This window comes from Propithecus coquereli, unplaced genomic scaffold (assembly GCF_000956105.1).
Source record: "Propithecus coquereli isolate 6110/MARCELLA unplaced genomic scaffold, Pcoq_1.0 Scaffold83, whole genome shotgun sequence".
NCBI lineage: Eukaryota > Metazoa > Chordata > Mammalia > Primates > Indriidae > Propithecus > Propithecus coquereli.
Window position 1 is genome coordinate 6,006,461 of NW_012154507.1, and position 144,149 is coordinate 6,150,609.

Here is a 144,149-nt window from a genome sequence, read left to right on the forward strand (position 1 = left end):
GTAAGATATCTATATTTTGCAAGTAAGATACTTAAACAATAAATTTTTAAAAAGTTCAAGAGTGTCTTACTTCCAACAAAATTTGATCAAAGTTGCAGCTGTAATCAAACACTGAGGTGCATGCTAGTTGTATAATTAATGAAATACTAGCCAAAAAATAAGAAAAAATGAACCTATCAAGGCAAAGAAAATAATAAAGAAATACATATAATTGCAAATAATGCATTTCTTTTAAAAAGGGGAAAAGAAGCTCTAACCATTTGTTTCCTGAAAGTGACCCTTTAATGCAAAAAACTAAGTTGTTTGCTCCTGTCCTAGTCTGTATTTCAGGGCCCTAAGTTGTTAACCACTTGAGACTGTCCTTGGTCATCAGCCTGGGCCATCCCCAGGGGTGGAGAAGTTGGAGGAAGGTTCAGATACAGAACGCTGAAGGGACCCACCAGACTTGGACAGGGGATAAAACAAATTTTGGAAAACAAGTGTAACTTATTATAAATATTCAATCTCTTTTTTTATTTTAAAAAACCATTTGTCTTTTTTTCTCTGAATTTAAAGGAGTCAAATTGGCCTATCCTGAATGAAGTGTCCAACAAGAAGTGAATTGTAGACAATCCCATTTCTGAAGACCAAGCCCTCTATGCACTGCAAGAAGAGGAAACTAACTTTTATTATCCAATGACCTGAGCTCCAATCTAATGGTTGATCAGGGGTTTGATAGACCATTAATCACTCTGTTAAATTATTCAACAAAGTTTTTAAGTGTCAACTGCATGCCAAACAGTCTTCTAGGCACTTTGGACGTATCTGATGGCTAATAAACAAGTCTTGACCTCAGGGAGCTTACCATGTGGCAGGAGAAGACAAACAGCACAATCATAAATAAGTAAATTATTTACCATTTTAGAAGGTGATAAATCCTATGGGAAAATCATATCAAGGAAAGGGGGTAAGGAGTAGGGATGGGCATGGTTGGGAGAGTGGGATATGGTAAGGGTTGTGGTTTTAGATGGGACGGTCAGGTTAGGCCTGTGGTTTTAGAAGGGACAGTCAAGTTAGGCCTTACTGAGAAGGTGAAGTATAAAGAAAGGCTTGAAGGAGGTACGGGAGTTAGCCACGTAAGTATCTGGGGGAAGAGGGTTCTATGTAAGATAAGAATGGTTTTGCATTTTTTTTTTTTTTTGAGACAGAGTCTCACTTTGTTGACCAGAGTAGAGTGCCGTGGAGTCAGCCTAGATCACAGCAACCTCAAACTCCTGGGCTCAAGCGATCCTCCTGCCTCAGCCTCCTGAGTAGCTGGGACTACAGGCATGCACCACCATGCCTGCCGAAAATTTTATATATATGTTTTTAGTTGTTCAGCTAATTTCGTTCTATTTTTTTAGTAGAGACGGGGTCTTGCTCTTGCTCAGGCTGATCTCGAACTCCTGAGCTTAAACAATCCGCCCGCCTCGGCCTCCCAGAGTGCTAGGATTACAGGCGTGAGCCACCACGCCCAGCCGGTTTTTGCATTTTTAAATGGTTGAAAAATCAAAAGATGAATAATATTTTGTGACACATGAAAACTATATGAAATTCAAATTTCAGTGTCCATAAGTAAAGTTGTATAGGAACACATCCATGCCCATTTTCTTACTGGCTGCTTTGGTGCTACAACAGTGCCATAGAATAGATGCAACGGAGACCATATGGCTCACAACACCTAAAACATTTTCAAGAGTATATATGGTTTCAGAAATGTAGAGGTGGCAATTTCAACATTATTACCAGGGCAACACATTATCAAGAAAGACAACCATCAGAGGTACGAGTCACTCTTTGAAGGTTATTTTCACAGCTTGTAACATTTTATAAAGTCTTAGCAATTTCACTAGAAGCCTTTGTTCAAATTATTCTTCCAAAGACAGTGAACAGAACAAGTTGATAACCCTTAGGAATATCCCAAAAAGTCTCTATAGTGCACATAAAAACAAGTTTTATATTCTAATGAATGTTATCAATTGAATACCCCATGAAATCAGATTTTTTTTGAACAAGTTATATAGTACAGAAAGGTCTCTCTATCTGGGGGAGTCTCCTGAAGAGAAAACATCTTTTTCTGAGACTCTTTTTTGTTAAATATGAAGACTTGCTTTTTTTTTTTTTTTTATTAAGGTCAGGCTCTGGAATTTCATGATTTGGTATTAAAAGCAAAAAGCAGGGCAGTGGAGCTCAATGATATCGGTAGAAATGGAATAGGAATGATTAGGAACCTACATAGTCATACAAGGAACAGAAAGCATTCATATTCCACATCTGATACTGCAGGGGGAGAGCTTGTCTAACAGTGAAAACGACACAGAGGAAAACAGAGCCAAGAGGTAGAGAGAGGCCATTCCCAAAAACATCTGCTGAGGGGCTAGATGCAACTTTTCAGATATGCAAGTCAATAAATTCCTTTTTGTGCTTGAGCTAGATTGGTTTGGGGTTTTGTCACTTACAACTGAAGTAGTCCTAATGTGAGGACAAAGTCCAGAGAGATTTAAAGGAGACAATTCACAGAATTGGTGGGACTCGACATAGGTTGAGAATGAGACGGATGGCTTAAAGGAGACCTCTGGAATGTTGAGCGTCGGAGAGGTGATGAAGAGTGAATCCCTACAAATGCATACAAACGGGAGTGCTGGTAGGAGGGAAGCAGTCTGGGAAGCTGAAGAATCAAGTTCTGGCCCTGTTAAGTTTGAGGCGATGGTAGATGTGCCCATAGTCACTCCTGAGATGCCAGGAATGAACATGAGTGGCTGGACACGACTAGAGATGTCCATCGAAGAATCATCAGCATAAAGTTGTAGTTGAAAGCACTACAATGAGCTCCCCGAGGAAAGAGGGAAAGAAAAGAGGGCTGAAGACTGCATCTTAGGAGCACCCGGTATTCGTATTCAAGTGGGAGTAGGAGGAAGAGTCTTGGAGTATGGGAAAAGTGTTTGGAAGGATAAAGAGAACAAGGAATATATAGTGTCCTAAAAAAAGTCCTAAAAGAGGAGAGGGCGTGGAGAGGCAGGGTTGGGGGTGCAGCAACAGAGATCAACATTTGGACGATAGAATTCTGTGGATGCTTCCCCTAAATATTATGGAAAAGCCACCTCTGAGCGCTGGAAAGCAGTTAATGAATAAGGCAGAGATTATGATATCATATCCTATTGACTGACATATCATCGAACTTGTATTGTCTGCTTTACAGATCTCCTGTGCATATTCCTGTTCTCTCTCCCCTTTCCCTAGCACCTCAGTGAACCCTCAGACAGATTTGCCAACTCTGAGATGCCCACAAAGGCTCAGTCATTTCCCTTTGTTTCGAATTCCTGAGAACTGGTCTTTCTCCAAGATGCTAGGAGTTAGGCAGGGGCTGCTACTGTAGGGATACTTGTAGCGCTGGGTAGTCTGGTCATCAAAAAACTTTTGACCATCTTGTAAAAGGCATTGGCCTGACAGGAGAGCTCCAAATGGCAGGCTTTACTTTGCGGTCAGACCTCCCAGGGTTCTAAAACCACGGCGTTGAGTTCAGCCTGAAAGCTATAGAGAAGGTGGAGTCTGGGGAGCTCCTTTAGATTTGCCCTGATCCCACCATGGCTCTCAGACCTGTGGACATTTTAAGTAAAATTCTATTTTGATGGAAAACACAAGATACTCCATCTTTCCCTTCAAAGTCTCCTGTAACTATTCTGTGCTTATGACATGTGAAGCTCGAGGTAGGTCACGATGGGTCAACTAAGGGGGACATCAGATCTGGGTAAACAGTGAGGGTGGAGAACATCGGCTCATCTGTTCAGCAGGTATTTATTGAGCACCTCTTTTGTGCCATGCTAGACAGTGGAGATACAACAATGAAGAAGACAGACTGATCCTCCCCTTCATGGAGTTTACAGCCCAACAGGGAGACGGGAAACAACAAGGCAAAGGAGATAGAGACCCACAGAAAGAGATCTACGTATGATAGGGTGTTCAGAGGAGGTCTCATATATTTTATAATCTTAGCTGGTTATAAGATAAGAGCTGTTACTGGATTTCCAAAGGAGGGAAAGGGACAGAGCATGAGCAAAAGCATGAGCTAAAGGCCCTTTGTCAGGGCACTGGGGAAGCCCAGGCCAGGGAGGGCAGTGAGCCAGTAGGGTGCCGGTGCTGGTGGTGAGTGAGGAGGGCGTGACAGAGTGGAGGGACAGTCCGGCAGGGGCCTGGAGGCCAGGGCAAGAAGTAGGGACTTTATTCCATGTGCAACAGAAAGCCGTTGAAGGTTTGAAATGGGTGACAAGCTTGAGACTTGGGCTGCAAGATCCTCTGGCTGATGTAGCTGGCAGAGAGTAAGAAGCTGGGAGACCAGTTTAGGAGGCTGTCACAGTGGTCAGGTAAAGCGGCAATGGTAAGTGTCAAAAGCTGTGTGCATAGTCTAGTAGCATAAAGTATGGGGGATTATCTGTTGAAAATTACACTCTACTCCCTTTTCAGCCATCATCTGGGCAATTGAGAACCAGCCATATGAACTACTCACCTTCATACCTCCCATTGACTACTGAACATTGCTAGAAGAGCAGGACAGCCAGTTAGATAATTTTCCAATTATAGAAAAATAAATTCTGAGGCTGAGAGAATGAGCACATTGGAAAGAAAGGAAGAGATATAGCTACTATCAATCAAGACATATTCCCCAGCTATACCATTGTGACTCTTAATTCAAATATATTTTCCTATTTTCCAAAGAGATGCTGGCCTCAAGTCCTGTCCTAGGCTCAGAAAAATCAAGGCAGTTTTCCGCTACATCTTTTCTTTTAAAAAGCTCCCTGGAAAATATTGTAAATGGGCTACTATATTGGGGTTTAATAATCAAGAGGAAAAATTTTGCTGTTTATACTCATTTCTACTTGAACACATTGTTTTCCTTTGTTTTGCATGTTTGCTGGGTCATTCCTACTTTAGCTTTGGCAGGTAAGAGCAGCATCCCCCTGGGAGTTGAGCGCTCAGTTTCTGATATTCAGTGCTGGGCACAAGTATTAGCAAACGCCAAGGAAAAGCAATCTCTCCTGTCCTTTCCTTTCCAGCTGTAATCATGCAGTTTCCCTGACGGTATTGGTGGAACCTGAGACCTGACCTCATTGGTCCCATTAATGACTATGTAGGAATAAATAATTTAGATTGTTAATGAGGGTTTGAGTTATTTTCCCCAAAAGCCCAGCTTTCTGGCAGCCTTAGACTTTAGAGCGCAGTGGAGTGTGTGTTTCTAAAGCTGCTGCCATTTTTACACTCTTTCCTCACAGTTGGGAAATATTAATACTTGGAATTTGGTTTTCAAAAAGTATGGATCTTTTGGTCATGGGCTGTCTTTGATAGCACCCTGGGAAATAAAGTCTGTCCCAGCCTATTCATTCCAAGGCTTGCTGGAGAAAGTGATACAATAGTCCACGACGTGAACCTTATTTATGCTTCGCATCTCCTTTCCACACATGGTGAAAGATAAATCACCATCAACTTATGATGAGTCAGTTATGATCTCTTCTTTCAGGGGTTGCACCTAAATTTGGGGGAACTTCTGAAATGCCATGGAGTGGGTGGCAGCTTGCGGATCAGTTTGGTGTCCTCATTGGCCCAACCTGGCACCCCCATCTCTATCCAGTCTTTGGTTGTTGGGGTCACTGCTGTGCCTGCCTCGTGCCCCCTGCCAGGTCCGCAGGTCCTCTCAGCCATACGGGAACATCCCACTGCTCCCATACCATTTGGTGTCAGGAACTCCACTCCTGTGCCCTCTGTGGCCCGGGGAGCATTCACTCTCTGCCACGGTGTGGGCTGTGAAACTGAGCCACTCAGCCCCATCCGCCTACCTCACAGACTGCAAACGGGGGCCCAGCTCTCCACACTGCAGCATTGGAGACCACATTCCCAACACATGGAGTTTTGGGGGACACATTCAAACCATAGCACCCTGCTTTGGGGATCCCATAGACCAGCGGTTCTCAAAGACTGGTCTCTGGACCAGCGGCCTCAGCCACACCTGGGAACTCGTTGGAGCTGCACGTCCTCCACCTCCACCGCAGACTCGCTGACTCTGAACCTCTGAGCATGGGGCCAGCAATCTGTGTTTCCACAAGCCCTACTGGTGACCCTGAGAGATTGAGAACAGCTGTCCCGGGGAACGTTGTGGGCTTCCCGTGAGCCGACGTCTTCTCCACAGGCATTCCCAACTCTGCCCTGCTTCCCTTCAGGACCATTCATTTGTGCTTGCTCAGCCACTGAGACCTGAGTGACAGCCGAGGCACAGCCCTGCTTCCCCTGCAGCTTGCACACTGGATCCCCAGAGAGGCAGCTTTCATTTGGAAGCATTCCTTTCCCACTTCTATTGTTTCCCAACCTTTCAGGCACTGAGTTGATTAAATCAGAGTAAGAAATAGGCCAAATTCTCTGTTCCACAAAAACTAATTACTTTCTCTGTCCTCCTCTGTTCTAGCCTGTGAGGTGAGAGGGGCTCTTTTCCCTCTTTTTCCAAGCTCATGCCTCTATATTGTCCTATCACCCTCTTCACTGGGCAGGTGGCCCCACGATTTTGGTACAGGTACATGTCCTAAGATAAGAATATCTGTCCCTGGAGGGAGAAGCGTAGGAACTCCTAAGGTGGCCAGCTCAACTATTGACACTGCATTCCTTCAGAGGGTGTCTTTATCTTTACTCTCGATTTATACTCTCTCCTTTGGTGATTTCAGCTGTTTCATATCTTTTCCATGGCTTCATCTTTCTACCTGTCAGTGAAGCCTAAACCTGCTTGTGCAATCCTCGCCTCTCAGACAAGCTCCAATTTTGCATTTCTTGGAATAGCCCCATCCTCTGTGCCTCAGAGCCTGCGTGTCCAACACTGAACATATCACCTTCCACAATAAACCTGCTCGTTCTCTCGCATTTCCCATCACAGCTAATTGAACCAAAGTCTAATGTACCATCCGGGCTAGAAATCCTTCTCTCTTCCTCCTCCCCACATTCAATGGGCCACCAAGGCACAGTGGTTTTACCTCTTCATCATGAATCTTTCCTTCTCTTCATCCTCAAAGCCACTCTCTTTGTGAAGGTCCTCAGCCTCTGTTACTGACACCACAACTTCCCGGCTGTTAGTCTATTTGCACCCACTCAGCACTCACCACTCGCTGGAGTGGAATTCTAAAGAACAAATCAAATCATGGCATTTGTCTGCTAAAACTTTTTCAGGGCTCTATGCCACCTCCAGAGTAAAGCCCAACACCTTCTCCAACAAGGCCTGTGATCACTTGGCCTCAAACTTCCTTTCCTTCCCTTGTTCCCAAAGCACACTGGACTCCAGCCACGTGGAACCACTTGCTGTTCCCAGAACATGCTGGGAGCGTGCCTGATCCAGTTTCCTAGGACTGAAAGGTCTCTATGCCTTCCTCCTTTCCCAGCCTGGTGCATTCCTATCACCCTTTAAATCTCAGTTTCGACAGCAACTCTGTACGGGTTTCCCCGATTTTCCCCACATCCAGCCAAGCCTGGATGTTGTCCTCTGTGCACCTTCTGGAGCTTTTTAACGAGGGGCTCTGTAGAGCTCCACCCAAGTAGGGGCGGGACCCCAAGGGGCTGTCTCTCATTCACCTTGGCACCCTCCAGCCTTATGCAGATGATCATGGCAAACCAACACTGTAGTGGCCTACAAGGATCAAATTTTCCTGGCAGGCTACCTTATAGCTGCAGAGCCCCCACATCCCACACACTCAAAGAGTTATAAACACAGTTCCATTCACTCCTAACAAAGCTGGAAACCCAGAGCAGGCCCACTATTTTGTCCCAAGTCACCAGGGCGCTGACTCTGCCCACACTCCATCCCCATTGGGCCTCCCAGACCAGACTACACTCACCATCTTAGGAGGCTCAGAACCAAAGCTATCTACTATTCCTTCACCTTCAGTAGCATAACTTTACTAGTTCAGAGACTCTTGTCCTGGAAGAGCAAGGTTGCAAATCTTCATGTTTCATTGTAAGAATTTCTGGAAAGTCTCATCAAGTCATCCACAGGCAGTTTACATTCCTAGACTCACATTACCTTGCCGTGTCCACCAACCCTAAACTATTAGATCACAATCTTTACCCGATCCTAATCAGGCCTCCCTCCCCCACATGAAAAGATCTGCCTTAAAACAGACATCAGAGTCTTAATAAATCACACTTTCTTCTTCTATTGAGGCCCTTTCAGACTTCCTTATGGTGGGAGCAATAAACTCAGCTTTGCCCTATTAACAGGTTGTCTAGGCAGCCAGCATGTAACAAGGCTTTACTTACCTCGGCCTCTCTTGCTTACTTAGGGGATTGCTGGTTTGCATTCAAAGGTTTGCATTCGAAGACAGTTTTGTTCCCTCACCAAGTTCTACAGTGAAGTTCTATATCCTCAGGTGTCAATGCCCATGTACTGTGAAAACCTCGACCAGGCATGGAGATAATACCCAAAGTGCTTTTGTCTATAAATCAAAATTTACCTTTGAGCCAGGTGTGGCGGTGTTTGCCTGTAGTCCCAGCTACTGGGGAGGCTGAGGCCAGAGAATCTCTTGAACCCAGGAGTTTGAGACCAGCCAGGGCGATATGCCAAGATCCCGTCTTAAAAAATTAATAATAATAATAAAGTAAAAATCTACCTTTGTATTCTTCCTAGCATCAAAACCCATCTACAAGGGAAATGTGACGCTGTGGCGCTTTCTGAGAACTGACCAGCAGAGGGTGCTCTTAAGAAAGAAGAACCGTTTGCAAGCGTTTCTGTCAGGGACCGGCAAATTCCCACATAGGAGGCACCTCTTCATTTTAATTATTGTAGTTAATGGTAAATGCAAGCGGATTCCACAGGACATAAACCAGCCATGGAGTGATAGAGGTGCCAACTGCGGGAAACGCAGCGGAGAACCTTCCCACAGTGGTATTCAGGCTAGGATTTCAAGCCTCTAGTGGGGTTTGGCCTTCTTACCAAGACTCCTGAAATAACAGAATTTCCCTCAAGTAATTCTGAACATTTTGGACATGCCATGTTGAAATCCTTCTGAACTACTCACTCTGGGGTTCCTGAGAAATTATTCTCAAACAGAAAGTGACTCTAAGCCAGGAGTTGGCAAACTTTTTCTGTAGGGGGCCAGATAATAGATATTTTCACTTTTACATGCTATACAGTTTCTGTTACGGCTTCTCAAACCTACCCTTAGAGCTTCAAAGCCAGCATAGAAAATATGAAACGAATGGGTGAGGCTGTATTCTAATGAAAATTTATGAACGCTGAAATTTGAACTTCATATAATTTTCACGTCACAAAATGGCATCCTTTTAATTTTTTTCACTCATCAAAAATGGTAAATGATAGGATGGCCTTGTTAATATAGTAACTAACAGGAAAAAATAAATTATCTAATTCTCGTTAAATATCGGCATGTATCTTAATTTTTGTTTTTAAGATTAATCATCTGAGGTTTTTTGTTAATTGATCACCTGTTGAGAGTGTTTTTATAGGATTTAAAAAAGAGTTGAATAGACAGAAAAGAATTGTAAATTTTCCTCATCAGGCCAGTTTGGCCAGAATATAGATAAGAACATCTCTAGGCAAAAGAAAAAGAAGAGAAAATCTAGACACAATGACTCTGCAGTCCTTTTTATTATTAACTGACAGTAATCACTTTTTTTTTATCTCTACAAAAACTGTGTGTACCTTTCGTTCAGGGCTTGGCACTTTTTTTTTCGTGGCCTCTCTCTTTTCTTTCTTTTCCCTCTTTCTCACTCTTTCTCTTTCTTTTCTCTGTTTTCTTTCTTTTCCTTCTCTTTCTTTCTCTCTTTTCTCTCCCTATCTCTTTCTCTCTAAGAAAGCAAAATAAACTTTTTACTTCTTTATATCCTAATCTTGGTGTGAGAAATCTTTCTCTATCCAGGCCGTGAGTTCCACGCCCTTACAGTAAAAACCATTATTATTAACAGCTTGTAGGCTAAATAAAAGCCACCCAGATTTGGCCCCTGGGCTGTGGTTTGCCAACTCCTGCTCTAAGCCAACCCTCAGCCCAACCTTTAAACTCCATCTGTAATGTCCGTATCTCTCTGAGAGAAGATCTTTGTAAATTCTTCTCCCTGGGACCATGTAGAAGTAGTCATCCTCCAAGAAAGATGAAGGATCCAAAACATCTGTTTTGAGGTCCTACTATGTCTATTACTGAGCAGAGAGCTGTTAAAAATTCTGGACTGAGTTGAGGGGTTAATGATAATTAACCCCTCACATGATTCTCAAGATCAATCCAACTAACTGTCCTTTCTGGTATGAATATTAATTGAAAAATGCATTTCTTGCCAAGGAGGCCCTCTACTGGATTGGCATTGAATTAGGGGAGAGAGTGAAGATGGAGCTGGATACACGGGAGTTTGAACTCAAACAGAACCTACCAGTTGAGATTTTGGACGTGTGACTTAGCTTCTCCAGCTTCTGTTTCCACTTCTGTAATATGAGGGGATATTATTACCTGATGGAGCTTTAAGGAGATGTCAAGAACCTGAAACACAGTAGGCACTAAATTGATGGGAGCTTGTATTCCTCAATAGGTGGAGATGAACCCTAAGAAATGCCTATGTCTATCTACGAGAGAACCAGGGCACTCGCCAACGTTATTAATGTGTTATGTGATAGGAATGGATTGCAAGATCCTTGTTCTAGTTCTACTTGAGGGTTGGAAATTCAATCAATCAATCAATCAATCTGATTCCACTTGATGGCTGAAAAAAATTTTTTAAAGATCTTTGAGAGCAGAGTACACACCAAGTTGTTCTTTTACTGACTCACTGAGCTCAGCTAAGTGCCTGGTACCTGGAGAATCAATTGTAAGAAAAAACCTGTACTTCGGTGGAAAAGTATGCATTGTTCAGAGTATAGTCTTCTGCATTATCTAATTCTGATTCTGTGGGAGCTTTGTGTCTTTCTTTGCTTTGAGCTATTTTATAATGCTTTAAGTTGTAGATAACTGATAGCAATGCAAAATAATTCTTGCTTTGGACATGCGACTAAATTCTATCTAGTGGAGGCTCTACTGACTTGTCTCCCCCTTTGTGAACGAAGCTAGTTTTGCATCCCTTTGCAAATTCATTTCAGTATTCCTTATCTACAAATGTCTCTGCTTTTTAACTTTCGCTTTGACCAGTTGTAACATCTGCCTGGTTTCTTTATTAATAATGAATTAAACAAAATCTTTGACATTTGTTCATTTAACACCTATATGGTAGTCATGATTTTATACTTTCTCGGTGGAAAATTATCTTTTAATATGCCATGTAATTGTGAAATTGAATTCAGGGATGTTTTTCTATAAAATATTTGAATAGTATTCTAGGGAATAACCTAAGACATTTCCAATTTGCCATTTTTTTTTTTTTTTTTGAGACAGAGTCTCACTCAGTTGCCCCAAGTAGAGTGCAGTGGTTTCATCCTAGCTCACAGCAACCTCAAACTCCTGGGCTCAAGCAATCCTTCTACCTCAGCCTCCTGAGTACCTGGTACTACAGGCACGAGCCACAACACCCAGCTAATTTTTCTCTTTGTAGTAGAGACAGGGTCTTGCTCTTGCTCAGGCTGGTCTCAAACTCCTGAGGTCAAGCGATCCTCCCACCTCGGCCTCCCAGGGTGCTAGGATTACAGGTGTGAGCCACCATACCCAGCCCCAGCTTGCCATTTTGAATATCTCCTCCTTCCATTTATGTTCTACTTATGACTCTGCCACTAAATAGCTACATGATTTTGAATTTTCCCATCTGCAAAATAGAGAGTTGAATTAGAAGACATTATATAAGGCAGCAGTTCTCAAACTTTATGAGCCCTTTGCACTTTTAAAAATTACTGAGGACCTCCTCAAATTATTAGGGCTTTGGTTTATATGGGTTATATTGAAGAAGCTCAGGAAATTTCACCCCAAAATATGACTCTTTGGTATTTCGAATTAGGCCTTTAGAGATTAACAGGCCCTTGAAAAAGAATGACAGACTTCCCCTCCTCTCCCTGTTAACTCAGTATATTGCAGGAAAAAATGATCAACAATGCAACTAGACCTGGTCCAAATCATTTAAATATAATAACTGTCCCTCAGGTTAATTTAATTTGCAAAGAGAATCATTTACAGGTCAATCTGTCTCCCCCATCTATTTGTCCTTCCTAGTACCATTTGTCTCCCCTAAACAGAATGACCTGTGCTTCTCATTTCCCCTCCCTTCCAAAAAGTCAGGTATAAAAATATCTGAACTTCATTGGGATATGGAGTAATCACTGTGATTCTCCAGATGCTTATGGTAAATAAATATTTCTCTTATCTGCCTTAATTGTGAGTTGATCTTTCAGCAGACTTTTGGGGGAAAGGGCAAGTTTCCCCTCACTCCTATAATATCTATTATTATTTGCCATATTAGAAGTTAAAACTGAGAAAATTTTTAAAAATATGCATTTATTAATTCATTGAAAATAACAAGCCCATTACATTAACATAAATAACCTATTTTTAATTTAAAAAAAAAATCCTATGTTTTCCAAAACAAAAAGAATTTATACTGGGTTGAGGGCATTGTTTTACATTTTTGCAAATCTTTTTAATGTCTGCCTTAATAGAAGACAGCTCTTATGTACGTTTACATTCAATCTTTTGTGACATCAATATGTACCCTCTAAAATCTCCAAGATACAGTCATGAGAGAAGGAGAGTGGAAAAGGCAAATAACATCATAGTATTACTATGAAAATAATTTCGACCCTGTGGATCCCCTGCAAGGGTCTCAAAGACGCTCAAGAGTTCTTGGAACATGCTTTGAGAACTGCTGTTATAAAGTAAACCAAGATGACCCACAGCTGGGAGTAGTAATTTTTTGGTGATGGGATGTGCCAGTACATTGTGCCAGTCCCCTTCTCAGAATGACAGTTTGCTTTCACAAGCATTCTGGAACAGCTTTCCCTTGTGTGTGCGCATATGCAAATGCACGAGTGTGCGGCAGCATCTGTGGATCTGTGCTGGGATTCTGTCACACATTTGAGTTGGATACTGCATATTCCTGGAGTAAGGACAGGACATGGGGTGGGGGTGGGGACAGGAAGGAGCATCACACTTTTTTCCTAAAGAAGCTCTGGGTGAGTCCTTAAAACTGCATTTGCAAGGGCCTTTGTCCTGAGATTCTTTCTTGATCCTTTTCTCAAATCATGTCTTGGACAGTGAAGCCACAGGAAACCTCAGCCGCCACTCAGATGACCCTGCCTCTGACACTTGGAGGGGCACTGGGCTCCGAGACGACAGAGAAGCAGTTGTTAGAATAGTCGGTGGAAAAGGAAGATATTTTTCTTTCTTTAAGTCCTGAAGAAAAATAAACACTCAGAACCTTCCCTGTTATAATCATTCTTCTTGGTTTTCCTTGCACAGATTCCTCAATTCCAGGAAATATTTTCTGTGCAAGGCGAACCTGGAAGCTACTGCTGACACTTTCTAGGCACCAAATGGCCACAGTGAAGAAAAGGTAAGTATCGAAAAGAAAGAGCTCACTGATTTCTTCATTCCAGGGAAGTAATTCAGAGATTTCAAGTTGACAAACAATCTGCTTATTCTACAAATAAGAGCAGATTCAGAACTTTCATTCTAACTCCCTCTTACCTACTTGCATTCAATTTACATTACGAGATAGCATTAGGAGTTAAATCTTTGGAATAGAGGCAGATCTAGGTTTGTATCCTTGATCTGCCACTTTACAGCAGTGAGAATTTGGGGAAACATCAACCTTTTCAAATCTCAAATTCCTTATCTATAAAATGGGGGTGAGTTAATTCGAGTTCCTCCCAAAGCAGTGCCTGAGTCAAGGACTTGGATGCAGGTAGATGATTAGGGGTGGTGGTGAGGCGATCCCAGAAAGCAGAAATGCAGGAAGAGAGAGAATGAGGCAGATTCAGGGAGGGATAAACAACATGGCATGTTCTTGAGCTGGTTACTGTTGTGGGCGATTGAGGCTCAATCCTGTTAGGGACCCTCAGAGAAACCATATAAAATGCACCCAGAATTATCCCTCTGAAGTGGGGGAGCCTGAGACGCCTCTCCAGGCTCTCATCCTCAGTGGCTGAGGAGTGCCCCAGGGGGCACTAATTTCCTCTGGGAAGAATGAGCTTGCAAAGAAATCTCACTGCAGCTGTGGCTGAAATCAGAATGGGGTCATGGATGCGTCACGAGGCACAAAAGCTGTCTGCTACAGGAGATTAAATAACATCCATGTCATAGAGTTATTGTGAGAATTAAACGAAATGCTGTCTATACGAGGTTTACCATTGTGCCTGGCACATAGTTAAGTGCTTAATAAGTGTTCACTTTATGGCTGTGGGTGCTGTTGTCATCGTCATGATTATTATCAGTGTATGTGAGTGAGTGAGAGACAGGGGTAAATATATGCCTTAGAGGATTCCACTTTGGTAACTGTTTCCTTGTTTACTTCCCCCATAAACCCACAAGCTGGGGAAGGCAGGCACCATGCCGTCTACCCTAGCACAAAGGCCTCAAGCACAGTAAAATACTGAACGGTTTCAAGGTGCTAACAAGGGCAACAGGAGTCGAGAGAGGAAAGAGATGCTTATTCCCTGAAGTCATTCATCGACAACATGGAATTCAAACTTGGCCTTGAAAAATGAGCAAGATTTAGTTGCTCAAGGAGTTGAGTGATGACATCCCAGAGTAGGTAACGTCATAAGCCAAGGTGTGGAGGTGGGATATAGTCACAGGGCAGTGAAGGGGACGGGGCGAGCTAGAACAGAGGGTTTGGAAGACGAGAAGCTGTTTCTTGCCTTTATTCTTCTATCCCTCATCCTCTAGTAAAAGGACTTCAGATTCCCCAGAGCCACTGTTCTGCCCATGGGGCCACAGTAACTCTACCTCTATTCCCAGGTCCAGGGGTGGTGGGCACGGGGACCAGATCCAGCAATAAGAGCCTTGGGAAGTGTTGCAGGGATACAGCCAGGGACTTAGCTTTCCTCCGCGATTGCTGGACTGGTGAGATGCAAGCCGGGAACTGCTGACACTCCTGCCGCTGCAGGGCAAGAGTCTGAGCACTGAACCAGCGCAGAGGAAAGCAAGGCCATGGCATGAGGGTGACACCTGATGACAGCATCTGAGCACTGCATCCAGCCAGGCTTGAAGCCAGGCTTGAGCCCATCTGTGGGCTCGTTGGTTATTGGCCACTTACAGCCAGAGAAGTCCTGATGGATGAATATGCAGGGGTGAGGGATGGCCAGGGGCGGGAGGTGGTGAGAGTCAGAGTGACCATGACAGCGGGTGTGGCGGGAACTCAGACATGAGGCACCGAGGATCCGCACCAGGGAGCTAGGAAGCAGGTGAGTCGGGAGGCAAGGAGGTGAGAAGGAGCTGACTAGTGTTTTCCTCTCTTCAGAAGGTTGCTGTCAAGTAGTGTCTAATGATTCTTTCTCAGTTCTTCGTTCGTGATGCCCAATACCTGCTCTCTTTCGATTTCGACCACTTTGTCAGACAAATGAATCAGATACTCTTGTCCCACTTTATGGCATGGAGAGGTTAGAGGGCTTCTCCAAGAGAACACAGGAACTCTGGGGCCCAGTTCTGGGTCTCTAGCTCAAGCCAAATGGGCTCTTGCTTGCGCACAGTACGACCCGAGGTCACCAGGTACCGTCTGTCACCTCGGGTTGGAGATGCAACACCCCCTTCCTGGCTTTTCTTATTATTGACATGGAGAAACAGTAGTAGTTCTCAGCCAGGAAAGGCCTGGGAGCCCACAGCCCCCTTCATTAAAATAAACTCTGCCTGTGTCTCCTGGTTCTAAATAGAAAAAAATGTAGATTTGGGGCAGAACCGAAGGGAAAGGGATTTCCCTTGGCAAATTATTTGCAATTTGTGGATTGGAGCTGATCCAGCTCCAATTCCCTCTGTCATTGTCAGCACCGTCTACAATGTGACCAGCTTATTAACGAATGAGAGCTGGAGGCCGTCCTCCCACAGGGCCACGACTGACAGGAGCAGAGTCAAACCCACCCGCGCCTTCCTCACAGAGTCCCCTGTCTAGGAGCTGGCTAGATTCTCACCCACGGGTTACATGGCACACCCAGGCAGCCACTGCCTGCGGCCATGGGCATACGAGCAGGCATACTTACGGTTTGTCTGTGCCTTTCCTTTGGCAGTATGCAAAGCAAGCTGTCATAAGTACTTAAAGTAGTGGTCCTCGGATGATAGCATGCAACAGAATGCATGTCCTGAGTAGTGACCACCAGAGATTCTGAGTTAGTGGGGGGCCCAAGAACTGCCTTTAAAAGAGGCGCTCCAAGTCATTCCAAAGCTGGTGGTCCATGGCCCACAGTCTGAGAAACAGTAGTGTCGATGGAGCACTGGTACCAAGCGGCACCTTCATCTGTGGTTGAAAGATGCTGCTGTTGGTGGCACAAGCCCTGGGATATCCTGTGCTTGGTTTTTGTTTTTTTTTTTTTACTACAATTAGCATAATTTGAGGGACATTTTGTTTTTTTCTTTCTTTTTTTTTTTGAGACAGGGTCTCACTCTGTTGCCCGGGCTAGAGTGCCATGGCGTCAGCCTAGCTCACAGCAACCTCAAACTCCTGGGCTCAAGTGATCCTACTGCCTTAGCCTCTCAAGTAGCTGGGACTACAGGCATGCGCCACCATGCCCGGCTAATATTTTATATATATATATGTATATATATATATATACACACATATATATATATATATATAGTTGTCCAGCTAATTTCTTTCTATTTTTTTTAGTAGAGACGGGGTCTGCTCTTGCTCAAGCTGGTCTTGAACTCCTGAGCTCAAACAAGCTGCCCACCTTGGCCTCCCAGAGTGCTAGGATTATAGGCGTGAGCCACTGCGCCCGGCCTTGAGGGACATTTTGGAAGTCTTTTTTGACTAAAATCTTCAAGGAGCAGCTAAACTGGAGTTCTAAGGATTTATCTTCTCCTATACTCCTTTTAAATCGTGAATAGCTTATGGAGAACAGGACTTTCTGTGTTCATTTTTTTTCATAAAGGAAAAATCCCCCTGTGGCATACCCATCGCAAGTTAAAGTGTAAATACAGCTCATCTTTCTGCATGGCCCAACCTGCTGGAGCCCTTGATCCTACCGCCCCCCCACCAGTCCCCATCTTTCTCTGTCCCCAAGGGCTGTATCTGAGATGCAAGACCCATGGAGAAAGGCTTTTAAAGACCCTTAGGACATCTCTATTAACAAAATCCTAAAGAAAATCAATGGCTTCCCATTTCCCCATCCATTTGTATCATGAGATCCTTCTCAGATTAACCAGGGAATCAATGGTGAGGTGGTCCACCGCCTTCACAATGAATTTGCATATGAAATGAATCTGAAAATTCCATTTATTAAAACAAACACATTGTCCATGGGGGATGAAAACGTGCACATCACATTCAGGTTTTCTTGCTTTAACATTTCTGTTTTTTCCTCTCTTCGAAATACACACACCATAGATCTTGTATAGGGAAAAGGTGAGCAATTCTTGGGCTGTGAAACATTAATATATAAGTTAACAATTCATCATTGCCAGGAGCAGCTAGAAACAAATATTTAAAAAGAAAGAAAAAGTATAAAAATCCCTTAAGATAGCATGCTTTATTTTCCCAAAATTCCTTATGTATGAGTGTATGGAGAAATAGTTTTTATGTGAGTATGAGTGTATGGAGAAATAGTTTTTATGGTTTAATTTTTCCTTGGTAGGCAATCTCTTTCAAATATTATTAGCAAATTCAGATTCAGATCAAAGTACTAATTTGCATTCTCTGATTTAAATTAAATAGTGCTTGGTTTCAAATTGAAAAAAAAATAATTTTTAAACTGGAGTTAATATTGAGGATGATGTAAGATTTTTTTTCCTTATAGAGTTTGCATTCTAAATATGAAGTTTATTGTTACTGCTTATTAACTAGTTCCATGGCAGGTTTTTGTTACTAACCAATATGTTCTCTATAGAGACCAGGACCTTCTTAAATAATTAAGATGTATTTTATTAGTTACCCTTTAAGATAAAATTGTGCTGGTGAAAATGATTGTTGAATTTCTAAAAGAATTAAGCTCTTTAGTGGCATAAGTAATCAAAAGACTTTTTCCCCTGAATAAGTACAATTACCAAGAAGCCAAAACTTATATAAAGATTTTGGTATTCTAATTCCATACTGTAAGACATGGAATTATAAAAAGTCCAGAACATTTTCCTTGGATTTAATTTTAGATGGGCTATGTGTTTTCTGCCTCCTCTCTCCTTTTATAAACGTGGTGACATGCAGTTTGGGATTTCCTTAACTTTTAATTACCAGATCTATATCATGGTGCTTTCTAAAAATTTTACTTCCATCTAAATTGCTCCAAAGATCTAGATTTACATGAAAATATAGTCCTTCTGAGAAAAAGAAATGCTGTGGATTATGAACATCATCTGGGCCTTCTAATGATGCCTGAATCACCACCTAAGAGCGCTTTATTCACACTTGTTTTCATGTGACGACATATTCATATTTTGGCTCATTTTAAAAATGTGATATGGTTTTAGCTGATTGCACAGTATTACTAAGCTAGTTGTAAAATACTATAGTTTAATAAGTTCTTTGCCAGGTTTTTCCCGCTAAATATTTATCAGTATTTCACTGACTATAACAAAATTCCAAAATTTGAACAGAAGAACAGAAGCATCTGGTTACAGAAGTATATTCATACATTTCACAAATGTTTCAGTATCCTCTTCTCTCCCATCCCAGGCGTGAGCTTTAATTGGAAGTACTTATTCTCTCCCCAGCATGCCCATAAAGGAGGTGAGGAAAACATTGACCACGTCTGTTTCAAAATCTGTCCTTGGCATATTAAGTCTTTTTATCTTTTTTTCCCCTCTCTTTTCGTACTTCTGTTTTTGTTTTTTAAATAGGAGAAAGAATGGAAAGGACTGAGAGGAGAATAAAATTAATCGGGAAATGGTCTTTTGGGATTTGAAAGCAAACACAATGTAAGAGAGGCCCTCTTTGGGGATGACACAGAAAAAGTGATAAAAGCTTTCGGGGCCTGACATTACTGATGGAGGCTCCAGCTGCATGAAAAATCACTCTCAATATCATGTCTTGGCAAGAGAGAGCTCTATCTGCAGGGAGTTGTAAATAAAGACTGAGAGACTCTAACAAACAAGATGGAGAACAAAAACAAAGAAAAGATTCTATTAACATTTTTGATGAGTGAAAATCCAAGACCATTTCAGTGGAGAAAAAGAGCCAGAACCCCTTCCGGTGGAGCCAGCTGTGGACTCCACATCTGCTGCCCAGAGAGCGGCTAGTGGGGGTCCTCCTGGGTGGGCGAACAGCCAGGGTTCTAAGACTGGGTCACCTTCTCTGGAGCTATGGATTTATTTCTCCTGATACTTGAATAAAGGAGGGCCATGGATTTCTTGAGAGTACAGAAAGTGTTCTTTCAATCTAGAATTTCAATGATTCAGGGAAAGAGGGAACTTGCTTATACTCTATGACAAAAGCACTTCCCAACTCATGGTGAATCCTTTACTCTCCTGATGGGTGGTAGCTGTGCTGCCCTGGATCCGGGATCAACCAAAAAAATGCTGTGGATTCTGGAAAATATACTGAAGAGGCGTTTATGCCACTCTTACCTAGGAGGTATTTTAGGCGTGGCTAAGGCTCTGAAGTAACCTCAATTTTCAAAATACTGAGTTTTTCCCTCCCCAGCATCTTTTCCCTCTCATTTCTTTTTCCAACTTTTTAGCAAAACAATAAAACTTCTGAATGGATGTAACATAGGGACATTTTCATGCAGTATTACTCAAAAATTGTCACAAATATATGAAAGCACCAGTCACAACACATGATTTACTTGTACTTGCAGAATCAAAGCTATCATGTACAAATGTTAGGAATAGTGATAAGAGAACAGAGACAACCGGCATTTTTTGTCGTTGTTATTACCATGAGGATACACCACGGGGAACATCTCCCTAAACATTTTGGGGGCTCTTCCTGGGAGTTCAATCTTACAGACAAGTCCAGCCTTATCTCCACACTACTGTAAGGGGGAAGGGTAGAGGAAGGGTGGGGAGAAGGAAAAAAGAAGAAAGGCACAAAGACTAAACATCAATGCCATTAAACCAAACCGTGGTTACACTGGACAACTCAGCTTATCAAAGGGTATTCTAAAGACAATATTCATTCCAAGAAGGTCATACACATCTTAGCTCAGTACAGCTGTCGGTTTTCATTTTTATTTTTTAAATATAAAGCAGAAACATAAGGTTTTGGGGGAGAGATAGCGGAAAAGAAGTGACACCAATTTTATTTTTGTATATTCCCCTCCTCCAGGCAGTGCTGCAGATTCAGATCTCTTAGCTCAGGATGTGGATCGGCTTGCATTCTCGTAAGGGGACCAGTTCTTTAAACATGCATAGCCTGGAGTTTCCAGGATGGTTCTCCTCGCTCTCTTCAAATACCGTGGACCAGAAAGGTGCCCACTTTGCTAAAAACTCTACATCAATGTCCCAGGAGCCTGGAGGCTCTTCAGGCTCCTCTTGAAGACTTAAAGGATGGCGCAGAAAAACTTCTTCTCCCTAAACGGGTTTTCTGACGCCGGGACAGGAGTCAGAAGGGGATCTTCCTTGGCATGCGCTTCACAGTAGGCCATCAAGTCTGCAGCTGCCTTGGACACCTGGAAAGAAAGACAGAAAGAACCGAAACTGTAGACAGGGCATTGACTAAGAGTTTGGTTCGGTCAGTCAAGGCTCAGCTTTGGAGTCCAATAGCCTGGTGTCATATCCTTGCCCCAGGACTTGTGTGAAAGTGAAGCAAGATACTCAGCCTCCATAAGCCTCTCTTTCCTCATCCGCAAAGAAGGAAGTTGATGGCACTGACCTCGCAGGATTGTGGCTGGCAGGTCCGGGACTAGGGTAAGGTGAGTGAGGTACTTTAGCAAGCTAGACTGAAGGAGGCTCTCACTGCCAGGGTCATGCAAATGTCCACCTCGCACCTGTTCAGCCTGAGAGTGGTATTTCCTTTAATTTTGTGCCCCAGATACCTCACTGGCCTCACCCCGGTCCCAGTCCTGGTTGCAAGGGTTATATGCCACACCCCATGCAAATCATTTCGTACCTGGCACACGGTGAGCTTTCTACACAGGCCGGCCTGTTGTCATTCTGTAGGCACGCCTCTCTGCTTCAGGAACCGTGCCAGAGATGCCTAAAGCCATGCTGATTTCTCTAACTAAACACAGCAGGAGGCATATATATGCGCACACGCACAACTTAATATTAATATATTGCATATTTTACAAGTATAAATTATATAAATGATAATAAATATAACTATATTTGTTATATAATTACAATATTATATATATGACTTCAGCCAAGCCTTGTACCCTTTCAGGATCTTTCACTGGGAGGCTGTCACTGACTTTGGTGACTCTGTCATTCCTCAGAACATCTTGTAGCTCCCTGTTAGGAGTTGCCTATGGTACCTTCCTTTGACCACCTCAACAGTGGCAAATTTTTACTACTTGAGTAGGTGGATTTAATTTTGGGAAATAAATTAAAAATTATCTATTACTACATCTAGACACTAGGTAGAGGATCAGCCTGGGGAATACCATTTGGAGTAAAAAATTGCAAAGTCAAGAGTCAGGTTTTACGTGCCATCATACACTTGTTCTGAAGATCACATCCAAAGATTTTTCCACATGATAGCAACATCATTGTGCCACTTTGAAAGCCTCTCAAAGCAACTATGGGAAGGATAATCCTCTGTAAGAGCTGGGTAGATTATATTATTGCTAAAGGTATTCACTGTCCCTCCCTACAGGTAGGGCGTACATACGCACACCATGACATCAGACTTGGTGCCCTGTGAGCGTCAAGGGCATCTCTCTCATGCTAGAGGCTAGAAGTTTGAAATGCAAGGATCAGCAGGAGTCATGGTATGTGTATACCATGGAGTAGTACTCAGCCATAAAAAAATGGGGAACTAATACCCTTTGTAACAACCTGGATGGAAGTGGAGACCATTCTTCTAAGCAAAGTATCACAAGAATGGAAAAACAAATGCCACAGGTACTCACTATTAAACTGGAACTAAGCGATCAACACTCATGTGCACATGTGGTAGTAAAACTCAGTGGAGAACAAGCAGGTGGGAGGGGTGAGAGGGGATGGGTAAATTCATACCTAATGGGTACAATGCATGTTATCTTGATGATGGGCACACTGGTAACTTTGACTCAAGTAGCACAAAAGCAATTCATGTAACCAAAACATTTGTACTCCTGTAATACTCTGAAATAAAAAAAACAAAGCAAAACAAAACAAAAAACACCAAAGTCTCAGCAAGGCTGGTCCCTACTGGAGCTTATGAGGGAGAATCTGCTCCATGCTCCTCTCCCAGCGTCTGGCAGTTTCTGGCGATCCTTGATGTCCTTTGGCTTGTAGATTTATCACTCCAATCTCTGCCTCTGTTTTCACAGGGCATTCTCTGCTGCATGTGTATGGCTTTACATGGCATTCTCTTCTCTGTGTCCAAATTTCCCATCTCACCAGTCATTGCATTAGGCCTACCCAATCTAGTATGACCTCCTTTTAACTTGACTACATCTGCAAATACTCTATTTCCAAATAAGGTCACATTCTAAGATTCCAGGTGGGCATGACTTTCAGGGGATGCTATTTAACCAAGTATAGCATATTTCTGTAAAAATCATTCTCACTTTTTAACAGACATTACAGTGCTTATAAAAAATATTTTTATTGTGCTCCTATTTTGTCCCAGACAAATTTTCTCTTTTGATCTTCACAATAATCCTGAGGTAGGAATCATTATCCTCTTTTTATAGATGAAAAATCGAGGCTTAGCAGATTACACGAATTGTTCAAGGTCACATTGCAAACCATGTGTAGGAAAAGAACATGAACCCTGATGTTTTGCCATTAAGCCACAGCCCTCTACATGTACACTACTCAAATGCAGGACAAGTTCCAAAGGTTAAAACTGAGATTCTTTGCGAAAGGCTACTATGACAAAATGAAACAGCCTCTTCATGTCTTAGCTCCCCTAAATAAAAACAAAGGAAAGGCTTTCAGACTGAATCATGGTCACTTTTTTTGTGTGTGCTTTTTACTTGTTTGAGCAACAGTCATTATTATACCAAACAGGAGCTTAGCTGGTAAGCAGCAGAAACTGCAAATCAGTAATACCTAAAACTCGCTTGTTAACAAGAGATCCAGCACCATCCGTCCCTACTCATCTGCAACACCCACACACAAATATGTAGCACGAATATTCAAAATCTTTTTTATGATTCAGAAAGAGCTATACTGGGCAAAACTAATAACTTAAGAGTTGCTCATATCTTATATTTGAACATCTGATTCACAATGGTTTTCCTCTCAAAATACATTGTGTGTTTTATCTTGTTTTCTCAACTAGATTGCAATCTCCTGTAGGTGATGGTCCAACACAGTGCAGAACCCTAGTAGTAATTAGAATAATTGCTAATATTAAATCTCAGCCCTTGCTATGTGTCAGAACTGTGCTAACCACTTTACACACAGTATCTTATTTAATGCTCACAATAACATTATAGGTCACAAGCTGTTATTTTCCTCATCTTAAATATGTGAAGTAGGGACTTCATTAAGTAAGTGTTGGCCCCAGGTCTCACAGCTCGTGAGCAGGTCTCAGGTTTCTGACTTCGAAATTATGAATGCTCCTCCTGTCCAGCCCCTGGCTGTCATCCTTGTCTCCTACCTTACGATGAGTTGCAGTGACAGTCTGTCCAGGCAGATACCTTGACAGCTCCAAGAAGCAGCAGTTGTCAGTAAGGATAAAAACTAGACCCCCAAACTTAAATGGAATGTAGGGATATAGCTCCAGTTTCATGACATCCTGAAATTGAGACACATCTTAAAATTGATGTTGCAAAATGCTTGCAAGCCATCAGGCAACGAAATAAGCACAGGCAGGTTGTCACTGACCATGCATGTGGCAAACTGGATATTAGTCATAAAATCACTCCTTCAGTTGCGCTGCCTGCATTCATGAAGCCACGCAAAGTTGACTTAACTTTAATTTGTTCCTTTAAAGGACTTCAAAGATTATACTGGATGGAAGCTTGAAATGGGAAGTGTACATAGAAAAAAACAATCAAACTGTTTTCTCCTGCTCTATACTGATACCGCTCTCAATACTTCCCTTCTGACACCAGATGTGTGGGTTTTCCCACAGTAAGCAATTCTCTGACACCACTTCGGTATCCTACAATTTAACTCAATTCTGACACTATCTCTGAGGATTCAGCATCAGATCCCAGAGGTTAAGGGCTCAGTCTCACAAAACTGGTCCCCATTTCAGATGCTAATCACAAGTGGTAGGCCTCCAGGCTACCCACAACTTCTGTCCGACTTGGCTACAAGTCAGAGGTTCTCACAACTCTGATGATTTGCTAGTGTCTCACAGAACCCAGGAAAACAGTTTACTTAGTATTGCCAACTTAGTACAAAGGATATTTTAAAGTATATAAACAAATAATCAGATGAAGAGAGATATAGGGCAAGGTTTGAAAGGGTCCTGGACACAGGAGCTTCTGTCTCTGTGGAGTTGGGGTGCACCACCCTCCAAGAATGCGTGTGTGTTCATAAACCCAGAAGCTCTCCAAACTCTGTTCTTTTGGGATTTTTATGGGGGATTCATCACGTAGGCATGATAGATCATTAACTCCACTTCCAGCCCTTCTTCTCTCAGTGGAGGAATAGGGGATGGGGGTGGGACTGAAGGTTCTAAGCATCTAATCATGGCTTGGTCTTTCTGGTGACCAATCCCTATCCTGGAGCCCACCAAGAGTCACCTCATTAGAACAAAAGATGCTCCTGTTATCCAGGAAATTATATAGGTCTTAGGAGCTCTGTCTCAGAAACCAGGGTCAAAGACCAAATATTAGAACACAAGATTCTCCTAGCACCTCTATTTACAAAGGCTGTAAGAGCTCTGTGTCAGGAACCAAAGGCAGAGACCAATATACATATTTCTTTTTACTTCACAGCAAGTTACCTTGAACATCAAAGATTGCCTGTCACAGGCCTGGCCATGGAAGTGAAGGCAAAAGAAACGGTCAAACCTCTAGGAATAGGTCATAGAATTTTTAAACCAGGAGAGGTTGGTCTGACATCTATCTAAAAAGATCTGTTACTCAGATCAAAGCTGCTGGCTATTTTAAAGAAAGGCTTTATTTTTCTTTGAATCATTAATGTGTAATTCAAGTAAGGAAAATAAAAACATCTGTGTTAAGCAGCAGTAAATGCAGAAGCAACTTCAGAATTCTTTGCTATGTCTTGCAATCATACTGAAAATATGAGAGGTGCTAAGGAAAGTAAGATCACCATGTAGGGGATGAAAAGCAGCAAGTTAACAAGATGCCTGTGTCAATCATGATGCCTGCATCACCATAATGCCCGACCTAACATGGTGCCCTACCTAACACAGTGCCCTATGTAACCATGGTACCTTAGTCAACCATGATGGCCTATATATATTATCATGATGGTCTGCATCACCATGATGGTCTGTATTATCATGATGGCCTATGTAATCATGATGCCTGCATCACCACGGTGATCTGTGTTATCATGATGGCCTTTATCACCAAGATGCCAGCATCACTGTGATGGTCTGTGTTATCGTGATGGCCTATGTAATCATGATGCCAGCATCACCATGATGGGCTGTGTTATCATGATGGCCTATGTAATCATGATGCCAGCATCACCATGATGGGCTGTGTTATCATGACGGCCTATGTAATCATGATGCCAGCATCACCATGATGGGCTGTGTTATCATGATGGCCTATGTAATATGGTCTGTGTTATCATGATGGTCTATATCACCATGATGTCTGCATCAGTGCCAGTGGCCAAAGGTGAATCTAAAGGATCTTTGCACTGTGATTGTCAAGAGTGCCCAGGATCAAACTTTGATTGTGACACTAAAGAAAGTATAACTGTATGAATAAATATTTATTATTTTTGTTTTTGAAATAATGAGTGACTATTTTAAGTAGTCTTCCTCTCCCTGCTCCTCCAAGTTGATATTAAACTGATGATACTTATTAATAGCATCTTTAAAAAAAAAGAAATAATTTTCCAAACAATAGTCATCAAGAAAAGTATACTATATTTATTTTATTTAATAAAAGAAGACAGACACTGAATATTGTCATCCAAAATAGTTACATTTTTAAGGGAGACTTCATCTGGCCTAAAAACTTGGCTATTCAGGAAAATTCATTTCCCAGGGATTTTGAATTACCAAGGATTTATAGTACTACTTCTATAGCTGCTAAGTGGGATGCATAGGCTGAGTATGCACTTGGTGCTTAACAAACATCTATTGGATTTTAAAAAATTGTATAACTCTCATAAAAATGAAGTTTTATGCTCCATTATTAATATATGCCTGAATTCAATTTTAAATTTTTTTGCTTTGTTTTCAGCATATTAAATGAGTTAGGACTAGCCATCTTTGAACAAAGCCCTTCCCTCTATAAATCCTTCAATATACCTTACTGATTTTTATCATCCCTAAAAGTATTCTCAAATTGGCCTATAAGGAAGACTGTATCCCATTCTATCTAATAAAATTAAACATAAGCATTTTAGAGAAAGGATGTTAAAATGTTGGAAAAATACCTTAAAAGTCTCAAACCTAGGATATATGTCCTCTAGTACCAAGCATGGCATCTGACTGGCCCATTTCTCAGTCCAGAGCCCCATGAAGTTCAATTCTAATCTATTATGAGTCAATAATCAGAAAGATGATTTAATCATTAGAAATGCTCATATTTGGTTCACTAATTTATACATATTTATCAGTCATGAAAATCAGTCTATTTTATGTTGATACCAAAAGGAAGGTATACTATAAATACTAGCTATTTATGATCATATGATATGAAACAATTTACTTCTCTTTAAAATGACCAGTTTTCAAATTACATTTGAATTCTCTCCCATTACCACAGTTTTATTTGGTCAATTATATTCATGCTTAGAATCTCCAAATCTATAATGTGATTGGGAATGAATGTCACGAAAAATACAGTTCCTAATGTCTTACTATATGACACTCTTAATATGCAAACTTAAAGCTATCTACTAAAAAAAACTGCTTACTGAATGCCTATGTGGCCCAGCACGATGAAGGATGTAAAGAAGTAGACAGCTTGGTTTTGGACTTTAAGGACTATGTAGTTGGAAAATTTCTTTGATGAAGGTGAAATTGATCAGTAAATTGATTAGTAAACATGGTTAGAATAGAAAAAGAGATTCACAAACAAGTGGGGATTTGGGCTGACCCCTAATGTAAGAATAACATTTGGAAAGGCAAAGAATAAGGGGAAGGGTGTTCTCAGTGAGGGACCCAGAATCACCAGAGAGGTGGAAATTTGCATAGCACATTCCTGGAAAAGTAAGGAGAACCAGTTAGAAATGTCTATTGGGAATATTTCGGAGAAATAAGAAATAAACTTGAAATTTTTATGTGGAGTCAATTTATGGAGTACCTAATTAGTTAAGAAGCAATGATTTCACCCAGGCTCCTGGCCTTGGCTTTCTTTTGCTCTTATAGCTACATTATTTTGCATAATACTAACAGTATCCCTCATCAAAGAGCATCTTTCCAGCTTACGGTGATTCCCATACATGGGGGTAGGTTAATTCCTGGAAGCCGTGTTTATATAACGTGGTTCAATCCTAATGTCAGTTGAGTGAAGGTGGAGATGGCTTATTCTTACTAGAACAGAGATGCTACTCTCGTACTATGGAATGGAGATTGAAAGGGATTGAATCAATCTACCTCTGGAATGTGAGGTGTGATCCTTGGAGCATGGGCAGCCATCTTGTGTCTGCCACACGGACCTTGCAGCTAGAAATCACTCTTCCCAGGAAAAAGAAGAGGGGACATCCAGAGAGAAGCAGAGACATGTGATGGGGTACCTGCAGTTCCCAGTGGCTTTCCAGTTCCCACTTCCACTGCTTACCCAGTTTTACCTCTGGTCCTGGATTCTGACACACATCTTTTATTATCAATCCTTTCTTTCTGCTTAAGCTAGCTTGGGTTGGGTTCCTCTTATTAGAAACCCAAAGAGTCCTAATACAGTGATGAATCAAGAGATTTACTGAAGCCCTGCTGTTGTTTACTTTTGTGTATGTTCCCTCCACTTGTGCTGTAAGGACAAGCTTTCTTTTATTTTGTCTTTGCTCAACGGTAGTGTGAGTAGATTGCTATTCCATTTGTCTAAGTGTCACAGAACACAACCCCTCTCTATCCCTTCCCCATCCCCTACCCATTTTCCTTTTATTTCTCTTTACTCTCTGTCCTTGAACGAAATGCTAACAAAGAAATACAGAAAGCCTGGGAGTATAATTTACATATGCCTGAGGCTTATGAACAGATAATGGGTTCATTAGCGCAAATCTCCCAGGATCTGTGATGTAAAGAGATAGGACACAAGAAGGTTTAAAAACCAATATGTTGGCCGGGGGCGGTGGGTCACACCTGTAATCCTAGCTCTCTGGGAGGCCAAGGCGGGCGCATTGTTTGAGCTCAGGAGTTCGAAATCAGCCTGAGCAAGAGCGAGACCCTGTCTCTACTAAAAATACAAAGAAATTAATCCGACAACTAAAAATGCATAGAAAAAATTAGCCGGGCATGGTGGCGCATGCCTGTAGTCCCAGCTACTCGGGAGGCTGAGGCAGAAGGATCGCTTGAGCCCAGGAGTTTGAGGTTGCTGTGAGCTAGGATGACGCCACGGCACTCTAGCCCGGGCAACACAGTGAGACTCTGTCTCAAAAAAAACAAAACAAAACAAAAAAAAAAACCAATATGTTCAGATCGGGCAGGGCTACTCTATGCAGCTGGAGTTATTCCGGCGCCCACATGAGGGATAAGGCCACTCCCCTACTTTAGGGACCCTCAGCAGCTCCAGTGCAACTGTGTCCCCATGCCTCCTTAAGAGTCCTACTCTTTGTCGTCTGAGCCACAGTAGGTTCTGTCAGATGTACATAAAGCCATTGCTATCCTTTATAGCCTGAAGAGGTCACTACTCTAACTAGAAAATCACAAACCTGGAGTCTTCAGAGAGAAGCCCCTTCCTGCTGACAGGATTGTGCACAGAAAGTAGGTGAAGACGCCTGAATGCTCAGAAGCCTTGAAGGGCCTCCTGCAGGCAGATAACCAAGCCCTAAACCAGCTAGCTGACGACTGTGTCAGCACAGTCGACAATTTATCCAACAGCTAAACTAAAAATAACCTGTCACTTCACCACAGCAGGCCTGCCTGGCGCTGAGGTGCCAAACAAATGCTGAAATACAGGATGCTGCTGTATTTCCAACAATTTCAGGTCTCATGATGTCAAGAGGGATTCAGAGATTTGAATGTGACGATCGTCCAGGAAGGCAGCCACTGGTGCTCAGTTTGTTGGGCTAATGTCTTGTCTTTTTTAGTAGTGATGTATTTGTGTCTGTTCAAAGGGCAATCAAGGTGTGACGTTGGCTTCTTTCTGACGACATTTGGTAATTGTGCTTCTTGGATAACTTATTTGCATCTGTAATAGGTCTTGTTCTTATTTTTTATAATCCCTACTAGGTTGGAGATCTTTAAGGGCAAGAATCATGTCTTCATCTATCTCTATATCTCTAGAACCTCACAAGTCTTGGCAATTTAGAAAGCTCTCAATAAAATATTTATTAGATAAATAAATGAATGAATAACTGAACAAACAGCAAAAATACAACCTTATGATGAGGGTCTAGAAAAACTTCTGAAAGAACCCAGTGACGGGTCTGACTCTTCAAGGAGTCAATGCAGTTAAGCGTCAGTAAAGGAGAAAGGTGGAGAGTCAAAGGAGATTGAATGTTCTAGGCATTCGAAATTTCCATCAAGGGAATTGAAAGCAGTTCAGTATGGCACCCGGGAGAGTGGATGGGGGTGAAGCTGAAAAGATGGGAAGGGGCCAGAGGAACCTTGCATACCCTGCTAAAGAGTTTGAATTTTATATTACGGGTCATGGGGAACCATGAAACGATTCTCAGTGGCAGAGGAACATAATGAGATTTTCTTTTAGAAAGTTTTCTTTGGCAGCAGTGTGGAGGGTCACTGATGGCAGAGGCGGAGGTGGGACTGCAGGAGCAGGTAGGAAGCCCTTGCAGTCAGTCGTTCAGGTGACGGATGATGAAGTCTGACCTATTGCTGGGAAGGTCTATTTCTGTTCTTTCTTCCACCATCAGTCTTCATCACACATCAGCACATCATATTCTCCTTTAGGAACAGTGCCTGGGGACACCAAATAGTAATAGAAAATGCCAGCCACGATAGGGCTTCACCAACTTTTATCTCAGTTGGGCCACCGCAACAGGTAAAGTGGTATTTTTCAGAGGCCCACAGGCTGAACCTCCTCTCCCCCAAAAAGAACTGGATGATCCTTTCTTATAACCACAATCCTTGGGCCACCTCACTGCTCTCAGCAGTTACTGTGCCCACCTGTCACTTTGTACTTTTTCACTCCCTCAGCAAGGGAATAAAAAAGTAAAAAACAAGAGGGAAGAAAAGAGGAGAAGAGAAAGGTGGCAAAGGAGCCTTTATTTATCTCACTCACGAATAAAGAAGAATTAAAGAAGAGCAGGAGCTGATTAAATCTTGTGGCCTATTACCAGGAGTCAAATTTTACAAAGGAAGTTTAGGATAGATGGGAAAACGTCCATGGATAATTGCTCAACTTATTTAGGGAGGAAGATGAGCTCTCCCTTCACCCTCTAGCATGCATCCAATGGGTCTACTTTTGATTTGAAATCTACCAACAAAGGGTTTGGATTTTAAGTCTTGGTTCAATATGAATGAGTTCCAACTTACAGCAAAGCTGTCAGGTTAGGTCTGGGAGGGTAAGAGAAAGAAAGAAAGAAGTAGACTGTGAACTTTCATTAAACCTCTATGTTGTTTGATTTCTTAGGGAGACAAGGTGTGATTTTTGTGTTTTGTAGAAAAAAAATCCAATAAAGTATAAAGAAGGAAAAAACTAATAACCTGCAGTGATGATTAGAAGGGTTAGACATGAAAGACAGACCTTTGACCTTAGAACCTGAACCAGGACAGAAAGAGTTAAAACCCAAATGAGAAGAGGGTTTCCACAAGGTCAAGGAGGTGAACTGGTAGACTGATATGTTTTATATGTTCTCCAATTTCTTTGGCTGGAATTTAGCCATGAGCCTGTTTTTATTTTTTTGTTTTGTTTTAAAATCTACATAGAGAACCAGTTTTAATTTATTCTACCATTTCATGCTGTAGAAATCTGGAGAAGGCAAAGACACATTAGAAAAGCGAACTTCTGCCTAATCATTAAGCTACTCTCCTGTCATTATTGGTTTCATCCCTATCTATGGAAGAGTAGTCAGATGACAGATGGCTGCAAATCACGCTCCTTATAGTCAGGCTAGATGAGGTGTGGGGTCAGGCTGTCCTCACCTTTATCCTGTCAATGTTGGCTTCCATCTTCAGCTGCTCTACCAGCTTCCTGGCTTGTGCTATGCTGGCAGTGTTGTTGCTGGCCATCGGAGTGCCGGATGGATTTTTCAGACACACTAGAAAAGAAAACAAAGAGGAAGAATGTATCAGAGAATCCATGAGCTGCCAAAGGTGCAGGTTCATCGGAACCTGGGAAATATCAGAACAGTGGTCATAGCCAGGCCCAGCTCCTCCAGCCCTCTCCATCCCTGGTCAGCACTATGTCTGATTAGCGGGCAGACAAGAAGATTTGATTTTCCAACCCTCCTTCCCTCTCTATCCCAAGGAGAAAGTTTACCAAATCAGGTAGAATAAGACATGCTGCCACACTAAGACAGCAAGCTGTTAAAATGATCTGAATTTTTAAAATGAGTTCAAAATGGTAAGGGTGACACTGTGCATTATTGCTGATGCTGTTCACCTGCTACAACCATCAGATACCATGTTAAGTGCCCTCAGAGGATGAGTGAGGCCAGGCAGGAGGATGAATGGTAAATTATAAACTCCTTCAGGACCAAAGGCTCTGTTTACAGTATTCTCCTGATGGGCTCAAACCCCACCCTTCTGGTTAACTGTGACCACCGTAGCCTTTTATACTGCAGAGACACTGCGATAGGAGGCGTGGCTTTTCAGGGTCACTTAATCCAGCATGGTTGGAAATAGCCGTTCCTCTCCACTCTCTTTGAAATATGGCTTGAGTCACAACTATCTCCTTTGCTCACAATTCATTAGGAACACATCTATCATGTCAAGGGGGTGGGGACTGCCATGTATAAATTGGTAAATACATCAATTAGCTCACCAATCTTATTCTAAATTCAGTACAACAGACTTATTACTTTTATAAATATGGCAATGGAACATAAATGTTTCCAGAGTGGAGTTCTGTCCCCATGTAGATTGTGAGGTGGTTTCTTTGTCTGGCTCTGCCCGACCCCCTCCCCATCTGTGCTCCCCATCTTCTTCAGGTCCTATCCCAATTTCATTTCTCTTATAACCCTTTCTTGATCCACTATCTCACTTTATTCTTGTTGTTCATCTTGAAAAGTATCCTCTTTTATTTTTAATGTCCATTTCTCCCACATTCTGAATGGGTCTTGCTCTGTGTCAAGGTGCCATATGCTGTTTCAGGACCATCTGTGTAAATAGGCCCCTTGAGGTCATTGACATCCAATAGCGAAGCAATATTTGAGAGATTCAATTTGACCAGAATGCAAATCCAGGAAATGAGAAGCATTAAACACTGCCTCAGTCAACACTGTGGACTCTTGTTCTGAAGACATCATATCAAAAACTGTTACTACTGCTAGCTTTGGGAAATCTTTTTATCTAGGGATGAAGTAAGATCAGGTTGCCTATCTTAAAAAGACAGAAAACCTGGTGGAGGAAGAATAACCCATAACAAATTCTGTACATAAATTTTTTACCTACTCATTAAAATCAAGAAATAATTTTTGTTTTTCTTGTAACAGAAGTCTATAAATTATCTCCTCTGGTACTTATGTATTGATATCTAATTCTTTAAGACATAAGAAGAAACTATGTAAAACTCTTTGGAAATATACAAGTCCCTTCATAGAGAGTATTACTTTATAAAGAATACTGCAAAATAAGCCACCCAAGAGCATTTATGGAATAAATTGGAGGATAATTGTTTCCTCAATTTTTCAAAAAAGAGCTTGGAGACAATAAAATGGGAGGGAAGACTGAAGGAATTTTTGAAGTCACAAAGATCTGTGACCTCTACTTTCATATGCTTGAAGATCAAAGGAGGGAGAACTGCATGTAAAAACAAAAAAATAAAATAAAATAAAAGGAGGCTTTAACAACTATGATTTCATCATCATGGTTAGGGACCTAATCGTCTTAGTCCCACAAGGAAATAATATGCCCCACAATTAAACAAATATCTAACAGCCTAGGAAGACTTCACAGGGTCAAGATGGAGCATTGACTTCCACAGTAGGGTGGCCTAACTCTTTCATTCATCCAAGGTTGGAAGCAGCCATGATCTACAAGCCCCTGGACACTGCTCTGTGAAGCTAATGTTTCTGCTATACTGGGATTCATTCATCACACTGGGAATGCAGATTCTCCCAGAATTACCAAATGTTCATTGGGGCTGCAGGAGCTCTGGGAGTCTGGCCAGCTACTCTTCTACCCTTGAATTTACACCAGATCACACAGTGACCTGCAGCAGAGACCACAACCTGCCTCCCAATACCTCTTCCTTTCTTCTTCATTAGTAATGACAGTATTTTTCTTTTTTAAACAGAGACCACAAGAGCCCTGAATTTTAGCTAGGTATATTTTGCTGAAGGATACATTCCCCAGCCTCCCTTATAGCTAGGAATAGTTACATGACTAAGTTTTGGCCACACACACAATGGAATATTATACACACACATATATATATACACACAAACACACACATTATTATATACATATATAAACGCACCCCACAATATCACACACATATATACACACACATACATAAATATACACATTTTCTTTATCTGTTCATCTGTTGATGAATACTTCAGTTGCCTCCGTGTTTTAGCTACTATGAAAAATGCTGCTATGAACATGGGTATCCAAATATCTCTTCAAGACTCTGCTTTCAATGCTTTTGAGAATATACCCAGAAGTGGAATTGCTGGATTATATGGTAATTTTTTCTTGAGGAACTGCCATAACTGTTTTCCACTGTGGCTCTACCATTTTACGTTCCCACCAACAGTGCACAAGGGTTCCAATTTTTCTACATCCTCACCAACACTTGTTATTTTCTGTTTTTTTGATAGTAGCCATCCTAATGAGTATGAAGTAGTATCTTGTTGTGTTTATTTGCATTTTCCTAATGATTAACAATGCTGAGCATTTTTCATGTGCTTTTTGGCCATTCATGTATCTTCTTTGCAGAAATGTCTATTCAAGTCCACTGATCATTTCTGAATGGGTTTTTTGTTATTGCTAAGTTTTAAGAGTCTCTATATATTTAGGATATTAATCCCTTACCAGATATATGGTTTACAAATATTTTCTACCAGTTCTGAAGGCTAGAAGTCCAAGATCAAGGTGCCAGCTTGTGGGCTGCCTTTTTGTTCTGTTGAACTGTCCTTTGAAGCATGAAAGTTTTAATTTTTTGGAAGTTCAATTTGTCTATTTTGGCTTTTGTTGCTTGTGTTTCTGGTGTAACATACAAGAAATCATTGCTATATCCAATGTCATGAAGATTTTGCCTATGTTTTCTTCTAAGAATTTTATAGTTTTAGCTCTTTTGTTTAGGTATTTGATCCATTTTGAATTAATTTTTTTCTTCTGCCTGTGGCTATCCAGTTTTCTCAGCACCTTGTTGAAAAGATTGTCCTTTTCCTCCATTGAATTATGGACTGAATGTTTGTGACCTTCCCCAGATTCGTATGCTGAAGCTCAGTCCCCAACGTAATGGTACTTGGAAGTGGGGACTTTGGGAGGTAATTAGGTCATGAGGATGGAGTCCTCAAAAATGAGATCAGTGCCCTTACAAGAAGAGACAGAGGAGAGATGATTTCCCCCTCTCTCTCTCAGCCATATGAGTAGACAGGGAAAAGATAACTACCTGCAAACAAGGAAGAGGACCCTCACTGGAACCTGACTATGCTGGCACCTTGATCTTAGACTTCTAGCCTTCACAGCTGTGAGAAATAAATGTCTGTCCTTTAAGATACCCAGTCAAAAGTATTTTTGTAATAGCAGCCTGAACTCAGGGAGATAAATGGCCTTGGCATCTTTGTCAAAAAATCATGTGGCCATATAAGTAAGAGTTTATTTTTGGGCTCTCTGTTCTATTCCATTGGTCTATATAAGGTTTGTCTGTCTTTATGTCAGTGCCACATTGTTTTGATTACCATAGCTTTGTAGTAAATTTGAAATCAGGAAGTGTTAAGCATTCCAACTTATTTTTTTTTAAGATTGTTTTGGCTATTTAGGGTCCCTTGAGATTCCATATGAATTTTAGAATGGATTTTTCTATTTCTGCAAAAAACATTGCTGGGGTTTTGATAGGGATTGCATTGAATTTGTAGATTGATTTGTATAGCATTGACTTTTAACAGTATTAAGTCTTCTAATCCATGAACATGAGATGTCTTTTTCCATCTATTTATATATTCTTTAATTTCTTTCAGCATTGTATTTTAGTTTTCGTTGTATAAGACTTTTACCTCCTTAGTTAATTCCTAATTATTTTATTCTTTTTGATGCTATCGTAAATGGAATTGTTTTCTTAATTTCCTTTTCAGATTGTTCATCATTAGTGTATAAAATGCTACATCACTGATTCTTAATGCAGAAGAGGAAACCTTTTGCCTTCCACTCGCACCTAAATTGAAAGTAATTGCACACAATGAGAAGTGTTGTTGAGGAAACGTATAGGGTCAATAAAAAGGGTCAACAGAGTACCATGAGATACTTAGACAGTTTCAACATGGAAGCACAGACACACATCAGATATTCTTTGCTAATGTTTCTTTTTCATTTTTCATGGAACCCAAATTGTGCAGAAATTATTTTTTTAAGAGGAAGGGAAATGGTTAACCACTGAAATAGCCATAAAAGAAATCTGCTGAGAAAATCATGTGGACAAAGCTTAAAAACACACATACCTCTTAGAGACAAATGACCAAAAAGGCACCCTTTTAGTTTAAAAAAAAAAAAAAAAAAAGAATGTGGTTCATTTCTACACACTGCTCCTCCCTCACCCAATCAGCCCAGCCTTTGGTGATGAACTATGACTTGGCATATACTGAAGTTTACCTTTGAAGGGACCCAGCCTCACCCTGGAGCCACCAGAGGGCCACTCCAGAGATACGCCCAGTGGCGGATTCTGCTTATTCTAGGAGTTGGTGGGACAGAGAGAAACAGAGTCAGAGTCTGGTTCTCTTGGGGAAATTGAATTTCTGAAGCCACTTCTGGGATCTCAGAACAGTTCTGGGAGTTGGTGGGGGTGATAACCAAAGGTTGGATCGTGCTAAAGCAACATTCTTTTGTCTAGCATGCCGTTCTGAGCCCAGCAATTGGCAGCACCTGCCAGGTACTAGATTATCTGGTAACCATGGTATAGCATGGAATGTGTATGGGTACACTTCTTTACAACATTTGAATCAGAGATTTATAATACCAAAGGCTTATTCTTTCCAAATTCTACAGCCAAAATCTGTTTTTAAAATCTAATAATCTACCCTTTGGCAATTGTAAGTAGGACTCAATCTTTTCTCCATGCCCCACCGCTACCGTTGGCAGCTGTACCCAACCAGAGAAGCACTGCCTTTTAGGAGGTATTTGGAAATGTGTAGGGGTGGTGTGGGGTATGACAATAACTGGGGGTGCCTCCGGCATTCAGGGAGCAGAGGCGGAGACTCTAATGCCCTGAAGCATGCCAGGCAACAATGAATGGCACTGCTTAAAAGGCCCATAGTACCCTTAATGATAAATATGGAAGGACATCCAAAAAATATCCAAAATATTCATAAACCCATACATGAAAAATTTGCTCAAAGAAAGTACTCCACGCGGAAATGTTCGCCTAACTAGGCTTTTATATTCTTATGTCTTACAATTCCTATTACTGTCCCAGTTATGAATATATGTTAAGTGTTCATAATTCTCACTAGCATTATTATGCTTTATGGATATCTGGTCCCTGCTCATTTAAAATAGAGCAGAGTCTCTTTTGTGCAGTGTTCTAGTAGAATAAGATTATGCTGGGTTATATTTGCCAGTGAGCAAAAAGGATACAAATAACAAAAATTCCTAGAACAATTATAGGAATTGTGTGTAAGAGATTGGTAGAACTCTGCAAGAATGCCCTAATTATCCCACCTGAATTCCAAACTGAAGAATAATACAGAAGGAATTATTTTCTTTTCAACTAATGAGAATAGTTGTTCCCCATCCCACCCCGTTTCCCCACCCCCAGGAACATGAGAAACAGGCCTGTTATGGAATAATAACCATTAGATGAGATTTCTTTTTCTAAAAGTACATTTAGCATTTTAATTTAGTTCAGGAGGAACTTTTCTGTTAAGAAACCATACATTTTCTTGTCATTTAGGCTTGGTAATAAACACACAACCCCTTATTTCTGTGGCACAAAGATAAATAAATGTTTTCAGGATGGGAATCTTTGCTTTGAGCGTGTAGGTTAATTGTGGAGGATTCCATTCTTTTCATACTTTAATGGTGTTTTCTCAGGGTGGTATCCAGACAGACTTCCCCAGGGCCTTTAACTCTAATTACAGCTGTGTATTTCTCAGGACTATGTTTTGATATTTGCAGTAGGTGTTGAGGGGTTTTTGTTTGTTTTGTATATTTACAGGTTAGGATAACACTGGCAATAAAATAAACGATGTCTAGTCTAGAATACAAATTGAAGGTTTATAATCTCCCAGTCACTCTATATTATTCTTATTCGTTAGTTAGCTGCATCACCGGTGATTGGTAGTTAGTTGCTTTTGAATTAGAGGACTAATTTAAAAACATTCCAGTTTAGAATTTTTCAGAGCTCCTGCAGCTAGTCATCTGGATAAATGTCTTTATTAAATGCTCAGACCACAACCCAAGTTTAGCTTGGTCATTTTTGCCACTCACTCTTTTTGATCCCTATTCTAATTGATTGTGTAGCAGGTATGTACACCATCGTAAAATTGATATTATATATACCAATATATATTAGATTATATACATACTAAATGACATATATTTATACACATCATCAATTAATATTTTATATATATACTAATTAGGTTGATATATATACTAATATTAGCCTAGCTCACAGCAACCTCAAACTCCTGGGTTCAAGTGATCCTTCTGCCTCAACCTCTCAAGTACCTGGGACTACAGGTGGGCACCACCACACCTGGCTATTTTTTTTTTTTTTTTCCAGTAGAGATGGGGTCCCGCTCTTGCTCAGGGCTCAGGCTGGTCTCAAACTCCTGACCTCAAGTGATCAGCCTCCCGGAGTGCTAGGATTACAGGAGTGAGCCATCACGCCCAACCTCTAATATTAGATTATATATACTAAGAGTACAATTAATATCCATTCCTGTGAAGGACTTTCACAAACAGAGCACTAGTGAACTTATGCACAGTGGCTGCAACGTGAATCAAATTATAATCGTAAAACACCAGCCTGCCAGGTTTCAGGGTAGTTTTTTTTGTCAGGCATCTTTTTCTATTACCCGTTGGCCACTTTGACCTGAAAATACCAAAATAGCACATTCCAATCTCTGCTAAGCAGCAAACGCTAATTTCTTTTAGTTCCCCGGCCACTGAGGACATTTTATATCAATAAGGGATTTACTGTGATGCTGCTTCTCCCTCAACACTTTCAAGCCCCAGAGTATGGAGGTTGGAATCCACTTCGTGTGCTTGCTCTTTCCCAACCTGTCAACAATTGGGCATGTCACACAGATATTTTGGGTGTCACCATGTGCTGGTTTCCTCACTTGTCTTTGCTCATTTTCGAGCAGCGGCGAGGAGGTTTAGATGGAGAATTAAACAAGAGATGAGATCTATTGTGTAGGGGTGTGTAGGGTAGCTGTCCACGCCCATAGGCATGGAAGAGCTTAGGGACGGAGGGTATGGAATAATCTGGACTCCATGAGACACTGCTTTGTATCTGAAGAGGGGATGTAAGGCCAGGAAGGGGAGGCATGGGAAGGTATCCATCCCTGGGAGGCCTTGGTGAGTTTGGGGGCGGAGGGGTGGCCAGAAGGCAGACAGCTGGACAACACATGCTGGCCGAGGGAAGGAATGACTTTGTAAGCCAAACAAAACTGGAGGCGTCCAAGTGCCTCCCTCCTCTTTCTATCCCTCTTCCCCATCTTTTAGTGCTTCTCGTTTCTGGGAATTCGATTGATAGGCCAAAATTTCTGTTCCTTCACCAGAAGACCAGGAACTCAGAGTGACACAAATATTAGCTCATAGACCAACAGCTTGCCCTGTGCCAGGAACTGGGCCAGTGCTTTAAAGCATCATCCTGTTTCATCCTCACAACCCAAGGGGAGCGAGTGCTACATCCCTCCTTGAAGGAAACTGAGGCTTAGATTAAGTCAGCACAATAGCGAGAAGGGTGTTTCTGAAGTAATCACCCTGGGGAAAGGTTTTCTTTCAGCCCTTCTCAATTCACATTTTCAAAGGCACCAGACTGATCCTAATCGGAGGTCTGTGGTATACCTGTGGCCATTTTCACAAACATAATACCAATTTTATGGTCTGTGTAGCTACAGGGAGAGCTAATGCGAATGAGGACCAGTGTGGAAGCCCTGACCACCAAGCCTGCTGGGAGCCGACAGGGAAGAAAAGGAACCCAGGGATCCACATACCGACACTTAAACCCACTATAACTATTTCCATGTAGTTTTGCTGCGAACGTGCCACTCACCAAATGAGAAAAAGGCAAAATCAAGTGTGACTTCCTCCAAATCAGCATGGGAGCCGTCTATGCAGTGTAGGTGGAGAGTAAGACACAACACGGCTTCCCTGCCTCGCTTGAGTGCTAGAAACATTATTTGAAATGACAGCCCTCTGCTTTCCAGTAAACTGCTGTTTTCGAAAGTATTAACCCCTACACAATGTAGCTTTCCTCTGGAAAGAGGGTCACTGGGTAGCTGCTTTTAATGACCTTGAAAGAAAACAGTCCTTGAAAAATGTTGACTTCAAAGTCATAGATTTCACAAATTTTGTAAAATGAAACAGGAATGAATAGGCCACACTGCAACTTTAAAATGACCTGTAAGCTTTTGTTTTTATCTGAGCCTTGGATAAGGAAATGGCTTGTATCTATAAATAGGAGCTGGCATTCTTAGATGCTAGGTGGGCTTTGTTCACTCCAAGGAAAAAAGATTAGTACTTTGTATGGTATATGTTAGATTTTTTTTTTTTTTTTAAATATGGAAGCCCCGACCACAAACCAGTAGGGTTCCAACAAAAGGGAAATAATGAGCTAGTTTCCATAGAAATGGCTCTGTTAACCTACTGATATCTAATACTCTGCAACAGCAGGCAAGGGGGATCTGACAGGCAGCAGCCTTCTGCCTCCTTGTAGGAAATTATCTATTGGTTAATTAATTTCTTTATGAAAAACTACTGCTTCAATCCTAAATCCTCAGTGGATCTCGAACCTCAGGCAACCCCTTTAGTTCACAGAGACTTCCCGGGTTGAGCTTCCTTGCCACTGCTCAGATGGTCTCTTAGGCTTACAAAATGATAACACAAGGTGAACAAAGAGATGCTGAGCTCCCCAACCAAGCTCCCCAAATAAGAACTGGATCTCTTCCACTCAGGTTTGTTTTCTATCACTGTGTGTCTAGGGATATTTCCAGTGGTGCAACTGACAGATGGTATAAGAGTGGAAAAGCATGTGCCAACAGACAGAAAAGCTGCTCTGACACTCTCAGCTGTTTTACAGTGACAAAAGCATTTAATCTAGTTGGGCCTCTGTTGCTCAGCCATAAAGTGGGGATAACAACTCCAGGATTGCACACGTGCACCTAATATTTGTGACAGCACATTGTAAATTAAGAAGGGCTATATAAGGAACAGGAATGAACAGAAAAAATTATCAACACCATTTATTGAGCAACTACTAAGCACTGTGACCTAAAACATTACATAATCTCCACTCCTCACAACAAAGAACATGGACCAAGAATCATGGAATAAGAAGGGCAAAGGGAAAAAAATCTATGGATACCACCAATTGTTATTCTATTAGGCAAGAAATGAAATAGTTAAGCAACAATTTAACAAATAATCCTAAGGGAGAAAAATCCTTTTGGGGTGGGGGAGGATTAGTAAATCCTTCATCCAATTTTGAAATTTCTAACTTTCATGTACAGCCTATTAAAGAGATGGCAACTATTTCAAAATCAATTGTGATTTAAAATGAGTTGACAAGGATTTACTGAGTGCCGAAAGTGTGTGACCCAGAAGCACAGGAACACTGTTTACTAAGTTTCTAAGGAAACCAGCCATTGCACAGATTTGAGAGTGCTGTGGGTTACCTCAATAGTCCTAGGGAGGCACTTTCCTTTCTTTCACTGTTATCTTCTACAGGAAAAAGCTCACGTCCACATATAGTGTTTGTAAAGGTTTCCTGTGGCCACAAAATAAACTTGCAAGCCTAGCACCTGAGGCTTCCATAACTGGCTGCCGCCTCCTCCTCAGGCCTGTATCCCATATGTGAAGGCCCTACAGAGCACCTGTGCACACGCAGTAAGCGTGTCTGCCGAAACCAACATCACCAGCCCGAATCTTCCACCAATCCAGCCTGTCCTCTGTTCTCCTAACACAGCTCAGGCCCATGGCGGCCATGATTTTGTCATGTTTCTCTTGCCCTCACTCTTCTTGTATCTTAAAGCCCAGCTCAAGCCTCTCTCCCTCTGAGGAACCCTTCTCAGCGACCAGGGCAACTCCTCAGCTCCTCGAGCATGCACCAGCCCAGCAGCCTGTGCCGATATCCAAGCCGTTTTCTCTGGCTTTAAAAAAAAAAAAAAATTGCATGCTGACTGGTCTTATTAATTGTCATTATTTTGTCCAGCCATTCATGCAATAAATATTTATTAAACCTGCCACTTTATCTCCGAAATAGCTTTAAGTCTGTCTGTCTTCACTGGCGAAACAGGCCAAGTGAGGTTCCACCCAAGGGCCTTTCACGTGCTGTTTCCTCTGCCTGCGATGTCGCAAGGCTGTCCCTGTGTGGCGCTGCCCGTGCCTGCTGCTTTCTCCCTCACGCCTAGGTTCAAATGACAAGTCCCTTGCTGATCACGCTGTCTAAAGTGCCCCGTTCAGCCCGTTATTCCCTAGCACGTCACTGTTTATTTTCTTCTTATAATCTGAAATTACTGAATTAATTTAGTTATCATCAATCTCTTTCTTCTGCTACATGTAAACCAAGAGCAGCGACTTTGTCTGCAGTCTTCACAGTAGGTGCTCAATAGATACCCGTTAAATGAATGAAAGTCCTCCATAGCACCCCGGCACCTAGATGCTCGGTAAATGGAACTGCTTCTGAGATGGGCAGCAGGCGCACGGCCTCACCGCCACACGGAGGGTCCCCGGTCCAGACTGCTTACGATCGCTTTCTCTTGATAACAAAAGGGCTGATGCGGCATGTTCCTCACAGGGGCACTTTCCAGACTCCGGCTATGTCCCATCTATCTAATCTTTGAGGATCCTCACATTCTCGGGGCAAAATACAAGCTTGAGACTGGTGCACCATCTTCCCTCTCCCCATTTCCTGGCTACTATCAAGAAAGGACAGATCCTCAAGTCACCAGATGCAATCTGGGTTGTTTCTGACAACATATAAACCTTGGTTACTTTTCCCAATTGCAAAGTTACACAGATACTCTGTCTGAAAGCGTAAACATCAGTCTGATGCTGAGAGCTCCTCTATGGTGTTGCCTTTGCATCCCCGCCTCAATCACGCCATGACCACTGGTCTCAGATATGCTAGTATCCAAGTGTGAGACTGCAGCCCCTGAAAATGCTGCATAGAACTTCCTGTCTCCTTTTATAAGCTCAGTGTCAGGGATGGCAAGCAGCACATTTTTTTCCCAATTTACTTTTTAAACTTTTTTTTTTTTTTTGAGACAGGGTTTCACTCTGTAGCCCTGGCTAGCCAATTCACTTTTTAATAAGCTTTTTTCTTATAAAAGAAATACACGGCCATTTTTAGAAGACCAAAAAACACAGAGGTTCAGAACACAAAAATCTCCTACAATCCACCATCTACAGACAATTGAGTTAACGTTTGCAGTAATTTTTCAAGTGGCTTTCCCCAACTTGGAGTGCTTGCTTTTTTGTGTGTAATAGCATGCTGGGAAGATAATATTAACTAATATACATAATCATTTGCTGGGCCCTGTGTAAATGCTGACCTTCTTGAATGATTTCTCATTATTTATAGAGCAAGATTTACCACCCCCCACTGCTTCTAGAGAATGCAGTTATTTTAATTTTTCCCCATTACTCAAGTGTTGAATTTTATATTACATCCTTTAAGGTTATCACACATCTCTGATATATTTGGTACAGAGCCACTTTGCATCCTTTTAATCAATACTGTTTTTAAAATGACTTCTCTAGGTACATAAAATAAATTGCCATGCCAATATCCCTTTTATTATAAGGAGTGAGTAGAGAAAAAATGTAAGAAATTAAAGATCAAGGGACAAGTAACTTTTACTCTGTCACTAAGCAAGGGCACAGACACCGTTGCCCACACTGATTCAGAAATAGCCTGGGCTGTCTGGGAGGAGAACCACAAAAAGGACCCTTCTGTACAGAACAACTGTTTATTTGCCATCTCCAAAGGGTGAAAGGAGCTTGTTTGAAACCGTTGACTTGGGGACCAGGAGTTCATCTTGCAGATACTATTTTTTAAGTCAGTTTTATCAAGGTATAATTTACGTACATTAGAATTCACCCTTTTTTTTGTGTGCCAATGGGAGGGGTTGACAATTGTGTATATATAGTTATGAAACCACCACAATTGCAGAGACTATTTTAAGGAGCTATTTAACCACCTTTGCTGTTCACTTTCCTTTTCTAGCCTGTCCTCATAGAAGGAACACTTCTGAGACCAGTCCCCAGGTACCAAGAGCAGTTCTGAGAAAGCAAAAGTTATGAACTTGACTGACCTCACTTAATATACCATGGAGTTCGTGGAGTTCTTAAATCTCAGAGTTTAGCACAACCCAGAAGTATCTTGCAGAACCGACTATCCGAAACAGAAATCTCTTTTATAACCACTGATACGATATACTTGAATCACTTGTAACACAAGTTTAGAGAATTCCTCCTCTGGAGTCCAGAGTGGCACTGTTTAATTTAACAAGTTTCATCCAGCTTTGGTGGCTCATGAAAGGAGGGCCTCTCCGGGACAGCGTTTGAGGATTTTTCTAGGAAGGAGTAAGTTAGGAAATGGCTCCTCTGCAAATTTATGCCACTGACCCTTAAAGAGAGGTTAAATATGAGACATTTAAAACCTACTGAACCATAACCCTTACTTCACAGATAGAAGGAATGTAAGGGACAGAGTGATTAAACGAATTGCCTTAGAAAACATAGCTATAACTGAGTGTCAGAACCAAGGACTTAATCCCAGGTTTAAGATACCTGTTTAGATGCACTTTTTACTGTTTCCTGAATGTTTCTAACTACCCCCCAAATTGGGAACATTATTAAGGTTTAGTTTCTCTCTAACTTGTCTTATCTTCCCTCAAAGTGTATGGTCACTACTGGAGAAACCCTGCTAGGAGAACAGATGGGCGGAGTCAGTGAAATAAAAATCACATCCTACTCTCCCTGTTGACCTCTCGCCTCCCTAAGGTGGTCACTATGAAATAGTGACACATTCTGATATATTTAGCTTAAAGGAACTGGGCTCAATTTTTCCACTTTAGTTATTTTTGTGCACTGTTTTACGAAGACTAAAAAGCCAGCAAATTTGACTGCACAGGCTCCATGATTAATGTATGGGTAGTATTTGATAAGCAGGTCTCTGCACGTTAATAAGATAGGGTTAATGTTGTGCAAAGGGAGAAACAGATAATTGTGTGGATCTCCCGGGAATTTTTTAGAGGACGTCTCTTTTTTATAAATGTGGTGTCTTGCGATGAAAATGGGAAGCGAAAAACAGAGGCGCATGAAAGTACGCAGAGCCATGAGGACGCCTAATGAGCCGGCCGTCCTGGCTCCCCACGGCACTGAGCTGATGTTCGGGAAGGGAGCCTGAGAATCAGCGTGGGGTGATGCAGAGAGTACTGAATTCTGGGGCAGGAGGTTTCTGGGTTTGAGTCTCATCTTTGCTGAGTGACCATGGGAGACTCATGTCACCCCTCTGGGCCTCAGTTTCTCTACCTGTAAAACGAGAGCATTGAGGTAGATGGCTGCTCGATTCCTCTCCAGTTCCTTTCGCCAGTTGTTCCAGAGACCTAATGTAGTTTTATTCCTGCCACTGCGTCAGTGAGTCCCACAGCTCTGGGACTCTCTCAGCACGTTAAGTTTCAGCCCATACTCCCAAATTAAATGTTCGAGAAGAGCGGACAGACACACAGAAAAGCCCTAAGACCAAGAGGACCCAGTTGGTTAGAAAGGGGGTTTTAAGCTTTCCATTCTCGGGACGCCATTTCCCGGCGTCTAGGTCACTGCCACTGTCCCTGAACGACGCTGTGACTCGCCCGCACTCTGGGCTCTGGAGTGCTGCCTTCACCGTTCCTCAGAGCCCTCGGGCCCTCATGCGCCGCCCTTCCGGGCGTAGATTCCGGGGTCTGCCATGGGTCACTGCCTCTTTACTCACAGCAATCCCGCCTCTTTTCGCCTCCATCGCACGGACTGATGAAACCCCCAATCCCGGTTGGATCCCGCTGTCCACCTGCTCCGGGGCAACTGGAGTGTGGAATAAACACACGGCCACGCGGCTGGTCCGTTGAAAATTCACCAACATTAACTGCAAGTGGATCCTTTAGCGCTACTCAGCTTTCCTTCCTCAGTTTCTCGGTCACCTTCTAACGATTTTTCACACTTTCTCTTCTCTCCTTAAACCTCTAGTATCTCCTCTCTCCCCACCCTCATTCTCAGCTGGTGACCTTGCCTCTTATTTCACCATGAAAACAGCAGCAGCAAGCCGCGAACGTCCATCCTCCCTCGTGACCGACTCCACAGCGTGTGCACTTCTGTCCTCACAAGCTCAGCTCTGCCGCCGTCCGAGGGCAGCCCCTTCCCTTCCCGCCGCACCAGCTCCCGCCCTGTCTTGCCAACTACAGGACTCACCCTTGTTCTTTTGTTCCTGTTCTCTCCGGCATCACCAGTTCTTCTCCCCTCCCCATCAGAACAATCTCAGCAGGCATATAAACAGGATAAAACATTTTCCGTCTTAAGAAATAAGCAACAAAAACAAAAATAAAACCTGTTCCTTGATTCTACGTCCCCTCTCCAGCCAGAATCCCAGTTTTCTGCTTTCCTTTACAGACAACTCGAAAGAGTTGACTATCCTTGCTGTATCCACTTCCCCTCCAATTCTTTCTCATATCCACTCTAAATAGCTTCCTCCCCACAAAAACATGCCCAGCTCCCACCTCCCCCCAAGTATCCCACTGGGACTACATCTGTCCCAGTCACCAGCAGGTCAGACTTCCGGTTTGCCCCTTCCTGATCTTATCTGACCTCTGTCTTAGTTTACTGCAGCTGCTGTAACAAATCACAGCAAAGTTGATAGCTTCAAACAATAGATATTTATTCTCTAACAGTTCTGTAAAAGCTTTAAGTCTGAAGTCAGTTTCACTGAGCCAAAATCACGGTGCCAGCAGGGCCATGCTCCCTTCAGATCCTCTAGGGAAGAATCTGTTTCTGGCCTCTGGTGGCTGCCGGCATTCTGTGACTTGGGCCATGTCACCCAGTCTCTGATTCTGTGGTCACACTACCTCCTCCACTTCTTGTGTCACCTCCCTCTGTGTCTCTCTTATAAAGATATTTATGATTGGATGTGGGGCCCACCAGGACAGTCTAAGATAATCACTCCATGTCAAGAGCTTCCATATAATCACATCTACAAAGACCCTTTTTCCTTATAGGTAACATTTATGGATTCCAGGGATTCAAATGTGGTGTCTTTGGGAACCATTATTCAGTCTACTGCAGCCTCCCAACAGCATTTAACACAACAGATCGCTCCCTTTTCCATAAACATTTACTTCACTTGACTTCAGTAATACTGCTCTTTCTTGATTCTTTTATCAAACACAATTTTACTTTTTGTTTCTATGAGTTTGACTACTCTAGGTACCTCATGTAAGTGGAATCATACAGTATTTGTCTTTTTGTGACATGTTTATTTCACTTAGCATAATGTCCTCAAGGTTTATCTACATTGTAGCGACAGGATTTCCTTCTTTTTTAGGGCTAAGTAATAATCTATTGCATGCATACACCACATTTTCTTCCATTCATCCACCAGCTGACACTTGGGTTGCTTCCACCCAAGCGGAATAATGCTGTAATGAACATGGGGGTACAAATATCTCCTTGAGAGCCCATTTTCAATTCTTTTGGATATATACCTAGAGATTGCTGGATCATATGGTAGTATATTTTTAATTTTTTTGAGGAAACACAATACTGCTTTCCATAGCAATTGCACCATTTTACATTCCCACCAACAGTGCACGAGGGTTCCAATTTCTCTATATCCTTGCCGACACTTGTTATTTTCTGTCTTTCTGGATTCTTGTCTTACTTTCCTGTCAGTTCCTTCTCCATCTCCCTTCTTGGTTTTATTCATCTCCCAAACCCTCGGGTCTCAGCGTGTTTGCACGTTTCTAGTCTATGTTTACACCCATTCCCCCTCAGTGATCTCACTCACTCCCCTGGCTGTAAAGACCATCTCTTGCTTACATCTCCCGGTTTCATATCTCATTTATCAGTCTTGCCTCTGACCACTAAACCCATATATCCAACTACCTGCCCACCCTCTCTGCACATGTCCCACCTGACATGTCCCAAACCAAACTTGATTTCCACCTCTGAACCTGCTCTTCTTGCAGTATTTCTCATAGCAGTCAACAGCAGCTCCGCTCTTCCGGTTGTTCAGATTAAAAACTTTGAGGGTGTTTTGCTGCTGCTGCTGCTGCTGCTGCTGCTGCTGCTGCTGCTGCTGCTGCTGCTTTCTTTCACATCTCACTTCCAATCTGCCAGCAAGACCCTAGACTCTTCCTTCAAAATACATCCAGAATCCAACCTCTTCTCTTCACTTCCACTGCTCCCAGACTGGCCTAGCCACCTTCATTTCTTGTTTGAACATTTCAATAGCATCCTGTCTTCCCTGATTTTGCCCTTGCCTCTTTCAGTCCATTCTTCATATAGCCAACCAGTGTTCCTTTGGAAAAGATATGTCAGAATGATGTCAGTCTTCTGCTCCTAACTCTTCGAGGGTTTCCCACCACACTCAGAAAAAAAGCACAAGTCCTTTAACTGGTCTTCAAGCTCCGAATGATAAGGCCCATGGGCATCTCTCTGACTTCATCTCCCACTAGTCTCTTCTGGTTACTCCAGTACAGCTATTGTGGCTCCTCGCTGTTTCTTGAACTTGAACATGTAAGTATACTCCTGCCCCAGGGCCTTTGCACCTCCTCATCCCCCTGTTTGAAACGCTTTTCTTATAGTTTATTCCCTCATTTTATCCAGGTGTCTGATTTAACCTAGAGGCCTTCCCTGACCTTCCTGTCTAAACAAGCAACCTCCTTCTTGTACTTCTCATCCCCCTTACCTTGCTTTATGGTGTTTCTTGGCACTTATTACCACCTGACATATATTTTATCCTTATTTTTTTTTATTTTTATTGCCTAGACTGCCCATTAAAATATAAGCTCCATGAGAACAGAGAACTAGTCTGTTTTGATTATTGTCAAACCGCCAGTGCCTAGAACAGTGCCTGCCTCATGGTAGAATGAATAACTGTTTTCATTTCAATAACTATTTGTATTATGAACGCGTGAATAAAGCACATATAATGCCTTATCAAAAGAATCATTTCCCAGAAGGGGGTTTGCTTCTATTAATCATTTGCAGATGGGCCCTGAGAGGTTTGGTACATTGAATCTTTAAAAAAGAGCTATAGAAAGTTAGCTTTAAAATAGGTTTCATGTTGGACTCTCTAAACATTGCTCTTACCTACAGGCTAGGGGATTTGATGCTAACCTCTAAGGGATACTTCTGGGGCTTATTTATTCCATTTAATTTTTAGGCCATCGATATAGAATGGTAAGTATCATAGTGAAAGGTTACCTTCCATGACTTATATTGTATTTTCCCGTTTGGGGGAAACACCTCTGAGGCAAACCAGAAACAGATTTGGCAGATGAATAAACAATAGAGAGATCAGGTGACTTGACCAAGGTCAAAGATGGTGGCCAGAAGCCGATTCTCACGTCTTTGAGAACTAGGACTTAGTTCTTTGAGTTCTCTGAGAACTAGAAAGCCCCAGGGAACAGAATCCTTGTTCGTGCTAGGTCTTTCCTGTGGAAATGACTAGTTTCCTCCATAAAGTAGGGCCCAGGATGGAGCTCGCATCCGGAATCACTTTGCTTCTGATGGTATGGATTAGTCAGGCTCATGGCTTCTGTGTCCCCCATCGTCAAGGAATGTGGCAGGATGGGGCTAGACAAGGCTTTTGTGGTCCTGGAATAAGGCGAAGCTGACTCCGCTAGGAGGAATGAGCGTGTTCCAACCATATTTGTACAGTGCATTGGCCAAATATGCTGAAGGAAGCACACACAAAAGAATCCGAAAACCAACTCACGCCCGGTCAGAGCATCGCTGGCTCAGCTGAGAGTTATTCAGCGTCACACAGGCTGAGCTAAGATGAATGGTCACTTTACAGAGGGAGTGGTGATTGGTGGTCTGTATAGAAACATGCTCTAGAATTTCTAGAGATAGATGCTTTCATTACTGGTGAATTTAAAATTAGGATCATACATTTTCTTCTGGCTGACAAGAACAGATAATATCATCCTAGCAAATCGTTTTCCAGACGTATTCAATCCCCTATAAAAATTTTCATTTATCCGTCACACCAGCATCAGAGCAACCTGCGTCAATGACTATTGTCAGCTCGTCTCCCAGCGCCGGCCTAACCTCCTCCTATGTTTTCCACCCTACCAAGCACAGAGGGATCGAGGATGTTCCTGTGGCAAACAGATTCAGTCTCATCCTAAAGAATACTATCTTTTCATGAAAATCAAACCAAAACGGAGTAGGAAGGGGACGTAGCCATCACTTTGAGTTTTAACACTTGTCTCTTCATTAACCCTACCCATCTCCAATCAACTATTGGCTCTAGGTACATAAGGCTCATATTTATGACTAATGCCTGGTATTTTTTTTTTTTACCTTTCACCTTGCTGGGAGGGGCGAATTCTGCTGGAGCTGCTTAGAGCATCCTGTGCTTTACAGACACTCATTTTCAGAAACCCTGTGTGTCCTGAAAGGCTGCTTAGTGACTCTTGAGTCTCAGCATCCTCGCGTTCTTTTCACTTCTTCAGGAAATGTTTGATGAGTCACGCAGATATGAACCGCATCCGCCACGGGGGGTAGATAGGAATGGGATGCACGGAAGCGGTCAGTGGCCCCATTACAGCAGCTATTTAAAATAGCTGGAAGAGAAACAACAGACAGGCCTGTATCTGAGCCAGGTTATTTGCTGAGCCTGTTACTGAGGTGACTCCTGATTAAGCAAATGAGCCCAATTCATTTTACAGAAGTCTAATTAAGCCTTTAACATTACGGAGTCATTTGAAATTCCTAGGATTTGGTCCTACAAATGCTGATGTCAGTAATCCCCCTTGCTTATGAAATACTTTTTATTTCTGAGTTCCATATATACATAAATGACAGAACAGAATGTTTAATAAGAGTCTTTTGAAATTCCTCAAGTTATGGTTTGGGGAGAACAAAGAAAGCCTGTCATTTATAACAGACTAGGATTTAGTTCCCATTAGTTACTGTGATGGTACCAAGGCAGGAAAAAGGCAAACACCCAACAGGGACTTAAGAGAAGACTTGGTATTTCCAATAGGTGTTTTGGTGTCAGGACAAAAACCTCAGGATTCTAATAATGCAAAGGGATTGGCTCTTTTCTTCTCATTGTTTGCAAAGAACACCAAAACACTTCATTTTTAAAACTTCCAGTCTTCCTTTATGTAACAGATCACTCTTCCTAAACATCTAGGTGGCTTTATGTAATCTAAACTGGGAAATTGAACAGAAATCTTGCCAGCCCTCTGGGGCTACTTCCTTTCAGATTTCAGCGTCATCGAAAGATTTCAGGCTTGCCTACGTAGTGTGCCAGGCAGTGCTTGGATCCAGGGATAGAACAGAGAACTGGGCATGGCCTTTGTTTTCAAGGAGCTTATACTCTAGCGGTAAAGACGGACCCATAAATAGGCAATTTCAATATGGTATGATTTGTACTATGCTAGGAGAAAGCCCAGGGTAGAGTGGAAGCACGTAGGTGGGACACCCTAACCCTTTTTTTCCCCCCACAGAGGAAGAAAAGTTTAGTTTGTAATACTATTGTGAAATATAGCGCTCTGGTAAATTAAATAAGAATTTCTCTCTAGCTAATAAATACAAAGCTCAGTGCACCCCTCAGCCCACAGGTATGTGACTTGTTCAAGCCATACAGTTAAAGGCAAACACGATGCTTCAAGTGAGAGTGAGAAAGGCGGAGGAGGTTATTTTACATATGTGACCAGAGCTGACAAGAGAAACAGAAAACAAAGGTTTTCCCCAGCTTTGGACATAAATTGATATTTGATCCTTGGCTACCTGATGGAGGCAAACTAGAATCACGATTTGAATTAATGACATAAAGAATCAGACCTGCCTGACTTTGGAGGTCTAATGCTGTTTATCGTCACTCACCCATGGGTAGCTGGGTCTTAGTTGGACTGGAGACCCGGACTTATAAAAGAAAATCTGAATCTGAAGAATTTTAATACTATGAAGTTGGAGAATGGGATCAGAATAAAGAAGTATGGTAACTTTCATTCAAAATGACATCAGCTCCAGACAGGCAATAAAAATTTGATCCCAGACAAAATTATTTATCATGTTGCTGGACTGACTATCCATTTAAATGGAATTATCTGACCAAATGGAACTGCTAATGGTCAAGGAGACAAAAAGTGAGAGGGCAAGTACATCCCAGGAAGGAGAGAAGACTCTTAACTTTTACTAATTAACAGCCCAAGAAAACGTCCCAGCTGAAGTGTGTTTGGCAACTTGCCTCAAGCCAGACCACGGCATCTACCTCCCAGGGCCTGATCCAGGAAGACCTTAAGCCAAAGGTGCTCACACTACTGCCCACATTATTGATTGGGTCATAAGTGAAAAGTTATTTTATATGAATGATACTGAAAATAAAGAAATGCAAACATCTGGTACCTGAATCCAAGTATTTTCTCAAAAAGATTATTGTCTTTGGTAATTTTAATACCACACTATTATAAATGTTAATCTATCTTTTTAGTAAGACTTTTTTTTAAATAACAGTTGATAAAGGGTAACCAAACTAGTCATTTAAAAAATTAGAAATCTCAGATGGGGAACAGTATGGGAACCACCATTCTCATGTGTGAACGGTCATTTTGGGTCCTTCACCGCCTGCTGAGCACCAGATGAACAGCCTGCATTTCTGCCCATCACAGCCCACCCCTAAACACATTAGCTCAAAGTTCATTCTAGTGTCAGAGTAAACCCTCTGCTTTTTTTCTTACACATGAGTCTACCTTCGCCTGTAATTTCTATGACTTATTTAGAAGGAAAGAAATGGAATATTTTCAAAAGCTAAGATCTAAGATCCACTATTTGGCTTTGCTCTTCATGACTTTTTTCTGAATAAACTGAAGTGTGTCTTGGTGAAGCCTGGTGTTATTAGCAAATGTGTCAAAATGATGATTTCAGCAGACTCTGGAAGACAGCAAAACAACATCAGATTGAGAACTCACTAAATAACACTTCTTTTACAAAAATGTACACTTTCCCTTCTCAATGTCCTCAGACCTCTGTTCTTCTCAAACCTTTGCTCAACAGAAGCACAATAGATCACTTCCTTGGAGTGTTTTTCTCTATGGACCTACTTGTCCTCACCTCTCCAAGTATATTTAAGACTTTGATGTCAAGTCTTGCACAAGAGGATTTGAGCAGCAGGCCCCAAAGAAGGGAGTGTTCTCCGATCTTCAGAGGAGTGACTGTGACCACTTCCTGTCTTCTGCACATTCAACTACCTTTACCTGCAACGGCTATGCCATCACTCGGGGGCAGGTACAATAAGGGCACACAGAATCTGTCGCTCTATAGTCACAACACCTGGTTTTAATTGCATCCTTTGTCATATACTAACCAAATTACTTAAACATGCAGTCTCAGTTTTGTCAACTGCAAAATAGAATTTTTAAAAATTTTTAATTGATGTGTAATAATTGTACATATTTATGGGGCACACAGTGATTATTTTGATACATAGATATAATATGTAAAATGATAAAAGCAGGGTAATTAGCATATATCTATCACCTCAAACATTTATCATTAATTTGCATGGGGAACATTCAAAATCCTCTCTTGAAAATTCTCTGAAAATATAGAATAAATAATTGTTAACTACAGTCACCCTACACTGCTAGAACACTAGAAAGTATTCCTCCTATCTAGCTACAATTTTGAATCCGTTATAAAATGGGAGTATTAAAGTATATATTTCTTAGGGTTGCTGTGCAGATAAAATGATTCATGTACATGCTTAGAATAGTGCCCCATACATAGTACAACTTAACAGCTGCTGTCTATTTTTAGGATGATGAACACAAGAGAAGAGATGACAGGCAGCATTGTCAGAAGTGGACAAGGGCATTACATATTTTTAACACTAAGGCCAGTGTTTACCTTCAATTATTCACACTTTTGGTAGACCCTTGCTTTAAGAAATATTATACTCAGAACTTCATAGCCTGTGTCTTGGGGGCTGCCTAACAATTTATGATTAATCTCATCTATGGACTTTTCCCTTTATAGCAACTTAGGTTGTCAGGGGCTGTTTCTACTTCAAGGTTCCCCTGCTGAATTGCATAACAGAAATTTGTCCTCAGATTTACTCTCTCCCTTCCTCTTCCTTCTCTCATCTGACCTGTAGTACTTTCAAACGCTGAAGTCCCTCTCTGAGGTAACACGTGTTGGCCCCAATCTTCCTACATGTCTTACATTTCAAAATTACCTCTCCCCACACCATTCTTCTCTATTAACTAATTTCAACTAAAATGATTAAGCATAATGATGTATTACTAATCTTCACTAAAATGACTGACAGTGTTGATGACTGATATTTAAATAGTACTTTATAATTTAATAAAGGTCTTCCATTTACATTATGTCATTTTGACTTCATAGCCATTCTGTGATGGCTAGAGGCCTAGAGGCTGGTGTCATCATTCCTAGTTTCAGATTGGGAAGCTGGGGCTGGAATGAATTAACTGGCTTGCTCTAGTCCACAAGAGTTAGGTGACCTAGGTTAGGAACCTAAGGCTTCTGATTTGGTCTATGAAGTCAATCGCAATAGAAAGCTGTTGCTTAAAGTAATTCATATTAAGATGTGAATGACCAACATGCATTTAAAAAGAGAGACCTGAGCCTGGCAGGGGCTCGTGCCTGCAATTGCAGAGACTGGGGAGGCTGAGGCAGGAGGATCGCTTGAGTCCAGGAGTTCGAGACCAGACTGAGCTGGTCTCACTTTTTTTTAAAGGGAGATCCCAACTTTAAAAAAATTTTTAAAAATTAGCCAGGCATAGTGGCACGTGCCTGCAGTCCTAGCTGCTCAGGAGGCTGAGCCAGGAATTTGAGGTTGCAATGAGCTATGATTGGGCCACTGCACTCCAGCCTGGGGGACAAAGCAAGACCCTGTCTCTAAAGAAAAAAAAGAAAAAAAGAGACCTGAAAAGGATAATGATTTTATTAGGACAGAATGAAGGTAGGGGTAGGGAGTGAGGATTTGGTTATCTTTGGGCAGAGAATCTTTCCAGTTTTTTTGCCCATTCCTGCTGGCCTGTGCCATCCCCGAAGCTGAGGTGTCTCAGAATCTCTGCTGAGGCTGAGAAGAGTTGTCCCCTACCCCTGGGGACTCTGGGAGCTTTTCCTGTCACAAGCAAGGGTTGTATTCCGTTTTCAATCTTAAATTCATATACATTTTGTATTCTATTTCATGTTTATTTTAGTATAAAATGTTTTTAAATAAAGTGAAACTTTTAGCATATTAATCTTGGCTCATGGTTGCAATTTTCCAATTTAAGAAGATACTAAAGTGGTATGAAACCCATTTAAAGTCTGTCAAACAAATGTCTTTTAACTCTAAATCAAATATGTACATAAAATATATATATTTACCAATACAGACTAGAAAAATGTAACTGTGTGTACATACACATTTTGATGTATGGGGAAAGTGAAACCATTTAATTTGAATTTCAAAAAAAATGTAAATCTCTACACCAACCCTCTCTTTACCTCCATAGTTCAGATTCAAATTTCAAACTTCCTGGAAGCTTGATTGTCCCTACGTAATTCTACCTTAAGACCCAGGACCAAGAGGGAGTGGAATGCTCTTTGAAACGCTCCCTCTCACTCCAGGCACCGCCTTGAAGGTTTCCACAGGAAGTGTGTCACCTTGGCTTACCACGGCAGCCCTTCAATAGCCTACGACAGAAAGAAACCTTAGCTTCCAACCATTTCCTACTTAATGCCTATCGTTTTCCCTGCTTGGTTGTTATTTTTAAGTAAGGGTGCTTTGTGAAAAATAAAAGTATCCTGTACATAGGAAACCATAAGAAAGTTATTTGCCAGAAAGAGCTGCTCTGCTAACAAAATGCACGTTGGCACGTTTAAAGCCAAGAGCCCCTGGGGCTGCTCTGCGTAACTCTTGCAGAAAGCGTCTACATGGCAGCACGCACGGCGCCACCCTCGCCCTGCAGCCTTGGAAATTAGCAGTTGCAATCTTTGACCGGACTCTGCTGAGACTTCCCACCCCCCGCTGCTCAGGAAGCACATTCCAGCAAACAGAATGAAAGGGTCCTTTATAAGCCAGAGTCCGTTATTTCTTAAACAGACTCCCACATAAAGACTTTCTTGTTTCTTACTCTTTAGGAAAAACCGAGCTCCTTCTGAAAAGTCTTCAGGGAGGGAGGAGAAACTGAAGACAGGGAGAAGGTTCAAGGGAGGATGTTACAAGGCTAGGGACAAGGGAGGGGCAGGGGACATTGTCAGAGAGGTTGAAATCTACTTTTCTAAGGCAGAGGCGACGGTGTTAGGTGGCTGACAGGAGAGGAGAGGAGTCCGCTGCTCACAACCACTTGGGGTCTTTTCCTCCAAGAGGGGATTCATCTGTGGCGAGCACCATTTAGGAGAGACCCTAGTGTGCTGGTCTCCAGAAAAATGTCAGGGAATTACGTTTTCTCTAAGCAGATAATTTCTTGTCTTTTTCTTCCTTTCATTGAAGAAGCTACATTCTCTGTTTTACAAGATTCACAAGAAATTTTCTTCCCATCAGACTATCCTCGTTTGTCACAGAAAAACCAGTTCCTCTCTCTAACCACAGAAGCATAATTTCCTAAATTATTTCGGACATCCCCAAATCTTAGTAGTATGTAGGAAAAGTCTAGAGTTTTGGCTGTCACAAGATGACATACGCATGTATACAGAAAAAAAAGATGTATATTAAAGTCTCATTCTTTATTAAACATTTAATAACAGTTTATGATAAGGTAAATAAGTCCAAGCGGTACCATTTATGATGAAAATGCTAAAGGAAATAGTACAAAGGGAGAGAATGATAGAGTTTTAGAGATTTGGGTGCATTAAGAAATAAAGAGAAAATGATGCTGGTTATTCCAAATCTGTATGAGATTCATTAAAACAGAATCTCTACGATAGATACAAGTCAGCTACAGTTAATGATTGTAAATTTTTTAATGAATCTTTTTACAATTTGGAAAGTTCTTTCCAAGTATAATTTATGAGGTCTCATTATGTTGCTTGAGAAGAACAAAAGCTCATTGCCTCATTGCCTTAAGAGAAGCCCCCTCTCAGCATCCCCAGCAATGGCATTGATTTCTACCGCTTTGTTGTCCTGGCTGCAGGTGTGAAAGCATTATGAAGCAAGCACTAGCTTAATGCCCTGTACACACCCGATACCCAGGGGCAGGAAGAAGAGAGTCCTTGCAGGTCTGAAATAAAGCATTCTATGGTTTCGCCCTTTTTCCAGCAATAAAAAGTTGCACCTTTAAATAAAACATGCCTGAAACCAAGGGAGGTTTGGTAGGAAGTGTGGAAATGTGGATTCCTGGTTCCCACACGCTATTCTGTTGCATGTCCACTCTAGTGTCTTGACTATTCTGCCTCTATTATAGTCCAGTCCTTAAATAAGGTGACCCCCTTTCAGGGGACAGTAACGGCAGTAACACTTCTTATGCACTTACCATGGGGTGGGCACTATTCCAAGTACTTATATTAATTCTTTGAATTCTCACATCACTATGTGGTAGGTATTAATATTATCCCCCATCTTATAGTTTCGGACGTGGATAAACAGAGAGGTTAAGAAAATTACCAAAGTCACACAGCTAGTAGGTGATAGAGCAGGGATTTGAACCCTTAAAATCTGGTTTCGGGGTCTATTTTTTCATTCTACTGTATAGCTTTTTAGGGCATTGAATCTAAAAGGACCTCAGAAATTAGCTCATCTTAACAATCTCATTTTACAGGAGAAAGAATGAGATCCAATGAAGTTAGGTGACTGATGCAGAGGAATACAGCTACTTCTTGGCGAAGTCCAGAGCAGAACTAAGATCACTTTAATCCTAATGAAATTGGTAAATACCACACCCCTCACCCTCCCAAAGAGTCCACATCCTCCTAAGCAGCCCAGCTCCCATGTTCCCATGGCCCCAACGACTGCAATTTGTCAGGCCTAGCCAAAGTCATGATGACTTGGTTAAAAAAGATCAATACCTATACTGGCAATAACCAGGTAAAATTCATGGTGGGGGCACCTTCCACTGCCAACATGCGATGCAAGGGAAGGAAGGAATAAGGACTGTTTGGGGGACATTAAACTAAGAGCTCAACATCTCGGGTGCTCACCTGGAACTTTCCGTTGATAAATTCTGTCCGAAGCAAGTTTTTCCCACCTATCTCATAGTTTCACGGCATTCAGTTCCTACCCTTTGGAGTACTTCTCTATCACAATTTATAATTCCAGCCAGACTTCTGCACCCATGGGTTCTACACCCATGGATTCGACCAACCACAGATCGAAAACATTTGGAAAAAAAGAATGGATGATTGTGTCTGTACTGAACATGGGCAGACTTGTCATTATTGCCTAAACAACTATTCACGCAACATTTACATTAAGTATTCTAAGTCATCTAGAGAGGATTTAAAGTCAACAGGAGGATGTGCACGAGTTATATGCAAATACTACTCACCATCTTATATAAGGGACTTGAGCATCCATGGATTTTGGTATGCCTGAGGAGTCCTGGAACCAGTTCCCCATGGATACTGCAGGATGACTACATATATCTAATTATGTATGTACGTAGTTCCTGTCTCCCCAGTTAGACTGCAACCTCCATGAGGACAAGGGCCATGTCTGTTTTATTTGCCTGTAAATACCTAGAACCTGCACATAAATGGGGGTTCAATTAAAATTTGTTAAATGAACTTACACCAAAGTCTCAGCATTACAGTGTTAAAAGATGATCTTCGGCTGTTCCATATTTTGCCTAACAAACATGTATTGTTTGGTGCCCGTTACGCAGCCACTGGACCATAGCCATTCCTAGGGCAGAACATGTTCAAACAAACAAGTTTCAATCAGCAAAGCTCAGCTGGCTTACAAATCTACCTTTCACCCAGGGGCCAGGAACCCGCTAGCTGGGACTGGCTACGTTGTTAAACCTCAATCATCAAACTAAGTAGAAGGAAAAAGACCAGTCTAAAACACCCAAATTAGGGGTTGTAAGCAGGGATAAATGTATTGCTTTTAAGTTCTGAGGGTAACTCAGAGTATATGAACAGAGTATGCTGCAAAACACTTCTTTTGGGGACCTGCTTGAAAGGCTGGATAAAATAATTTTTGTTTGGCATGTTCACTGATTTATATGTAAAGAGCTATTCCTAAACATCTTAAATATGTTCAAAACCAAATTATTCTTTTAACATTTTAGACATTATTCTTATAATCTTGTTCTCACTTTATTGCATTAACACATGCATTATTATCCACGAAGTTTCTATTCTGTAGCTGGTCTCCAAGTAAAAACTGTCTTATTTTTGTGCTATATATGTTAGCGTATTTATTTATTTACTTATTTTCAGAAGCATAAATTATTGGAAAGAGCCTGCAAACACAAGGTAAGCACTCTCTCATAGGGACCACACCAGAGAAAAACAACTGCTCTTGTTTTTTGTTTTTTTTTAAGAAAATAGCTTTGTCTAAGTTGGGATGGATAATTTTGAAATTTGGGTTCAACCTTATGCCTCATTGGCAAAACTGCAAAATCTGCTTTTTCTTTTAAAGGAAGGACATAAAAGTTGACTTTATATTTTTGAAAAATGCTCTCATATGGGACTTATATCTACATAAGGACAACTAAGATGCAAAATTGGCAAAGAGTAGCCCGTTGCAGTGCAGAGATGGTGCAGCTCTTTACCACATGCATGACAGCATCTTGGCGACATGGCCAAGGCTCGTTGGGTACCACCTCAGCAGGTGTCTTTGACACTGTCCAATAAAAATGCTCTGGGGATTGCGTCGAGCCCCGTTTTACCGCATCTGATTTATTATCGCAACTTTTGTCTTCTTCCCTTTTGGGGGAGTGGGGCTGGTTTGTTAGTTTTTTAATACAGTGTAACTGATGATTAATAAGGAAATGATCCAAAATTCAGATTTCCTTTTGTGATTGAAATAATCATGACTAAATAGCTCAATAGTATGGTTTTAAGTTAAAAAAAAATCCTGACTTTTACTTGCAGGGAACAAAAAATCTCCCTTGATTAATCCTAAATACCTTTAATCAGAGGAAATTTAGTATGTGCAAGATTTATACTATTTGCTGGATATTAATTGATTTTAAAAAAGGCATGGTTCTAATAAACTCTGCACTGGGCAAAGGTTCCAACTCATTCCCTAGAGGATGCTGCGTCTCGCAGGCAGATTACAGAGGCGACTGTGTTATGAAGGCAAACCGGTCACGTCACTGCTGACAAAAGGGAGGCAGTTTTCTTGTGCTTTCCTCCTGGGGCTCGGCAAGTGCAGCTGTGGACAAAATGTTTCTTGCCCACCCTTCCTCCCGGCAGTGGCTCAGTGTCACTGGGAAGTGTGCTGACTGCTGAGTACTTTGACTCTAGAGAATGTGGGGACTGTTTTCACTAGGATGGAAGAAATTTCAGAAATGAGATATTTTGAAGGGGTGAGGATCAGCTGAGGACGTGCTCACATGCCTAAGGGCTACCAAAGGTTTAGAGATAGTCCATTAGGTCCAGTTTTTTTCTAGCTGCCACCTCGTCCCCTCTAGTGACAGCCTTGCTTTCAGCATGCTGTGCCCACCAGTGCCCAAGCCAGCCCTAAACACACCTGGCAGTGGATATGAAATCAGATCTCCATCAATGGGTGAGGTCTGAAATGGATTTTGCTTCCTTAAGCCTTACAGCCAGGGACCTGGGGAACACCTGGGCACCCAGATAATGTTCCCTGCATTCCACCCCTTTGGCTGGGCCTTCTGCCAGGCCTTAAGCCCCAGCAGTGAGACCTTCCTCCTGAATCTTCATAAACAATATAAGCTGGGAGACAGCTTCAAAGCCGACAGATAGCCCTGGAACCTTGATGCTATCTACGACCTGATGTACCCTGTCCATCACACGGCACCCCTAGGATGCTGACACCGGCCTGGGGGTGGTGCAAGGCAGCTGCAGGAGCTCGCCTCCCTGGGCCTGCCTCTCCTCCTCCTGGCCTCCTCCCCTCTCGCTGGCCACTGTTGAAGCTGCACCAGCTTCAAATTCACTCTCCAAGGAGAGTGTGTTTAATTGCATTAATTTCCATTTGTTTTTTTCCAGAATTATTTGGTGGAGAAATTTTAGCATGTTAAGATGTTGTAACACTGGCATCCTAGAGACTGAAATATGAAATAACTCAGCACAAAATAGGTCTTTGTGGGAAGCCGATGTGCAAATTTTCCCACCATATTCTGCCAACGACGCACTATTTTCAACTACTCCATTTATCTCCAGGGGGCAAATAATGGATGTGTTCCAGCACCCACTCAATTTCTGTGTTTTCGTCTAGCTAAAATAATAATGGATGTAAAATATGGCTTTCTAACTAAAATTAGCCCTTGGTTAGACACTATCAGCTACCACTGAACACAAAGAAATTTTACATAGAAATAAAATGATTATATAGGTAGAGTGATGCATGATTTCATTCATTGAATCAATTGTTCTTTATTCATTTGGTGCCTACTCTGTGTTGTATGTTGTACAGGAAGGGATAAAGAAATAAACAGGAAAAGGCTCTTGTTCTGAAGGAGTTTATCTTTGAGGTTGACTTTTATATTCTTTTATAATCCTGCTTTGTATTTCTAATGTCTCCCTCTCCTAAAATGACAGTAATTACAGGTTTACCTTATAACAAGTATTATCGCCTGTCACCTACTGCCACAGTTTCGGGAGAACCCAGAAACCTGGATGTGGTGGTATTCTGCAGTGTGTTTCTGCCTGAGAAGAGTACATCAGCTATTTGCTAAGCTCTACATGCAGGACCCTTAATTCACATATGTGGGCAAAAATCCCTTCATGCTAAGTATGTGTTCCTTTCAAAGCACTAAGTTAGTGCAATGCCACTTTTTCCCAAATAGCATTTTGTTACAAAACATTTTAGAAAAGTACCAATTTTCTGTATTGGAGGAGAAATATTTTAAGGTCATAAAACTCGTAGAAGACTTTTTTTTTTTTTTTTTTGAGACAGAGTCTCACTCTGTTGCCCTGGCTAGAGTGCCATGGCATCAGCGTAGCTCACAGCAACCTCAAACTCCTGGGCTCGAGCGATCCTTCTGTCTCAGCCCCCTGATTAGCTGGGACTACAGGCATGCGCCACCATGCCTGGCTAATTTTTTCTATATATTTTTAGTTGTCCAGATAATTTCTTTCTATTTTTAGTAGAGACGGGGTCTCGCTCTTGCTCAGGCTGGTCTCGAACTCCTGAGCTCAGAACATCCGCCCACCTTGGCCTCCCAGAGTGCTAGGATTACAGGCATGAGCCACCACGCCCGGCCAGAAGACTTTTTTTTTAAAAAATAAAAAGTCACTTTAACCATAGACGAGAACAGATGGCTTCTAATGTATCATATTTACCCATTTCCCTCCCTCATTTTCCATTTATCCCTAGTTCAATTTGTTTTCCTGTTGCCTCTTTTAAATCCCTCCTGTATCCTGCAAGCAGCTAGGTGTCTTTTGTGAATTCATTTATGCTCTTTGTTAACAGTTTACAAGGAACAAAACATGTTTTAAGTCATTCATAATTATCACACTCAAATGCATCCTTTTCCCTCATCATGGAGCAGAGTGCAATACGATAAAATAGACATTTCTCAACCAAAAGTTGCCATCCTTAGCTGTGAACTAGTTAACTACGTTTACAAGGCATTGGCTCTTTTTTTCAAGGATGATGCCCTATTCCAAGAAAAGAACAAACAAGGTGAAAAGGCATGTAGGGAACAGATAATTGAACTGATTAACACATGTGAGTTTTAAACATGGCTAATATTTCTTAATAGCTGAGGTGAAAGCATAAACACTTTTGGTTACGTAATTGTCTTATAAGGTAAAGGCAAAGCAAACTTCTAAGTAGACAGAAACGCCCCTGAAGTTAAGCTCAAGCAAGCAGTCATGGAAGGGCAGGATGGCAATGCCCATGACAAAAAGGCACGATACCAGGACATGTATCGTCTTTGCCCTTTTAATCAAGGGAGACTCCAATGGTGTCATCTTCAGGTTTCTTCCAAAGCTATGAATACGTGAGTGACTCCAGTGAACATTAAAGACTAGTTCAAACCCGTATTACATTAAAAAAAAAAAAAAAAACTTTTAACTCTTCAACCGAAATCTGATAAAGCTAATTAGCCCATGGGGATAAGTTCAACAAGTTTCATCAGCAGAGCTCTCTCTTTGTTACCAGATCGCAAAGGAGCTCCCTTAGATTGCTTTAATTAGGTATTTCACTTACAAATGAATTAATTAAGTAGAGATAAGCACCTGCAGCACATTACTCATGTGGTCTATTTAAAGTTTTAAATAGATAAAAACTGCTGCTACCTCATTACTATCAGCTAATGTTGCATGGGACTTAACACCCAAGATGATTTACCAAACCTCTTGCCAAAACAGTATTTATTCTAATTGCTCCCCCACCCTGGGCATCCTTAGCATAGAAGATCCTTCCAGAAGATTCAAGGAGAAAGGATTAAAGTAGGAGCTACAGTTATTGTGGCCAGTGTTTCTTCATCAATATTTCTTTCAGACATAATGAAGCAGCCCAAGATGGCAGTCGTCTTCCATTTTCCCTTGGTCTGACTCAGCCATTTTGTGTTGCCTAATGGCCCCACTGAATGGCACAGCTACGTCTGGCAGCCTCTTGCTGGAATAAAAGTGGTGGCAGACCTGTTCAAGAGCCAAAATGGAACCACTACTTTCTCAAAAAACAGAAGATGATTGCAACTTCAGTACCTTCTGCAAAAGTATATAAAAATAGCAAGCAAGCAAACAAACAAGCAAAACCTTGAACTTTATACTGGATACAGCGACTCCCAGTTTTAAGCACACATGTAGAAATTCCTATCCCAACACAGCTCAGAAAGGCCTAAGTATGGCAAATTGGGTAGAAATTTTGTGTGCTCTTTATAAAACTTAATCATGCAAATATAAAAAAAAATCATTTGGTTATTTGTGGACATAATATGGGCCAAGGGATGAAAATACATAAGTCAAGAAACTGCATGAATTATTGGGTTGATCTTTACTGAGGAAGCCACTGGGGAGATTCCCATCTGAAAATAACCTTGGGAAAGAGAAATGTCTAAGCAATTAAATCAAACAGTGGTAAATGCACATAATACTCTCAACCAGACTAACTGCATCTAGTTAAGTTACCAGTGCAGGATGGAACTACTCCACAGCTCCAAAGAAAGAAAAGCTGGAACTATTGATCAAAGCTCTGTTAAAAACTGATAAATGTGGAAAACTCCTCAAAATTAGGTAAAATATTAAGATGGCCAAAATTTATTAAGTAAAAACTATGAATAAAGCCATTAAAGGTTTATTCATTGACCTCTGTCAAGGTATGGGCATATTCCCTGGAAACTTCTAATTTTAATTTTTGGATAAAAAGGTATATATTCCATCTGATATACAGAAAACAAGTTACCTAGAGATACTACGTACATCACATTTGTTTTTCATATAACACTTTTCCCTGATTATAAAATAATACATATCACTTGAAAAATATCTGAAAAATTCAGAGAAATATTAGGAAAAATATAAAAATCATTTGTAATCCCACTACTGAGAGATAAAACTTTAGTAATGGTCTTCCCATTATTTTTCAAATACATGAAAAAGATATTTGTATGAATGGAACATATATGCATATATTATATATAGGCAACATTTTAATATATTGTGACATATTCATAAATTAATATATACGTGCAACATTTTTGTTGTTATTGTTGGGTTAGTTTTAAGGGAAAATATGGAGTACTTTGATCCTAATATTGGACTTATAAATGTAATTTAAAGGAAGTAACCTGCACTCCCACAGTAACTTCTGGTTCTACAGCAAACTAACAGCTCTGGTGCTTATTTCTTTCTCTGGAACACACCTTTTCTACCTGTTGCTCCTTCCTACAACCCGTCTAGGTCTTTGCTGTTCCCTGATCCCACAGATGATGACCTGCGAGAAAGGACCATTAATCCTGTACTGCCCTCCCATTCTATAGATCCCACAGCACCTGTTATTTCAATTCTTCCCCATAAACTTTATTTTTAATGCTTATATTAATATTTTCCCCAATTTATTCTTTTTTAAAAATATAAACATATGGAAAAATCAAAACAATAAAACAATGAACACCCACATACCAAACACTTAGATTTAACAATTGTCACTTCTGCTTTCTCCGTCCCTCTCTCTCCCACTGTTTGAAACTAGGTGGCAGATGTCATGAGACTTCATCCCTGAACGTGTCAGCAGTAGCATCCCTTTGTTGGCAGAAACATAAGATTATAGATTCAAGTAACTCCCAGCAGAGTTAATGAGCTTCAGCACTTTTACTTAAATATTTGTATTAGCTTTTCCTGGGCAATCTCCCACCTCCAGGAAACAACACACACACACGCCAGGTAGCTGAAGTACAGGTTACAGCATAATATCTGCTGTACGGTTTTTGTAAAGGAGCGCTCACACAATGCTGTTCCCCTGTGTGGTGGCTTTGGCCTCATATAGAATCACTGACATCTTAGAAGAAAGAATCTAGGCTGGTAACCCTGTAGGGAATAACTCTCTAGAATGTCAGATTTGGTCAGTCATGCAGTTCTGTCTGGGGACTTTCACTCCTGGGCACTTCTGATTTGTCTGAAGAAGCCCAGCAGCAATGAAAGTAGACAGGACTCGACCCACAAGAGGGGTTTTGTCCTGGAGATGGTGTCAGGTATCCCTGGGAAGACCGGTGGTCAGCCTTCAACCAGGACAGCCGTGGCAGCAGCAGGAAGTGACAGTCTCTCCCTGGCCTAGCTGGAATCAGTGAGGGTGTAACATTGTCAGGACACAGCATTTAGGCTGAGCCAATGGGACTGAGGGATTTTGGGGGTTGAGGCTCAAGGAGGAGTAGGGGTGGAGGTGGGAGTAGCTCACAGTTCCAGGTAAGGTATAATGGAAACTTTGTGCTCTCTTTTTTTCTGGCCATTCCTACCGTATTTCCCCCATTCTTTCTTCTCCATCTCCCAGTGAAAACTAACATTCGCATATGGTTGAGAGGCAGTCAGCAAAGAGGTTAAGAGCTTGGACTCTGAGCCCCACTGCCCGAGTACGAGTCTCAGTTCTGCCGTGTATCTGCTATGTGATCTTGGGCAGGTTACTGAACCCCTGTGCCTCCATTTCCTCATCTTGGCAGTGGGGCTGATGATAACAGCACATACTTCCTGGGACCTTGTGAACAGTAGATAAATGGACACCTGTAAAGCACTTAGAACAGTGCCTGACACTGTTAGCTATGTTTTTTCATTTACTAAGCAATCACTTTATACAAAGCGCTTTTCATGCTTCAGCTCCTTTAATCCTAACAAAAGCCCCATAAGAAAAGGCTATCTTTATTCTTATTTTACAGATGAGGAAAATGAAGCTCAGATTAAGTTCACTAAATTTCCAAGATTTCCCAGGTAGTCAGTGGAAGGGCCAGGATTTGAACCGAGGTAGTGGGTCTCCAAGGGCCACATCCTGGGCCATTCAGCTCTGCGGCTTCCTGAGTCAGGACACAAGAACACCAGGTTAGGGCTCAGGGACTATCTCATTCCCACAGGTCTTGATAATCATTCCCTTCCCTGCCCCACAACAGAATGTGTTCACATTTCCCCACTCCAAACACAAACATACATACACATGCACGGTTTTTATAAAGCTGATCCCATTAAAGCATGACACCAAGCCATGCGATGTACACTTTGTGTTTTACTGCGCATGCTGAAGCTGACCAGCTTGGTGGGCAGTACTGATGGGCCCCTGACCATGTTTCCTTCTCACCCCCTAACTGCACTGCTAGACAAATCCTGAGCTAGAAGCGCGGCTCTCAACTGGACACCTCTTTGTTAAATAGTGGCTCAAAACTGACTTGAGCAGCAGTGATGCATTTTAAAAAAAGTTCAAAAACTAAAGACAAAAGGGAGGGAAAGTAGGTTGTTCTGGAAGCTCTGCCAACTAATTCCATGTAGACAGGTGACCCATATTATGTCAATTAAGTGCTGTTTCAGAGGCATGCTGCTGTGGGCTTTTTACAACATTGAATATTTTAGGCTAATGTGCAGATGGATTAAGGTTTGCTGAATGCACAGGGGCCTTTCCTCTGTAATTCAGTTGATAGAATCAAGCATGGACTTCTGTTGGAATCCTCCCAGGTGGCTGAAAGGCAAAGTGGGGCACAGACTTTTAAGTCCAGGAGGGTAGAAAGGTGGGCCCTAGCAGGGCTGCGCAGCCCCTGGAGTGTGCACCGTGTGCCGTAACAGGTCCCAGCACGACAGCGTTCTGCCCACGAAGCCCAGGTAGACAACAAAGGGTAAGAGATTCGTGGCTAATAGAGCCCTCGGGGCCTTCTTACCCAGCTGAGATCTCTCCCTTCCAGCCCAGTGGTCATCACTTTCCCTCTCCCCTCCATATCTGCCCTTTTGAATATTTCAATATCCTGAATTCTTTTTTACAAACTGTTCCTTCTAGCAAAATGTGTAGGTCCTACATGATCTGGCTCTTAGCTTCTTCTCCAGCCTCATTTCTTGCCATGACTCCCTCTGGCCACCATTAGCCTTTTTCAGTTTCTCAAACAGCCCAACTCCTTCCTACCTCAGGGCCTTTGCACGTGTGCTATGTGTTCATTTGTTTTCTGCCTGTCATGATTCTCCTGGCATCTCTCTTACTGACCTCAAACTCATCCTTTAGATCTCTATTTTCTTGGCTCCCTAAAATACTGCTCATTCTTAGACATAATTAGCTTATAAATAAATATTTGTGATTAATTATTGTCCATCTTCCCCACTAGATAGGAAGCTCCATGTTGTGCCTGTTTGGGCTTCTGGCCCACAGTGGGTACTCAGTATTTATTCATGGTTGAATGAATCCATGAATGAATGAATAAATTCTATTCTTACAGAATCCTGGTCTCTTCGACTAATGTGAAATATTAACCCTGCTTATATACTAATGGCTAATATCAATGCATTACTTTTTTTGGACAATTTGTATGCTGCTTAAAGGATCTTGAGTCTGATGTATCAGCCACAGCAACAGTGGGATTTTCAGAAAGGAATGGTGGCAGGCTGTGGGGAAAAATCGGGGTAGCTGGCTTTGGGCAACACGCGTATCTTCACCTCTACCTGCCTTCACCAACGCTCAGATGCCCGGATACATTGGAGTTTATCTCATTAAGAGATGAGCCGGGCAAACATCCCCGGAGTTCATACTGAGGTGCAGGAGGCAAATTTGGGCCCTGAAGCTACATGCAGCACTCCGGAGTGGGTGGCACGGCCTAGGAATCGACCACTCACAGGTTCTCTTCACAATCCTGGACGGTTGCTATAATCTTACAGCAGGACTTTTCCTTTCTTTTGTCTTAAATTCCTCTGCCAAGTACAACACCATGCCTTCCTCCAAATCACAGCTAGGTATATCAAAGTGAAATGAGGCTGACTTTACTAGACAAATGTTATGGCACTTTGTCACCACTGGAAAGAGAGTAATTAGATACAATATTTTTAGCAGATAATTGAGCAATATCTGGTAAATTTTTATTTTTGATTTTTAATTTTTTTTAGAGACAGGGTCTTGCTCTGTTGCCCAAGTTGGAGTGCAGTGTGGCCTGATCATAGCTCACTGTAACCTCTAACTCCTGGGCTCAAGCAATCCTCCTACTTCAGCCTTCTGAGTAGCTTGGACTATAGGTGCATGCCACCACACCTGGTTAATTTAAAAAATTTTTTTGTAAGAGACAGGGTCTTGCTATGTTGCCCAGGATTGGGCAACATAGTCTGGTCTTGAACTCCTGGCCTCAAGTGATCCTCTCACCTCAGCCTCCCAAAATGCTGGGATTACAGGTATGAGCCACCAGGCCTGGCTAGGATCTGATAAATTTTTAATGCATATACCCTTTCACTTAAGAATTCACCTTCTGAAAATTTACCCTGAAGAATTCTCACATAGCACACAAAGATATATGTACAAACACAATTCTTATTTTATTAACAATCTGTAAGAAAAAAGTCAACTGTCCAATAGTAGGGACTGGTTAGATAATTCTGGTAAAGTTATTCTATTTGCTATAGTTGTTTCATGGAATATAATGCAGCTAGTAAAAAGAATGAATTTTATATACTGACATCAAAAGATATCCACAGTATACTGTTAAGTGAATAAAATCAAGATTCAGAATAATGTATAGTTTTTTAATAAATATATTTTGTAGTGATATATATTTTAATAACTATTTAAAAGGAATTTATATGAAACTTTCAATTTCTATTTATACCCTAGTACTTACTATTTACAGACTTTATAAGCATATTTTACTTAAATAAAACATTCAAATGTATATTTTCAAAGCAAAGGTATAAACATTGTTAGCAAAACATGATAGATCATTATTATTAACTTGATCACGAATTTGTCCTTAGGCATAGCACCAGACTTACAAAGCATGCAGCTATCCATGGTTTCTAGAAAAGCTAGAAATTTGGACCTGTGGTAGCCAGCCTCCAAGACAACCTGCAATAATTCCTGCCTCCTCGTATTTACATCCTGTGTGACCAACAGAATGTGGCAGGAATGATGGTATGTCGCTTCTAGAAATAGGTTATAAAAGACTGTGGCTTCCATCTTGGGTTCTCTCTCTTGGATCACTTGCTCTGGGGAAAGTCATGTCATGAGCAGTCTGTGGAGAGGCCCCTGTGGTGAGGAACTGAGGCCTCCTGCCAACAGCCCCATGAATGAGCTGGGAACTGGATGCTCCAGACCCAGTTACGCCGGCAGCCCCAGCCAGCACCTTCACTGCAGCTTCATGAGCCAGAGCCTCCCGGCTATACCACTCCTGGATTTCCGAGCAACAGATACGTGAGAGGATAAATGTTTGTTGTCTTAACACACCAAGTTTGGGTTATTTTGTTATGTAGCCATAGATAAGTAATACAGGACCCAATCAACTCTCTAATTTTTAGCACCTGTTTCCCAGCCTGCACATACCATCTTTATACTCTGAGTCTCACACTGCTTCCCTTTTTGTACAACCTCAAACTGATAAAGACCAATGACTAAAGTTAGTGGAGAGTATTTTGTTCTGTCTTCGGGAGGAAATCATTGATGATGGGGCAGGGGGAGGAATCCAAGGGAAGTCACCCAGATCACAGGAGCCAGGAACTGATTTGGTCATCGAACCTTCCAACTGAAATCTTGTGCTTTTTAAAAGACTTCTGCCTTTTCTATCTGACCCAATCAAACTGTTACATTATTGAGTCAGGCAGTGGTTCAAATTCAGTGCCCTAGGAGAACACCCTAACAAAGAGAAGAGGACAGAACACAGGAAGTTGTCCGTTGTTTCCCTGCTACGTGGGATCTCTGATGAAAGCAGAAATGGACTCCTTTCAAATGTAAGTTTAATCTTGCTGAACACCAAGTGCAGGGAGGGAAATAAACTCTCATTGTTGTAGAAATTTTTTTCTGCTATTATCGTTAATATATTTCTACTTGAGACCCTTATTTACAATGGTTTTGAATCTGGCCATAAGCATCTGTTCAATTAGTTCTAGGATGGCTTTTATTTTCTGTTTAAAATGGTTTGTACATGTATTATGTATTTTTCTATAACTAAAAAAAGTGTGTGAATGAATCAGCACCTCGAAAATAAATGCGAGGTCAGGGGAGCACGGCCGGCATGTCTGGAGGGAGCCAATCTCTTCCCGGGCACCATCGATTTGCTGCCAGCTTGGTCCAAAGAGACTTGGCAGTGGCCACCAGCCTGAATAAAATCCAGGAGCTGTCATACTTGTGCCTCCAGCATGGCTTAGTAATAAAGTCATGTAGTCCCTGCAAAGGATTCTCCAACAGGCCACGTGCAAAATATACTCTACACACATATGTTCTTCTAGTTCCACAAATACAGGGAGATGGCAGTGTGATGGATCAAATGCAAACTCATTTAAAAACACTTTTCAATTAATAGCTTTCTCTGATCAACACATAAATGCACATATGAGAATAACATCTATTGGATGTTGGGCAGGGCAGAGGGGGGCGGGGGGGGGGGAGGAGGGGACGGGTATTTGCATACACAAAGAGTGCAATGCGCACCACCCGAAGGATGGACATATTTGAAACTCAGACTTGGGGGGGAGGGGGGGGCAAGGGCAACATACATAACCCAAACATCTGTACTCCCATAATATGCTGAAATAAAAAAAAAAAGAGAATAAAATAGATGGTTATTAGGTAAGAAAAAAAAATAGCTTTCTCAACTAATGGATACTGAAAGTACATCTCCTATCATACAATACATGGAGGTTTGTAAAGTTTTATTTTAAAAAAAGACTTTTCCAATTTGAAATGTTAGGAATCATTATTCTAGAGATGCTACTGCGAGATAAAAAATTTCTCATTCTCCACTGAGATGTAATCCAGTTTACCCACTGCTTGAAGGTGAACATTCAGTGCATTGATTATACCAAATCACGCTTCCTACATAAATTTACATTTACAGAATACACACTTTAAACAAAAAGAAGAAAAGACTCATTATACATCATTAAGTATGGTACATAAAATGTACCACAATGTCTTCATTCCTAGTAGGCAAAAGAATTTAGTATGAAATAGTAAAATAAAGAAAGGAAAAGGAGGAGGAGAAAGAACAGAGCAGGGCCCTTGAGTGTCAGGTGGTAGGAAAGGTGGGGAATAGAAAGTCTTGTCTCATGTAGAAAGCCCAGGTCTAGCAACCTCCGTGAAATAAATGGACAGTGATAGTCCCCTGAGTTTACTGACTTAGAAGGGTAAAGGAAAATTCAGTTTGTTTCAGGTCTCTGTTGTATTGTGTGGCACCCTGCCAAAGAATACCCCCTCTGTCACCACGGGTGACCTACTTCTTTGCATATTCAGCTTCCGTTCTTTTTGAGCTTGTCTACCATTCAAACTAAAAAAGTAAAGGTGACTAAAATGGGCCCAACTTCCCTAAATCTATTTTTATTTTTTCACTTTTAATCTAAAGATATGTTCAGAAAAGTTCAGCCTAATCATGTAGTAGAAGTATTCAGGATGAAAACTTTATTGCAATTTTAACTCAGATAACTATCATTTTTATTTTCAAGCTACCTATATACTATAGTTTTCATTTATGTGGTATATAGTCAGAAAGTACAAAACCCTCCAACGATTAAAAACCACAGCTGTCTCACAATAAAAATGTAAAAGAGTTAAAACTGTTCTGCAAGCAGAAGTCTTTCAAATGAAATATTGTGGAATCCCATGTGTCTGAGAAGCAAGACCAGAATTTTCTAAAGATTGGGGCCACAGCAAAAGGTAAATGATTATTTAAACCAACTCCTTCCAGTCCCTGGGTGATGGGGTGATTCAGGAGCTTGGATGCAGCCAGCCAGGCCAGAAGCTGCAGAGAGCACAACCTCCCCTGGCCCCTGCAACCCGCCATGCTCACGTAACAAGAAATTGACAATGAAAAATATTATAATAAAATGGGAAAAGAAAAATGTTTTGAAATGCAGCTGTATTAGCCATCAAGGTCTGTCAAAAACCATCATATCCAAACCATCGTGCTCTGTGTGCCGCCAGCTAGCTGGACCATCAGGAAGACACGGAAACTGCTTGAAGCTGCCTTCTATGTCAACGGGCATAAAGTGCCTTCTCGAAAATAATTTTTTAAAGAAATGAAGCTGACCAAAAACTTGCCAGGACGCAAATATGACACTGAAAATTATCTTTGACTCTCACAATAGATGTGGGTGCAGATTCTTTTAGAGCCTTGATTTCATGCATGTTTTTAGAACATGAACAAGTCAAAAGACTTGAAGTTTGGTACTTCTTTAAAATTGATTTTTATCACTGTATACAGTTTCTCTCTCTTTCTCTTCCCACTCTCCCCCTCAACATAGAGTGAAAGAGGGATGTACACAAAGCAGTTACAGCAGCCTGGGAAGCCCAGGCACCACCGATACAAATCATGCTCCAGTTGCCTTAGTTGGGAGTGGGTGGGCCAGGCCAGTTAATCATCCCAACATCTCCCTATGGTGCTCTAAGTAACCACAAGTGAATTTTTCCCTGTAAAGAACTCTAACATAAACTGTGCAAGATGGTAAGGCACTTTTATCATTCTTTTCTCCTCCTTTCCCTCTCTTCTTTCTATGTTTTGAGGCAAATGCTAAAATTCACTGTTCCCAGGCTCCCTTGCAGCTAAAGTGCAGGTACATCACTCAGGCTCCTGCCCAGACTCTGAGCTGGAAGCTAGTAATATGGAGTATCAGGGATGGTGGATGTGGGTGTGATGGCAGCTACTGTGGGCTTTCAAAGACAACTGTGGCAGCATTCCAGTGGCAGCTTTCAAGCATCCAGTGTCAGGTGTTGGCTGTGTGAGCTGCGGTGTTTGTGTCCAGTAGAGGCAGGGATGGCACCTTCTCTGGAACTGCTCATGGTATGATTTGAGTGTTATTTCTAAGTAACCATTCTCCACATTTGATGATTTTCTAGGTCTCTTAAAGATTCTGTGAGCGTTGCATATCCTTTTGATAAATTCCTTCTATGGTAAATTTTGCCAAAGTTGGTTACTATGCTTGTAACTAAGAATACCCAGTTCTCTGAGGTTTGAGTCTTCACTATCCCCAGCATAGGCTATCTGATTAGGATTTTGGTCATGGCCACCCTGTCACTATCTGGGTTCCTTCCAAACCATAGAATCGTAGTAGCTGTCACTTTCTGATCTTGAAGAAACACAAGGAAAAATATTGGATACATCTGCCATCTAAGGATTTATGTTCAGATCTATGCTATTGAAATAACGATATTCTTATTGATCTTAGAGGGAAAAAAGGGAATGAGAGAGCTGAAAACTCTACAAAAGACTGAAAGTCAGAGAGGTCTGGAGCTGCGTGTGTTGATCGCCATAAAGAGACTTTAAAAAAAATACAATAACCTAAAAACAGTTATCTTTTCTGCCTTGCCCAAGATTTTGAATATCACCAATAATATTTGACCATATCTGAGCACATAAGACCACATCCTCATTTAAATCACAGTCAATTCTCATTATTCTCAGTAGCTATGTTCTATGAAGTTACCAGAGACACTGAAGCATTGCGCCTAGGGGAAATACGGGGTTAGGCTCCCAGAAGCCTCTGCCACATTTCTGTCAACCAATCGACATATAACCTTGTTTTATGTATTTTTCTGTTTAAAGATACCTCATTTAATATCTATTGCTGGTTCATTAACATTATTGTGGCCAACAGCACTATAACTCATGCCTGAACGAAGCTTATATAATATGTATATTTTCTCCGTAAGGCACAGCCACCTTGTCACTCTCTGGGCTCTTCCCAAACCACAGAATTGGTAGTAGTTGTCACTTTCTGAAATTGCGAGGGGCACAAGGAAAAATACTGGGTGTGTCTACTAAAGTTCTTGCTGTCTTCTAAGGATTTATTGTGCAAGTCTACATTGCTCAAGTAACAATAGCCTTTTTGCGCTTAGGAAAACTAGACAGCACTTCAGCACTATGATTGGGGGCCACTGTAAACAGTAAATTCACCACTAACAACAACAACAAAAAGCACAAAATGCAAAAAACATGGCACTAAATAGACTGTGAAAAGAACACTTGTTTATAGTATGAGAACCAAAACAAGAAGGCAGTGTCCCCAACCACTGTTGGGGATGTGGATGTTGGGCAACTCATTTTACACCACTCTGGATATGTCTGTGATTGACAGCAAAAGTGCATGAGTATTAATTTTGTGGTTACAAACAAATTTTAGCAAGTAGGCAAATTCAAAAACATGAATCTTCAAATAATGAGGACTGACTGTATTAACCACTAGGTGACCAGGAACATGGTCACTTTTATTCAATCATGAATATTGAGCTTCCAAAATATCATTAAGGCCAAGTCACTCCAGTTGGAAAAAAACTTAGAAAGGTGAAAGTTTCTTTCTGCTCTGCCCGCTAGACCCATCGCTACTCTCTTCCAGAAATCATGGAAACAAAACAGAATTGCTCTTTGGGAGTAAAACTACTAAGCCTGTTAAGAAAAAATTTCCAAAGCTCACAGAGGAAGCAGAAACATTACTATGTGCTCTTCCAATATCATACTAGAGCTCAGGTTCATCTCACACTGTAGCAGAAAAACATTTTTAAAAAATATAATAAAAAGGCCCAGGCTCTGTAAAGTTAAAAGTTCACTTATAGAGGATTAATAAATTACAAATTATTTTTGTCTGGTAGAGTTGAAAGTTATTTGAATGAAAAAATAACTCCAAAAGTTATAGCTTTATTGCCCTACAGGACATTAGTTTTGTATCTAACATACAGTTTTGTATCTAACTCGGCAATCTTATTTCAGTATTTTTTTCTTTCATTGATTTTATACACTCAGTCTCTTGTGTTCTTTAAATCAGGTTTTTCACTGTTTCCTTTATTGAGTTAGTTAAATCTTTGACATGTGTTTGTTACGTATCTGTATGAGATTCATGTTCTTAACTGTTTCAAAGCTGACTCTGACAATCACAACCCAATGGGTTGCAGGGGAGATTTGCAAAGACATTGTCGAAGAAGCAGAGTAACTTTCAGACAAGGCTGACTAGGTTGACAGCAGTAACTTGACTGAATTAATTTCATCGTATGTCAGTGAGGAAGGGGAAATTGATGGATCAGCAGTGGAAGTTTCAAAAGCAAATGTCCATCCATCCAAGTACTGACCAGGAGATGGTGGGGTCCACTTGGCAAGTATATGCTGGGGACTACATCTTCAGGAGATACCCAGCCTAATGTCACCAAACATACAAACCACGTAACTTGCTCTTTTTTTTTTTTCCCCATTTCCATGCTCACTAAGTAACCTCTGGGATATAATTTAGTTTCCCTGTCAGGGAAGTGATTCACTGGCCAGGCCAGCATGAATAACCCATCAGTTGGTAGTTTCAGTTTTCATGGTAAATGAATAAATTGGCATTGGCATGTGGTTTTACATTCCTGTTCTTTGTGGGACTGACAGCGTGTGTCTGCGTTGTACTTAAACCAATTCTGGTTCTTCTACTAGATCAAGTTTCCGGGCCTGCAGGCTGTGGCCTGCTCCAGGTCACGTGCCTCCACCAAGGGAAATACCAGCTGGTCGAGACCCCAGTGACAGTGCTTTGCGAACTATCCATGGCCTGTGTGCACATTTTTTGTTCATTTACTTTAAATTTCTAATCCCTTGTGGACCAATACTATTGTAAAATCCAATAAAAATATATAACTAGAAAAATAAAATAAAAATTCACAGAAAATGCAAACCTAATTTTTTAATTAGATTCCAAAGAACCCAAATTACTCTGTAAAACATAAGTTTTTTGAAAGTATAAAAGTTTCTAAATGTTTACTCTCAATTTATGTACTTATCTCAGGTCCAGGAACTACACTTCATCTAGGAACTTGTTAGAAATGCAAGTTTTGGGGCCCCATCCCAGACCTACCAAAGCAGAAACTCTGGGGTTTGGGGTCCAGCAATCTGGGTTTTAATAAGACCTCTGGGTGATTCTGATGCCTGCTCAATTTTGAGAATCACTTACCTAGAATGAGTATAAATCAAGAGTCACAATCTTAAATGCCAAAGGGCCCAGGCAGGCACAGAAACACAAATTTAACAAGATTACGATTACAGGGAATGGTAGATTCCCCGAGAAATTGTAACCCGGATGTCCCAATAGAAGCATTCAAATACATACATACACAAACACACACCCCTTTGGTCAAACAAAACTTCTGGCCAGTATGGAACCTGATCTAGTACTTTTTCTAAATGTGGAACTCTAGTAATCCCAGCCTTGATAAAACATTGAGTCACTTTTTCATGTAAATTGTTTAAGTTTGGAGTATTATATATTTATATGAAGGTTTATTCTTAAGCTCTTTATTCCATCACAATAATCTGTTTAAATTTCTATTTTTACATCACACCATTTTGAATTATGAGATATTATAAGACATTTTCAATATCTAGTAGAATATCTAATTCTCCTTGATTATTTCTTTTTCTTTGTTTGAAAGTTAATTCTTACCAATTAGTTTTAAAATAATTTTGTTACATTCCAAAAAGTATCCCACCCATATTTCAGTTGAAATTGCTGACTTGGTTAACTATTAATTAATGTGGTAATAGGTTAGGGGAAAAAAAAAAACAGGCTTTGAGGTCCCCACCCAATCCCTGCTGCTTGATGACTCTGTGACTTCAGGCAAGATATCAAGGCTTAGACTGGGAAATGCCAACAGCAATGCCTCCCTCTCAGGCCTGCTGTGAGACATTAATAAAATAATATCCCCAAGTCCCCTGACAGATTACAGGTGCTCCCAAAGGCCACTGCCCTTTTCCTTCTTCCTATTCTCAAACATTGTCTACTCCTTTTCATCTCTGTCCAACAGTTATCTTAATTCCAGGGAAGAAAGGAATGAAGACTGTAACAATCTTGAAAATAATACATTTCTCCTTTGTACTGTTAGGTATGACCAAATTATTTTAAATATACTTTCTATATTACTACTATAATAAACAGTTGTACTATGTTCATAGAATTTGACATATAATAGCATAATTTCTGATTTGTCAGTTCTTATTGAGAGTTTCCATGTGTTCAGTAGAGGATACACTTTTATAAATTCTTATGAGTCTGAGAGAATAACATTTATTTTCCATAGGCAACAAAAGCAAAAAACAATTAAATTCGACTGTATCAAAATTTAAAACTTCTGTGCATTGAGGGATACAATCAACAGAATCAAAAAGCAATCCAGAGAATGGGAGAAAATATTTATAAATCCTATATCTGACAGGATCCAGGGCATATAAAAAACTGTTACAACTCAACAACAAAAACCCAAACAACCCTATTCAAAAAAATGGGAAAACGATGTGAATCAGCATTTCTTCAAAGAAGATATATAAATGATCAATAAGCACATAAAAAGATCTCAAGATCACTAGTCATTAGGGAAATGCAAATAGAAATGGCAATGAGATACCACTTCATATCCATTAGAATGGCTACTATTTAAAAAAAAAAGAAGAAGATAACAGGTAATTGGTGAGAATATGGAAAAACTGGAACCCCGGTGCATTGTTGTTGAGAATGTAAAATGGTATAGCTGCTATGGAAAACAGCATGACGGTTCCTAAAAAAATTAAAAATAGAACCATATGATCCAGCAATTCCAGTTGTGAGTATGTACCCAAAAGGATTGAAATCAGGGTCTTGAAGACATATTTGTACAACCATGTTCACAGTAGCATTATTCATAACAGCTAAAAGGTAGAAGCAACCCAAGCGTCCATGATGGGCGAATGGATACACAAACAAACAAAAAAACGGTATATACTTACAATGCAATATTATTCAGCCTTAAAAAGCATGGCCATTCTGATACATGCTATAACATGGGTGAACATTGGAGACGTTATGCTAAGTGAAATAAGTCAGTCATAAAAAAAAAGAGAAATGCTGTGTGATTCCACTTACAGGTATGTAGAGTAGTCAAATTCACAGAGACAGAAGCTAGAATGATGGTACCAGAGGCTGAGGGGAGGAGAGCATGGGGAGCTATTGTGTAATCAGCACAGAGTTCCGATTTTGCCAGATAAAAGAGTTCTGTAGAAGGATGGTGGTGATGGTTGCACAACAGTGTGAATGTACTTAATGCCACCGAACTGCACACTTAAAAGCGGTTAAGATGGTAAACTTTATGTTATGGGTATTTTGCCACCATTAAACGAAACTAAAAAGTGTATTTTCCTCTCTTTACCCTCAATTCTGAGCATAAATCATAATTCTGCTATGGTCAGAACCATTCTTACTTCAGTTCCAACGAAGGCCTGGGTGAGGGATGGCCAGAGCCCCAGGCAGGGGCTGGTTCAGAGTCATGGCCTCAGTGGGAGAGAGGCTGGAACCCGGCAGAGGCAGGGCCAGTCAAGAGCTGATGCGCAGAAATGGGCTGGGAGAGGGGAAAGAACTGAGTTCCCCAAACAAGCCCCAGAGCAAACTCTATTTGTCAGAAAGGGGTCGGGCCAGAAAAGCAAGCTGTAGAGACAGGGGTAGAATTCAAAGGGAAAGTCTCATACACTTGGACACACACACAAGTCCTTAAAGGTCACTTCCAGAGTAGAGATGGGTTTCCAGAAAGCTCAGCAAGGCACCATCAGATATGGAGATTTTATCACAGCTGACCTTCCTCCTTTTTCCCCATTTCTCTTCACTGCTGCTGGAGGACAAATATATTAAAACCTTAAGGTCTTTATTAATAGAGATGTAGATCACCCTAACCTATTTGATTTCCACCAAGCTTCATGGCATCACAGCCGGAACAATGAAGGGAGTGTTGACAATGTGGACATGCTGTAGGTGACTGTCAAAGAAGACGGGGACGGCGCCTTGGCCCCAGGAGCAGTTGGCTGGGAAGCTCTTCCCTGCAGGTGGTACAGGCATCCCTCATCTCAGAGGGTGCAAAGTTACAGAGTTTCAGGCTCTGCAATGAAGTGCACATTTGTATTCAGTGCACACTCAACCATTTTTAGTTATTTTTAATTCAGACAAAGAACTTTCTCTGGTCCTTTGTGGCTGTTTTGTTTGTTCCACTGGGCTTTTGCTGGAACTGTTATTTTAACAATTTTCTCTTTCTTTCTTTAATGAGTGATCTTTTTTAGCTTTGTTTTGTATTACTTGTATCTTTCACTTTTACTAAATGCGGACCAGGAAGCAAGTGAAGAGCTCTGAGAACAATCTTTTCCTGTGGTATTCCTTCCTATAGCTACCCAAATGCATGTCAGAGCGAGCAAAAATCTAAATGCAGGGGCTGCTTCTACCCTTAAAATTGCTCTTGTAAGTCATACAAAAGAACCACTAAGAAAGAAAGAAATTCTCTGTCCTTTCCTGTGTAATTTAAATATTTCACAATCGTTTTTAAGCAATAATATTAGCCTCAAAGGCAGCTTGGGGAAATAGTTGGAATAATGCCACTCCAAAATTTTCAGAGTATGAGATCTGTAAACTAGAAGCCATGGTCTCTAACATAGGTAACCGCAGGATACAAACATTTCACTTGAGAAGCCCAGGCCATAGAGGGAAAATAAAATAAATGGAAAACAATACCCAGAAAGCAAGAACCCTCCAGAGAACAGTCAGGGAAGGTTAAATCCATGGCCAGAGGGTCTCTCTGCTGATAGAGGACCTTTCATACTTTCCGGCCTCCCAACCACCTCATTTTAAGTCAGGACTCAAAAAGAATGTTAGTATTATGCTGATATTTCCTGTTGCCTTGCTTTAGAACATTATTCCTTCAACACACTGTGGAACATGCAGCTGGTACAACCCTCCGGGACCCTGGTTCCAACAAGGCAGGGCCAGTGAAATTCTCTGTCTACTTGGCCATGTTCACCTCCACCTAGCCTTCCACTAAAGAGTTCCCTGCCCTCCCAGAACCAGGTGAGAAGGAACCCTAAACTATTTGGTAATCTACTCAGAAATAAAGGCAACATTACAAATAGGTTTATGTCCCCGGGAAGCGAATTTGATCACTAACTCATCCACCTAATAACTTTTTCATCAAATTTCTCAATCCCTCTCTCCTTTTTTGAAGTTGCCACTGGAGTGCTGGTTCAACTAGAAACTTGGTTCCATCTGTAGAGCCTGCCCAAGTGACACCTCTTAATTCTAACATTTTTTTTTTTTATAATATATCACAAGTTTATTCCCAGGACCCTCCTCTGACCCTAGAGTTGTACACCATGGCAACCCTGCCTCCTGCATCTGTTTCCATTCTCATTAGCTACAGGGGCCATCGCTTTTACAGCTGCTGACATGATGAAGTCTCTTTCCTCCCCTATATGATTAAGCCAAGGAAACTCATACATTTCCTGACTGTAAGTGAATGGTTTGATCCTACTGCATCTCAGTCCAGATGAATCCGGATTGTCCAACTGTAGTTAGCGTTAGTAAAGCAGGAGTTATGCAACATATATTCCTAAATTTCAAAAGGCCGGAGTTCATCTCTGGCCCTGAGGGCTCTTGGAATATACCTCATAAATCAACTTTAACTCCTGGATTGTGGCAAAAAGGATGCCACCTGAAGAGAGTGGCATCTATTGAATTGGAACATTATTTGCTTGTTCCTTCTGTTTTTGGCACATTTCCCCTATACTTATTTGTGATGGCCTTCATCATTATATAAGTCATATATTCATCTTTTTTTGCTTTATGTTATGTTCAACGATAGCATATTATTCTGTTTCTTTATGATTTGTTTAGTTAATGTGTTATAATCCCGCCTTGTATTTTAATATATGACCTTTTGTTTTAAGTGCATCTGTTTTATGTGGCATATTTAACTTTATTATGATGGTTACATTTTGCCCATCTATCATTCTTCGTTTTCTCTTATTTTTGCTATTCCTTATTTCACTTTCTAAATGCCATAGGTATTAATTAAGCACCATATATATGCTTCCTTCTTTCTTCTGAAATGTTTGGAAAAAAGTATCAAATAAAATTATTTTTACTTACATCAAATCTGTACACACACATACACACACACAAACCATGAAAATCGAATTCATTTTTCTGTTGACTTCTAGTTATAGTCATGATAAAACTCAAAATTCTTGGGCTTCTTTCTGTGGGTAAAAAACACCATTTGAGCTATCGGTTTTAGTCCTTCCTAATCTCATCTCATTCTCAGTCTTGGGTCTGTTATTCTGAAACTTCTATTTTACTTGGGCGTCAGAAAAACACATATTCAAATTCTGACTCTACTACTTAACAAAACAAATTACTTAACCTCTTTGAGACTATTTTCCCATCTGAAACTAGGGGATCATGTTACCAGGGTTTTTACAGACTAAATGAAATAATGTATTATAAGGAACTTGATAATAGTAGACACTCCCTAAATATTGATCCCTTTCCTCTCTTCCCTGTAAGTTTTAGATCACAATTTTACTTTGCAATGGGACTATGATCAAATGCATTGATCCTTCCTAGTGTTTTTAGTATTCCACCTTGAGAGTAGGACTTGATAAGGTGGCCACAGTGTGAAGAAATTCCTATTTTTGACCCAAAGTGTAAGGTCGGTGACTATTTAGGGTTGGTGGGATATGTGAAAATCTTTCTTTAGCTTTCCCAATGAATGACATCTTGCCTGGATAATTTTTTCCACAAAGAGAGCTGCAGATGTTGTTTCATTTCCTTGGGGAGTTCACGATCTCAATTTTGGCTGCATCTGAAATCAGTGTTTGGAATGTTATCTGGCCTTTCTTTCCAGATGTTTTAAGATTTCTTCCTCACTGAAATTTGAAAAAGTTATAGGGAAATGTCTTGGCATCTTTCTCTGGATGTTAGTTTCCAGATTAATTTCCCAATATATGGGACAAGTCTTTGATTAATTCTGGAAATACTTTCTACCTTAAATTGTTGATTCTTTAAAATTTACTTACTATATTGGTTCAAGTACTTACCCCCATCATTGTTAAGTTAAAACACAGTGCTCCTTTCTAAAAATAGATCATTTTGGTCCAGCCTTATTTACATGTGTTTATTTACGCCATTTAATTTTCGATTTGATTCTGTAGTTAATAAATAGGCTTTCATGATTAACTATTTAGTAGTACTCCATATAAACTCTTTTCCTTACTACTTCTGGAAATGCTAATTGTGATATTTCCAATTACACTACATGGCTTTTGTTTCCTGGCTTTACATCTTCTTTCTTCTCATTTAAAGTATAGCTGAATATTTTTTTGAATTATTTCTTCTCATTTAAAGTATAGCTGAATATTTTTTTGAATTATTTCTTCTCATTTAAAGTATAGCTGAATATTTTTTTGAATTATTTCTTCTCATTTAAAGTATAGCTGAATATTTTTTGGGGACTTTTTAGTTGTCTCAAAAGTTGTATCAGATAATTTTTAAGTTTATTGATTTTTCTATTCTTTTACAGTTTTGCTCTTTGTAATTACAACTTTTAAAAATTAGTTGGGTTATTTTAAAAATTTCTTCTTTGACTTGTTTTTTTGGATGTTGCAGTTGTTGTCGAAGATTTTTGTTTGAGACATTTTCATTGGTATTTTAATGGGTTTAATGTGAAGAAGGCTATCTACACTGCTACTTAGGCCATTAGTTTCCCAGAGGCAAAAATATTTCTACTTGTAAATTTTAGTCTTAAGTAAAAAGTACAGAAGTAATGTATTAGATTTTTTTATAACTGATTAAAAATTCCTCCAATAAGTGTTAATAAGATTCCTCTATCTACCAATAGCTTATATCTTGAGGTTTTATCTTCAAATAGGCCTCTGTCCAACAGATAAAACTATCCTTCAAAGAAAATAGAAATTTAAATACAATAATTATTTTCCCCTATGAGGATTTAACTTTAAACAAAATCATGGCTGATCTAGAACATACCTAATCACACAGAGCTCAGAGTGCTGCCTGCATCCATAATAATGCTCACCCATGGTAGGAGAGTTGCAACGAGGTCAAGTGGCACAAAGCTCTTCTTTAATATCCTTCCGTCCAGCTTATCCCAGCTGTCTCTGGGGATCTGAACTAGGGAATCCTCCGTATTTTATTCTCAGAACAAGTATTAGCATTAAGAGAAGAAAAGCTATTTATTTCTACATTTATCATACAACCAGCCATTTTACCAAACTTCCAACTTCCTTATATACTGAGAAATACATTTTAAAAGAAAGCTATAGTACCTATTTGAAACTACTGTAAAATATTATTAAAGAATATAAAATAATACTTGCACTGAAAGTCATGTTTCCAGATGGAAAAAACTGCATATAAAAAAAGTTGATTCTTTCTAGCAATATATGATTTTAATGCAGTTGTAATTAGAATCTCCAATGGTTGTTTTTCTCTTTTTGGACTGTAATAAAATGAGTTTAAAGTTTATGTAAAAAATAAATGTCAAACAATATCAGAAATATTGAAGATGAAGAATAGTGAAATGGGACTCAGTTGCTTTTTAGATATTAAAACCTAAAACAAAACTATTATCATCAAGATGACATCACATTGACATAAGAATAGAAAACAAATCCAGGAAATATAATGCAAAGTACAGAAATTGATCCAAGTGTATGTGGAAACAATATATGACTAAGGTGGCATTTTAATTCAGTAGATAAAAGAAGGTGTTTAAAGTAAATAGTGTCATTAGACTTGGCTATTTGGAGGAACATACAGTTATATTCACACCTCACACCATATAAAAAATATTTTCCAGATGGATTTAATATATGCATGTGAAAAAATGTATTTTAAAAAATATTAGAAGAGTAAGGAAGATATTTATATTACTTGGATAGAGGAAATGGTCCTAACCAAGACAAGAAGCCAAGAAGCCATAAAGTAAAAGACATATGTCACTAAACACTGAAAAAAAAAAAAAGTATGGCAAAATCTACTATAAACAAAAGCAAAGAGGGCCAGGCGCAGTGGCTCATGCCTGTAATCCTAGCACTCTGGGAGGCTGAGGCGGATGGATCGTTTGAGCTCAGGAGTTCGAGACCAGCCTGAGCAAGAGCGAAACCCTGTCTCTACCAAAAAAAAAGAAAGAAATTAATTGGACAGCTAAAAATATATAGAAAAAATTATCCAGGAATGGTGGCACATGCCTGTAGTCCCAGCTACTTGGGAGGCTGAAGCAGTAGGATTGCTTGAGCCCAGAAGTTTGAGGTTGCCGTGAGCTAGGCTGACGTCATGGCACTGTAGCCCGGGCAACAGAGTGAGACTCTGTCTCCAAAAAAAAAAAAAAAAAAAAAAATCAGAGAAAAATTATAGACTGGAAAATAAATATTATAACTGTGTCATGTAAAGCAGACAAATTATCACTAATAAACTAAGCTTCTCTATAAAATGAAGGAGGAGTCAACCTTATAGAGACATGGGCAAAAGATACAAAATCACAATTCACAGAAGATAAAATGCAAAAGATTAATGAAAATATGCTCAACTTTGTCAGAATTCAAGGGAATGCAAATTAAAATAGAAGACTGTTCTTCATCCGATAAAGTGGTAATTCTCAGTGATGACTAGACTATAACAAACAAGTAGTCCTCTCCTACTTGCTAATGGGAGTCTGAATTGCTACAACCTTTTCGGAAAGAAATCTAGCAATGTAGTTTAAAATTTAAGAAACATGTGCCCTTTGAATCAACAATATCCCTGCTGGGATTAAACCAGAGTGAAACACTGGACAGTTTGGTTAAAAGAAACAACCACAACCAAGGGAGACCCAGTTAATGTCGCTCCACATAGGACAATGGAGTGGACACCCTGCAATCATTAACGTGAATGAGTTAGATCCACACCTACGGGCTAGGTGAACGCCTGTGACATTTGTCATCTAAAACATAGTTACACATTAACTCGTATTTGAAAAATCCCCAAACAACTACATGATATGAATGTACGTGATTGAACTATATGAAATTGCTGATATTCAACTGCTACTGACCTAATAAAATGACAATCTCATAAGTTGGAACTTAACATACTTTTATTACATATTTATGAGCATGAAGAAAAATATGCAATGATGCACTCCAAAGCACTAACATTGGTTACCTGGGGAAGGGGAGAAATGAATGTCTTTATATAACTTTTTACTTGTAAAAACAAGAATGCGTTACTTATATAAATTAAAAATACCTAAGAAAGAAAATATTTAAAGAAAAAAGACTTTTAGGCTTGATATTGCTTGAAAACATGTATCTAGGGGCAGAGCCTACCTCAATGGCCCATTTAACTTTATCGAACCTAATAAACAAAAACCAATTTATTTCCTTGTCTCTTTCACCAAGATAGTTAACAATGAAAACCCAATTTTTTGTTATTTAAAAAAAGAATTTCAGAATATATTTGCAAGAAAACCAGTAAAAATTAAAATTCAGAGAGCTGAATGACAGTTCAGTTCAACACTTAACTTGTCAACACTTTACTGTTGACAAGTGGAGCAACAGGAACTCTTTACACTGCTAATGAAGACTAAATTGGTGCAACCACTAATGGTCAACCTAGTAAAGCTGGACATTTGCATGTTTCATTCCCTAGCAACTGAACTCCAGGGCGAATGTCCTAGAAAAACTCCTGGATGTGGACTAGGGGACATACACAGAATGCACAGAGTAGCATTGTGCATCAGAGCAAAAAGCTGGAAACAACCCAAATGCCCAAAATGGGTAGAATGAATAAAGTGGGTGTATTTCATACAGTAGAAGAATGACAATGATACACTAATTAATGCTGGATACCAGTGAAGATGAGTGAACTACAGCTATGTATAACCACCCAGATGAATCTCAAAACATAATGTTGGGTAAAAATCTAAGCCAGAGAAAAAACATGATTCTATTTATTTAAAGTTCAAAAACTGGCAAAACTGAACAATGTAAGTAAAAGCAGGGGAATGATAAGTAAAAAGTCCAAATAATGGCTTTTTGGGAAGGAGGAAAAAAGAAGATGGAATTAGAGAAAGGGATACCAGGAATTTTGAAAAGTGATACTTAAAAGATGGAGAATGTATGTGCATTTATTAATAGTCTTTTAATATATATGTGTGTACATGCATGTACTCTTTTGACGTGCGATATGTTACACACAAACACACACAAAGAATTTAGGTGTATGTTGGTTCATGCCTATGAATTTATGGGAGACCAGAATATACCACCCCCAAATATGAAGGACTATTGAGCTGAAGGCTATTAAGAAGAGGCAGATGCAGGAAAGCTCTCTGTCCTCCCTCCATTAGCCTAAAAGCAGGACATGGATTTACAAAGACAAAAGGTATCCTACCCCCCACCCTCCTCCACCTCTACCAGGTAGCAGAAAAGTTAACCACTGATCACAACTTTAAACCCTTAATGGCCTGGCGATGGTATCAGAGGAATCTATATTAGCACGCTTTACTAACTAGCCTTTATCTGCCATTTATTTGCTTTCCCCCAAGGTGCTGCCTCTAGAGACTCAAAGTCCTTTTTCACTGACTTCTCACTTCTCTAAAGATTTACTGTTCTTTGTTGAGGTGCTTATAAGCTAGAATTCAAAAGCCATCTCTTTGAGAACTACTTGCTCCCTGGGTGTCCCCCATGTATATATGAAATATGCATGTTAATAAACTTCTGTTTTGTCTTGTTAATTTGTCTTTTGTTACAGAGGTCCGTTCTGACTCAGAACCTATGAATGTTGAAGAAAAATTATTTTTCTTCCCCTACAAAGCTCATCCTCTTATATATACCATCTTCCAGGTATACTTTATGTTGTAGATGCTTAATACGTAAGTGAACGAATGTATTTCTAGAGTAATACTCAAAGGAACATCCCTGGGAGCCATATTCTTCCAGCGCCAGGGTAAAATGGAAAGTTAGGCAATTTTTTGTAGTATGCCAGAAGCCAGAGAGAATATAACAGAAAATCCAAGCTAAACACACACTCTGACATAAAAGTTTTCAAGTCACCTTGGGAAAACTTGCCATGTTACAGCAAAAAACAAAGGTAACATTTCTGAGTAGAGTTATATTGGTTTTACTTTTACCATGGGTTAATGATAGCTTTCATTCACCTTAAGATTTAAAATAAATGACACCAAAACTCAAACCTTGGCTAATAAGATTTTTGAGAGCAGGGAAAAAAAATGCCTTTTCTCAACTACAAATCATGTGAACCCAGGAAACACAGATTTACTGGGAGAAGACCAGGTGGAGTTCTATTTTCAGATATTACATTGTTGGTCCTGAACCACAGCAGTAGAGCAGCTGAAAGCATTCTAAATAAGGCAGTGTTTCACCAGGTGAAGGAAGACAATTAGAAAGGGAGGAAGTCTGTCCTTATTCCCATCCTCCACAGCTGCCTGCAACCAAGGATTATTTTCCTCTCCAAGGATTATTTTGAGTATTTCAACTTCTATTTTACTCACTCTGTTCTATCTACTGCTGTTAGGAGTTTGTCAGATAATCTGATTTAGCTAAGATGCTTTACTGACAGGATATCCTGTATCTAGTTAACCAAGTAAGGCTAGAGGAAAGTGTGATTAGATAATCTGAATGCATGCTATTTTTAAGAGGAAAGGAAAATACAAAAAAGTCAAAGTAGCTACAGGGACTTTATCATCTCAAAACAATATAATATTGAACTACTTCATATCTGCAAATACAACTTACAATTTATTTGCAGATATCATATTTTTACTTCTTAATGCTGGAAAATTCCACTTTGTGCTCAAGACCTGGAAATACAGGTCCAGCACAATCAATGAGGTAAAGAGCTTTAAATTTTCCCTGTAGCAAAAAAAAAAAAAAAGGGGAAATTAAAGAAATTGCTACTCTTGAATGTTTTTTCCCCAAGCAGTTTTTCAGATTGATTTTACAAAATAACAACTTCATTGAGATATAATGAAATATCATAAAGTTCACTCTTTTAAGGTATAAAATTCAGTGATTTTTAGTATATTCAGTTATGCATCTATCCCTACTATCAAATTTCAGAATATTTTCATCACCCCAGAAAGAAAATCTTTATCCATTAGCAATCACCTTCCCTTTCCCCTTGCTCCCTCCCGCCAGCCCCTGAAACCACTAATCTACTTTCTGTCTTTATGGATTTGCTTGTTCTAGACATTTCAGTAAATGGAACCATGTAATATGTGGCCTGCTGTATCTGGTTTCTTTCACTCAGTGTGTTTTCAGAGTTCATCCATGTTGTAGCATGTATCAGTACTTTGTTCCTTTTTATGGCTGAAAAATCCATCATGTGAATATACAACAATTTTGTTTATCCATTCATCTGGTGATGGACATTTGGGTGGTTTCCTGCAGATTGCTTATTTATGTTAAGAAACAAAAGCAAGCCTAGGAAATAGAAGGAACCAGACTCCAGCTCTGAACTCAAGCATAGCTAAATCCTAGATTAATAAACACAATTACTGTTATATCTCCATTTATACCCAATTCTTGTAAACTGTCCTACTCCTGGAGGTCGTTAATGGATATGTCAGCTGTGGTAACACAGAATTATAAGAATTTTTTCTTATACTATTAATAAGGAAAGAAGAAGGGAAAAGGAATTAAGATATAATTGAGTAATGTCCACTAATAGGTGAGCAAACAAACATATTGTGGCACTCGAATACAATACTACTCCACAACAAAAAGAATTAATGGTTGACAGATACAACATGGATGTACCTCAATGCAATTATGCTGGGATGGGGATGAAGGGAAAGATTACCTTGAGGAATGAGGAAACATCTGGATGGATATGTTCATTATATTGATTGCGGTGATGGTTTCATGGTGTATTCAGTCAAAATTCATCAAATCATACACTTTAAATTTGTGTCATTTATTGTATGTCAATTATACCTCAATAAAGCTGTCAAGAAATCATGTTTTTAAAAGTGAATATATCCAAACTCATCAAATCACATATAATAAATGTGTGCAGTTTTTTGTGTGTCAATCAGACTTCAATATAGCTGTTTTTTAGAAGTGTATATATCCTAAAAAAAGTATTTTCATGACTACTGTTTGGAAAACACTGCCTTCATTTTACATATATGGTTTCAATTAATTTTGTAGCAAGTCAAATCATTATCATTTTATACATGAGAAAACTTGAGGTTGAAAAAGTTCAGTAATATGCCAAGGCGGTTACAGTCAGTATTCTGCTGAGATCTGTTAGTCTTAACCCCAAAGTCCATGCTTTTTTCTCTGCACCATGCTGCCTGTCACTGTTCCTGTTACAGACCCAACCCTTCCCAGAGTTTGCCAAGTCAGAGAATTTTCTTGTCCACAGGAGAGACTTACACTTTAGGGGAGCATTCCACATTTATTTTCTTTTGCTTATCATTTTGTGCTTCCACAAATTACTTCTCCAATTATGGGCATTTGTCTGATTCAGTTGATATATTCATTTTTGGTGGATCTGAGTGGTTAATCTAGATTAGATCAAGGCAAGTAATCCCGGTTCCTGGTCAAAGGAATGAAAATAATTCATCTGATATTAAAAGCAAGCTGGACAAAATCAAAAGTTGCCCACTCAACCCACTAGCCAGGCATTGCACTTCTTTGGGATAACAGTCATTCCTTTGATCATGGGAGGCCCAAGAACGTAGGCTATCTAAAGTTGCTCTGTGTCCAGCTACTCTTTGCAGCAAACTTCAGCTACACATCAAGGTTGCCATCCCATCTCTAAAAAGGGCAAGCATGAGGATGGGTTCCTCCCTCTATGGACCTCCTCCAGATCATCTTTCACCGCATAAACAACTGGACTCTGTCCAAATGCTACCATTGTATTTGGGTCCATTTAAACATGGGCTATGACCTTGACTAAGTAAAATTAATGAAAATGTGAAAGTTGGTTAAATAATTTTTTTTGTAAGATAGCTATATTTTGGAGGGTGGGGGAAATGCTACATTTCTTTCACGTAAGACTTTTATAATGAAGGTTAACAGTGCTGGATATTTCCCATTTCCCCCTCCAAATCCATTCTCCATCCTGTTCTACATGGCTGTATGCCCCATGAGATTAAACTATATGGACTCAGTAGCAGGCTTCCTGTCTGTTTGCCTTCCAGTTGGGTTTAACCAACGGGGAGCATGAGCAAGAAATTAGAAGGCAAGGGAGATCCACTCAGGGTATTTGTTTCCTGGGCTGTACATCTACAGGGCTGTCATAATCTAGCTATAACCTTTCCTGGAGGCCACAGCACCACTCAGGAGGTCCCCTCCTCACTGCCCTCCCCTTGGGCCTACCTCAGGCCCAAGGATGGTAAAGGAGCCCTGGAGAACTGTACTCTCTTTGGCAATTTCCCTATACTCTGCCCATATCTGTGGAAGCATTCTCTTTGTTATGCTCTCCTGAAATTAACCAGTTTGAGGATGCCAATTGTTTCCAATAGAGCTGACATTTTCTGAGGGCTAAGAGTATAGCTTAATCAGAATACGAACTTATTCCACATCCTCGTTTATATGAAACACTGACATTCATGGAGTTGACGCCGAGCCCGGGCAAAGATAAACAATGGCTAGGTGAGGTATTGGGAGAAGTGGTCAAACAGCACAATTCAACCTCAAGCCAATATGCACTAGCACTTGTGTAAGGAGAAGGCAATTCACAAGCACTTATGAGAACACTAAAGGTGGTAGATACATTTCACAGACTTTAAAATGTGAGAAATGCAAATCATTTCCAGGTTGATATATCATGCTTCTTCATGCTTATAAATCATATTTCCATGGTGCCTTCAACCATTTTGCATATGGTATTCTACCTATATTGAAGCTTTAAGCCACTTTTGGGGTTTCTAATTATCAAATATAAAGAAAGATGTTTGCTACAATAAAAACTGCATAAATGGCAAATCAAAGATTTCAGAGAGATGCCATCTGTTTTCCCTCATTGAGAGGTATTATCATATATAGTGAAAAATGCTATAAAAGTAAAGTCATGCTTCTTGTGTCATGAATAAATTATAATCTCAAGTAGATTTTGATTATTTAAAGCTAATATCAAGGATATAAGTCCATAAAGGAAAAGATGGATTTTGATCCTATCTAAGCCCCAAACAACTAACCTCCTACCCCTAGAATAACCTCAACTGTTTCATTCCCAAATGAAGTATAACTAGAACAGTTACTTTAAAGGTTTATTTTCTTCAGTGATTTTTCTTTGATGAAGCCAAAATGTTATTTAGCATGAATCTGTAAAGCTCTTTTAAGTGAAAACACTAAAATGTTAAAATGTTAATATGATGCTTTATTTTTTTGTTTGGTTTGTGTTATCGTATATGCATATATTTGTTATAGAATAGGGCAGAATTTAGAAAAGAGAAACCCATTGAATTATCCTGCGCTATTGATAGTAAGGTAAGATCTATCCTTGTATTCATCCTGGGTATCTTATCAAAACTTTAGAGTATCTGAAAGGAGATCTCAAAAGGAAATCTGGGGAACTCTGGCAGACTTCGTTTAGTTCTGCATAACATCAGAAGGCTCTTAGCTCTCACTTCTTATTTTCCAGATGAGTGGTAATTTCATTCTTTCAACTTTTTCTAACTCAATGTGACATATGAATAATACCATCTTACATTTGTGCCATATTCTATAATTTGTAATACAAAGTGCTTTCCGATTCATTATCTCAGCTGATGCTTACAGCAGTTCAGATATAGTCAGGGCAAATATTATACCCCACTTTACAGATGTGAAAACTAAGGCCTGGAGTATCAGTCAAGATTCTTTTATTAATAGTAGCAACTTGATAGTAGCTTAGGCAAAAAATGGAAATGTATTGGCTCATATCGACCGGATTTGTGGACTCCAACTGTTACTAGGCACTCTCTTCCTTTGTCTCCCTCCCCCTCCCTCCCCCTCTCTCTCTCTTTCTTCTCTTCTGTCCATTGGACTTCATTCTCTCAGCAGACTGAAATGTGGCCTCACATGATTCTTACTGCCTTGAAACCAGAAAGGAATGGGAACTCTCCTTCCTCAATTTGAGTTGGAAAATTCCAGATGAAGAACGTACTGGCTCCTGCTGGTTGCATGCCCACCCTCTGAACCAACACCTGTGGTCTGGGGATGAAATACTATGGCTTCCTCAGCTTGGGTCAAGTTCCCAGTCCTGCAGCCAATATTAACCAACCAACCAAACAAAATGAGAACAGAATAGCCATTGAGGAAACTGTGAGGAGTTTGAACATACAGCCTTCAATAACTTGCCCAAAGGGCACAATCAGAATAACTACAGGATCTCCCCACTGCACCCATCCTCTTCACTTCACAGCCATTTACTGCGAGAGACACAGAGGTGTGCCTGTGCTTGTCCCTTCTTCACAGTTACCGATGTGGTCTGGCTCAAGACCAAAACTTGGAAAAGTCTCGATTTTAGTCCTGATCCTGTCACTGGTCAGCTGTACGACCTTGGGCAAGTTACTTAACCTCTGGGAGCCACAGCTTCCTCTTTTGTAAACAATTCCTGTGTCACAGGGTCATCAGAAAGATAAAAAGAGATAACAGTACTCCAGATGACTTTGAAAATCATCACGGAACTGCATTAAGGTTTATTACTCAAGTTCCCTATATAAATGTTACGAGGCTAAAATTACACATTAACATTCTTCAGTTGTAGTTCTCGCTACCACCAGCCCTCTCTATTAGCATCACTTTGGTTCTGACATTTTCCACTCTTTCAGTTTTAAAAGGCACATTTCAAAAAGAAGCATCAAATAGTGTCTCAAAATTCAAAACTTAGCTCAGAGACGCTTATGAACAGATGGTTCAATGGCACTTACCACACTCACCTTTTCAATACACATTAACTGGGAGATGGAAAATTTCTGCAAGATACACAAGAAACTATCAACAGTGGTTACCTCCAGAGAGTGAAGCTAGAATTTGGTGGGAAAGAAACTTTTATTTTTCATTTATGCCTGTCTCTACTCCTTGAATTTTAAGTCTTTCACATATATTCCTTTCATAATAAAAAAACTAGTTTAAAAATTACAAGTATATTTATCATAGAAAATGAATATAGCATATACCTAGTATAGTATCTGGCACATAAAAAGCTTTCAATAAATTCTTGCTTATTGATCAAACTAGATATTTCTAGTTATCACCTAATCAGCAAAGTAAAATCAACTTCACTGAAATAGAACCTAGTTTTCATCTCTGTGCAACTACCACCTCTATCTGGTTCGAGGACATTTCTGTCACTCTGAATGTATATATCCCATGAATTGCATTACAAGGAATGTGCATTACCACCTGCTGAGGATATGGTTTTAAACTCTCACAAATTCACATTCCAAAAATGAAATCTACCTTCTTAATTTCCAATCATAAAACACAGCACATGTGGCTAACTCTCAATGCTATTACTGCTCTTACAGGCACACTTCCTTATTAAAATCAGAGGATGCTGGGCTTCTAGGAACCATACCATTTTACAGCTGAGGATTTGCATGATATTTTCTAAGAAATTAAAGGTTACATGGCAGCATATGCCAAAGCTAAAAGAAGAGATTTAAATAGTATTTTTTAAAAATGATGCAATAGCTATGAAGTTTGGATGCTATGCACTGGTTAAGTGCTATACTGGTTGCCTAGTTACATCTCTGTAGAAAGGTTAAAATGGTTGCCTCTAAATCTAGAAGAAATTCAAAGCTCTAAGTTTCATAATTAAACAAAGGATTGCTTGCGAACCCTCACGCAGTCATCCTTTGAAACAAATCCCTATCAGGTAATGGCCTTTCGGGATGTCTTAGAGAGATATTTTAATAATAAAATTTCTATATATGATATTTGTTACCTTGCTCACATTTCATTAAAGTTATCACATCTGGGCTCTTTCTATTTTATCATTACCAATTGCAGTCTGTTACTGTAGGCTATTAAAAAACTTTCTAACCTAGCTGATATGATTTCTATCCCCTAATAGGTAGAAGAAAGTCCAGTGTTTTAAATTTTTTAACTTAAAAAACACACTTTGATTGTGATCAACTTTGTAAAGTATAGGCCAGTCTACAAGCTAGTAACAGAAACTACACATCTTAAGAATGAACAACTAATGTCTTAACCCTCAGAGATGTTCCTCTTTCACCCTTTTTAGATTTTCCTCATTAGTTTTGTCATGCGGACAATTTTAATCCAAATATCTTCCCGCAGTAATGGAACAGAATAGAATAACAATTTGGTCTAGAAATTTAACATGGATGTATTAAAAGGGATGTAGACTTCTTCCAGAAATTGAAGGTAGGGAGAAGCAGCCTTTTATTCTTTTTCTCTTGAAGTTCAATCATCATTTTGTTTTTTAATTGAGGTAAAATCCACATATAAAATTAACCATTAAGCATTTTAAAGTGTACAATTCAATGGCATTTAGTACATTCACAATGTCATGCAACTATCACCTCTATCTGGTTCCAAGACGTTTCTATCACCCCAAAAGGAAAACTTAGAAAAGTAGTTATTTTGATCTCTTATTTACATTTACTCTCTAATTTCTCTTTGGAAAAGAATAAAAGAATCTGAGTTTAAATTATAGCATAAGGATTTGATCTGTTTTCATTTCTTCTGGAACTTGTTGATTCACAAAAACCAGTAGAGATTTAAAGCTGAAATGAAGTTAGTCTTAGCAAAACGCAACCAGGATTAAAAGTCCTAGAAGGAAGGAACCCAAAAAGAGATTGAGGAGAAAATCAAAATAATTCACAATTCTGTCTGGGACCTATCCTCATCAGAAAGCTAGATCCTACCTCAATGACTGATGGTGCTAAATGATTTTTTGGGGAAAAAAAATAGACTTGAAAGAAAATTCTCTGGATTTACCAACTAGAAAAGTTTGGAAGATAGGAAACGATTATTAAAAAAAAAAAAAAAAAGAAGCCTGCCAGCTCCTTAAAGTCAAATGCTTATTCTGGGGAAGCTAATTTATTGTTCTTTCAAGTACAATTATAGCTCCCTTTGCTTAGTCCCAATGATTTAGAGAATTAAAATCTCTTTTAAAAAGCCACAGAAATGTAAGGATGAGGCCCTAGGACCTTCAGTATTCCCAGTTCCTGAGTCTGGCTTTGCTGTGGATGACATGGGACAGGGTACTATGGTAGCAGGAAGGAAAGGGTGAACAAGACTCTTTACCCAGATGCAGCAGCTTGACATTGGGGTAAGTAGCTCATGCTCTACTGCTGGAAAGTCAAGAAGCACCAAGTTCTTAGAGCCGAATAGGTCTCCAAGACATTGTGCACTCCAATCCCCTTCCCTTGGCCATTCAAGATAGTCTTCCTAATACTTATGTCTTCCTGAACAGTGTATGCTATCTCTTAGGGGGGAAAAGTTCAATTTTGTTATACAAAAGGCAAGATTAGAGCTAAGAGAGCTCTGTGCTGCATTGGCAAACTTGGGTTTTATAACTTCCATGCATGCTGACATGCTGAAAAGGATTCAGCCAGGTCCCGTGGTCATCTCAGTAACAAAGTTATTAAAGCTTCCAGCATCAGAGACAACATGCAGGCGCCTGCTGGTGACAGTGGAGAACTGAAAGGGCAGGCTGAATCTTGAGATTTTGTAGATATAGCTGGTTTTTCTCAGTTCTGAATCTTAGGGTTTTTGTTGTTGTTGTTGTTGTTGTTGTTTTTTTTTTTGGCTTTTTAAAGCTGGTTTGGACAAACATGTATATATGGATACAGATGCATTTACCACCATTTCCAACACAAACCTCGGGGGTTATCTATATTGTTTAGCTCGATCAAAATTTATATTTTAATGATTCATCAGCATGATAGTTGCTTTCCACTGGCGCCATTTTGTTAGACATCTGGGGTGATCAACTATCCTGATTTGCCAGGGATTCTCCCAGTTTTAGTACTGGAAGTCCTGTGTCCCAGGAAACCCCTCAACCTTGGGCAAATCAGGATAGTTTGTTGCCCTGCTAGCCCTAGGTTTGGACTGCAGATCTGCAATGCTGTAGTGTCTAGAAGTGGATTGAAACGGGACTTGCTACAAAAATAGCTGAAAAATTTAAAATCTCTACCAAAAATTTCCAGCCACATTCCACTCCAAAGAAGGTTTTCAAAGTGGTTTCTTACTTTGTGGGGATGATCTACCTAATGTATGGAGGAAATTAAACCATACCTGGAAATTGGCTATAATAAATACCACTACAGTGAAGTTCTGAAATATTATGTTATTTTTCCTCCAATTTCCACATTTTAAAGCCTAATAAATAACACATAACATGACAGGCAGACATAACAGCGTAAAATAAAAACTGACATTTCTTTGGTCCTATTCAAAGACCTTGGAACCTGTGCACTGTGGGCAAACACTCCAGAGTTGGAAAAATGCCAAAAGCAGCACACCTATAGTCCCAGAAAGTCTGGCCAAAACAGGGCCATTGGACTTCAACCTGTCTACTTGATCCAATGCCAAGTACTCCATGAAAACCAAAAGCCTTTGGTACCTGGACCTACAAAATGAGAACTGCAGAGTCAAGACAAAAATTAGCTTCATCCACTTCAGAATCCTAAACCTTCTTAATCTGATATAATGTTAGCTAGCCCTATCTCTGCCACCTGAAGCATTTCTACCTTTCTAAAGAATTAATCTCTTTTACTTTATAGTAGGCAAATAATAGCCTTCAAATATATCCATGTCCTAATCCTTGGAACCTGTAAATATTAATATATAACTTTACCTGAATAAAGGGACTTGGAAGATGTGATTAAATTAAGGACCTTGTGATGGGGAGATTAGCTTGGTTTATCCAGGTGTGCCCAGTCTTATCCCATGGAGCCCTTAAAAATCAGAGAACTTTTCCTGGCTGAGTTCAGAGTTAGAAGAAGTGTCTGTGGTAGAAAGACACACAAATGCAATGTTGCTGGCTTTGAAGATGGAGGAATGGGATCTCTGGAAGCTATAAAAGGCAAAGAAATGAATTCCCCACTAGAGCCTCCAGAAAAGAATGCACCCCGTTGATACTTTGCTTTTAGCCCAGTGAGATCGCTACAGAACTATAATATAATAAATTTGCACTGCTTTAAGCCACTAAGTTTGTAATAATTTGTTACAGCAGCAATAGAAAACTAATACATCTTTCACCACTGCTGCTTTTAATTCGCATGATGCTTTAGTAGTATTTTGCTTTAAACCTCAATATTTGACCATTACCTAATTTAATTTGCTTCTCTGTGTAGACCTAAAAAAAATAAATTTAGTACTAGACCAAATGTATTCAAAATCCCTCTGACAGTACAAACAATACCTCCTTTTACTTGTCTACTTTGTTTAGTTTCTTGCTTTAGTTTGTTATTACAGAGACGACTTACATAAGGAGCCACCAAGCATGACCGAAACCCGTAACTTTGTATGAGGGAAAAATGCTTTTAGATGAAAGTGGAAAATGCCAAATAACCTTTTTAAGGTTGTGTGCTAAGACACAGTAGTTCTCAATGTCTCCCTAGGGCGTCTGAATGTCATAGCAACTGGAAGATGCCACAAGCCTTTTGTGAGCCAAGAACAGGATACCAAAGAGCACAGTGAAGAACTGTCCCAGCAACCCCCATTGAGAAACTCTGCTTTGACTGGCTTGAAAACTTTCAGCACATTTAAGAGCATGAAAGAAATCAACACAAACATTAGACAAAGAACATCAGATACTTGCAAAACAGTTTTCATTATTAGTAATATTTGGTAGAACGGAGGGATGCCTTTCCCTACTTCTCTGACTGATGGCACCTCATGTCACAGCTCAAATGCCCCTTTGCCCATCAAGCTTCTCACCAAACTCTCCAAGTTAGTCCTCTCCTCCAGCACCCACAACACCTGCTCACGCCTCACCAACACCAACCACGGTACCTCTTTCTTTATAAGGTTTTCTCCCCATGAGACTGAGCAACTCTAGGGCAAGGCCTGTGTGTTTTTCATCTCATATTCCCACCATCTGGCATTCATTCTTTTGTTTATTGATTCAACAGTTTTATTGAATATATAACAAGTGCCAGACACCTTGCTAGAGGCTACAAATGGTTAGTAAGTCAGACACTATTCCCGCTCTCACAGAGCTTCCATTCTTAAAAGGCAGGCAGACCGCTGGAGGAGAATTTATGATGAAAACAAGAAAGTACATCAGAGGGTTGGTTGCTTTGTTTGTTCTGTGTTTCTATATTCCCAGTAGATAAAAAAGTGAAGAAATGTCAAAAGCGGGTTTCAAAAACTGTGGCAGATTCTAAATGTTTACATTTAACAATTAAACTTGGATGATAAGGGTCATTTTTTCATTCTTTCAGTGTATTTCTAACAGATCACCCCATTTGGAGATATCAAAAATCCAAATTTGAAGCCCTCATACATGTGAGTTGAGGAAAATTGATCCTCTTACCCTGAGCAAGGTTTGATACCTAGTAAAAGCTAAATAAATACCTGCCGAATGAATAAATGGTTGAATGACCAGCCTCAGTAAACTAAGTCAGGTTATGAGTAGGTTTTTTAATTAACATTTTACTGTAGCCACTAAACAGTTACATAAATAATTAAAAACCCAACAATCAAATTCAACAAACTGCCATATAATTCAATGGGGAAAGAGAGGTGGGTGGGGGTATAAATGAAACCGGCTATCAGTTGATAATTGTTGAAATTGGGTGATGCGGATGTGGGGGTTCATTATATTATTCTCTCTACTTTGGTATATGCTTGAAGTTTTTCATAATAAGGTTAAATTTTAAAATGGGTGGGGGGAATCAAGTCATTGACTAAAAGAAACTTGTGTATCTTGGTTGGGATGGGCAAACACATTATCACCTGTGTCAGGATTATGGTGACCTTTCAACTCTATAACCAGATTCAATGGCCTTAGCTAGTTCCAAAAGCTAAGTAAGCTTCTTCAAGAAGAAACCCCAATAGCAGTAGATTGACCTTTTGTTGTTGTTATTGTTGTTACTGGAAAAGCCCATACGATGTTTACAACCAATCTGTTAAGAACAGGGTTTACCCTTCTCTGATCTAGTCTGCTCTGAGGTTTTGTCTGCACAGAGTACATCCTCAATGTCTGCAACCCACTAATCATGTTTGGTGCCACAGGGATACATTTTGTTAAGGCAGCAACCTCAAAGGCTCTCCAACTCAGATTTTTAGAAGAAAAATGGAAAACTTTTGGGTGAAAATTCGATCTTAACTATCACTTAAGTAAACCATTTTTTTTCTTTAAATCCTGAGGTCATGTCAATATTGGTAAAGATGCAATGACTGCTTCTTTCCAGTAAAACATCACATGTTTAACTGCTTTCATCTGTAGGACCACTTAACATTTTTTTCCCCTTGAAGCTCTGGTTAGAGTCAAGGGGATTTCAGAAGAAAATATTTCAGAATTCTTACCTCCTTAGTTCCCAAAGCCTGAGGCTCACTGGCAGATCTGGCTGTTGAGAAAGCAGAGAAGAAAATGAATTTTTCGAAAGGAGATATAACGTGATACATAAGAGCTGGGTGAGTAGAATGAAGGTTTCTGAAACTAGGGTTGGTGGTAAAGGCAGAGTAGTTGTAAGATCAGGGGGTCTCACAGGTTTACATTTTGGAACCTGGAAACATTTTGTTAACAAAATCAAGAAATGTTAAGAAATGGATTTGTGAAATAGGAGTCCTTTTCTTTGAGAAATTCCTCACCCTTCAATAAAACATGAAAACACAAAGCCCACTTAGGAACAGAGGGAAAGCAGAGTTCTTGGTGGCAGAGGCTGTGAACGAGTGGGATGAATAAGAGCAAGCTTTTCTCCTGATCTAAGCTGTTCTGCTCCTAGCAGGACCAAAGCGGCAGAGACCAACACACTCTTGCTCCAAGTGTTAGGGACAGAGTTGGAGTACATACAGTTTGTGTGTATCTGGCCCTTGAAGAGTATGGAAAGGGCAAGTTAGTGGTTATAAGAGTTATCTTTAGCATCCAAAGCTTCTACAGGCTGTTTAGAAGTAGAAAGACAGCCAGACAAGGTGGCTCACACCTGTAATCCCAGCACTTTGGGAGGCTGAGGTGGGAGGATCGCTTGAGGCCAGGAGTTCGAGACCAGCCTGGGCAATATAGCAAGATCCTGTCTATACAAAAAAAATTAAAAAAGTAGCCAGGCATGGTGGCACACACCTATAATTCCAGCTACTAGGGAGGATCACTTGAGCCCAGGAGTGGTGATTGCAGATTGCAATCACCCTCACCCAGATTGCAGTGATCTATGATCATGCCACTGCACTCCAACCTGGGTGACAGAGTGAGACTCTGTCTCTAAAACTAAAAAATAAAAAAGAAGTAGAAAGACACCAATACCCTCAGCCACTAATGCCCTATGTGGATGTTGAACAGAGTTGGCCTAATTTCGTTTGATGCCTAGTGTGGTTCATATCTAAGAAAGTTCTTATGTAGACGAGGGAGCTTCTTTATTCCTGAAAAGCTACAGAGCACCCAGCTCAAAGGGAATTACGAAAGCCTCAAGAAACACTTCACCATTCCTATTTTGTTGTGTTTCAAAACAAAGACATATCTCACATCTAGAGTATAATGATTAAGGATGGAACTCAAATTCACACTGGGTCCTAGGACCAAGTGAATGCGGTACCCCTGGAATCTTGAATTGCTTGAGACTGGCATGGGTGCTATGATCTCAACCCAACCAATTATGTTCCCAGACGACTGTTAGTGGTAATATGTTTTTAAATGGGCTAAAGTTATTAGAAAACAATTATCTCATGATTAATGACAGCAAAAAGAAAAAAAAAAAAGCCAAGGGCAAAAAACAACCTATTTTTAGAGAATGAACAATGAACCCTAGGGATAACAATGACTAGATAGGACTTGCAAAATAAGCCTGTTCAAGGGTGTTCTGAGTCCAGCCCTCTCATACATTATTGGTGCTAGCGTATGTAAATTGGTACAACCTCTCTAGAAAGTAGTTTGGCACTATTTATCAAGAGACTCAAATATGTTCTCAATCATTGTTTTAATGATGCCACTCTTTGACTTTAACCATGAAAAATCCAAAATGTAGACAAAGAATCACAATCAAGGTGGTAGAAATAGTGTAAATACCAATAATACAACCTATTAAGTAAAACAGAAACTCTACCTGATAGAACTTTAAAACAACGAATACAAAAGATTTAACAGATTAGAAAAATGCACATGATATAACATGAAAAGAGAAGAAAAAATGTTATATAGTGTGACCTCGACTAATTTTCTAATATATATTTATATATATGCATTTTTCTAATATATATTTTCAATATCTTAATATATTTTTCTAATGTATCATGCATATATGTTAACATATGACATATATTATGTACACACAATATTTTCTAGTATACATCATCCATAATATCTTTTTGGTATGTATTTTTCTAGAAAAAGACTGAAAGAAAACACATCAAAATGTAAATGGTATATCACCTCTGTTTTATAGGATAATGGAAGTGGCAGAAATTGCTAGATATGCCCCAAATATCTGTTCTCCTTTTCTTTTATGCTTTTAACAGAATGCTAAGCTAAGCACATACACGTCAAGAACAGCTACTTTTCCCAGCCTCCTTCGCTGCTAAGTGTGTGGCCATGTGACAAACTCCAATGGGAAGACATCAAAAGTGATTTGTGTAATTTTTGGATCATGCCCTCCCCTTCCAATTGTCTTCTTTCCTGCTGGTTATAGTGGGGCCCTTATGGCAAGCCACCTTAGACAATGAAAGCAAGAGACACATGACAGAAATGATGGAACGACATGAGAGAAGGAGCCTGGGTCCCTCCGTGATCTTGTGGAGCAGGGCTACCTTACCAGTCCTGGGCTACCCACCTCTGGATTGTTATGTTAAAGAAAGGTAACTTCTACCTTCTGTCAGCCACTATGAAATCAGGTCTCTGTTACGTGTAGTTTAACCAAGAATTGAATTAAGGGACAGGGCTATTCTTATTTTTTATTTATAATTTTCAGTATTTTCTAGATTTTCAATAATCAGCATAAATTACTTTGATGATCAGGAAAAAAATTTAGGTTAAGCTTTGTTTACTAATGCTAGATAAATTAAACACAGAATGAAGTTTAGGCAACATGTGCCTTTTTTCCACATATAAGAGGAAAAATGAATTCCATAGTTTAAAAGCAGTTATTATATCACATGCCAGGGCACATATCATGCACAAGAAACTCTCCGAGTTTGTATAACACTTTAATCACACCTCATGGTACTTTATTTCAAGCCTTTTGAAAAATAGTTTTAATAAGGAAAAGTTGTTTCAATTCTAAATAAAACCTGCTTTAAAATCTGGTTGAGCTATACAAAACTTTAGTCAACATATTATAATTATCCATTTAAGAGGATACACAGGCTTCTGAAAGTGAATTTAGAAACAGGCCTAAAAAAAGCTTTATAAGTGCACTCCTACCTGTACTTTAAGGGTGCTGTTTGTTCTTCATATAGAATCATAATGGATCACTCCTACATTCCACTGGCCCAAGAACTACCAAGTATATGCTCTGATTTTATTTTCCCTTGGAGTGGGAACAGATTTGGCAGAGCTCACAAAAGCTCCCTGGTCTCCTTTGTGTCCCATGGGTCTGCATTATAAGATGACTATCCAAGATAAAGGAGTCATACCTAGTCCACAAAATAGAGAGAAAGTACCTGGTCTACTTGGAAATCAGATCCAAAACAATGGCTTCATTAAAACTGGTCTCTAACCATATTAGAATACACTGAGGATAATTTAAATCTGCAATAATGTTATGCCAGCAGCATTTGGCGCCTTTTAGATAAAGCCTTGTGCACAGGCACACATGACAATTCATGAGGTTGAACTCAAGAGACTTATATGCAATCATATATCAGATAAAGAAAGTATTTTCCCCCTTCCTCCCAAGAGCATGCCAAATGGTCCTTTTCTCCCCTGTGAACCATAATAGCCAACAATAATATGGCTAATTTATATTCTGTAACCAAGGCAGGATGCCAGAGTTTCTTCACTTCCCTCTCAAAATGACTGTGCCAGTGTATTCTCAAGAAACCCTTTAACTCTCTCCTGCAATAGGCAAATTGAAACTGACAGTCAAAGCTCTGAATTCTCAGTTTCTCTCTCCCCCTCTTCCCTTTGCAGGAACATAAGCAAGCCAACTCGACAGGCCTAATTACCATGGTAACAACATGCACTGTGATTATGAGTGTGTTTGTTTTTTAAAATGACTCACAGATTGTTCCCCTAGAAGCCCCAGACACACAGGTTTCTGGCTGGCTTATAAAATCCATCCAAAGTTTTCTTGCAAATTTCTTGCGCCTATTAGCATAACTGGTACAATGGAGAGAGAGAGCCATCACATCGAATATGCCCTTCTCCTTAAGGGTGAAAAAAAAAACCACTTTGTTCCTTAAACACTCCAAGATTAATCAATTTAAACCTCAGGTTTATAATGAAATTAATTTGAGTTTGTACACTGGAGATAATTAATCTGTTCCTAATTTAAATAATTAAGGTATTTCATAATGTAGTTTTAAAGACCCAAATGAAATAATCAGGTGAAATAAAATCTGTAGTGAAAAATATCAAATAAAGTAGCCTAAATCTGTGGGTACATGTTCACATATAAAGTATTACAAAAGAATAAATGTAAGTCTTCATACCAAGATGTTTCTAAACCAACATCCAAAATAAAGACATTTATTTTAAAAATGCAAACATGAAAGAGTTCAGATATTTGGAAGAACTGTGGACTACTTTCATTTATTTAGTCAATAACTATTATTTAAGACCTTCTGTTTACTGAGCACCATTATTTATAACTGGCACATCACAATAGGGCTTGGGGAAGACCATTTTCTCACTGGAGATAAATGCCATGGGCATGGCCCCGTTTATCATGTTCTCTCGGAAAGCTCCTTTGCTTCACAAGGTACCATTCTGGGTAAAGCTCTCAGCGAGAGGGAACATTACTCAGTGATTATATCAGGCCTGAAATTCAGAGTCCTGACTGTGGTATCACAGTTGACTCCCTCGACAGCACCCCCACCCCAAAAAAAGAACACATATGTTGGTAATTTTAGAATGTTGATTTCCTCTCTGTTAGGTAGACAAAAACCTTATTTTAAAAGAAATTTCAATGGAAATTATTTATATAAATCTATTTCACCTAAATCACTTGAGGCTAACATACATTATATACACACAAAAAATAGTCATTTAAAATTACTATCTCCAAATTGCTACACATTTTTTTGTATTGTTACCAATACAATATATTTTCTCTAGAGTTTGAAGGGAAAACCAGAGTATTTCAGTCAGTATAGGCTGGGTTATAACTTAAAAAATCTCTGGCTTAAGACAGCAAAGTTTATTTCTCACTCTAACTCCATGTCCATTGCAGGCTGGGAGAGAAACTTTCTTTGTGTTGTCTTGTTTGTAGGACCCAGGCTTAAAAGTGTAGAGACCATTTCTGTCCTTCAAACACTGCCGATTGCCAAGGAATGTGCGACATCCTGGTGATAGCTTCTTCCTGGAAGTGATGCACATTACTTCTGCTCACGTTTCACTGGCCAAGGCGCATGGCCACACCTAACCAACGCAGCCTGGGAAGTGTAAGCCTATCTTGAGTTGGAAAGGAAAACTGGAAATATTTATGGCTAAGCACATGGATTCCTGAACAAATAGCGCAAACCTGAGACTAACACTGAACTAAGTCAAAATATAGACATCTGACTATCCCAGGGAAATAGGCTTCCTTAGGCGATTCTTCAAGGTCTGAGCACCTGTGATTCATGTTGGGCCACAATAATCACTTCTGCAGAATTTGGTAAGAATCCTTTGGATAGAAAAAAAGATACCCTACTGCAGACTTGTAACAGTAACAATTATATTGATAATAATTATACTTCTTGAATAATTACTATAATTCAGGCACCATGATAAACATTTTACATGTGTTATATAATTTTCTAACAATTTTGTGAAGTAGGTATCATCATTATTTCTCATTGTATAGATGAAGAAACTGAGGCATAAAAAGTTTAAGCAACTTGCCCAAGTGATTCTGACTCCAAATGAATGTCTTTTAACTACTATGCTCTCCTGTGCGTTAAGTCTTAGAATATTATTTTTCTACACTGTAATATTTTAGGATTATTTTAAGACATAGAATAAGAAACTAGTTGGACCTTTATTTGCCTAAGAATTTTCATCTTTTCTTACTTAAATTTTTCTTATTTTAATTTAAAAAGTGGTAAAGCTATTCAATATCAACCTTTTTCCCCAAAGGAAAAAAAATTATAAAACTGTTACTGTACTGGTTTAATGCCCATACACAACGATATTACCTAAACACAACCATAATTCATGAGGTTTAAAAAAATGGCAAAGGATCAATTCAGTTCTCCAAAAAAAAAAAAAAAGCCTCTAAGATGATAAATTTTTTTCCTGTTTAAATTTTTTCAAAATTTTTCTTACATGGTTCTGCACAAATCAGATAAATACTCTTTAAACAGAGCTCTGTTGGCACAGCCTAGAAATTAACTTACTTTCCTGTTTAAAAATGCAAATCTAAGAGTAGGAGGCACTCAGTCATTTATTACAGAAAAAGTACTCCTACCATTAATGCTTAGTCTGTTATGATGAAAATGCACAGAAATACGCCTTCGAGACAAGCAGTCAAAACACTGCAATGATGGCAATTCCACTGAAAGTTCCCTTTTTCACTATCACTGCCTTACATATGTAGCCTCTGAAATACAGTACCAAAGCAGAAAGTCGGAGCCACAAAGAAAATGCAACCATCATGGAACTGTATACTTCGTCTCCAGAGCTGGAAAGTAGAAACCTATTTTCTAAATAACTCATAACCAGAAACTGCACAGATTATTCATTCTTCTCTCACAGGTGCTATAATCAACAAAATACATGTCTCTCTAGAAAACCAAGGTTTTCATTTAAGTTCGACAGACATCATGCGCAGAACCCTTGGCATCTCTAGCTCATTACTTGGCCCAGGGTAGATGTTTATATAGACCAAATTGATTTAAACGACCAGTCAGGAAAACTCAATTTAATTATATATATTTTTTATAATGCAGAAATGCAGGGCTGGTTATCTAAATTAAATGCCATTCTTACTGCTTTATAAGAATTGGTATATTTCTTTCTGGAATATTTTGTTTAAAAGGTTATTCTTTGTCTCACTTCAGCCCTTCCATTTTCCTCCAGAATTCTTCCTCTGACCCTACCTAGATCATCACCACCAACAAGAACCATTTTTTTATTTTTGCATTTGTGCTTGTTTTTCTCAAAGAGAAATTCTTGGAAACTCTGTTCAATTCAAAGCTATGTGATTTGGGTAAGACATCTTACCTTTATAGCCTTTATATCCTCACTCATAAAATAGAAATAATCATGGTGTTGGGCTCTATTGACTGCTTACCCACTAACCACTAACCCCTTCTTCCAGGCTAATAGAAGCAGACCCTTTTTTCTAGAGTCTGGTGACCACGTTCTTCACAGAGGCTGGACTGCTCCATGGCCTCAGGAGGAAACTCTCAAATTAGCCCACCACAGTGGTTCTGTCTACCTAGTCACTAATACATAAGGCATGTGAGTCAGGAGGGGAAATCTACTGGAGACAGTTTTTCTGTAACTTTAAAAAGAGCCACATGAGAAGACATTAGCCCCTCTACTATGACTCTACATCCTGAGGTCTGCCTGCAATTCCAAAATGGTAGCAGCCATCTCCGCACAGTGAGGGGAGCTGGCCTGAGAGTGTCAATCAACCTGCTGAGGCTGTCAGAGTGGAAGGAAAAAAAGAATTCAGGTTGCTAAGGACATTATCCAGCTACTAAACTAAATAACTAACTCTGGAGCTACCCTCCTTTGAGGGGCTCTTGAGATGAATTTCCTATTTTTTAAGCCATTTTGGTAGGGCATTCTGTTACCAGCAGCCAAAAGTATCCTGATAGAAAAATACTGTCCTCGTCTCATAGGGTTATTTTTAAAACTAGCTGAAAACAATAATGTATATAAAGCATCCAGGACAAACTGAATGATCAACAAATGATAGTTCTCAACTTGATTCTTGAAACATGTTGATCTTCATTCATTCAAATGAGTTAGTGCTTTACTCTGCCTGATTTTAATGATTGCTCTGTGAGGTTTTCCCTCGTTCCCCAAAATAGAGTTAAGGGCAGAAGTCATTGCCTTCTCTTCTTGATTCATCTGAAAGACAATATCAAGTATGTAAGGTTATTTTAAACAATAAGAATGGTATTTAATTCAGACAATAAGCATTGTAGTGTTGACTGCAGCGTAGAAAAAAATATAATTAAATGGAGTAATTTTCATGATGGTGTAAATCAATTTAATCTAAACAAAATCCAACACAGACCAATGGGTCAATAGAGCAGCCAAGTGTTCTGAATTTGGAGTTCACCTAGTTTAATTGAAAAGCTGCTTTCTGTTGAGAAAAGACATATTTTGTACATTATAGTACATGTATGTGAAGGCAGCCACATTTTCCCTAAAATTTCAACTCATCCTTATTTCAGAAAGCCACCCACCTGTACCTTCTGCTTGAAACCTTCTCTGTCCTCCAAAGATCTTCACATGGCTGACTCCTCACCATTATTTAGGGGTCAACTCAAACGTCACCTCTTCAGAAAGGCGTCTGGGGATTACCCAACAAAAGTGAACTTCCCATTACCACCATCCTCATGTGCATAGTCTCTATCATTCAACCTGCTTCTATTTTAATCCATCACAGCCCTCAGCACTACCTGATAGTCCCTTTTACTATAATTTGTTTCCGTCAGTGGGTTCCAACCCTAGCTGATTCTGATTTAATTAGTCTGGGGTGAGACTGGGACATAGACATTTTTTCAAAGTATCGCTCAGTGATTTCTAATGCGCGGCTAGATCTAAAAACCACTGGTTTATGTGTTTCTTGGGACTCTCCCAACACTAGAAAGTAAGTTCCAAGAAAACAAAAGAACTGGCTTATTTTGTTCATTCTAGTCTCCCTGGCATCTTGATGAGCACGTGGCACACTGCAGACATTCGGTTAAGACTTGTGGACAGACTAACTGCGCGTAATTTGTGTTTTCCCCAGTACTCTGTGAGCTCCTGGAGGACAAGTACTATGTCTAGCCCACTCTGCATCAAAAAAATGAGTCACTCAAGAAAGTTCATTAAATAAATGAATGATAAACAAATTGCATCATGTGGTATAAAGAAAACAAAGATGAAACCAGATGTGACCACTGTCCTTAAAGAGCTTGCAACGTGGCCAAAAGAAAAAACTATGCAGATTGCTATTATAGACACTAGAATGAGCTAAATGCTGTGATGAAAGAAGAAAAGATTTTAGGGGAGGCAAAGACTGTTTCTTATGGGGGAGGGGAGGGAAGAAACCAAGGAAGGCTTCATAAAAGAGGTAGCATTTGAACTGAGCCTTATAGGACAGATGGAATTTGGCTATTCAGAGAATCAAGACTTCAGGGATGAAGTGTGGAAGCAGAAGCAGGAAAGTTATTCCAGGGAGAGAGAAGAACACAAACAACAAATCAGCCCAGCTGGAGGTTAGGAGGGCCTGAACTAAGACACTGGCTATCAATGTGGAAAAGAATAGACAGTGTTGTGGTGTTTTTCCATTCACAATGCAAAGGGCTATGCAACTTACTGCAACTACAGTTGTGCGGTGAGCAAAATAGTGTAATTGAGTTTCCGTAATCAAGGGATTGAGAAAATGGGGTGTCTTTAATAGTCATGAAATCAGTCAAGGAGCTGGTTTTGAGGCATGGGGAAGGTGATGGTGAGCATGGATTTGGATATGTGAGTTTAAATTTGAGCGGGTTGGATGTTCCGGTGAATTTGCAGGCAGTTTGCTGTGCAAGCTAAGAGAGGTACCTCACGTATGAGATATCAGGGTGCTGAATCAGTTTTGGAACTGACCCACACAGCAACTATGATTGAAATCACAGGAAAGGATTTAATTAAGGGAGAGGGAGAAATTAAGTGCACAAAGAATCAAATTTTAAGAACACTAATATTTAGGGAGTAGGAATTGTAGTTAGTAGAGAAGTTGGAGCTCTCACACAGGCTGGAGGAGAACAAGGTTAGTAGAGCCTACAAAAGTCAAGGAGAAGCTTTGTTGGGAGCAGGTTTGTTTTATTTATTTTTTAATTACATTATGCATGTATGGAAACACTAAGCAAGTTTACCAGCAAAGAGAAAGGACCAATAAGAAGAAACTAAATATGTAGGAAAGAGACAGAACTATTGTCAGAACATGATCTCTTAGAAAATAAAAGGGAATGGGATATATAGTCCAAGTAGAGGGTTTATTTTTGGCTTGAAGGAAAGGTTATGCTAATTTGACCTAGAAAGGAAGAAGAGAATGAATGATGCTATGGTCTGAATGTTTGTGTTCCTCAAAATTCGTATGTTGGAACCTGATCCCCAATGCAATGATATTGGGATGTGGGGCCTTTGGGAGGTGATTAGGTCACAAGGATGGAGCCCTCATGAATGGGATTAGTGCCCTTATAAAAGAGGCTTGAGGGAGCTAGCTGGCCCCTTCTGCCATGTAAGGACCCACAGGAGGCTCCATCTATGAGGAACAGGCCCTCATCAGACATCAAATCTGCCAGCATTTGATCTTGGACTTTCCAGCCTCCGGAACTATAAGAAATAAATTTCTGTTGTTTATAAGTTACGTAGTCTATGGTAATTTGTTATAGCAGTTTGAATGGACTAAGACAAATGAAGACAGAGAGAAATTTCGAGGTGGTAAGGGATGAGGTTGAGGAAGCCTGTAATATATTCCTTCTCAGAAAAAGAGAAGGTGAGGCCCCTTACAATGAATAAAGGGAGTGGGGACTTGGGTTGAATGGTTTCCATTGAAAATGCTCAGGGGAGTATGAAAAGTGAAATAAAGAAAGAAGGAAAAGATTTTCAAAGAATAGCAAAGGCCCTGCTGAGATACAACACATCTGGAGTAGAACCAATCAGCCCAGTTTCCAGCCCCTCTCCCCAACTTCTGAATGCTGGGTGCCCAGGGATGAGGATGGGGGAGAGCCTCACCCCACAACGAGGATGGGGGGTGGGAAGGCCAGGGACAGGCAGGAAGGGGCCAAGAGACTGGTTTGGCTTTTCAAAGCCTTTTCTAGGAGCTTGACTGTTTACGCATATTTGAAAAGAGATAAAAGGGCTGATCCTGTTTTATCTCAAGACAGGATGGTACCACTTCTAAGAAACATATTATCATTAAAGTTTGAGAAATAAGCTCCCTCTTTTTCAATGCTTAATAAAGTTCTCTAGGGAGTGCCTAAACACTGACTCCCATTAAATACAATTTGTTTTCTTTGACATAAGAGTTTTTAAGGAACCACATATATCTCTAATACTCTCACCTGAAAATTTGAATCTCTGTTCCACAGTGGCATCTTTTACACTTGAATAAATTTGGACAGAAACTCCGTATTTACATAGGGCATCAAATTTAAACAGTCCCCTCTTTTTTAAAAAAAAATATTTTGGTCTTACAATTTTGAAAGCGGCAAAACATAAAACCTTAGCCCCAATATGGAGGGAAGAGAAATGGAGTTTGAATTGGGAGGTGAGGCATTAATCAACTGTGAAACACTAAATCCCAGGCCTGTGCATTCTCCATCATGGAGGGGTGATATAGGCTGGGTTGTCCCCAGGTCATTTTCAGCTCTACCATTCTAGTGTGTCCCAGGCCAGAGACTAAGTCTTTTTTTTTGGGGGGGGGGAGTATTTTTAATTGATAAATAATAATTATATATACTTATGGAGTACAATGTGATATTTTGACATGTATATATTATGGGATAACCAAATCAGTCTAATTAACATATCCATCACCTTTGGGGTGGAATGGCAGCAGGAGTAAGTCTTTTTTTTTTTTTTTTTTTTTGAGATAGAGTCTCACTCTGTTGCCTGGGCTAGAGTGCGTCAGCCTAGCTCACAGCAACCTCAAACTCCTGGGCTCAAGCAATCCTCCTGCCTCAGCCTCCCAAGTAGCTGGGACTACAGGCACGCTCCATCATGCCCAGCTAACTTTTTTCTATTTTTAGTTGTTTGGCTAATTTCTTTCTATTTATAGTAGAGACAGTGGTCTCACTCTTGCTCAGGCTGGTCTCGAACTCCTGACCTCAAGCCATTCACCCGCCTCAGCCTCCCAGAGTGCTAGGTTTACAGGTGTGAGCCACCCCCAAGCCAGGACTAAGTCTTAACACAGCTCTCCCACCCAGATCTAGTAAAGCCAGGCACTTGGATTCTCCCAGTCATTTTAGAATGAATAGATTTGCAAATTAAATAAAGTTGGGAGTCATTACTCACAACCTCCCTCCCAACACAGGCACAGAGTACATTACAGAAAGTTAACATTAATCATTCAGGAGCTCTCAGACCATTTAAGGTCAATGTCTGCACCCACACCATAAAGCTCAGCTATTGTTGCTATTCAACAGAGTCTCCCTAATCTTTCTGCCCAGCTTTCCTAGGCTCTGTCCATATTCTGTCTCACCCGTGTGAGGATTAGGTGTGAAATCTGTAGTGGAAAATGTAACAGAAGGATTCTTTATTTTTAAATGTGAAAGAAACTTAGATTAGAATCCCATTAGTAGAAACTTGTCTCAGAAACCTATTGTATTGTTTAACTACTACAGCCCCTTCTCCACCGGTTAATTCTCTCCATCATAAAAGGCTTAGGAGCACTGTAGTATTTTAGTTTCTCCTCTCTTTTTCTGACTCTGCTACCTACTGAGTATTTTTCTCATCCTGAGAAACTTCAGCTCATGAGTGGGAACCAGAGAGGCACTGAGGCAATGCCTTCCAGTGCTTCCTTGGTAGTAGGCTGGTCCATGACTTAACCAGCGAGGTCACTTGTGTAACTGTCTACAAGAAAGATTTGAATTTCACTGCCAGGTTCTTGACATCACCAATTAGCAGGAGCTACACATATTTTCTTACTCTGTCCTTTGATTTTAAAAGTTACTTTCAAGAGAAGTATTTAATTTGGGCAGGGATAATACTGTTGTACACAGGAGATTAAATACAAATACTATCATCACAATCTAATGATACATTATGTTAAGAGATCCCACCATTTTAAAATGTCTCCTCAATAACAATCTGATTAAACATCGGCAAAGAACTTGAACAGACGTTTCTCCAAAGAAGATATACAAATGGTCAATAAGCACAAGAAAAGATGCTCAATATCACTAATCGTTAGGGAAATGCAAATCAAAACCACAAGGAGATACCACTTAGGATGCTGTTATTAAAAACAAACAAAAAAACCCCAGAAAGTAAGGATTGGTGAGGATGTGGAAAAATTGGAACCCTTGCTCACTGCTAGTGGGAATGTAAAATGGTACAGCTGCTGTGGAAAACAGAATGGCAGCTCCTCAAAAAATTAAACATATAATTACTATGTTCCAGCAATTCCACTTCTGGGTACCCAAAAGAAGCGAAAGCAGGGACTCTAACAGATATTTGTATACCCTTGTTCACGGCAGCATTATTCACAATAGCCAAAGGTGGCCCGAGTGTCTATCAAAGGACAAATAAAGTGTGGTACATACATATAATGGAATTATTATTCAGCCTTAAAAAAGAGGAAATTCTAACACATGCTACAACATGGATGAATCTTAAAGACATTATGCTAAGCAAATTATGCCAGTCACCAAAGGACAAATACTGTATGATTCCACTTACATGAGGTACTTAGTCCAATGTGTAGACAGAAACAGTGATTGCTAGGGGCTGGAAGAAGCGGGGATGGGGAGTTGTTTGGTAGGCACAGAGTTTCTGTTTCAAAAGATAAAAAGAGTTCTGTGGATGGATGGTGGTGACGGTAGCACAACAATGTGAATATACGTAATACCACAGAACTGTATACTTAAAAATGGTTAAAATGGGCAATTTTATTTTATGTATATTTTATCATAATAAAGAAGTCTCCTTAAACCTTTGAGGCAGTGGCAAAGGTCAAGAATACATTAACTCTTCCTTATGCCACCACCACCAAAAACAAAATGGCATTTGAGTACCTTCTGTATAGCAGGCGCTCACTCATCCACACATAAAAGCAAAAACAAAGCCTTATTATGTACTACTCACCCTTCTTTACAATGAAGGAACTAAGGTTCATAAGCTAATGTTCCAGGTCAAGTAGTAAGAACCAATGGTAGGATCCAAAGACAGATCTGCCCGGCTCCAAAGCCTGTGTTCTTTTCACTCCATGGTGTTCTTTTCTTCTCCCACAGCAATCTTTCATGAACAGGCTTTCTACTTTGACTATACAGCTTTCAGACTTAAAAGTTGGGCCTGTCTTTTGAAGTAGGCTAAAAAAGTCAGTCAACCAAACACATTCACCACATGCCCACCATATGAGATCCAGGGCTGGCCATGAAATAATGGAGTCATGTTTCCATTCAGCCACTGGCCATATGGCAGGAAAAAAAAACCATACAATTAAAATTTCAGTGTTGGTCATCTCCCTCAAAAGCCACTGAATATCCTGAGCAAAAGCATTATGTCTTTCAATATTCCATATGGCCAGAATAAGTGGAACTAGTCTCATTTTGCAGCGTAGGAGCATATTCATCTTCTTCCTAAACACTCTACCACCATAGTTACTAATCTGTTGTTACTCACTAATGTTCTGCTTAAAGCTGGAATTTAACAATCAAGAAAATGTTTTGTGCTGTGCAGAAAATAGGCACCTCTTAGATGTTTTCAGAAAGATAGCAGGGGACCCTCTTGACTCTACTACGCCTATTGGGCAAGGTTTCATTTTCTTACTCTTGTATGAAACACACGCAGAGGAGTAACACAGATCGTCTACACATCCCCAAACAAAGCAGGGTGTTGGCATTATCTACTGAATACAGCTTAGATGAGTTAAGCACCAAAGAGTAAGCCCTGTCCTCATTCATACAGCCCAGATGCTCAACTTTTTCTTCATTTAATAACATGCAGCTTGATCATAGAACTCCATCAGGGGCATTCTAGGGAAGATCTACTCTAGGTCTCCTCTCTGGGAAGATTATCTTTACATATTTTACTTTCGGATGCAAATAGGAAGTGGAACTGTGGAAGGCTTAGCATGACTTGTTTTGCCCACAGGTTTGATTAAATTCAATGAATCCTTCAGAGGAGCTTCATGGTTTCCACACCAGCAATACTTTGTCATGGTGCAGGTTTACTTTAACGAGAATAACCACAGAGAAACAGACATTTTTTTCTTTAGTATCTATAAAGGCTTCCTAGCTCTGAAAATGTGCTGCTACCCCACACATTTTCAGAAGCCAAGTCAATTTCATAAAGATAGCATTAAAAAAAACTCTATAGCTCTTCACAACTGAGAGTGGTGATAAACGAGGAGGTATATACATATACTCTCAGCTGGCAGAGATGGCGTTTAAAAAACCTGTATTTTAAAAATTTATGAGTGTCAAAATATGACATTTGTATTATTTTTACTCCACTATAAGCAGTTTTTTTCTCTTTCTTTCGAAAAACTATCCCCTTTCATTATAAAAACTCATGAAAAAGGCTTTATCAATGACTATATATGCTTAACTGTACTTTCTGTTGAAGATAAAAAGCTTAATTTTTAAAATCATGCTACACTAGGGTATTAAACTCTTTCTCCTACATATCCTGTCAAAGGAATCTCCCAATCTCGGTTCTAATCCGTTAGACCTATTTATTGCACTTTTACATATCATTCATAAATATGAACAAGTCATGGTCCCGGGATCTTATTAAGAACACCCATTGCTCAAGAAAAATCGAAGAATAAAAATCATGTTCTGATTTTACTACTTCAGTCTATCTACAGTATTTACATACAGGTAAGGAAACACCCAGCTACACTTTTATATTTTGTCCCTTACCGAGGTTAACATCCTCCTTGACCTAGAGATAAATAAAATCCATTTAAACAAAACCCACATATACATCAGTATCTGGTTCTGGACAAGTTACCGTTCCTAAACCCGCCACGCTCCTTTGAAAGAGGATGCAACTTTAGGATAAGACCTACTGGCAAATGGTAGCTGTTTCTGAGGTTATCCTGAAAGCAGCTGCACAGAGCTGAGGGAGGAAGATACTGTTTTTTAATGGTAAATACTGCCCCTCAAATACGCAATTCAAGCCTTTGTTGGCAAAATCTGAGTACAAAAGGATTTAATCCCCCTAAAAGCCAAATTACAGCCTTTATGTTGCAAACCAGGAGACACCTCAGTGCAATGTGTAAGAAAGAATGCAATTAATATTTTACACTTACACCCCTAAAACCAGGGAACTGCAACACTCTGATGATTAGATCACAGCTTCATAGCCCTAATGGATTTGGACTCAGCTCTGGTTTTCTTCCAAGAGAACTATGCAAACAGCTTCCTGCATTTAGCGTGTTGTCCTGGCGAGTCATCAAAGCTAAGCACTGAATTTTTAAAAAGCAAATGTGCCATAAATTTGGTCATTTGCAAAAACCCTTCCACAAGAACCCATCCTAATCATTTCTCCCAATCCTGTAAGCCACGTCCCTATCTTCTCTTAGAAATCAACCCCTAAAACCACAGGCAATGGTCATCTTTCTGAATTAAAAGGCGTAACATGGAAAATGTTTCCTTTACCTTAGCTCCTGAGGCTTGGTCAGAGGAGAGTGGCTTTTCCCCTCTCTCTAGAGCCGATCCGTGCAGGCGAGCTCCGGCGCAGCCCAGCCCAGCCCAGCAGTAGTAGGAGTTGCCCAAGGAGCACGGCGGCAGCGTTGTGTGTATGTGTAGCAGCAGCGGCGGCGGCTGCAGCCCAGGGACTAGTCCCCACCCAGCTTTGTCTTCAATCAACGTTCTTTCTACAGGAAGCAGCGCATCTCCCACTTCCTCCTCTTCTTGGTAGCTGTTAGCAGCTTGCTTCTTTTCCCTCTCATTTCCATTTGAGGGCTTACTCCAGTGGTTTTATCTGCTCCTGGGCTGCTGACAGTGATTTGACTATAATCCCCTCTACCCCTTTGTTCAAGTCCCTCCGATGCTGTCTGTTCCTTCCTTCCCTTTCTCATCCCCCACCCTCACCACTGCCACAGCCCCCACAGACCGCTCAGTCGGCCCCTTCCTGGCTCACAGCCTGCTTTCTCAGCCTGGACTTGGTCTGCTGTTCTTGCTGTTCTTGCTGCTGCTGCTGCTGCTGTTCTTTTGGGCCAACAGCCCCTGGCCGGGTTCTGGCCCTGAGATCCAGCACCAGCCTCAACTATTCCTCCTGATTTACCGCGGTCCCTATCAAGTCAGCTAGCTGAGAGCTTGCTTGCAGCTTGCAGCCTCTCACTGCAGCATTTTTCTCTGTGGCCAACATTCCAGATGCTTCATTTCTCCAAGGTCCCACTACCACTGAGATCTTACTTAACCCACATGCTCAGAAAAGAATGACCCTGATAAGTATTCTTGCGGGGCACAGGAACTAAACCAAGTCCCGCAATGCTAGCTTAGAGGCCTAATGGTAAAGACATACTCCCCCAAGATTCTCACAGATGGGAAAGAATGAGGTGGCGCTAGACACTGCATTTTGCAACCCAGAAACTGAAGGCCTGCCTCCCCCACCCTACACACACTGGTAGGGCTGAAAGGACCCTCAGGGTCCTCCAGTCCCTTCCCTTCACTTTAGGAGGTAGTGTAGTGTCATGGATAAGGGTAGAGATTGCAGGCAGTCTGTCTGTCAGAGTTTGAATCCAAGCTGCCATTACTGACTGTATGAACTTGGGCAAATTACTTAACTTCTATGTGCCTCAATTTCCCCATCTACCAAATGGAGATGATTATAGTCATTCTCCACAGTGGAAATCTGAGGATTAAATGAGATGGTACAAAAAATGCTAATAATAGTTCCACGAGCATAGGAAGTACTCAACACATATTTGCTCTTACTATTTTTAGAGGACATTGGAGCTCAGAGACAGCAAGTGACTTGGGCAGTCAGCAGCCAGACCAGGACCAGTACTTGGTTTTCCGACTCCTCACTTATAGCACGGTCATGACTAAGTCTTGATGCTCTTAATGATTTATTCCATTTGTGAGTCATTCTCCCCTCCAATACCAACACAAGTTACTTTGGAGAAGCTACAGATTAAACACAGGATGGGGGCAGGGGAATCCTTGTTCTAGTGTCCAGGCAACACTGTTGAGTTAAAAAATTTCTCCTTAGGAATCAGTGCCTGGAAAGCAAATCTTCCCAGGAAACAGGGTTAATTCCCCACCTCTACCTTTTTAATCCAGTCTTGCCCTAATCCTCCAGCAAGTAAACAGACAGGGAACATTAGAAATCTAGGGCTGACGCAGAGTAACTCAGCAGGTGAGCCTTGCTAACACACCTTGGGGACCACAGCACATTAACCTGGAAGGTACAGAATTTAATTTCTATGAAATGTTCTGAGACAGTCCCAGGATACCATTTGATTTGATTTCATGTTCCAGGACCAGAGTTTGCTTATTTTTTCCTGGAAATTGTTCATCAAAAAGAACCCAGATGTTATAATAACTCACTAGCACCTGAAAATTACAAAATGGGTTGTTTCAAGATTTAAAATGAGGAACTACATTTGAACCATCAGCAAATACAATTACAGTAGTGAAAGAGGATTGGTCATAGAGCCAACAACATGTGAGTTATCTCCAAATCAGGAATCCTGGTGCCAATGGTTATCACGAGCTTTTAAATGTAAATTTGCATATACATGATGCCAAGTTGAAGAAAAATGAGAAGCATGTTATTAATCGTTGGAAAGATTATGGAAACAAGTTTTTGGTTAATTTTAGACCAGTGGATTCTGACATTAACTCTAGATTCAAATACTGTAGATCTCTTTTAGAAAATCTCTCTCTCTCTCTCTCTCTCTCTCTCTTTCTCTCCTCCCTCCCCTCCCCACTCCCCCAGCCTCAGTCTCAACCATCAGAATGGTTGGTACTTATATTTAAGCCTACCTAGGAAAACCTCTTTCAAATGATAAAATGGCTAGGAATTTGGGCTGATGCCTTCTGATCAGTTCTTCAGTCTCTGGCCCTCACAGTAGGTGAATCTGGCCATTGCTGGGAGGTGCCAATAAAACTCTCTTCAAAGCTAAAAACTGGATTTGAAGATCTTTCTCTACCTGTCATTAATAACTTATTGCTTTCAACTGGTCCTAAAAGACTCTTTTCAGGAGAGAAAAGTAAAGTGTGGGGGTGAGGATTGGCCAAGAGAGAAGATTAATCCAGTTTAGAGCTTTTAACACTATAGGTACTCACACTAAATCTGCAAAGTGTTCATATCTTAGGAGAAATGACATCGCACCATTAACAATTCATGCATCAATTACTAACCATGAGCTTATCCTAGACACACTTTATCAGTGCATAAAACAAAAGTCTGTAAACTAACATTCATCAGTGGCCCTACTTGCAGGCATTAGTACCTTGTGTCTCTTACATTTACCAGTAGAGGAGGTTGGTGGTAATAGAGGACATAATTTGGCCTGATGTCTCTCTTGCACTGAGCATTCTAGCTGGATGTTCCCTGGAGTTCTTACATTTAATAGCCCCCAAATTATATGCATTACCTTTATTCAAAGCCTGTTCCTCTTTCTTTTTTTTTTTTTTATTTTTGTTGTTTTTGTGCACGTCAATGTCCCATTCCTGTTCCTCTTTCTGTATTCTCCATTCTATTTAATAAGGAATACAAACAGCAGGAATATCAGAATAATCCCAGAACCTTTTCACTAAACTTCCTCATCCTTTCATTCCTACCACCAAACTATCTCTTTGCCTGAACCCCTCCTCTCTGTTCCCCTGCCACTTTTTTTCATAAATGTTTCCATTTTTCCTATATGACTACAATATTCCCTACTTGGTCCTCCTAAGTCCAGTCTCTCTTCTAAGCCACCCCCACCAGAAGTACATTTCTAAAGTGAAGAGTTGATTGTATCACTGCCCTGTTTTAACTCTTCAGTTGCTCACCGGATACAGGCCTTCGTTCCTCTGCATACAGAGCCTTCTGAGATGGCACCCATCTACACTCTCATTTTACTGCCTGCTGCAATCTCCCGCCCACCTTCATTGCAGGGTCCTGATGGGGCTGTGCTCTTTTCTCCTCTGCATCTTGACCATGCTATTCCTGCTGCCAGAAAATGCCCTATCCCTTCCTCCATCTTGTCTGGCAGTAACCCCCTACTTACCCTTTAAGACACAGCTTTTCTCAGGAGCCTTCCCAGACCACGTAAGCAGAGCCAGTGTTTCCTCCTCTGTGAGCACACATAAAACTCACAGAACCTCTACCTCCATTTCAGCACTAATTGCATGGTTTTCATGATTTGTTAGCAGCGCATCTCACCTATTAGCATTTGGGCCTCTCAAGGTGAGGGCCATGTTCTATTCATCTTCGCTTATCACATAGCAGGTAGTTAATAGATGTTTGTATAATGAAAAGGCATCACTGGCAGAAATTCCAAAACTGCTTTTGTATTCCTTTGGGTGCCTGGGGAGGGGAGAAAAAGGAGGCTCTAAAATGAGAAGTTGGTCATGGGGTAAGAAACAATAATCCCTCTATTTTTTTTTGCAAATTGTCTGCAGAAAACCATGGTATGTGCACACCAAATTCTGAATATTTGTTATATGGGCAACTCTAAAAAGTTCTGGGACAACTCCTGGTTCCATTTCTGCACTAAATTGCTTATAAAGGAGCATAGTCTGGCAACAAAAAGTAGCTTAAGTAAATTTTTAAAAGAAACGGAAAATGCAAAAGAAAGCTATTCTTTTACTTGCATCTCTATAGGAAGTGTAAAATGATCAATGTATAAACCAAAAACATTTGTCACATCCCCTTCTGCACTCTCCAATCTTGGCCACCTCACCACTGTCCCAGAGCATCTCAGATTCCAAATCCCCACACTCTCTCTCTCTAATCTCTTTGCAATACTGTTCATCTCTTATTCTCTCCTCCCCTGCCATGCCCAGCTAGGCAATTTCAATTGACTTGCCTTCTCTGGCTAAGCCCTCCCTACTTTTCCTTTCATGTCTCAGTTTTGGGTCTCTCTCCCTTTTCTCATCCTATTATATCAGAAAGGAGCCATCAACTGTGCCAGCAAAGCCACCTCTGGGGTGCATATGTGGGCTGCAGGGAAGGAGGAAGAGTGGAATGGGAACAAGAGGGTGAATTCATGTAGTAATAAACCGTGTCCACTCATATACCGATGATACATTTAATGGCTTAATTGTTAGGGTGAATAGTAATCAAGAATAAGTGAATTATTGAGCTATTATTTTATCAAAGAAAAAAACAGAATTTCAGGCATTTCTTGGATCAGTTAAAGGCAATAGAAGCCCCTTTAAAGAGTTCTTCTAAAAGGCATAATCACAATCTGATCTATGTGTCACAGGGTCATTCCCTCCCCACAGACATCCGAGCCAACCCTCAGCTGTTAGGAGCCAAGAAGACTGAATCATATTTGGTTTAAAGAGAGTCAGAGGGTAGGGTGGGCAGAACTAATCTTTCTTGAGAGAGAGTGGCTTTCACTAAGGAAAAATTCCAATCTCTGTCTCATGGCCCAGCACAAAAGCTAGTAGGACAAGGGACAGGAAGAATGACAGCCAACTCTTCCTTCAGAAAGAAGTGTTGGACCCTTATTCTCCTGTCCCTTTGCTCTGGGCAGGGCTAACTAGGGGATTAAATGGAGTAGTGTGAAGCCCCCCAGATTCTTGTCTGATATTGCCTGAAATGTCACACATCTATGTATATGTGCATGTGTTGCATACATACATCCCTGGGGAAATTTTCAGCAAAGAACGAGTTCAAGAAACTTGCTTTCCTAACACCCCATGAGAAAATAAATCTAAGTGATGGTGGGGAGAGGAAGGGGAGGGGTGAGGAGGCCAAGGGTAGAGGGAAGTTGGGGTGGGGGGAACTGGAGGAGCGCTGACCATGAGCATTGGATCTTGCAGAAGAGGGCAAGGGGCACAGAAGGACACAGCAGGGAGAAGGCAGGAGATAAGCAGGGAGGCAGAACCAGAGCTAGAAGTAGGGAAGAAAGAGCCATGGAAGCCTGGATGTGGATTCAAACGGTCATGCCCAGAGGGAGTTTGACCAGGCTAATGTGCGAACTCACGCCACAACTCCCCAAGCAGGGACTGCCTGCTATGTGACTGAAGGTCTGGTCTTCCCACATGCAGAAAACGTTCCTGTGGGGGCATGGTGGCACGCGCCTGTAGTCCCAAATACTCAAGAGGCTGAGGCAGGACGATTGCTTGAGCCCAGGAGTTCAAGATCAGCCTGAGCAACAGAGTGAGAACCTGTCTCAAAAATAAATAAATAAAATACGTTCCAAACCCTACCTCCACCAGGAGAATCTGGAGCTGGGCTATTGACTGGGGTCAGATGACGTTTAAACCAAATGCATTATTTCCATAAAAACAGAAACAGTAATTCTACAGAATAGAACTTGTCTCCTCTAAAAAATCCCTGAAGATCAATACAGAAATTTAGGGACAACAGGAAACAAGCAAAAGGATCAAGAAGAGGGAGTCAGCAACGAAGTGTGACAGAGGTTAGAGAACATTGTGCACTAGCAAAGCCTTGGAAAAACAATCCTTTAAAAAGAATGTCAGAATTAAAGGATACGAATCAGTGAGATTAATATCACACAAGTAAATCATTTTGAAGTGTCTTGAAAGAAAGGCTATACCATAACAATGCCAATAATTTTCAAGTAGGCAGAAACGCAACACTTAATTTTTCTGTGCCAAAAATGTAGACCAGACAGTGTGATCTATTTTGACAGTAAATAGGTTGGCAAAAGAGGTTGGAGAATTAAAAGAGATATCTGAAGGCATTTTGTCATTGTGTCTTTATTGATTTCCCTACAGTTAAGGGTTTTCATAAATTTACTTATGACCTTCCTTGGTTCCCTCAGCTCGATTGTTCACCTAAGTTTTAAGACTCTCATTTTCAATTTTCCTGTGATAGAATTTCAGAAATAGAACCACAGGAGTTGAGGAGGGAATTGTGATGTTAAATGTTGGCTGGTGAATGTGTCTCTTCTATCAGAGTCCACTAGAGACTAATACTAGACTGACCACTCCCAGAAGGCAAAGGCTAGGTCTCACATCTCTACATATACAGCACCCTGCACAGCACCTGGCGTATTTGTTGCACATGCTCAGGACATGTTTGTTAACTTTAACTGAATCTCAACAATTAGGGCCAGTGGAAGAGAGTTATGAGTACTGCTGACCATTTTGAAAATACAAGAACATAAATTTTATGAAATCAGCTAAAATTCTAAGACAATGAGCACGTAATCACCAACACCGCTTAAAATATTACCAAAAACATCATCAGAAATAAAAAAAAAGTGAGACTGAGCATAGTTGCTCATACCTGTAATCCCAGCACTTTAGGAGGCTGAGGTGGGAGGATTGCTTGAGGTCAGGAGTTCAAGGCCAGCCTGGGCAATATAGTGAGACCCTGTCTCTACAAAAAAATAAAAAAGATTGAGTAAGGCATGGTGGTGCACACCTGTATTCCCAGCACTGGGGAGGCAGGAGGATCACTTGAGCCCAGGAGTTCAAGGCTGCAATGAGCTATGATCACCAGGCTACTGCATTTCAGCCTGGGCGACAGAGACCTTGAGACCCTGTCTAAAAAAAGAAAGAAAGAAATCAAAAAATGAGAAGAGGATGTGGCAAGGAGGAAAACGAGACACTGATTTTAAAAAAGGAAAGACCTTGAAGTTACCAACCAAGTAATAATATTAAACCAATAGGACAAATCCATTCTTTATTAGATGATAATGAAGTCCCACTCCATATGTTCCTCTTATAAAGGAAAGTGTTGTCAATTGATTGCTCTTCTTGCAAATCTGTGAACTTTGAAAGTACATGTTCAGTAATGCAAAACATTTCATATAACTTCCTATGAAATGTTGCTAAAATGATTTCAGTTACTTTGGTAAGAAATTATTCAATATTCTTTTACTATTACTTGTATGATCACACAGGGAAATTTCAACAGAGAAGAATTGTGGTATTTAGTAAATCTGGAAGTCTCAAATTATTGACTTGGCAAAAATAATCTATAAATAAGATTCCTTAGCAAATTATAATACTCTTTTTACTTGCGCAGTTTTCTAAAAGAAAACCACTGGGTTAGGGATCCCCTCCTCCAAAAATCATCACTCATTTATCATGGTTATAGCTCTTATCACATTGTATTTCACTGTGTGCTTACCTTTCTTTATCTTCTACCATATATGAACTCCTAGGATACACAGGAAATGTCTTACTCAGTATCTCTAGCACCTTGCACAGTGCTCAGTGTATAGGACATAGTAGGTGTGCAATAAATATTCCTTGTATGTGAATAAAGGCAAAAGCATGACAAGTATGGTACAGAGATTCATCTTAGGAGGAAGACTATAAGCCAAAAATATGTAGATCTGTCATTTTTAAAAGATGAATAAATCCTATAGTATCTTGTTAGTACAGCAAATTTGTTAATTATACATTGTCATTTGTTTTTTTTTCAAATGACAAGAGTGGGTTACATGCCCAAGACCCATTATTATTATTGATTCTCTTCCCATTCAGAATACTGAAATTCACCCAGATCACAGCCAAGCAATTTGTTCACTATTAAAATATGTACATGCCTCACTCTCATCCCCCAATTTTTGCATCTAGAAAGTAGATTTGTATTAACTGAAAATTGACAGCATAAATATGACTAAATAAACCCTGACAAAATCCTATAAACACACCTGGTACAAAGCTGATACGAGTGGGAAAACTGTATCACCTGCATCCTTATTTAAGGATTACACACACCAATGGTTTTATATCTGAAGAAGATGGTAGCAATAACAATTAATATAGTCGAGAGAGAAAAAAGTTGTTCGTGCCCATAGCTAACATAGCACTAGAGAAAAATAAGATTTCAAGGAAGAAATTAAAGTGTTTAGAATGAATGGAGTTGCTTAATCTAATTATCAGTGAGACAGATTCCCATTTTATTCTCTGGAATATAGTTTAAGGAAAATCTTCAAAGACCCACTGTCTATGACAATCATCAGATGGGAAAGTAAAAACACTTTTCTAGGCTTAAATTTCTAGGAAGATAACTATGTGCTTATCTTGATTATCCGGGGTCTTGATGGTACCTGGTACACAGTAAGCACTCATTAAATCTTTGTTAAATGAATGAACTTCACAAGACTAACAAACTCACTATTTCTAAGTAAATGATTAGGTTTAGCATCAATAAGAGTCAAAAGCTGCTGGCTCTGGTATGGAGAGTAAAACTTGGGCAGTCTCATTGTCCAAAGGGTTTATGATGAAGACTTCTACATAGACTTTGTGTGAAATGATAGAAATGAATATGTGGCATCAAGTTATGTCTTTCTGACAATGAGAGCGTCTACCCTACTCCAAGGGAAACTGCTTCATAACATAAGGGACTGGTTTCTCCTACATGGTATCTAGAAAGGTGTTGATTTATAATGCATTCTCTGGAGGAGAAATATCATCCTTCCACCCACTCCAGATTTGAATGTGGATGTTCCTCCTTCTTATAATCAATCCATTGGGATAACATTGTTTACTTTTCCCAGTGCCCAGAAGAAATGTTTTTCTGCTTGAGGTCCTTTTCTCTTCCTCTGACCATCAGTAACCATAGGTCAGCAATATTTTTAGCCCCACATGTACCACAGAAGACAAGAAATGTTTGCAGGGGCCCTTGGCAGATTTCAGAAATAAACAGAAGATGAATAAAGGAGAAGATTAGGAAGAAAGGGTTTATTTTTCTCGACAGCTATTTTTTAAATAAGATCTCTGAAAAGAGAACACAAATGAGAGCCACATAAACAAGAGGCAATTTAATTTATTTTAAGAGAGAATTATGAAAACTTGCTTCTAAAATTAAGGGGGAGAAAAAAACAAAAAGCAAAAATAAAATCTCAAAAGAACAGCCAAATAAAAATAACAGAAGCCAGAGGGGGAAAAAGGACCAAGAGGCAACTATGTTGTTTGCAAAGCTCCTGTAAGCAAAATTCTAATTTATTGAGCAGTATTATTCTTGGGGGAGGGGGAGAGGTAACCTTTTGGTTTAAAAAGGGTACAGATATTACTGAAATTGATCATGTAAAAGCATTTACTTTTTATCTAAATTTGGGTTTAACTTACACATTCAAATACACAATTATTTATTGGAAGCTTTTAATAGGTGCCAGCAAGAAACAAAATATCCTAAGTTTCTTACTCATGGAGTTTAGTGATCTTGGGGAAATCCAAAAATAAAATAGTTAACAGATAAATATATGTCAGGTAGCATTAAGTTTTGTGAAGATAAATAAAACAGAATGAAGGGGATCAGGGTGGCAGGAATGTACACAATATTTTAAGTAGAATGGTGAAGGAAGGGTGCTGGTTCTTCTCTGATTCCCACTCCTTCCCTCACCCTTTTCAATTAATTCTTTTTCTTTGCTTTGCTCTGTGCCCATTGTGTCACCTAGGTGGCCCTCTATTATTCTTGGTTCCTGCTATTCATACCTCGTGTGATCTCTTCCCACATTGACTCAGAACTGATCTGTGTGACTAATAGAATGTGGCTGAGGTGACACTGTATGATTTTCAAGGCTAGGTCATAAAAACACTGTAGCCTTTCACCTTGGCCTCTTCGATCACTCACTCTGGGGGAAGCCAGGTGCCATGTTGTAAGGATACTCAAGCAGCTCTGTGGAGTGGCCCACAGTGGGGGGATCCTTAGGTCTCCTGCCAACAACCAGCAACAACTTGCCAGCCATGAAAGGGAGCCACCTTGGAAATGGATCCTCCAACCCCAGGCAAGCCTTCAAATAACTGACATTTTGACTGTAATCTCAAGTGAGACCAGGGGCTGAAAATATCAAGATAAACTGATCCCAAACTCCTGACCCACAGAAATTGTAAGAGACTGTTTGTTGCTTCAGGCCATTATGTTTTGGGGATAATTTGTTATGCAACAATAAATAACTTATATTGTACCCAAAACTACATTACCCTGACTCCTTTGGCCTCTGTGTTCCATCTGTGTTTGGCCAATGGGTGGAAAGTGAGGTCAATGTGTTTATTCCTCAGCATTCTGCTCTGTTCCTGGTTTCCTTCCTCAATAACCACAGCTCCTTCCCTCATGGGGCTCTCCAGGACTGCAGCTCTCTTTACACTCCTACAGCACTAACCCCTTCAAGCCTAGGTGTGGCATCAGATCTTGCTGTTGTTTTTCCTTAACCCCTCACAAGCCTCTCCTTTAGGAGAACCTTCATTCTCCTAAAAATTGTGTGTCTTCTATTTCCTACCAGGACCCAGGCTATTACACAAGTATTCCTGTAGGAGATGACATTCGGACAGAGATTTGAAGGAAGTGAGAGAAAGTGGCCTCCTAATATCTAGGGAAGAGATATTTCAGCAAGTGCAACATACTCTTCCCTGAGACTAGTGAATGCTTGATGTGTTCAGGAATAGCAAGGAGGTCAGCATGGATAGAGTAGAATGCACAAACTGGGTAGGAGGATGGGGTGGCAGTCGGGGCTATATTTGCCAGAGTTTTGTGGGTCATGGTTGTATTCTGGGTGTGATGTACAGCCACAGGGATGGGGTGGGAAATGGTCTGAACAGGGGTATGACATGAACTGATTGGGATTGGCATTGGGAGACCAGGATGTAGGCAGCCAAATGGAAAGTGGGAGAACCATCCGGAGGCTTTTAGAATTTAGAAAAATGATGGTGGTTTGAACTAGGATGATGGATAGTAAAGGTGGTAAAAAGAGACTGGATTCAGGATATATTTTGAAGCTAGAGCCATAAGAATTTGCAGCTGAATTGGATGTGAAGGAAGGAGAGTAAGCGAGGAAGACTCCAAAGTGAATGGTGAACGGTGGAGCTATTTACTCAGATGGAAATGAGAGAGTGGAGGGGCAGTTTGGAGGCAGGAGGGGAGGAAACCAATTCTCAGCTCCAAAAGAGGAAAAGAGTAAACTTCTGCTGTTTATAAAAAAGGAAGATGAGAAGTTATTTCCCATTTTACAAAAATAAAAAAAAAAAGATCTACATTCATAGAGTAATATTCCCAAGTCCCATTCTATTAGACTATTACCATCAGAAAACTTTTTATAATCACATAGTAACTTTTTATACTCAAGCTGGAAATGTGATCGACTCTAGTAATTTGACTCTGCAAAGGTCAGAGTAAATAAATCCAGGAGCTAAGTCTGTTCTGAGGGTGCAGGGCCCCTCTTGTATGTGTAAACCGTAACCTGCCTACAGGTGGAGGGTTCTGCACCGCTGAGGATTCTAATTAGCATGCCTGCAAAAGATAATCTCACTGGTTAACCTCACATGACTTTCTTTTTTTAAGTTTGAAATGTGACTACCTACAGAAGCAGATGTGACAGGAAATATGACTTAACAGACACTTCCGCTTTTCTTGGGACAGCACCCTGAGGCCCACTTCCGCCCGCCCCGGCTCCTCTTACCAGAAGGGTAGAGCTGCGCCCCCGCCCTAACCCAGAGGCACTCTCCTTACACAACACCGGTTACCTGCTCCTCCTTTGCAGGCCTGCAGCGTCAGACAGAATTTGGCAAGTCAGGCTGGTGCTCCTGCTCACAGACCTCCCTCTCCAGACTGGCGCCCTGTCAGCCCCCTGCCACCCGGGGGAGAAGCCGCCGCCCCACCCTCGCTGCCATGTCTGCCACACGCCCCCTGTCCCCCTCGCAGGCTGCTGGGGCCTTGCTGATGCCAGCACACGGGCCTGTCTCGATGCCAACAGGCGTTGTTTGTTGTTGTTGTTTTCATAATGACCTGTCTAAAAATTCTGTAGGCTTCCAGGAAGCGACACAGCCTGACTGTGACAAAACGGACTTCTCCTCCCCTCCCCCTCTGGTTACCATGGCGACTCCGAGTGACTGATTTCCTGGTTGCCATGCAAATGCAGTGGGATCCCAGCCAGGGCAGCACACAAAGACGTCAGTAAGAACAGTGAGAAAACAAAATTAAAAAAAATGTTTTAAAGGACAAGGAATTGCATCTCGAGCTTTCTTTTCTCACACAAAAGTGGAGGAAAGGAACCCATTGTAACAGAAACAGTGCTCGGCCTGAGGTAGGAGAGCGTCTCTCCCACGTTGGAGGGAGGCTGGGAAAAGGGGAAATCCCTCCGTTTGTAGCCCGGAGTTGGCATGGCAACGGGAAGGCAGATGCCACCCGCTCTCAGGTGGCGACAACTCTTCAGCGCTCAGCCTGCATGCTGAAATGGAATGAAGTTAGACTGGACACAGAACAAAAATCAGGTCTCGAGGCCATTTTTAAGAATGCTCTTCTTTTTATGGTTTCATAATTTTAGAATTAAGATTCCGAATGCTCTAATATTAGGTTGATGTTGAATTTTTACTTCTTTTCAATAACTTTGGGGAATTAACAACAAAACGCAGCAGTTTTCCTTTTCTTACTGATTTGTAACACACTGAGACCACATAGCAAAAATTGATTAATCCAGATTTCTACGATTTTCATAGCCTGGTTTAGTAATCTGTGTTTCGTAATATCTATGAAGAACACTTACATGTAAAAAAAATATGTAAAATATATTTTGTGTTACTTCAAATACATACAAAAACTAAAATTGACAATTCATCTTGATTTTTCATCATTATAACTCAGGGTTAAACGGTTTAAAATTAATCTGTTTATTTCTTTTCCAAAAAACACCTTTCTGCCTTTTGATGAATGCTTCACATGTTTTAAAAACTTAATCAGGCAGAATTTCCATAGGTTTACTGAGACAAACACAAAGAGCTACTGGTGCTTTCCTACTAATTTTCTGCAGCTTGAATCATGAGGTCATTTTTTTTAACGCTTATTTTGTCAAAGGTTGGAGCTTCGATGAACTAAACTTACCAAAGTGTCCCATGTCTCACAGATGCTAGAGCAGTGATGTCAGAGACAAGCTTCCATGCCCAGGGGACTACAGAGTACAAAGAGGACGGATGCAGGCCCTGTAACTGCCATTTCTTAATATCCTCTCCAGCGCTCACCACTGCCTCATCCGTGAAGCCAGCAAGTCCCAGACTGCATCAATGGGTGGGTGTTACACAGGGTAAAAAGGTGGGACAAGGAATTCAGGGATCAAATAATTAAAATCTTAGATTCTAAAACATTAGCCAGGTTTATTTACTACAGGACTTCTCAGGGCTTTGGACATTCTGCTATCTACAGTGACCCTCCAGGAGGGGGTTCTAGAGAATATGGTGGTTCCCAAAGCTATGTGACTACTGAGCCCTGGCTTCACAGAACATCTCTTAATTCTTCAGAGCATGCTTTGAGACATGCTGGGTCAGATTGTCGCTAAGATCTAATTATAATTTAAACATACATGGATTTTTAATTTATGCTTTGAAATTACATATTTTTAAGTGATTTGTTCCATTCGATACCCTCATTAAGCCCCTAGGCAAACATGTTCTGAAGGGAGGTAAGAGAAAAAAGAATCCACAATATATTAGGTATCTTTTAGAATGTTCAAACCTAAGCACATGAGCACATATATTTAAGATTTTTTTATACCTTGTCTAACAAGTGAAATTCTCTAACAGTAAAACCCACAAGAGCTCCAAATTGTTTTAGCAAAAATTGTGTGCAGGGGTAAAGAGGAGAAGACATCAGAGGGACGCGGGGGTGGTGCCTCCAGTTGGGGGCCAGCCGGAAGTTGCGGTAGATTCTCCTGGGAAGGAATCTGCTTAGATTCTCCTGCTTAGGGGACCCTCTTAGGACTGAGTTCTCTTCAGTGGAGATTTTAGGGCTTCCATCTGAATACACTGAACTGCACCATACAAAGATGTAAAAATAGTGAGAAAAAAATGTTTAAAAAGACAAATTTACAGAAACAAAATCAAATACCACATGTTCTCACTTATAAGTGGGAGCTAAATAATGAGTACGCATGGACATAGAGAGTGGAATAACAAACACTGGAGACTCAGAGAGGTAGGAGGATTGAGGGGGGTGATGGATGAGGAATTACCTCATGCGTACAAGGTACACTATTGGGGTGATGGTTACACAAAATGCCCAGAATTCACCACTATGCACACAATATATCCATGTAACAAACCTGCACTTGTACCCCCTAAATCTATCTTTTTTCAAAAAAAAAAAAGACAAAGAGTTTCATCTCAAGCTTTTTCATACAAAGTGGAAGAAAGGACCCCCTCCTCCCACCAGCTGTGAAAAACAGCAGAGCTGCCAGCAGCCTCACCACCATGGAAGCCAACGAAGACAACAGTGACTTAGGAAGCTTCTCCTCCTGCTCCTCCTTCCCACTGTGACACCCTAAGTAAGTAGGGGACAGTGTCAATGGGGCATCACCCCCTACCCATCCTAGTCCAGCCTTCCCTGGGGGGAGAGAGAAAGAGAGGTCTGAAACAAATACAAGATGGTTAACAGGACTAGATTGTATTGACACACACAAGGGACTGAGGAGTTATGACATAAAGTGTTGTTAAAGGGCGGGGTCCCAGAGGGAAAAGACAGCAGATGAGGGAACACAGCTGGTAGCAGCCATTTGCAACATAAAATTAGTCCATGTTTCTGCCTCAGCAAGTTGAATGTCTTCAGGCAAACTGGCTGAGTAGCCGGGACAGCCACATAAACAATGTAGGAAGGAGCAGAGAGAAGAGAACCGAGAAGAGGACACACAGGGGAGAGACGTATTTCCTTTGTCTGGGTTACCAGGGGAGTCTTTAGAACAGAGTTAGCAAAAGAGATGATGTCTGAGTGCCAAGGGAGAGAGGCAATGGCTGCTCGAGGCAGGAGGTGGGCAGAGCACAGCCTGTTCTGTGAGCCACGAAGGGTTGGGCATAGTGGGAGCAAAAGCCAGGTGCGTGGTGAGGGGACACACTGTGGACTAAAGAGTGGGCTGGGTTAGCTGAGGAAGCACCTGCCATGAGATTTCAATATACATGGAAAAACCAGGAGCCATGGAAGATTTTAGTCAGAGGACTTGACCAGGTTTGACTCTTGGAAAGATCATTCTCTGACAAAGTGAGGTAGGCATTGGGAGGAAGTAGGGTGGAGGTGAGAGCAGAGTGGACACACTCAGAATATTTGAGTGGTTTCCATAGCACTTGGTGGGCAAGTGTCTGGTAACACCTGGGAAGGGGAAACAGGGAGAAAAGCAAGAAAGAGAAGGTCAGAATTACTCCCAAGACAACCAGGTAGATGGTTGTGTCTTCATCTACCCTTCAACAGTTATTTGTGTTAATACGGAAGCATCATCTCTTCCTTCTCTTTACCCTGAAGACCTTCCCTAGGATTTACAGTAAGGTATGCATTGATTAAAAACACCCAGAATAGTTCAGCTAATTATAAATTAATTGGGTTGTTGGTCTCTTCTGGTTTATAACAACACCAGTGAGTCTTTTGTTATCTGTTACCTCAGTGGCAACAAGATTAGCAGCAGAGTTCTCCAGGGGGAATTTTTTTTTTCCTTTCAATTCTGGCAAATAACTGTACTCTATGAAAAAGGGTCACACATGAGCCATCCCTCTGGCAACATAGGCCAACCATCTTGTTAAATAAATTTTGGACCCTGAACAGGTCTGGGTGACTATTCTGGTGGGACCATGGGAAAAGTCACCCCTGCGTTGGGACAGTGGGTTCCTCGGCTTCTCAGTACTTTTGTTTACATGTGCAGAGCCTTGTGGCTGCTGGAAAAGAAATTCTGCCTGCCAATCACAGGTTCAACTATTGGTGGGCATGACTTGGATGGCTCTAGAGGATGTAGAAAGAAGAAATACAATGAACTGTCTGGTGAAGACCTAGAGAAGATGTTTGCTTTCTCTCTCCACAAAATAGCACATATTAAAATTGGATTTTTAGAAAATTTATTTTAGGACATCAACTCCAGACTAAAAGATTCTAATTGTACCTTTTTTCATGAATCCCTATGTCTAGACTAGATATTATCAGGACAATAGTCTCATATCTGAATAAGCTTTTAGTGTCCTGGCTCTGAATAGCAGGATTTTTCAAGGATCTCAATTTCATTATGGCTTAGGTCAGGAGAGGGCAAATAAGTATGACATCATGGTGGCTATCCAGGTTAGACAAAAAGGAGGCCTTCAAGACAATAGGAAAACAACATACGGTGAATCAAAAACTTGATTAAGCAGAATTTTCAGAGATTGTTTTTCTTGATGGGGTTTTCTGGGTAGCTGTGTGTGAACAGTTACTTTATCATGTTAAACACCTTTCTTAAATATATTAATGTATTTTTCATGTATAGTCTATTGGACACAATTTCTTCTTCTTTGCTGATGGAATTTGCATCGTCTGGAGCTGTTAAGATCACAATTATCATTGTACAACTCCGAAGAAAAGCATTTCATTGAATCTGTACCTACCTCTGTCTGTTGAAAGTCATGTCTGTTTCTCATGATAATTTCCTAATTCCTATAGAATGATTTTCTCATTTATCTCTCATCTCTTCATACTATTTTCTTTTTGTGTGCCTTAATGTTTTGATTGCTTGTTTTATTTCCTTTGAATAGTTCTGTTGAAATATTGTGGACTCTGAAGCCAGATTACCTAGGTTCAGATCCAGGCTCCACCACCTAATGGCTGTGTGACTTTCCCATGCTTCCGCATTCTTGTCTGTAACATGGGCATAGTAATAGTATCAACCTTGTAGGACTGTTGTGAGGATTGTATGAATAATAAAGAACACTGCCAGGCTCGTTTTCTGGTGGAGCCTCTGAACATGGGGTTCCCAAACCTCCTACTCATATATCAGAATCACCTGGGGAGATATTTTAAAGTATGCATTTCTGGGCCCACTGCCATACATTCTGACTCAGTCAGTCTGGAGAGGGGCCTGTTGCAGCTGATTCATGGGGTGACACTAGGAACTGCTGCTTAAAATTTTGGGGGTTCCTGTGTTGCAGTTCTTGTTCTTCTCCCCATTCTCTTGAGCATTTCTCCTTTTCTCAATGGCAGGTCTCAGATTTGGCAGATTTTACCTATCAGTTGTGGATCTTTATAGAACTACCCATCTTACTTACTAAACTGACTGATCACGGTATTTTATTGACCTTGGGTTTCATATTATGTATTTGTGGTCACTCCTAATGGTATGACTGTGATCTCTACTCTTGAAAAAAAATTGCCAGATATGTGAGGGCTCTAATTAATCTATGTTTGCTGTGGTGGGAGGTAATATATTATGTTTTAGTCATTATACACATGTGTGACCGAACCTAGTTTTAGGGCTCAGAATATTGCAATGTAGATTGTTTATCTTAACTTAACTGATGCAGAAGAAAGGAGGCAGTTGCCTTCTAGCATGTAAGCATAGGAGATGGGCTAAAAGACAGTCACTTACAGTGGTCTGAAAGGTCAGACTACTTTCCTGGTTGCTTGGTCCTGGGGAAGCCCAGTGGAGGCAACTTCCTTCCACTCACTGGGTCCAAAGTCACCTTCAGCTCTACCCAGGAAAAGCCTGAGGCAATGGAATGAGTGACAAGTCAGGCACAAGGCTGAGGAGCAAAACTTAAGACGCAGAGGGCTTGAGGAGATTGGGGAACTAGTGGAAGGGGGAGAATAAAAGTGGTGGGTTTGTGGAGCGGAAAACTCCCTCAAGAAATGGGAATGGGGCAACTGTGGGGGCTGCATCTAGAATGGAGAACTAAGACTATGCCCCACAAAGAGCAGGCAGCTGGACGGGCTCCAGGAGCTATTCTTGATTCTCTGCTGAAGGCAGACTTTGTGCGGAACATTTCCTAGATGTCACAGGAGACATGACTGATGGAAAGATGCAACAGACAGTGCAGGAACAAAGTTTCCTAATGATAAAATAATAAGGGTTAAAAAACAAAGTCCTAGAGGTAAAGCAGAAGACACGGTGTCACGCTCCCACACGGAGGTACAGGCTTCCAGGTTCCCAGCTCCTACCATACATATAGCTATAGATGAAGCTACCCAGATGGAGTAGTGATTTCACCTGACTTGAGAAACTCACCTTTGCCCATTCTTACAGGTATTTTTATACCTTCTTTAGTCCTTCACAACACCCTGCCAGATGGAAGTAACTGATACAAAACAACACATTTCTGACATTTACTGCAAGACAGTCAATCAAAGATCAAATCTCTGGCTGGGCACAATGGCTCACGCCTGTAATCCTAGCATTTTGGGAGGCCGAGGCGGGAGGATCGCTTTCAGGTCAGAAGTTCAAGACCACCCTGAGCAAGAGTGAGACCCCATTTCTACAAAAAATAGAAAACTTAGCCAGACACAGTGGCGCACACCTGTAGTCCCAGCTACTCGGGAGGGTGAGGCAGGAGGATTGTTTGAGCCCAGGAGTTTGAGGTTGCAGTAAGCTGTGGTCACACCACTGTACTCTAGTCCAGGCAACAAAGACCCTGTCTCAAAAAAAAAAAAAAAAAAAAAAAAAAAAAAAATTCTCCAAGAGCATCATGCAACTGGTTAAAGTTTCAGGACTGTTGGAGATCTACTCCTAGAATTATAATAATTGGCTTGCATTTGAAGCTAGAAATGGTTCAGCACATATTCTAAGACTCCTTATGTGTAATTGAATAACTAATAGTAAAGCTTTTTTAAAAAAAAAATTTGTGGTATATCTTGTTCTTTTCCCATCAAAAAAAGGTATAATTTGCATATAGCAAAATTTACCCTTTTAAAAGTACAGTTGTGTGAGCTTGAAAAACCCAATTATGTAACCACCACCACGCTCAAGATATAGAACAGCTGCCTCACCCCCCCAAATTCGCACACCCCTTTACAGTTGACTCCTTCCCCAAACTCCAGTTCCTGGCAACCACTGATCTGTTTTTATCTGTACAGTTTTGCTTTTTCCAGAATGTCAAATACACGGAATTATACAATCTGTAATCTCTTGAGTCTGGTTTCTTTGACTCAGCATACTGTACCAGAGATTCATCCATGGTGTTGTATGTACTAGTGGGTCACTTGTTGTTGAGTGATTTACTCTTCTGATATTAAGAGCACTATATGTAAGTTGGTGTGAGAGGATGTGTGGATCTCGGGTGGGACATTCAAAGAGAGCACACAGGAATCCAAAGAGGAAAGTTTTGAGTGACTGAGTAACAACTGTTTACATTGTTTGCGCTGTGTCAGTGCTTTACAAATAAAAGCTCATTTAATTCTCAACCCTCTAAGGTAGGAGCTATTATTATCCCCATTTTACAGAGAGGGAACTGAAGTATAGGGAAGTTGAGTGATTTGCTGAAGACCACACTGTAAGTGACGGAAAGAAGATTTGAAGCCAGGCAGTTTAATTGTTCTCTTCCTGTCAAAAAATCACAGCCATTCCCCATTTATCAAACAATCACCCACTATAGTAAAGAGAAGCCAGAAAAAATTGAAAGTCTGGCCACTGAAGGAAAGGAGCCTTCCTTAGAATCCTAAATTGTATTAGTTTGTACAGCAGGAACAAAAATAACTACAGATTTAGAAATACAATTATAGACTGTTTAAAATTTAAATTCAGGGTATCTGCAGAAACAGAGCCTGCAAATTTTCGGTAAATTAGTGAATCTGCCTTGGTTGAGTAAATGGTATAATGAGGAACCAGCACAAAAAGTCCCACACAGAGCAGATAAAGAAAGAGGTACATAGTCAATACCATTTGTAAACATTAATTGAGCACCATGCATTTGTTATCTCCCTAGTAGAGGGAACCACTCTGAAGTTAGATCTCTATGTATTAATTGCAGTTTGAGGTGTTTATATTTATAGTTATATTTATTTAAATATATATAGTTCTTTACATATTACTGATAAGGTTCCTGACTCAGTCTTTTTATACAGTGCTAAATTTAAAGAACCTTTCTTTGGTTTAAATAAGTATTTATACCAAATAGATTTGAGTGGGAAATGCCATCAAGATCATGGTACCCGAAATGAGCAGAAGGGAATATATCAACAAGGCAAAATTTTGTTTCAGTGTTCACACTTACCTATTAAAGTGGCACCCCAAATTGGAAGCACAGATCCACCCATTCACTCCAGATAGAGTTAATATTATTTGCCTTCACTCTCTTAAACCTAATGCTTTATAGAACTATCAAATTCTTTCTTTTATAACTGTTTAGATACCAAACTTAAGGGCAGAGAATACCTATTCATATCACAGAATGGTTAAAATTAAAAAGAGCAATAATATCAAGCGATGGTGAGAATGTGAAGCAAGTGGAATCCCCATACGCTTCCGGTGCGATTGTAAACTATTAATAGTACAAGCACTTTGGAAAAATGCTTGACAGTCCCTACTAAACATACATATAATCTACAACCCAACAATTTTATTCCTGAGTATATAGTCAACCAAATGTTTGCTTATACCCACAGAAAGGCTATAAAAATGTTCTTAATAGCATCACACATTATAACCAAAAATTGGAAACTCAAATTTCTTTAGCAAGAGAATAGACAAATAAGTTATGGTATATTCATATACTGAAATACTAAAAAGTTAAAAAAAATACTGCTACATGTAACAACATGGATGTATGCCACAGAAATTGTTCTGAGAGAAAGATGCTGGATGCAAGAAGATACATGCTGTACGATCTCATTCTTTTTTTTTTTTTTTTTTGAGACAGAGTCTCACTCTATTGTCTGGGCTAGAGTGCCCGTCAGCCTAGCTCACAGCAACTTCAAACTCCTGGGCTCAAGCAATCCTTCTGCCTCAGCCTCCCGAGTAGCTGGGACTACAGGCATGTGCCACCATGCCCGGCTAATTTTTTCTATATATTTTTAGTTATCCAGATCATTTCTTTCTATTTTTAGTAGAGACAGGGTCTCACTCTTGCTCAGACTGGTCTCGAACTCCTGAGCTCAAACAATCCGCCCGCCTCGGCCTCCCAGAGTGCTAGGATTACAGGTGTGAGCCACCGCGCCTGGCCTGTATGATCTCATTTTTATGAAAAACAGGCAAAACTAATTTATGATGATGGATGTCAGAAAAATGGTTACCTGGAGATAGTGATGATGGTGGCTATTCAGTAAAAAGGGGCACGAGAGAAACTCTGAGGACTGGAAATGCTCTATATCTTGGTCTGGGTCATGGTGACATGTTTGGCTGAGAATATACAGATATACACACATTTAAAAAGTCATCAGGCCAGACGCAGTGGCTCATGCCTGTAATCCTAGCACTTTGGGAGGCCAAGATGGGAGGATCACTTGAGACCAGAAGTTTGAGACTGAGCAACATAGCAAGACTACGTCGCCACAAAAAATAAAAAAATTTAGCCTGGTTTGGTGGTCTGTGACTGTAGCCCTGGCTACTGGGGAGTCTGAGGTGGGAGGATCCCTTGAGCCCAGGAGTTTGAGGTTACAGTGAGCTATGATCATGCCACTGCATTCTAGTCTGGGCAACAGAGCAAGATCCTATCTCAGAAACAGCAACAACAAAAAAGCATTTTATTGTTCTATGAATGCTGTATCTCAAAAAATTTAAAACATTTTTATTTTAGTCAATGTATATATTGTAGTAAGAGGAGCAAGGATTTCATAATTATTAATAAATAGATCTATCTCTAGGGATTAGGGGGATGGGGGGCAAATCTACAACTAAAGGACACGGGGAGCACTAAAGGGAGGGAAGGGCATGCCTTTGGGCGAGGAAAAGACATAAAGTGTAACTACAATGTTTGTACCCTCACAAAACCCTGGAATAATAAATAAATAAAAATAAATAAATAAATAGATCTAGATAATCATTTTTTATGTTGAATTTGGACAAATTTCTTGATCTTGATTTTATTTCATCTAGGTAAATAGGATTAATCTTAATAATAATCCCTTTTCAGAATTGTGTAGATCTCATGAAATAATGAATTCTTCTATATGATATGCATAAAGTACTATTAAATACAATTATCCAAGATTTAGAAATTAGTAAATCTTTTCATGGCTGAGCAGGGCTTGTGTATAGACCTGAGTAATCATGTGATTCTTAAGGTGGGTACTTTTGTTTAACTTGCTATTTACTGATTAGCATATTTTACAACTCTGTAAGTATAGAAGTTAACTCATAGAAAACTGTTAGCAATACAAATGATTCTTGTCAAAGAGCAACATAGAAGAGATGAAAATGATTTCTGGGTTGAATATATCATTCCAAGGTTACAAGGTAATTGCCTTCCAGGACACGAATCAGTTTTATAACTAAATTACAAATATTATTCAAGCATTCTTTGTTTTTCAGCCTCTATAAATGCCTCAATTTTTCTAATTCTTTTGGAACCATCCTGCTGGTTCCCTCATTAATTAGTTAAAAAACCTTTGACATGGTCTCACTTTATATTTGAATGAGTCATGCTTTTGACTTCATATCTGGCAATATTTAGCAGAGTGCTTTACTCATAGAAAGTGTTCAATAAATTTTATAATAGCTCTTATTCTCATCCGATTTTTTTCTTCCTTTCTATATATAGGTGTGGGAAACAATACTAAATGAGGTATGTTTCTTTGGCAACTCATTTTCTAATTAATTTTTGCTTTTATTTCATCAATGTTAAGGTGAGATTGCTTAAAAGCATAATACTAAAAATAGTTTATTATGTTTATAAAAGCAAGCTTTTCATGATAGGTTAGCCTTGAGTTTTTTTCTTTATCCGGAAGTTATAGGTTAGGGGCAAAAGTAGAGAATCCTATAAATTTGCTTTACATTGTATTTCTTCCAGGTACATCTTTTTAAGGGTATGTAGAGGAAAATGGACTAGGGGAAGGAGTAGTAGGTTAGACTTGCTAGACTTTGGTCAGGTTATCCAAAACCAGTGGTAGACGCCATATTGGGTGCTTGCCAGAGTTATGGGACCGGGGAGGACACTGATGAGACAGGTGGCATATTAAGAGGTAACTATAAAAACACATTGATATGGTATGGCTTTTTACAATAAAAGCATTTTCATGTATATTATCTCATTTGACTCTTAACCCCATAAAATATATTCTTCCATTTCACATAGAAGAAAATATAGGGACCAAAGACTTCGAGGTCACCCAATGAATTCGTGACTTTTTAGAACTGAGACCACCACCAAGTCCAGTGTTTGCTCTGTTGTACCACACTGCCACTACTCACCTACTGCTATGCAACTGTTTGTGTCTGCCCCCCAAAATTCATGTATTTAAGTCCCCAGTGTGATGGTATGGGGGGGGCTTTGGGAGGTAATTAGGTCATGAGGGTGAAAACTTCATGAACAGGATTAGTGTCTTTGTAAGAGACAGGAGAGAGATGATCATGATCTCTCTCTGCCAAGTAAAGGATACGATAAGAAGACAGCCTTGGGCAAACCAGGAAGAGAGCTCTCACCAGACACCGAATCTGCAGGCACCTTAATCTTTGACTTCCCAGCCTTCAGAACTGTGAAAAATAAATTTTCATTGTTTAAGCCACCCAGTCTATAGTGCTCTGTTATAGCATGCCAAACTAAGTCACCCATCAACTCTATTTGTAACACAATTTTCCCTGTACAGCTCTCATCCTGAAATTTCCAAAGTTAAATGTTTAAGTCTTCCTTAAAGCATCTGTCAGCAAATGATCCGACAACGAGCAACAAGATTAATTTTTACAAAACAGGAAGAAAAATACGGCATGTTAGCTAATGTTTTCTACTTTAAGTGTTTACATTTATTCCTAAGTTTAAAAGGAAGATACTTTAGGCTTTGGGAGTCTCAAATTTGTGTCTTTATTGAGAATTGTAGGTCAGGGGCAGGAATGGACGATCCTGTAAGTTTCCTTTAGATCCTTTGTCTTTAGGTGCATCTGCTTAAGTGTTTGTGGAGGAGCACAGAACATGCAGATGAGGAGTTAGACTCGGATGTGCTGCTGGGTCACCGTATCTCAAACCAAAGGCAGGTGATGTGGGTTCTTGCTGAAACTGAGAGGAGGGGAAGCAACTGGGGAGGACGGTCTGAAAACAGCTGTCTTATTTACCTGTATAGCCTGCTAAAAAGAGCCGGGAGATCTGAGGTCTGAATATAAACAGTAATTTGTCTCCTTCTTAAAAGAAATGGGGTAAGAAGATAGGTTTAGATACTAAGAGAATCCAAAACCAGGATGGCTAGTCTTTCTCTTCACTTCATATTTGCTGCTGCTTTGTGCCTCATATCTGATCTGATTAGTTCAGTGCTGCTTCTTGCTTCTTAAGGTAATTACTGTTCACTCTTCGCCTTGGCTGAGCCAGGGCCATTCATAAACATCAGGTCAGCCTGGGCTCCTTCTCATCTCCTGTTTTGCTAGTTCCTCAGAGAGGGCGTTAAAGGAGCTCAGCAGGTGGCTGAAGCCTAATTCTACAGAGTTCACCATTTGTTAGTTTACATGCCACTCTCTTGGACCCTGCTGATCTTAAGAGTCCCTGGCTCTTTTTAACACAGAATTTTGTCCTTATTCATTTATATAGTAGCTGGGGAGGCATTTAGGGTATCTTTAAACCAAGTATATAATAAAGTATTCTAACTCAGAGTGGCACATAGCAGAAATAAACTGAATGCCCTAGCAGCGGTCCCCAACCTTTTTGGCACCGGGGACCATTTTCATGGAAGACAATTTTTCCATGGATCCAGGGGAGGTGGTGGCGATGGTTTCGGGATGATTCAAGCACATTACATTTATTGTGCACTTTATTTCTATTATTATTACATTGTCATACATAATGAGATAATTATACAACTCACCATAGGTTGGGGACCCCTACCCTAAAGGGAATGGAAAAGAAAATCTATTTCCAGAACATTTGCATTCTATTAATGGGCACTTCAGGTCAGGTACCCGATAACCTTGCATGCATTACAGCATTAGATGTGTTCCCAGAGTCACCTAGGTGACATCTCTAATGCTTTCCTTCTCTCCCATGAAAAGGATTCTCCTAGAAAGTTAAAACGGCTTTAGCAACCTCAGTATTGAGGGGGCAAGTGCTTGTCCTTCGCCAGCACACAGAGGCCTCGGCTCACAGAGCGCAGGAGCACAGTGTCTGCTGCACGAGGCGGAGCAGCTTCCTTGTGACTTGTTACCCGCTGGAGGGAATAACATTAGCATCTCACCAGCCTTTCATCTGCCACCTTTTCCTAGCATGTGATGCTTGTCTCCCAGCTGGTTGACAAGCTCTGTATTCAGTCAGTCACCAAGGCAGGCCTCGCTTCCATGTGGCTCTCACCTCAGCAGGGGAGCTGTGGCAGGCAGAGCCAGGCAAGCAGGAGGCCATGGCGCTGCTGGCCGCGTCTACGCAGTCTCAGCTCGGGGTCCCCATGATGAGCACTGGGTGCACACTGGAGAATATTTAGTTATGAATAAAGAGGTACACCCATCCTACTAGTCAACAGAAGGATGAGAATCCGGAGGCAATTCCTCTCCTGCCAGCCTTTAAAATATCCTTCATTGCTCTTTTCCAAAAGCTTCAGTGTGTTATGTATCTAATATACTTTCTGAATGAAGTCAACATTCTGCAAATCATTTTGTCTGCCTTTTTTTTTTTGGTCTTTTCCAGAAAATTTCCAGAGAGCTGGGACCATACTTACTAACTCAATAGGTATCACATGATGAGGGTGTCTAAAAGGCAATCTGATGCTATTGTTGAGTGGCCCTTGGCACATTTACTGTAAGCTACAAAAACACAGTATACCCCCTACTACTTACACAGCCAATAATAGTTCTGCAAAAGAGAAGGGAAAGTGGTAGCAGTTGTGACGCAAAGGTAATTCCACGCATCATCCCAGCAGACGGCACGTTGCAATGATGCTGAGATGAACTGTCTACGCTACAGCGACTACTGAATGATATTCTATAGACTGTGTGTTCCTGGTAGCTCTTCTAAAAATCAATATTGCCATTCTTTATGTGCCTCAAATAATCCCCCCTTCTATTCTGTCTGCCTGAAATTCTATAAATAGCGGTTTTCATCCCTTTGATTTAAGGCTTCTTGACTATTATTATAAAAAAATATTCCTGAGGATGGTACACAGTAAGCTTTATTAGGTATCTCTACTTTAGTGTAAAGAGGCATTTGGACTTTTCCTAAAAAGTAAGTGTAGATGGAGCAAATGTTACTATATCTGCATTCACAGTCTGCCTCTACTCTGGGTTCTAAGGAGGACTCTTTCTTGCCTTCTGTTATAGAGGTAACAGAACAGTAAAAACAAGAATTAGCAGATGCCTACAGAGATGAAAGTTATTTACATTAGAAGAAATTCACAGACAAAGAAGGATTGGAGAAGAGTTGAAAGGGGAAAGGAAAACCTGTGAAAGAAAAAGATTTTTATAGAATGTTTAGAAGAGAAATTTGGGGTGCTGTAGAAATTGCTATAAAGAGGGACCAGGGTGGATTGTCCATGAAGTTCTCACTGGCACAGACTCCTCCTAAGTCCCTCAAACCCAAGTAACGTGTTTACATGTTCATTTTATATTATTTTTCTTACAGAATGCCCCCTCTCACAAATTGTATAAGCTTCTGACCCCATAAATCTGAATCTTGAATGGATCAATAAAGAAGTAAATGGATGATGTTAAGAAAAATTTTCCAAACCGTGAAAGGCAGAAAAGATGACTGTGTGCCTTCCTTGCCATTAGGGCCCTGTCTAATAAGCCTAGCCAAGGGTCATCTGAATTCAGAAATATGTAAAATTGACTTACTAACTACAAATTATTTATTAGACCATTTGGAACTCTGCAAGGCTAGCCTTTCAACTTTGCAGAAAACCGATAAGATGCGAATGTTTTTCCCCATTGCTATGGACTGAATTATGTCCCCCACTCACACCACCACACACATTCATGTGTTGAAGCCCTCACCCTCAATGGGATGGTATTTGGAGATGGAATCTTTGGGCAGAAACTGAGTTTATATGGTCACGAGTGTGGGGCCCTTATGATGGGATTAGTGCCCTTACAAGAAGAGAAACAGAGAGCTTGCTTTCTCTCTGTCTGCCAAGTGAGGATGCAGGGAGAAGGCAGCCATCCAAAAGCCAGAGAGAGAGTCTCCACCAGAGACTGATCATTCTGGCACCCTGATCTGGGACTTGCCAACCTTAAGAACTGTGAGAGAATGAATTTCTATTGTTTAAGCCACCCTGTCTTTGGCATTTTGTTATGGCAGCCTGAGCTAAAACACTGAGAGACAATAATTTTTGCCCTATAGAGATGCATATTATTTCTAAAAGTAGAAAGGATAACCCTAAAGATCATGGTTTATTACCCTATAATAAATGAATCCATT

General features: G+C 40.3%; 1 protein-coding gene across 2 annotated transcripts; it reads right to left on the reverse strand.

The window, feature by feature from the left end:
• Nucleotides 1–19,864: 19,864 nt before the first annotated feature.
• On the reverse strand, nt 19,865–116,781 carry GNG2 (guanine nucleotide binding protein (G protein), gamma 2). Of its 2 annotated transcripts, XM_012663811.1 has the most exons (4): nt 116,487–116,761; nt 100,188–100,228; nt 31,570–31,685; nt 19,865–20,719 (listed from the first exon to the last, which is right to left on the reverse strand). In XM_012663811.1, exons 3-4 carry the CDS (start codon nt 31,654–31,656, stop codon nt 20,591–20,593), a joined length of 216 nt encoding a protein of 71 aa, XP_012519265.1. In that variant the 5' UTR covers nt 31,657–31,685; nt 100,188–100,228; nt 116,487–116,761; the 3' UTR covers nt 19,865–20,590. The 2 variants fall into 2 exon arrangements, with proteins under 2 accessions (XP_012519265.1, XP_012519266.1); XM_012663812.1 differs by lacking the exon at nt 100,188–100,228 and having other exon boundaries at nt 116,487–116,781.
• Nucleotides 116,782–144,149: the final 27,368 nt, after the last annotated feature.

Bases quoted from the DNA above. Each gene is read 5' to 3' on its own strand.
- GNG2 (XM_012663812.1), bottom strand. From the start codon at position 31,656: ATGGCCAGCAACAACACTGCCAGCATAGCACAAGCCAGGAAGCTGGTA. The intron at 20,720-31,569 runs GTGAGGACAGCC...CTTTCTTTCCAG, and splicing joins CCAACATTGACAGGATAAAG to GTGTCCAAGGCAGCTGCAGA.